Source organism: Erpetoichthys calabaricus, chromosome 1, assembly GCF_900747795.2.
Source record: "Erpetoichthys calabaricus chromosome 1, fErpCal1.3, whole genome shotgun sequence".
NCBI classification, from domain to species: Eukaryota; Metazoa; Chordata; class Cladistia; order Polypteriformes; family Polypteridae; genus Erpetoichthys; species Erpetoichthys calabaricus.
Genome location: NC_041394.2, coordinates 283,226,170 through 283,370,348, shown reverse-complemented (window position 1 = coordinate 283,370,348; position 144,179 = coordinate 283,226,170). Strand labels below are relative to the sequence as shown.

At 38.3% G+C, this 144,179-nt stretch overlaps 2 protein-coding genes across 2 annotated transcripts; one reads left to right on the top strand and one right to left on the bottom strand.

Annotated features, from left to right (window-relative positions):
* Window positions 1-25,640: 25,640 nt before the first annotated feature.
* miox (myo-inositol oxygenase) lies at window positions 25,641-53,389 on the top strand. Its single transcript, XM_051930180.1, has 10 exons — window positions 25,641-25,794; window positions 32,882-32,947; window positions 36,999-37,079; window positions 38,804-38,966; window positions 39,827-39,894; window positions 40,860-40,969; window positions 43,792-43,859; window positions 45,488-45,537; window positions 49,946-50,058; window positions 53,033-53,389. The coding sequence occupies exons 1-10, from the start codon at window positions 25,777-25,779 to the stop codon at window positions 53,139-53,141; spliced, it is 846 nt and encodes a 281-aa protein (XP_051786140.1). The 5' UTR covers window positions 25,641-25,776; the 3' UTR covers window positions 53,142-53,389.
* Window positions 53,390-54,640: 1,251 nt separating this feature from the next.
* Window positions 54,641-132,776, bottom strand: lmf2a (lipase maturation factor 2a). Its single transcript, XM_028815798.2, has 14 exons — window positions 132,578-132,776; window positions 129,695-129,948; window positions 110,428-110,456; window positions 109,693-109,889; window positions 108,565-108,743; window positions 107,268-107,406; window positions 98,876-99,004; window positions 96,966-97,071; window positions 80,730-80,826; window positions 80,231-80,413; window positions 77,820-77,988; window positions 68,136-68,247; window positions 60,895-61,003; window positions 54,641-57,052 (listed from the first exon to the last, which is right to left on the bottom strand). Exons 1-14 carry the CDS (start codon window positions 132,669-132,671, stop codon window positions 56,702-56,704), a joined length of 2,148 nt encoding a protein of 715 aa, XP_028671631.1. The 5' UTR covers window positions 132,672-132,776; the 3' UTR covers window positions 54,641-56,701.
* Between the last annotated feature and the right edge of the window lie 11,403 nt (window positions 132,777-144,179).

Below are 144,179 nucleotides of genomic sequence, written 5' to 3'. Positions count from 1 at the left end.
TGTACTCCAGATGAGGCCTCACCAGTGCGTTATAATGCTTGAGCATAATCTCCTTGGACTTGTACTCCACTCATCGTGCTATGTAACCAAACATTCTGTTAGCCTTCTTAATGGCTTCTTAACACTGTCTGGAAGTCAATAGCTTAGAGTCCACTACAACTCCTAAATCCTTCTCATAAGTTGTACTTTTGATTTTCAGATGTCCCATTGTGTATTCAAACCTACCATTTTTACTTCCTACACATAATACTTTATATTTACTGACATTAAGTTTCATCTGCTACAAATCTCCCCAAGCCTGTATACTGTCCAAGTACCTCTGTAATCGTTTTTAGTCTCAGCTCTTGCTTCATTATCATGGACTGGTACAGCACCTGCAGAACAGTTGACACCTTTCTTACTTGTCGATCTAATGTTCCATTCTTTCATCACTTGGGAACAAGATCCTGAGATACTGGAACTCGTCCACTAAAGACAGTTGTTACCACCTCACTTGGAAAGAGAAATTCACTTTTTTGAGTGTTAGAGAACCATGACATTAGACTAGGAGGTGCTGATCCTCACCCCACTTGAGTGCATGTTGAAGGTTACAGTCAGATGAGGCAAAGAAGACAACATAAAGTAATAATGCTACCCCTAACCTCCTGAACTGGAAATCCTCACATCCTCAGCAGCACCCTGATATCCTCTCAATGAAAACCACAAATATTAGTGGTGACAAGATACAGGCTTGACAGAGCCCAACACCTACAGTTAACCAATTTATCTTAACATCAAGCATTTGGATAAAAACTTTCACTGCATTTATATAGGGAGCGAATGGAGTGCAAGAAACACCCTATTACCCCATATTCCACAAAACATGCCAAAAGACATCGAATTTATAGATTTATCGATGTTGATGGAGTTAAATTAAAAAAAAAAGCACAACAAAAATAAAAAAGAATTTATCGTGGAGGTCTTCATGGTACTGACTTTTTAAAACCTGCTCCTGACAAAGCTCCATCTTGCTTCCACTCACTAAAGTTTATTTTTTCCTGCTCCCACAAAAGTGTCGTCCCTCTCTCAACTGCATTTTCCACTATAAAAGACACATGAATTGGGCACATAATATGGTATAGCAGATCCACGGCTCAGATGAAAAGGCCAGTTTTTAAATAAATAATCGCAGCATTCGCGGCTTATAGAGGGGGCATGGTAGTGTGTCCGGAGCAGTTCTCGGACGCTACATGATGCGGGCGTTTCCTCACTTAAGTGCACAGGTGGGGAATCATCCATATCCATAATTGAAACCAAGACCTGCTAATCACCACACCTGTGCCACTTCCCCATAATAAATAGGAGAAGCGCGGGTGTGGAGGGGGAGAATGATGATCAAAAGAATGCAGGTTAGAGGAGGGGAAAGAGGACGACGCTGGAAGTGAAGGAGTCGATGCGTGTGTGCATGTGTGAGAGAGCGAGCGAGCAAGCAGGCAGGCAGGCTTACTGATCAGATACGAGCACGAAGTGGTTGTTCCTGCTGGGCGCTTTGGAGAAGCAGGAGTGACCAGAAAGAGGTTGGCTTGCCACATAAGGCAGCAGGAATTAGGAGGCTTGGGAGGTGGAAGCCCCAGAGTGAGCGCCCTGGTCGCTGGGGAAGCCAAGTCAGTCTGGAGAGCCCTATGGAGCCAGGGACCACAAGGCTACAGACTAGAACAAGAAGGTCAGCTGCATGTAGGGCGGCTCTTTGGTGCATGGCCCGGATGGGAGAATCAGGGGAGCTGAGAAAGAGGCACTCTAGAGGATCCCTCAAATACCGCAATTCTGCAATTAATTATGTATTCTTCCCATCAATTGCTACCGTAATGACCTATTTTATGATCAGAAAGATCAGCATCAGAGCGGTAAATAATTACTGAAATTTTATAGAATATTTTGGGTAATTTGGTTCCTATGGCGCACAGCCTACTGACGCTCACATCCAAATTTGTTTCTTCTTTTCAACTGCATGCACTTTTACAGGGAAACAGCATTGATTACTATGTTAATGGTACTTTATTTATTTACTTTTCAAGAAGAAATTCATTAATGCTGTGACCATCACTCCTGTCCGCTCACAACCCTTAAATTTAGTCCCTTGAGTCGGGATGTGCTGGTACTGCAGGATTTCAACTGAAATGCAGACTACTACCATCCTGCATGACTCCTAAAGAAAGTATTAATTACATTTATTGACAAAAATGGCCCAATTCTTAAGTTTGGTATTTATTATATCTCATTCAGTACTGGACCAGTTTTCTCAAAAGAAAAATTTATATTACAGTTTGTTATCTATTAAGGAGATGCTAAGTAAAACTTAGCTCTGCAGTTTGTACATATTTGTCGATAATTTTAACAAGTGCTTAAGATAAAGTGTAAACTCTTATTCCAAGTACCAAGTTGGTCTTACTAATCCTGTAAAGCATATCACAGCTTCTTTCCATATCACAGTTTAAGGGGTCTGCAAATCAAGCATTACGTGGCTGCTAGCAATGATGATCTTTAAGAATATAAAGATCAGATGCTGATGAGTCACTGACTCTTTATGAAGAGCATTTAACTCAGCTCTTCAATGTAAAGGGGTGGGGGCGGTTAGGTAGCTTGGTGCAGCAAAGTACTATTCACAGATAAATTTGAAAACCTTCTGCCAGCTCACTGGCACATGAAACACTGCAGCGTTGAACTATGAGCAATGACCAAATCATTATAAATATTTGCACTGTATGCTGTTGGCTTGTCCCTCCATCTACACTCCCACAGCATTTTTCTCATTTCTTGTATGTATCCACAGCAAATGAAAAATTCAAAATGCCATACTCTCTGTGCTAGCTCTCTGTTTTACTCCACATCTGCTTGGGTTTTACTTCCACATCCCAAAGACATGTACTTTAGGTTAACGGATGACTCTAAATTGGTCCTCTCTAAGTGAATGTGGGTGGGTGTGTGCAGGAGAGTGCCTTGTAATAGACTGGGACCTCTTCCAGATAAGAAAATGGTGAAAGGGATAAGAAAATGGAGAAATGGATGTAGAATATCAGTACTGGAGGGGATACTTAAGGAGACAAAAAAACAAAAACTGAAGAGCACTATGCTGAAAAGGACACAAGAGAAGCATTCATAAACTTAAGGCTGCAGGCCTGTAATGATATGGTTCACATCGTGACCGTGGTGCAGTTTCAGCCACGTCAGTTACAGAGAAAACACTGTTTAGACAGTGATCAATAGCTAAAGAAACACACCCTCAGACCGCCAAACCCTCTGTTAGACAGTGTTCCAAAGCCAAAGAAACACACTTGCAGGATGGCAGGTGTCAGTTTAGCAGCTGCTTTACTACATAAAACATTGGACGGAAGATATTACAAGTCTTTTGAAGCCAGTTCAATCACCCTCCCCACTGCTGGGCCACTTTTCCTACAGTCAAGTCCTCCCAAGGAAGACATCTTCTTTTAAACTCAAAAATTGGAATTGCAGTAATGGAGACAACTAGGAAGTTGTCCATTTTGCTGTGAATTTCAATTAAGGCACATTTGCTGAATAAAGATTGAGTGGTATTGCAGCAACTGCCAAAAAAAATAGTTCTGTTTGCTCAGTTCCCTCCTGCATGTCTTTTTTGTGCAACTAAGCAGCCCAGTCTTGACAACATATATAGAACTGCACGATGGAGACCATTTTGGATGCTCCATACTTAAGCAAACTCCTCTCTGCAATGGTAGAATCTGCTCCAAGCGGTTATATGCACTCTTTTCTGGATTCTGCGTCAGCCAGCTGCTGCACTTCAGGTGCTGATATCAAAACGGACTAGCAATGCCATTTTTCACCTGAACGCTTCAAAATGTGCCCAGACGTACGATAAATGATGTATGTCGTATTATTCAAATATTGTGCCAAACATCAGGATCTAAAAAGGAGAAGGGATACTACTGTATATGTTTCAAGCTACATCCACAATTACGAAAGTAAGATCTGGATGTATTAAAAACTTGTGTGTATTATGAGCTTATGTGATTACATTAGGCTACTTAAAAAAAACAGTATTTCGATAATTAAACTTTATTCAGGGATAGGTGAATATGTATGTAAGCTTAATAAATAATAACATGAGCCTGCTGGACATCTTACCTTGTAAAAAAGCAAATGTCTCTGAGTCAGCAAAACTGCTGCTTCATTTTAAGGGTCTCAATTTGTTTCCTCAGCTGGAGGATCTCTTCTATGAGAGAGGTGTTTCATCAAGCGCTAGGTCGTCAACTTCTGCATCTGGAGTCTAAGCGTAGTTGTGGTCCTCAATGACTATCATCCTCCTCATTGCCTGGTGTGTCATCTCCTGTTGGTCGCTTTTTCCTCTCCCAAACCCCGGGTCCTGCATATGGAATGGAAAAATTGTTCCACTCAAACAACACACGAACCACTCTCTTCTTCACCCTGTCTCACAAAAATCCTCTTTTTAAAATGCCACCTACAAACTCTGGTATGGGCACTAACTGTAAAGGTTTCTCTTCGGATAGCGATGATCCATTTAGAGCATCAGAGGGAAATGTATGAAAACTAAGTTCCTTGTTGTACTTACTGGAAATTCGACATAAAGTTACACAACTATGTTCAGCTGTAAGCAATCTGTACACTGAAACTTACACTTCTTTTTCTCTGACATTCTTGCCACTAAACAAAAATCACAACTGCAGTATGGACAATGGAAGTGACTGAGATTTCACCGGAAGTATGTCTGCGTTCCCATGTGCATATAGCCTATTGAAGTCTGAGAAACAATAGGAGACCATTCAGTCTATCACGCTCATTTGTTTAGCCAATAGTTAAGTTGACTCAATGTTTCATCCTGATAATTTGTTAAAGGTTGAATATATCATCTTGAGCACTGCTGGACGTTTATATACTGAAGGAATAAAATAGCAAGTGGAAAATGTGACTTGTTGACTTTTGCAGTATCTGAGTAACCAGGAAAATAAAGGCGACAGAAACATGGTCACGGAGAGAGCAAAAGAGGTGTTTTGATCCATTCATTTATTTTTATTCACAATGTATGTTTTCCATTATAAGCTTTGTAATACATGTACAGTACCTGTTTAGGGAGCATAAGCCACCAGTTCAACAGAGTACACAGGCTCAAACTGGAAATGTTTAGAGGTGACAATTAACCTGATATGTACACTTTAAAGAAGTGAGTGGAAAAGGAGTACTTGGAGAAAGCCAACACCTATCTGCGATAACGTCACACAATCAGTCACCAGGCCAAAAGCTGATCCCAGGTTCCCTGGAGCTGTGTGACAGCAGCACTTAGCATGACGGTCACTTATTGTTACCCAAGATTTTGTTTTGGTGGGTGCCTACTGCAAAATAGAAGGCAGCAGATATGAAAATGGGTGGACATGAGGGTGTATGTGAAAGGGGCAACACTAGGCATGACTACATGGAATGTACAGTACAGCGATCATTTACATACACTAATGCAAATTTAAAGTGTCAAAGTTGGCTCACATTTTTCACTCCTTGACTCCTGGATTGAACAGAATGACCCAGTGCCAAAGAGTGTTTTTTTATATTGTCCAAGATGCACCTATTCTTTATTTTAGATCGGTAAATCAGTCTTTTACTCGTGCGACTTTCACCTAGTTCGTATTGTGTGATGACCAGAAATGCACATATAATTTGTTATTGAAGATGGATCATACTGTAAAATCTCAATATTTGATTTACAATTCTCCTCTGTGGAGATACGGCAGGAAAAATAATGTAGTGGTTAAGGCAACAGACTTCAAACCCCAAGGTTGTCAATTTGTTTTCTACTGTCTTCTTACAATGTGGCCCTGAGTGAGCTAGTAAATCTGCCTAATATGCTGCAATTGTCATAAACAAAACCTTCACTCAGAATAAGTGTTTACTTATTTTACAAGTGTTCCACAATAAATGCCTTAGCTAAATATACAATAACAGCACTAAAAATTGTGTGTTGGTTCACCAAAATGCTTTGAAATCTGAGGTGTCTCTCATACTGCTATAGAAAAATGATTTTTTTTTTCCATGGCACCATCTCGTGTACATTTGCCACCCTTTCTTATTTGAAGTCAACATTTGTTTGAGTTTCAACAATAATGGTTGGGAATTTTCTAGAAATAACACTCTGTGTGCACAGTAGGTGTCAATTCCAGGATGGCATGAAGCAAATTAATATTTAAATGTCATTTATTTAGTTGATGTCTTAATCCTTCTCAAACTGGTACAATTGGTTCCACTGGCAGGTTAACTGATTCACTTGTTGGAACACAGCAGGTAAGTTGGGAGGGACTAGCCTAAAATCCACTTTCTTTATAATCCAATTCCTTTAGCCAAGAACAGGACATCTAGTATTTGAAGTTAAAGCTGCTGGGCTACCACCACCTGCTGGGCCCTAAAATCTTAGCACTCTTTGTGTAGATTTTAGTCCTTGTTAACGGTTTGTGGTCCCATGACATTGGACTGTTAACTTGGTCAAGAGGCATCTGTATACCTTATTTTACATTTCAACCCTTGAATACCTATTCCTCCTATGAGACAGCTTGAAGAGATAACACACCAGTCACTGTGAGCCATTGGGGGTAACGTTTGTACCACACTCACTCACACACACACACACACACCAATATAATCCAAATGCACAAATGACCCACTAGGCCACATCAAGAGCATGCAGACAGTAGAAGAATCCAAGTAAATTCCTGGGTTGGCTGGGAGCAGGAACAAAGCCTCTGTACATCTGGAGAGGAAAACAACAAGAATGCTTCTCAGATACTTCCCGTGGTTAAATAAAAAGAAGATGTTAAACGTAAGCAGAGGATAACATGGCCATCATCGGTAAACAGGCCCTATCAGATCGTGCTAACATAGTCTAACTATCGTAGCTAATGAAAGTTATTCTTAGTTATAAAGCAAAAGGTTACACACAGCATTAAAGAATGAGTGACCGGTTACACATAGTAGGGATTTTGAAATATTATTCAGCTCACAAGCATTATTTTCCCATGAAAGCAATAATAGGCAGAACAAAAAAGTGTTTGTTATCATGCTTTTAAATTTTAAAGAAAAGGCCCATTATTAGACAATTTGCTCAGTTTTGCTTCAGGGCCTTGGCCTCTGGGTCATGTCTGATGTTGATGAAACCCTGTGAGTAGATATGGGAAGAAAAGAAAAGTTAACAGAACTTTACCTTTAGATTGGGGCTTGTGTTCAAAGGGCCTCCTTATCTCAAATCGTATTTACATAATGACATTCAACAGATTTCAGGCCACATAAACATGTTTATTCTGCTGAGAGCCACTTCCAGGTTACTTTCTTCCTCTGGACCAGGAATTCTTAATCCTGGTATTGTACAATTGACTGATAAATACATTGGTTAACTGATGATTTATCTATCAATTATTTTATTATAATAATATTTTAAATAGATTTCATGTATGATAGAGACTGTCTTCTATCTTTTTTTTTAGATAGGTCTCTGCTTGAAGTTTACAAAATGAATAGCGTGAGTTATATATCAATATTAATGGTTTTATGTATAAATGTATAGGAATCCATGCTGTCTAAATCTATTTTGTTTAATTTTATGTCAGTCTAAGATTCTAAGCCACAGGTTACAGTGAAACACTGACTTGTACTTAAAAAATAATGGATAGTCTTTTTTTTTTTGAAAAAGAATGTAAAAGAATGACTCATGTTGAGTACTTCAGGTTTCTGACTAAGTGCTCTAAGCTTTGATATCCAAAGTTCATTTGATTGATCGAACCTTCTCTTTTCCCAGACTATGATTTCTGGTCAGTGTTTTGAAATCCTTGCCACCCAAGAAACATTACAAAGTTAATTTATATCCACCTTAGTTCTTGGCTCCCAAACCCAATCCTGTGGCTACAGGTTTTTGTTCCAAACAACTTCTGTTTTTAATTGGACTCCCAATTACAGTAAGTGAGCTGTTATTTCCCAGTTTCTGTGTTTTGGGGTCAACGTAGAAATTATAAAAATAAGTTTAGTACTTTTGGTATTAAAATGTGCTCAGCAGTTATGTGGGGATAATGGAATTTCTTTTTTAGCAATATTTTCATTCTGCTTTTCCAGGTGTTCTGGTTATTTAATCTATTATTTGCTAATTAGTGGGTCTGATGCTGAAGTAGTTGCAGCCTTTCATCATTCAGTGTTGCTTGCCTAGGGGCCTGCTCTGCTTGTTTTTAATGGTCATTAATATGATACAATGTAGGGAGCGAACGACACAGAAAATAAGCAACATTGACAGAAAAACAATAAAAGAGAGTTAAGCATTTAAAGCTACAGCAAAAATAGATATATTTCTAAATGTTTTATAAATGTAAAACTCATACTGCTGTGCTTTTCTGAATGTAGAATAAAAGAAGAGGGAAAAAAAGACCAACTAATTAAATTAGATCAGTAATTATCACCGATTGAGAATTTGGTTGAAACAAAAACCCGTAGCCACAGTGAGTCCCCAGGACTGAGTTTGGGAACCACTGCCTTAGAATATAGTGAAATTCCTATTTGCAATTAACTGTGTTTTAATGGAAATATGCAACATCTGGTTACAATTCAATGGCAGCATGAAACAGCAACTTAGTCAAAAACGAAAACTTGCTTTCATAGGTAGGCCCTCGGGCTAGAGTTAAAAGCTAGCCCTCTAGATTCTCACTTTCAACATCCATTCATAATGTATTGTAAACTTGTTCATGGATGAGCATAACCACAACGCTCAGTTCAATCAAAGCAAACCAACAGTCCAAAGTCTGTGCCCTGCAGTTATGACTCATACTGTAACAGAAGAAGGTGTGCTCAGACTTTGCTAAAATTCGAGATATCGTTCATCCATCCATCTATTCACTGAATTTGTTTGTTTTTATGCACGGTCACAAAATTCCAGGGTGTGTCCTGGCAAAATTAGACACAAGACAGGGATCGATCAAAAATTCAATAAATACTAGATACAAAAAAAAAGGAAGCTGAAATAAAGATTTTCTTCTTCTAAGGCTATCAGGCACAATGCTAGTACATCCTACAAAGGACAGTGCTCCATTTTAAATCTTTCAGTGTCATCTTTTGAGTGCTGTCTAGAATACTTTGCCAGGGAGCACAAACAGGTTAAGGATGAGCCACACAAAGGGATGATCCATGACCAGGACCAATTGGATCATATGAACTCTGCAAGTAGTTAACAACAAATCTGAAGGTAGGCTCACTCTAGGCCACTCCATTCACAAGTTATAGATGAACTGACAGACAAAGTGAAAACATTAACATTTTTTCTACTCAAATAACTGTCACCCATATTCAACTCTTTCATTCCAATTCTTTCGGTGCCACCAAATTTCTGCTCCTTATGATTTAGTGCTTCTACAACAAGGAATTCAAATGCAATACAAGATGTCGCATTCTTCAGACTTCCATACACTTTGTAAAATCTCGAGGTAATTCTAAAGAACATCCCCTTGCACAACCATAGGCAAAGACAGGTAGCTGCTGTACGTGCTTTACTTTGGAACTGAAAAGGTCAGGCCCAGTTGAGTTTATTTTGGAAGAGAAGAAAAGCGTATATCTGTGATAAAGATGTGGTCTGCTATAAATCACATGAAACTGGACAGGCGACACTTGAAAAATGTATAATGTATAACTGAAAATGCCACTTACTAAATCATACATTCTTTATACTAGAACATTAAAAGAAGATGCTTAGAGGAATATTAGAAATTATTAGAAGTATTAGAAGTTGCTATTTAAACAAGACATGATATTTGTAATGAGCCATCAATTATCACATCCCCTTTTCTGTTCACACTGAAACACCACAACTGCTTTGTCACTCATTTAGTCCCAGAAGACGCCATCTCAAGGCACTTAATGAAGAAAACTAGAATGCAAGATATTACAATTTAAGATACATTTTACCCATGACAGCCATTCAGAACAATTCTGCTTAGGCTCACCAAATGCTAGTTTTACGCACACAGTTATTTTTTATGCTGCCTTTCCTGTCAGGCTTCAAAGTTTCTTTTGAGTAATAACATTATCCATAACACCTTTACACAAAATGTAATGGATAGAGAGGAAACAGCTGTGCAGCTGACAGCATTCTTGTCTTACAGAACCTAAACCGAAGCCTAATTTGTGTCTTGAGGGACTTCTACTTGAAGTCTGCATGACATCCCTTCATTCATGTGTATTTTACTGAGAATATGGTGCCAACTCCCAGTCCAAGAACATACTGTAATTTTAATTGGCAACTCTAAATTGGCCTGGAGTAAGACAGCATACCATGCGGCATTAAATGTGTAACATCCATGTTTGGTTCCTGTCTTACGCTCAGTGTTGCAGACAGACATTATTTTTAAACACACTCGATTACTATTTTCTTCCTGGAATGCTGGTTTTCTAGTTGGTGTAACTGGTCACTGATTAAGAAATTACCTAAGATGAGATGTCATTCGTGAACTAACTGTATATTTTGGACAGTGACAACAATAGAAATGACCAAAGGACACTTACACGTACAGTAGGAAGGCCATAGAATCATAATGGACCTGGAGTCCAAACGAATATTCTTGAGTTAAGCAATATTAGTTTTGATGTATGGTAGTACTTGAATTACTCAAACTAACCTCTTCTACTTTCACTCTGGACGGTGTCCTCTTTCTCATTAGGAATGTGAAATGTTTGTGTGTGTAGATGCTTGGGAAATAGTGGAAGGAGGATTAAATATTTGTTGAGTTATGTTAGTCAGTGCTCAAATGATAATATGTGGTTACTGCATGAAAAGTAGAAAAATTAAAAACTGGAAACAGTCTGGGTATATTTTTTTCGTCAAACCAAGTGACTATTCAGCAATAGAATCTAGCTGGGATACCATCTTATTTTGCTTTAATGTTATAGAAGTTTCTTGGGGCCAATAATAATACAGGTAAAAATGTAAAAGAGAAACATCATAATGAATGGAACAAAACATAAGGATTTCACTGACACACGGTGCTAAACTTGTCTTAAAATTGGGCCACACATTTTGCATTCAGTTCTTCCTGAAAAAACTGTTAAGCCCAAAACTGTCTACTCTGGTAAGGATCAAACTGATGGGGTGTCTTACACGAGCGAGAGCGAGAGCGAGAGCGAGAGCGAGAGAGAGAGAGAGAGAGAGAGAGAGAGAGAGAGAGAGAGAGAGAGAGAGAGAGAGATAGATAGATAGATAGATAGATAGATAGATAGATAGATAGATGGGATAGATAATGGTCTGAACACACACTAGAATAAAAACAGTAAATTAAAAAGAAAGAAAAACTTCTGACCTGGCAGTCTCAGTCACAGTAAGACATTATGTAGACATATTGTTGTTGGTATGAAGGAGCCCCAGTAGTGTTTCTTGACACACCTCAGCTGAATAATTCACTGGCTGAAAGTCCTCAGTGTTAGTGTGTCACAGAGAGGATGAGGAGCATTGTTCATAACAGCAATCAGTTTTGTTTCTATTTCTCTCCTTTGCTACCACCTCCAGGGGGTCCAAAGTGCATCCCCTGCTTCAGCCTGCCCTTTTAATTAAAGTGATGTTACTGCGACAGCACACCACAGCATACAGAACTGTACTGGTCATTGCAGAGTTATAGAAGATGTATTAATGGAATGCAGTCTCCTAGGAAAAAGAGCCTGCTAAGCCCTTTCTTACACAGTTCCTCTGTGTTATTAGACTAATCCAGCTTGTCACTGATGTGGATCCCCAAGTACCTGTAGGAGTGCACCACTTAGACTTTCTCTCCCTGAATAGTGACCGAACATAGAAGCTCTTTGGTGTGGTGAAAGCCAATAATCAGCTCCTTGGTTTTTCTGATGTTAAGTTGCAAACAATTCTTTCTGCTCTAAAAACAAAGTTCTCCACCGGACACCTATATTCTGTCTCATCCCCCTTAGCAATACATTCACAGAGAGTTATCTGAGAATTTTTGCAAGTGATTGAACCTGGTGTTATATTTGTAATCAGAGGTGTACAGACTGAAATACAGGAGAAAGGACTGTTCCTTGTGGTGCTCCAGGGTTGCTCACATCGGTATCAGAAACACAGTCCTGCTTGGTCATTGTCTATTGGAGATCTGTTAATCTAACAGCTATGGCCTGCTGCCATCTACAGTCAATTAGAAGTTATTGCTGGAAATGCACATCAGTAGCAAAGGCCTTGTCTTGAATAGTTGGAGAACTCTGTACATTACTGAACTTACTGTCCTTAAGAAAGTGAAGAGGCAGGCCAAGAAAGGAAAGACCTTGAAGAAACATTAATGGTGTCATTAGTAATTGTAACATATTTTATTGTCAGTTTCATCTATTTAGTTCACCTACAGCAGATAATTAATCTATTGCTCTTGGATGGACAGTTCAAAGAAGCTGCTTACCTAAAGATGGGCTGGGAATTGTAAAAGTATTGTCACTGGGCTACTGAAGCAGGGTGAATACTGGAAAAACCTGCAAAAACTCACTGCCGATATGGTGAACTGGTTTCACAAATATGGGTGAGTATTTGTTTCTGGAAGAAGTCAACGGCTCCAACCAAAGTTTCACCCTTTTCATCACGACCACAATATTTATCATTCATTTTCAAATAAGAAATCATTTATTTCACTTAACACACAACACAGAATTCTTTATACCAGTTATCCATTTTTACAGTTTGAAAGCACTGGGCAATTCTTTGTGAAGTGTGTGAACCAACTGATTTGTGATATAACAGTTTGCACTGTTCAATATGCTGTTCATTTTTATGTACTGTAGATCATTATTCTTTAAACTTGCATTGTTTTCTTATTGTCTCCCTAACTTCTATTGGCATTTTCCAGATTTACTTACCCTCTATGGTCTGCATTAGACAACTTAAGTGTCCTGATTCTATTACGATTCATTATGTACAAAAAAAAAAAAAAAACATATTTCCCAATAATTTCACTGAATTGTCAAAGATATAATAGTACATAGAAGACAAAAAAGGTAAACCAGTATGTGGTGTTCCAAAATCCCTAACAGGTGCTCCACATACACCCAGTTAAAAAAGCTGAATAGTCGAGTCCACAAGGGTTTGCTTTTTGCTCTCTGACCTATGTAGCCAAAAGCAAGTGATTGCCTAATCAACTAGCAACTATAGTGGGTACTAAACCACCAAAAAGCTGGGGAAAACAAATATCTATGCAGAAAACTGACCCAAACACAAAAGCATAGAGCACACAAAAATAAAATGCAAAACAACAAACACAAAAATTATCTCATTAAAATGTTAATTATATTTTACTTGAATGGTGGGTGATCAAAAACACTAACTGCTTCTCTTCTTTCTGCTTTCATTTTTTAGGGAAAATGGCTGCTATGATATCACTCACCAGAGCCTGCCAAAATCCCATAAAGTGTGAGAGTATGATGACATGATGGTGCAATCATCTTGAAACATGGAAGAAAACAGGAGATTGCTTGCTAGAGAGATGGCAGGAAAACAAAGTGCAAAGATGTGCTCAGCCAGCTGTAAAGCCTGACATTTGGCAAAAACAAGCATAGAATTGCAAATCAATAAGTTTATTGAGCAAAAACACCAAGGGATTTTTTTTTGAATGCACCATACTGGTAAACGAAACCTTGCTTTAATTATATAGATTTTGTGCAACTATTAGTGTCTGGTACCACTTTGACTTTCCTTTTATAGTCCTTTACTCTTTATTATTTGCTCATCTTTTTATAAGAAACATGAGTACGCACAGTGCCTTTAGCATTAGTAAATAACTAATTGTAAAAAGCTGAATAAATCAGTAATGATCACCGATAACGCACGTGAAAGTGTAATTTTTGAACATTAGGACAATTTTTAACAGAACAGGCTATTTAGCCCAATTCATCCCCTCAATTCCTATTAAGATCATTTCTCCAAAATAAGATCAGGTTTTGAAGATCCCTAAAGTTCTATTCTCTACCACGCTACTTGGTTAATTATTCCATATGTCTATGGTTCTTTGCATTAAGAAAACATCCTAACAGTTGTGACAAATTTACCCTTATGGAGCTTCAATCAATGTCCCCATGTTCTTCTTGACCTCCTTTTAAAGTCTGCATCGTCTACACTAATTTCTCTCATAATTTGGAAAAAATATGACCTTTTAATTTCTGTTTACTTAAACCGAAAAGGTTCAAGTCCTTCAGTCTCTCCTCGAAAGTCATACCTAGCATTTGTGTAAGTGGCATTTAACATACTACTCAGACTTTTGCTTTGAGTTTAAAATCAATAACTATCCCTTAGAACTCATTAAAAATTCAAAGACAAATGTCTTGCTTACTCAGACCTAACTTCATACAACAAAACTTCTTTTTAGCATGCATTGTAGGAATAAGTGATGGTTCAGTTTTAGTTTAGGACTTGTCTTTTGCAGAACTATCATAATTAGTTTGGCTTCTTGTTCACCAGAGTAGATTGACATGTATTATATCTGCAGTGGAATTTCCTTTAGAGGGAGAGATTTGACGGAGATGGCGCTGGTCCCTGTCTGCTACTTCTTATACTTCTCATCTCGATGTAGGTGACTTTACACTGACTGCATAAATTATAAGACATTTAGTACTAGCATGTATGTTCATGAAATTAGGGCACAAATATTGTAGTGAGTTTCCTAACTCTGTCAGACAGCTGTTAATATTATACATACCTAAAGGGAGAAAATGTAAACCTTCAATAAAGGCTCAACCTCTAATACTTTGTGTTTCTTTCTTTCTATTTTTAAACATGGAATTATTTTACATCTATTTCCTCCTCCAGCTGGGTCATTGCCAAACAGTTCTTTCTAAAGTCTCCTTTTCTGTTTACAATAAATGTAATTATTACTTCAAATAATTACCGAGAAATGTGCGATATGAAACCAAATTTGTACTTTCACATCTGTTTAGCTTGAACATTTCTCAGTTTAATGTGCATTTGTGACCTCAAATATGCCATGTATTCTTATGTTTTCCTAGAATGAAAGTAATGCTAGACATACAGTATTACATATTTATAACATTTAAAGTTATTATGTTTCCATATGTCCTTCATTTTATCCAGAGAAAGGAAACTAAAGGTAGAACTGACCTTCATACATACCGCTGACACTCAGGTTCATTTTTTTGTAATTGAACTCATCACCTTACATCATTAGTTAATGGCTGAAAATATAATTAGACAGTGAACAGAGCATCTACTTATCTGTAAAATCTGACAAAACTGAACTTCATGTGAAGGATATATATTTCATGCTTACATTTATTTTCTCATCAACATATTCCTGCTCAGGATCCCAGGGATTTGGGTTGGAATCTATCACTATAATATTGGGTGCATGGAGAAACAGTTGTAGGGGACATTCAACCATACACTCTGCAACCATTTAAAGTTACCTATTAAACCAAAATACATCTTTAGGATACAGTAAGAAAACTGATGTAGTTTGGAGAAAGCCAACAGAGACACGGGAAGAATTTGAAAACACCTCTGTGAATAAAGTTTTTATTTATTTATTTAACTAAATCAGATTACAACCTGCCTGAAGAAGGGGCCTCAGTTGCTTCAAAAGCTTGCATATTGTAATTGGTTCAGTTCACCAATAAAAGGTGTCATTTTGCTTGACCTCTCATTGCAATAAATCCAATGGAATTTTAACCAAGATCTGATTTTACTATGTTACTTTACAACACACATTTACAACACTTTAAGCTTACTGGCCTACAGTTGCTTGGATCTGTCTGATCACTCTTTTTATCTAATCTAATAATATTTGCCATTTCCCAGTCCTTTGGAATTTCTCCAGTGCACAGTGACTTCCTAAAAATATGTGTCAAGGGTTTATATGTACTAGCTGACCTCCTTAAGAACTCGAGAATAAACATTACCTGGTTCTGGCGATTTGTTTGATTTCCGCCTATTTAATCTGAGCAGTACTTCTCTCTCTACAATTTCCAAATCACTCAGTACCTCCTTAATAGTCCCATTTATCACTGAGAGGATATCCACTTCCTCACTTGTGAAGAGCTCAGAAAAATGTCAGTTTAAAGCAACTGTCATTTCCCTTTACTACTCCTGATGCACTTCATCTCCTCCTTGACTGTTCTTTTAAAGCAAAAATATTGAAAGGTATTCTCATAGTGAAGCTACATGTTGGTATGACAGTTCAAGAAGAAGGAACTGTCAAAAGGTTGTAAGCCCAATTAATACAATGGTTGCTCCACAAGGGGTAAGGACAAGGAGTAGTAGGAGTTACAGAGTAAGATGAGGACTACACAGAAGTATGCAATGTCTCTGTAGGGTGATTGTTGCCAGGTAACTTTGTAGTTGCCAGGGATGATTGACCGTCATGTGAAATTAGAGATTGAGGACCTTGTTGGGGGGGAAACAGACCTTCTAAACATTATTGGGCAGCACGTGGCTCCATGTTAGAAAAACAGGGATTGGATTTCAGTTTTAACATGACATACTGCTGGTGAGAAGGACCCCAGGCACTGCTGGAGGATAAAGCCTCCTTGAAACAGAAATCCTTCCAAGTCTATACTCGGTATAATGTTGAAGAAGGAATACATTTGAGGAAGACGGTGGGTGAGGTGTAAGAAAAGAGTACTGTGTTGGTATTCCGAGGTTCGGCAAGTGGACTAGCTACCCATCTGTTAGCCTGTGTTTAAGACCTATGGAAGAAGGCCTGGAGAGCTTGTAGGGTTTTATTATCCTCTACTTATTGGCTACATTTGCATTCTTTCTTTATTCAATCCCACTCATCTTTGTTTATTTGATTAATAAAGTTTTCATATACATTTTAGTTTCTGCATTGTCATTCTGGAGAGAGACAGTAGGAGTAGATGTTGTTATGCAACATGTACAGAGTCCAGTGAAATTCTAACTTGCATTTCTGACTATGATGTTCCCAGTCTGTTTGATGCTCCACTTTAACCTGCGAGTTCATAAGAGTGCCCTCCCCAATTAAAAAAAGTTATAAGCAGCTTTGACTGAAGGCAGTGCAATTTAAGAACATTGAAATAGTCGTTTATCATTTCAGTAAAGATCACATTACATGGGGCACCACAGGAGAAAAAAAAAAAAATGGTTGCAACAGTGCCATCTAGGTTGAATATGTATGTCCTTATCTGTTAAGGAAATATTGTGGAATGCTCCATATATCACTTTGTGAAATTTCTATGTATTTATGATAAAAAAAGCTTTCACACATTGCACATAAAATTTATGCTATACTGCAAATACAACAGTACAACTGCAAGAAATAAAACACAACGTAGTACTTTCAGAATCAAATCTGCTTTAAAACTGTAGCTGTGCACACACATTATCATTACTTTGAAATTAACTTAATTTTTGCTTAGAATTAAGGTTGCTTTTTTGGGACCCAATTAAACAGCTTTTAAAAATACACCATGCGTCTTTCTATGGTGAAATCAACTAATTTCGTTCTGAAGCAATGTGCTAAAATTCATTTATAAACCACAATATTTTTAACAATATCAAAATTTTGTTTAAACACAAATCATCCATCAATTCTGTGATTCACGTTTTGACCCATCACTATTGCAACTTTGACTATTCCTATCCATGTCTGTCTTGGCAGAAGTTTCACTTATAAATCGATTTCTGTCTGAAGGCTGTTGGAAACTGTAACAATCCACAATGGCCAATAAAACAGCTGGAGGTCTTGGCACCTACGACTCAAACAAATAGTGCAGAGTCCTGCTATAAGAAGAACACCTTCTGTAATAGTAGTGAAGAATAAATCTATCTGGGTTAGCACATAATGGTTTATAGTTTTGGATCTGGTGATCTGTGACATGCCATTTGTGGAAAGAACAACAGAGAAGTAAATTGTTATTGTTTATTATAAGATTGTATGATTAAAACCATTTATATTTTCGAGTGAAGCAAACTGGGTTTTATCTGGCATAATACTGTTAATACCATTTATGAAATAAGAAACCGAAGCTGAACCACAGTTACACTATTCACAGAACTGGAGAAAGCAAGACAAAGGATCATTGTAGAGATAACCTGTAGACGTTTAATTATTGTTTATTGTTACAACTTATTAACATTTAGGCGGAAAATATATGAACATATAAGACTGGTTGCCAAAAAAAATATTAAAAAAAATTTCTCTTTTAAAAAAAAATTGAAATAAACCCAAGCAAAAGACCCATCCATTCCTTCTCTGGTTATGGTATAACACACCAGCAAATTATGATGACAGAAAACTGCCAGGTTTATTGTTGGTGACCACACATTCTCTTTACAATAACATGATCAAAATGGCAGTGACTTCATGGGTGAGTAAGAAGAGAAAGAGCACAGGGAAGGGCACTATAGCATTTAAAAAGAATGCCACAAGTACTAAATGTCAGGGTGAGTAGTCTTTCCCACAATTTTAACATTACATTGAAATCCCGAGTCTTCAGCCTTGATTTAAACACTATGGGGGCAGCAAGCCAGAGAAAGAGAACCTGCCACTGTACAATGTGACACCCTTGCAGTTGCACTTAGATGTCAGAACCCCACTTACTTCTAACTTGAGCACTGGGGATTCCTTTAGTTCACATGGATAAGTAAATTCTTTCAGACTTGGAGGCCAAGAGATTACAGCCATTCTCTCTGTGTGAGGATGTCAAAAGAAAGAGACAGGGCACGGAATGATTCCCTGTAGTTAAGACTCTGCCTCTTCTGCTCATTTATTTTACTTTTGGAGTTTTAAAGAGGCCTGCATCCTGAGATCGTAATCAACACACAGTCACCAAGGCCACCAAGAAATGTTTGATTTTTGGGGGTAAAGGAAATATTGTAAAATTGGTCCCAAACAAGTGTAGAGATCTAAGAAATGGGTTAATATGGTCACCCCCTACCATAAATGGAAATGAGAGGGTTTGATGATGGTATGATGATGAGATAGTTATATGAACATATTTCTTGGTTCAAATTACAAATCTGTGTCCTGCGGTGGGTTGGCACCCTGCCCAGGATTGTTTCCTGCCTTGTGCCCTGTGTTGGCTGGGATTGGCTCCAGCAGACCCCCGTGACCCTATGTTCGGATTCAGCGGGTTGGAAGATGGATGGATGGATGGAATTACAAATCTTGTTTTGAAGTAACTCTATAGCAAAAAATGCATGATTTTAAACAGATAAATCAACTAGCTTTTCAAAACTTAGCATATTAAGAAACCTGAATCCATTTTGCAATAATCTAATGCTATGTTTAAAAAGTTTAACCATACGTAACTACCAGTAATTTATTTTAATACAGCTACACATTTGGTTTTGTACTGCCAACAACAAGATTAACAATGACCATATGATATGTAAACACTGCTGTGACAATGCACAACACACTTTTTGCTGCCAACACATTTTCTGCAAACATTTAATACATGATCTATATTTCCTTCCATTCTTGGAACACACTTTTTTCCATTATAAGGTCAAGCAAAATCAGACTGCATTACAGTAGTGCTAGATGCAAGACAGGACCAAACCTGGATGGAATGTCAATCAATTAAAACTTCTTTATTCACTAATACTTTGCCATTTTAGTGTCAATAATTTACCCAACATGAATGGCTCAGGAATATGAAAGAAATTTAGAGTAACCATAGCATACCTAAAATAAAATGGAGAGCATATACAATTTTTACATGAAAAGGGAATGGACTTGAATGTTGTGGCTGGCAGCCAATGCAGGAGTAGCCAAGATGGAGCCTCTGCAGAAGAAAAAGCTATCTCAATGTCACAGTCTGCGTTACCATATCTGCCTCTTAGTGCAATGGTACAACTACAACTTGATATATACAGTGGAACCTCGGTTCACAAACGTCTCGGAACACGTACAAATCGGTTTACGACCAAAAAGTTCGCCAAACTTTTGCATCTGTTCATGACCACACACTCGGTATACGAACAAGGCAGTTTCCCTTTCGGTTTGTACGTGTTCAGTCTCTCCCTGTGCATTTCCTGTGCAGCGAGCAAGAGAGAGAGCGAGAGAGTGCAACACACACACGAGAGAGAAACACACACACACACACACACACAGGCAGTGCGAGAGACACACACACAGGTAGCGTGAGAGAGAGAGAGAGAGAGACACACACAGGCAGCACGCGAGACAGAGAGAGACACACACACACACAGGCAGCGCGAGAGAGAGACACACACACACACAGGCAGCACGAGAGAGAGAGAGACACACACACACACAGGCAGTGTGAGAGAGAGAGAGAGACGCGCACACACAGAGGCAGCGCGAGAGAGAGAGCTGGACGCATAAGGTAGAGAAGGCAGTTAAAGAATGCACTGGGCTTGTTTTTGTTTTCACTTCTGTTTACAGTGATCGGTTCGTAGCGTGCATTGTTGCAATGTTACTTTCTTGGTGGTTTATTAAATTACGGATTTTTTCAAATGTTCATTTTTTTCCCTGTGCTTAAAACTCATTAAAGAAAAAAGTGTTTTTAGCCAGCGGTTGGTAGCGTTATAGCGCAAACTATTGCAGTGTTAGTTTTCTCTGTTGTTCAAGGTTTTCTCAGTGTTATTCAATGTTTTTACATTTACTTTACTATTACGCTGTGCATTCTACGGTTTACTTAACTATATTTGTGCTTAAAAACTTAAAAAACATATATATTTACATACAGTTCGTATGGTCTGGAACGGATTAATTGTATTTACATACAATCCTATGGGGGAAATTACTTCGGTTCATGACCAAATCGGGTTACGACCAGAGTTTTGGAACGAATTATGGTCGTGAACCGAGGTTCCACTGTATGGCCTAGATTGTCTGGTTAAGGCTAATAGTTCCCTTTCTTGACCAACTTGTGTATACAGTAATTTATTTCCATTTGCATAATATTCAGTCAAATTTCAGAAAATGGAAATAAGGGTAGGAAACATATTATACAACAGAATTAGTAATTCAAATAATAAGAATTTTATTTATTGAACAATGGAAAGCTCAGGTTATTTAGTAAGATGTTAACTGTATTACTGCATACATCTCTGGTTTTACAGATTTTCTGTGATTCTCCCATAAATCACAATCTCACTCCAAGAATGCAAACACAACTAACAAAAAGAAACATGTTTCCTCCTATGAGCTAAACATGTGGAAGGGATGCTTGTATCCAATTGGTCAACTATCGTCCGCCTCAACCTTAGCAGCCTCCAGCCACTAAGGTGTTGACCCATCATGATGTGTTAGCTTCAGTGGGTGCCTGGATCTCACAGCCCTTAGCTCAAAAAGCAGATCATTAATTATGCATCAGGCAAAAAGAGAAAGATAAAACTGAAGGCTCCAGCCTTTCACTTTGCAAGCTCGAATGTGCACACCACGCATACTGGCCTGTCGGATGACCTGCAAGAGATTAACAATGCTTACACATCCACAGTGATAATTCAAGAGATGTAGAGACTGAACATTGACATAGCTTCCCTGCAGGCAACATGACTTCCAGATAGTGGTTCCCTAAATGAGGAACACTTTACCTTATTTTGGCAAGGGAAAAATGCTGAGGAAACCAGGAAACATGGAGTTGGCTTTGCCATTAGCAATACTCTGATCCCAATGACTGAACCCCCAACAGGCGGCACAGAGAGACTCAACACGTTACTCCTCTATAAACTTGAAGACTTAGTGAACCTAATGCGCATTTACACACCAACAATACAAGCTACAACAGAACTTAAAGTCAGTTTTGCAAACAGTTAGACATTGTTGTCCGTAAAATCCTAACATCAGAGTATCGTTCTTATCTTCTTTGAGACTTCAGTGCTAGGGTGGGTGCAGACCACGGGTCATGGCCAAACGTTATAGGTCACCACAGCATAGGGAATTTCAATGAAAGCAGCCAGAAGCTTTTAGAATGCTGTTGTCATTCCAACCTGTGTGTGTTAAACACCTACTTTCAGAACAAGGTATGCCATAAAGCTTCCTGAAGAAATCTAATGTCCAATCATTGGCATCGGCAGGACTTGTTAAACAGTGTCAGCAAAACCAGAGTCTCACAACACCAACTGTGACACTGACCACTCCCTGATTGCCTCAAAGGTAAAACTTAAACTGAAGAAACTCTACCATTCTAAAATAAAAGCTCAGCCAAGAATCAACATCAGCATGGCTGCTTACCCAGACAAAACCAAGAGTTCAGCAAGCACCTTGACAAGCCCTTATCAAAAGACAAAACACAAAGTGTAGAAGACAGATGGAACTCTACTCAAAATACCATCCATACTGCTGCAGTCATGACTTATGGCAAGAAGGAATATGCAAGCGCAGACTGGTTTGAGGCCACCATCCCTTAACTTAAGCCTGCCATCAATATGAAGTGCATTGTACTGATAAGGTATAAATGTGACCCAAGTCTTCAAAACCAGAAAGCCCTAAAAGCAGCTTGCAGCAAGGCCCAACAGACTGTACTTCACTGTGCAAATAACTATTTCCTCAAATTGTTGGATAACATTCAGCAAGCATCAGAAACCAGCACAATTAAAAAGATGTACGAGGGAATCAAGCATTCTACAGACAAACCAGCAAAGAAGTCCATGCCTCTGAAATCAAACACAATGGCTGAAGAGCTCAGCAAAAGTACTGATGTCCTAACATGTGGAAAAGAACCCTCAGAAAATGGCATACTGTCTGAGATCATCAAATGTGGAAAGTCAGCCCTACTAGAACTGCTATACAAGCTACTGTGTCTCTGCTTGTGCCCCAGGATATGCGCAATGCCAAGATAGTCACTCTGTATAAGAATATAGGTGACCGCAACAGGGATATTTTTTTGTTGAGCACTGTGATCAAAGTTTTTGGTGAGAGGTCCTGCCTCGACTCCATGATCTTGCTGATCACATTTAAAATTCAGGGCTGACAGATCCACAGTTGACATGCTTTTCTCTCTATGTCAGCTCTAAGAGAAATGCAGAGAACAGCAGGTGCCTTTATACATTGCCTTCATTGATCTCACCGAGGCGTTCAACCTTGTGAGCAGTAGAGGTTTGTTCCAGCTATTGAATAAGATTGCCTCCCTCCCACCCCCACAGTTGCTTAGCATCTATTTCCATGAAGATATGCAGGGTATGGCCCTCTATGGGGGTGAAACATCAGAGCCATTCACTATCAAGAGCGGAGTAAATCAAGATTGCATACTTGCAAAAACTTTGTTATGTATCTTCTGCTGAAGTTCGCATTCAGATACTGTGCAAAAGGTGTCCACCTACACACTAGAAGTGATGGAAAGCTGTTTAATTTGGTACACCTGAGAGCCAGGGACCAAGGTTTGCACAGTCCTCCTTAGATAATTTCTATTTGCCAATGATGCAGCACTGGTCTTGCACACTGCAGAGGACCTCCAACAACTTATGAATTAGTTTCCCCATGCCTGCAGGGAGCTTGGGCCGACTATTAGCATAAAAAAAATGTCTTGGGTCAGGACATCCCAATACCACCATCAATCAGCATTAACAATGTAGTGCGTGAATTGACTGACAGCTTCATTTACCTGGGCTCTACGTTTCCCAAAAATTTCTTGCTTGACAAGGAACTAGACTAGCGAATAGCCAAGGCTGCTTGTGGGATGGCCACATTAAGCAAGACAGTGTGGGATAACATCCATGTGACCTTGAACACAAAACTTAAGGTGTACCAGGCATGTGTCCTTAGTACCCTGCTGTATGGCAGTGAATTCTGGACATCCTATGCCAGGCAGGATAACTGTCTGGAAAGCTTTCATCTTCACTACTTAAGGTGAATCTTTTGCATGACACGCTGCGACAAAGTAACAAGTTTTGAAGCAGGCTAGCTCTCTGAGCATTCATCTTCTCCTCTGTCACAACGACTGTGATGGCTAGGACATGTAAACTGAATGAAAGATGACTGCATACCAACAATGCGTTACAAAGACATCTGCAAAAGTGACTTGAAACTTGTAGGCATTGACCTCATGAGCTGGGAACTTCTTGCCAATGGCTGTGGTGTCTGGTGAAACGCTATTTGAGAAAGAGTCAAGAGGGGCGAGAAAAAGCACAATCAACAGCTGGAAGAAAGAAAACTACTGCTTGCAAGCTATTAACGGTTAAAAGCTGTTTTGCTATTATGGCAGGTTATTCATACAGGTGTCTGTCATAAGACAACTTTCTTTTTTTAGGAACGTGTCTGTTAGACACAGGAAGATGACCTTTCCTTCTTTAGGGGCCCCTCTGACACGTACACAAAAAAAGAAATGGTTGGCCGATATGCGCAATATAAAATGAAAATACTTAGATGCTGTTTCATAAGTAAGGGGAAGGGAGGGAAATGAATATAAAAAAGTGAAATTTGCTCTTCTGCTTTGAAAAGCATGAATCCATGTGCTCATCTGTGACTGAAATAAAAGCTGATTGATTGAACTATTCCTGTCTTCCTTGGAGATCTCCTCCCACAATGCAAACTCAGTCCTCTGATACATATTCAGCCTTGGTCTGCAGCAACTGTGGGAGAGACTGCCACGCCAAGATTTGGTTACTGAGTCACTCCAGATTCTGTCAGAAACAGGACTGATCACGACTATGCAAAGGGCTACCATTATCTTTTGAGATAGACGGTTGCCAATGGAATGCCTATAGTACTTTTCATTGTGAAACTACCTTAGCGAGGCACTTTCAGCCTCCACAGAATAACGGTCATGGTTTAACACTGTAGGTAGATCACATAGTGAACCAGGGATGGGGTTTCATCCTGAACGCTGTGCTCGGCTGTTTAACACACAGAATTGGCAGATCATGTTCTAGGAGAGCAAGTTGCCAGGTATCACTAAAAGCTCTGAGCTGTTTTGAAGGCAGAAACTCTACCTGTTTACAACTTTTCAGGCAGATGTGCGTTAATTAAAACCTAATGAAGTGGAAATAATTGGGTCTATTTAGTAATGCTTCACAGTTTGCTTTGCTGCCACTGAAATAGCTAAGGTAGGCTTTGTCACTATGGACAAATAATCACAGAAAATACAGCAATTAACCAAACAAATGACCATCCAACTATACAGTACATTCATTTTCAGAAGCTAATAATTATAATTTCAAAAATGATGTGTTGGAGCCTGTTTAAATGGCATCACAAGCAACACATAAAACAATCCAGGGTGGTGTGCCAGTCCAGCACAGGGCATACTTACTCATTGTAGCACAGCCAGCCAACCTTACCTTTATGTTTTTAAGATATGAGGGGAAAACCTGAATCCCAAAAGGAAATGCATATAAATGCTGGCAAAACATTTGAACATCATACAGACCTTCACACCTTAGCCAGACTGCCTATATGGGTTACATGTCCATTTTCCACATTGATTTCACTGTTGGCAAGAGTTTAATCTCTGCTTTATCCAAGCATGCCCTGGCTTTCAACTTGACTTCAGCTTTTCCCTTAGTTAAGGGCCACGTTTCACATTTTAAAAAATTAGTAAGCAGTTTCCTAAGAGGTGAACCATGAAGGAAAATTCTAAGAAACTGCAGTAATTTAACAGGCCCCAGTTAAAGTGTTATCCATTCGTCACTTCTTACCTCCATGAAGAGCCACGTGTCCTGTTTTTTCTCTTTTCACGGATGCTATAAATGAGTTATTGATCTTCACCACCAGTCTTCTAAAGGCTGGTCGTCCTGCATAGTAGTAGCATCTGTAAAAAAAATATTTATAACATATTTAAAAGGAAGATTCTACTATATTTCAACACAACAGAATTGAAATGAAGATCATCGAAACGGTGAGTTCTCATAAATTAGAATTCCAGGCAGCATTATAAAAGCATTAAGATGACATTTTGACATTGTAATATTTGAACTTCGACACGGGTTTCCTTGTGATCATTAAATAAACTCTAAATACATTAATAAAATTGCTTAAAATTTGAACACATATTACCACTGGTCCATCAAACCACCTGTCTATCTGTTATCAAACCTCTGCTTAATCCAGATGAGAGGTTGTGCGGTGCTGTGTAGTGTATCAGCAGGACAGGACATAAGGCAGGAGGTAGCCGTGGATACCAGTCCATTGCAAGGAGTAGACACTAATCAATTAATATGCATATCACATTATGATTTAATAATTTAAAAGTAGTACAAAAAAAAAATATTTACTCCTTCCTTTTTCGCCAGTTCAGAGTCACGGAGAGCTATTTGATTATCTTGGCAGCATGAGGTACAAGGTGCCAGAGAGAAACCAGGCGGAGTAAGAATGTGCAGACGCAGTGTTCCCTTTATTTGCGTGCCTCTTTTCTAAAATTGTTCCCCAGTGGTCAATGAGAAAGCCACTGTATTAAACCTAATCTGTCTTTTGCAGGGACAGAGACAGTTAACTCATTACGATCGTAATTGAGAGAGTAGTTTTGTAGCCGTTATTTTGTTTAGGTTTCTTTACAAGTCTTTGGGCTGTAACAAACAAGGCTTCTTCTTCAATAACCTTAAGCAAGTCACTGCTACCTGTAATTAAACAAAGGTGTTTTATGAAATTGCTAGTTTGTTTATATGAATATAATACAGTTTGTAATTAATGAAATGAGCACCAAAACAGAAACAGCATGAAAACAGTTTTAATTAAACAGTGACAGGCCCAAATTGTACTAGCTGCTTCATTCACAAGAGAAATGCTCTTTGGCAGGCAGCGACGTGCTCTGGGAGCCTTGTGCGCTCATTTGTGAAAGCCTGATGAGAACGACTATTTTTCTAGACATCTTGGTGTTGCTTTAAACAACTTTGCAGAGTCATCTATAGACTTCTAGCCACAGGCACCCTGGAAATTACCTTTGACCGATAACACAGAGACATAAATGGCCATATCATCCATTTTTCCTCAGCAATGTACCAAGTGTCCCTGGGAAGATCTGGCCACAAGGAAAGAAAGCATCAGCAATAAAGCAGCTGGCCCAGCTAATGTCTGTGGCAAAAGGTCAATTAGAAACCAAAGGCGCTGTTGGAAAATATGAGATGGTATGTGGATAAACTGAATTTAAGCCAAGCCTTCACTTTTGTCATTTCAAAGCTAATTTTATGATAAGACTCAAATCGAGGAAAACACTTAAAGATTCTCACCCCCTATGCATGTTAATTATAAAGCTTACATTTTCCCTTTTTTTTTAAATGATAGCCTTTTCTTGATGCAATGAGCAGCTGTCTCCAGGACAGCAAAGCAATTAGGGGTGTGGACTCTTGTTGAGATAAAGATTACAGTCTGGGATCTCAGGCTGCTGTACATTTGGGGCATAATTGTCTTAAATTGTTTAAACTGCTTTCAACATGATTCCCAGGAAAAAAAAAAACACGCACTGTCATGTGATGTCTGAGCCTTTTACACATCTGAAGCTTAACTGAGCCTTAGCAGGATGACTGGGGCACAAATCTTTCAGAAGGAGTTTGTGCAGCAAAGGGATTAAAGCTGCACAGTACTAGCATATCTGTACAGCCCAACTTCATTCAGCACCTTGCCCACTCGTCCTCAGATTTCAGTTTACTTTTTTAAACATGGGCCTTATCACCACATACCTGGGTTTAAATCCTTACATGGTTACCATCTGCATGGTGTCTGCAAATTCTCCTCAGGTCTGTGTGGGATCCTTATCACTCATCTTAAAATGTGCCTTTGGTTAAATGACAGCTTGGCATAGGTGAATATGCGATTATGTTTAGATACGACAGCGCCGTGCTGACGGTGTATGCGCCCAAAATTTACCCCAACTGTTACAGACTGAAATCAAAGGCTTCTTTTTTTTTTGGCGCATACACTGTCAGCATAGTGCTGTCAGATCTAAACCCTAGCGTGGCAAGTTGCTCGCGTACTGAAGTGACTTTAACTTAAGTGGGAGATCCATTTTACTTATGGTGCCAAGCAGAGTTGCGTTGTGGTGCAGAGCAGTCTATTAGCCAGTGAAATCGCTGTGAAGAAGCTGTCTGTTGCTACGGTTCTGCCTTTGTCCAGTCTGATAGCAGTCACGGGACATTGTGTCTTTGACTGCCGGCACAACAAATAGTACTGAGCAGGCATCAACTCAGAGAGGGAGAGGCAAGTTCACTAAATAATAAAAAAAAAAAAAAAACAAGTGCTAACTTTTACAAGTAGCCAAAATTTACACAAGGTGTTACAGACTCAAATCAAACGTATGTTTTATTATATTGTAGAAATAATAATAATAATAATAGCAGCTGACTACTCAAAATACGCAGTGCCTGGTCTCAGACCTGGGACCTTCGGGTTATAAAGCAGCAGTTCTTACCTTTGTACCATTCAAGAATATGTGTAAGCTCCCTGTCGATTGATGTTTGAGCTTGAGTTTTTAACTCATTGACAGCCACATGTAAATCGAATACTTTTTTTTTTTTTGCTTATATTCTTGAATAAAAACGCACGTTTATTTGATATTTGGATTAAAGTCTTCACACATTATACACTTCACGTCATTATTAGTATAACATGGAAAAAGTTTCTGCTTTAGGTACAGTACTAGGGGGCTCCGCCCCCTGCTCGCTTCGCTCGCCAACCCCTGGCGTTGGGGCATGACAAAGAGATGTATGAATTAGATATAGAATAGTGTGCAGGTTTGGATGATGCCTATCTAAATACAAAATAGAGTGTTTGGCATAGAGTAATGTTTTATTGGAATATTTCTTTGTATACAACATTAGTAGTAAAGATGGTATCTTGTCTTTGAATGAGTCTTCCTTGGCATGGATCATTTATAACTTTAACGTCAGATGAACGTCGAACACGTGAGAAGGCAACATAAAGTTGTCCACGTCCAAAAACGGGTTCAGAGAGGTAGATGCCAACCTTGTCCATGGCTTGTCCTTTTGATTTGTTGATGGTCATGGCAAATGCAGGTTTAATGGGGAACTGTCGGCGTTTCAATGTAAAAGGTAATTCTAGGTCAGAACTCGTAAGGTCAATTCTAGGAATGAGAACAATATTGTTGGCATGTGATTCTGTAAGAACTGTTGCTTGAATAACACTGTTTTTAAGGGTAAGGTTGTGTTTTGGTCATCCGTCTGGGTTAATAGTGTTCAAATATTCTAAGGGGAAATTCAGATGTTCATTGTCGTCATCAGAGTCAACTTTGTCAGAGCTTAGAAAGAGCCGTGTCTCTCCAGGAAGTAATGAAATGACCTGGTTATTAATGTGATTAACATTAATATTTTTTGGACATAATATAGTGTGTTTTGTTAACCACATATGCGAAAGCAGTATGGGCCATTGCCTTTTGGTGGTCTGATATGTACTCCGGTAGATGCAAAAGCAAATGAACTATTGTAGGATCTAATGCAGTTCATAAAGTTTTTACTTTCAGGCACATCGTTAGTTAGAAGCTTCTGTAGATATTCAGGATATGAATGTAAAGGAGGCAGTCTAATCTGCCCTTTTTGACAACAACGTGTAAATTCATTATTTGTATTGCCAGTTGTTTCTTCTGGGAAGTTAAGTGATTGACAATGATTGCAAATGACATTCATTAATCCCAATGAACTTTCCTCAATAGTGGACTGATTATTGAAGGCGTTGTTGTTGCATGTCCATTATTTGTGACGCGCTATTTTTGATTTTTAATTGATTCGCCTCCAATTTGCCAAAAGTCCGTTTCAGTCTACGTCGTGCATTGTTTGTATCGAGCCTTGTCCGTTTTTGTATGTCGGTCAGTTGAGCTTTCTGCTTTTGGAGTCTTGCTTGCTTGTTTTCTGGCAGGTCATATGCGCGTTTTACACGTCTGCGTTCATTTATTCTGTCTCTTCGCTCCCTTTTTTGTATGTCTGAGACGCGAGCTCTTTCTTTTGAAATCGTGCTTGTTTCGATGCAGTACTTTGAGACGCGCGCTGTATGCGTCTTCGTTCATTGTGTCTGTCCATTTGGGCACGTCTCTGTAACGGGGTTACTTGAGCTTTGCGTTTTTTGATCCGAGACATTTTTTCTCCCGGAGTTTCCTTAGCGCCTTGTTCCCCCCCCCCCCCCCCCCCCCGTTTATTTTGTTGTTTCATTCGTGTTCGTGTGTTTGGTCCCGTTATCCGATCCGAATCGTTTTGTACCCGTGAGCGTGTATTCATGACTTGTTTGTTCCTCAGCGTGCGAAATATGGATAAGTAATAAGGAGGATCGCACTCACTGTTAATATGGAGTCTTTTCTGCAGTTGAACGGTTAATAGTGATTTATTGTAAGGAGATCCACCTATCCTCCCTAATGTGAAGGTGTTGAGATGACGTATGTTTAATATGGATGTTTCCTTTAGATATGTGGCTTTGGGTGTTACTTCTTATTGATTTTTTGTGGGGGGTGGTGGTTGAGGATTGTTGTTGCGCGAGCGTCTTCTTTCTTTTTGTGTTCCAGGGGCTTGTTGAATCCCCCTCTTTGTGTGTGTCCCATCCGTTGCTTGTAGGGTGTGTGGGGTGGTTTTGTGTTCTTTTTTTTTTTGTGTTCCATTGCCTTTTTAAATCCCCCTCTTGGTGTGTGTCCCGTCCGGTGCCTGTAGGGGGGGGGGGGGGGGGTTGCCTTGCTGTTGTTCGCAAGCGTCTTCTTTTTTTTTGTGTGCTAGTTTCGTTTGCAATCGGTTTCGTGCGGCGCCTGCTTTTGACTTCTTTTTTCTCTGCCTTTTCCTTTTTTCTGTGCTTGCGCCGCATCATTTCTTTGACTCCTTTTTTCTGTGGTCTTGTCCGCCTCTCGCGGCCCCTCATCCGCTTCTCGCGGCCCCTCATTTCTTGGGGCGCCTGCGCAGTACGTCTTTTTGCGGCTACGGCCCATGGCCGGATGTCCCTGCGTCCATCCGGTTTAGCATTCTCGGTTAGTAATATGGATGTGTTCAGCATTTCTTGCATTTCCTTTCATCCTACACTTACCCAGATCTTTATTGACACAGAACAAACATGAAATGCATGTATTTCAAATAATGATGTACTGTATTATTTACTCAATACAACTCCAGATCACACACACAGATAAGGAGCCTTGGTTTGAGTAGGGAGAACTTTTTGCCTGAACTGAGCTCTATCAAGGCAGGGGATGGGACAGCAGGCTGCTTGCTGCTTCTGCTGATTGACACATTTACAAAACAAAAGACGGTGAAAGTAGAGGTGCATAGGGATTTGAGGTGGACTGGGATTACAAGTTTTTTCGTAGACTTCAGGAATTCTAGTGTTAAGCACAACTGAAAGCTCAGAGGAGTGTGGACACCAGGACACTGGAGGAAATGGTAGATTGGTGTTCTTATAGAAATAGGAGAACCACCACTGATCCCAAAAGTAGCCACAGGATGGGAATAAATGGAGTCAGGACCACCTCCTCCTCTTCTTCCTGTCCTAAATTCTCCAAGGGCCATGGTGTAGAAAGAGAAATTGTAGGTGAAAAACATAATGCTTTGCAAGGCAAGTTGATGAAACTGCCCTCCAAACAGACTTTGAACAACTTCTAGAAGAAGGGCCAGAGAGATAGCAATATTGTGTTCATTATCGGAACATTGTGTTCTCCCTGTGTTTCATTCACCCTTGTATTCTGTTGTTTCCTTGGATTTCCATGCTTATATAAAGTACTTTGTGTTGTGGTCTAACAATACATACAGCACTAAAAGAATCATCATTAAATGCAAAAAGACTGAAAAAATAAATTTAAATAGGGAAAGTTATGTGAATATTAATAGAACGATTTTAAAAGGTGTGCATGGCACAGTAATTAAGTGCATTTGGGGACAACATTTGAGCATTTCTAATTTTTAAATATTTTTGTAACAATGAGTCAAATTCCAAAATAACCAGTAATAGAATGCATGTACATTAAGACAGTACATAACATACATTTTTGTAATAACATTTTCTGCCTTGGGCTGGCACCCTGCCCGGGGTTTGTTCCTGCCTTGCGCTCTGTGTTGGCTGGGATTGGCCCCAGCAGACCCCCGTGACCTGGGGTTAGGATATAGCGGATTGGATAATGGATGGATGGATGTAATAACATTTTACAATATCATGAGATTAAAAACCAAACTCAAATAAGATTCTGGAAGCTAAAACAGTTTTCACAGGCAACAAATATGAACTCAAATGATACAAAAATTGGCTGAGTGATGCTGTATATTATTGTTACAGTTGGAGGTAGAGGGCATATAGAACTAGCAGATGGACAGTTACGTTCTACAGTAAGGACCACTTACAACTCCACTGGTGTTTCAATAACTTCATATTGGGAATCTGAATTTGCTATCATATGTGTGTAGTACTAGGGTGTTAGCCATTGTGGATGTGGTGAGTAAAGCAAACTCACGAATGCTTATTAAATGGCAGCTTTTGAAATTTTAAAGATTTACACAGCATACTTTATCTAAACAAAAATGGAACTTTCTCAACAAATTTCCTTGAAGAACAGATGTACCAAACTTCATCAAAATTAGTTCACTGTGAGTCATGTTTTTTCATGCAAGAAATGGACAGAGAGAAACGACAATGACAACAGCCAGTACTTTCGCATTTAATGAACTTTGCAACGTAGTACAATTAAACGCAAAATATTGGGAGAAGTTTGGAAAGGAGCCAACTAGAATTTGAGCAATCAACTGAAGCAAGAGTAGCTATGCATAGTAACGTTAAGTTGAGTCCATTTCACAGCTTAACAAACCAAAAGAGAAGAGGTAAGTAATAATTAGTAGAACATTACTTTGGGATGGACTTAATTAACATTACAGAATCTATTTTTTGTAAGTGAGTGACAGAGAGAGATATTATAGATACGATTAGAGTGAGATAGTATATTTATATCATGCTTCACATGCAGAGCAGCTGACATCACCTTTAACATTATTTTTTTGTGTCTCTCATGGCTGCTGTGACAGGGACCAGACCCTTCCGATGTTTATCGTCCAGAACAGGAGAAGAAAACTGGATTCAGAAATTTTGAGGTAGGTTCTGACAGATGGGAAATTTGGAACATGTTTGGGTCAAATCTGACCTGTTTTTGTGTTTGAAACCAGGAAGACCACACTAAATTTGATCCGTTCGGGGTAAACGAATTGCCACAAATTAATGAACATGAAAAATAAAAAGAAAATATCCCATAATTTGTATATAGCTTCTACTTTTTTTTAATCTCTTGCCACATCTTTCGGGTCAGTTTTGACCCACCATTGACTTTAGTGGGTTTTCCACTGAATTTAGGGCAGATTGTTTGTTCACAACCCATAGAACCATCCTAAATGTCATCTTTTCAGCTCATAATTGGGAAGGCTTTCAGTAAAGCACCCTTACTTTACGAAAAGCAAAAAAGTTCCCAAATGACACACTTCTGTAAAGCTACTACACACTACCATGTGCTTTGGGTCACCATTCACTTTAATGGATTTTTTGAAGGCTTTTGTAAATCTGGTTAAATTCACTCTTGCCCAGATAAATTCTACTACGGTGCATTGTTCAACAAGGTTGCAATCCTGCAGTGGAGCATCCATGTTCATTTGACCTTGGCTTCAACTAGATTAATTACAGACTGACGTGTTGTACCTGTTTTAACTACCCATAAGCCACAGCAAACGTGTTGTATTGAGTCAACTTTTATTCATTGTGGTTACCATGAAATTTTCAAATTGCCTTTACTTTATGATTTACCCTTGTAGGTTTAGGGTGAAAAATCAAACACAATGGCAGAAATAAAAAAAATGAAAAAAATAAAATGGCAAATATCAGAACAAAAAATTTTCTATGCAGCACAGCACTGAGTAAGCACTTGACAACCCTGTTAGGGTTAAAAGTGAATTCAAATGTTTGAAAAATGTTAACAGTATTTTGCGATAGCTCATCAATACTTCCATTAATCTTTAAATGTGATTTTCTCAGGGTATGGTCAGGGAAGCAATTGCTCACCCTTAGTAAAACAGGCAGAAGAAAGGCCATAAGTCTATCACAGCACCCATAAAGGATTTCTCAAAAGATGTGTTCAAAATGACTTGGCAGCAAGTACGCAGAGTTTCTAGGGGCAGGCAAAGTTGATCAAATTCTGCATAGAAATAATTCAAGCCACAAATTAAAGGGCCTTGTGTGCCACCACCCCTTGAAATAGCCGAAACCAAAATGCAAAAGGGTTTGAACGCAGAGGGTTTGAGCCAAATCATCTAGTTCTTATCAAAGAAACACAACTACTCAGCTCTTTGTTATTTTTTGGTTGGTTGCAAAATGCCCCATTTGATACGTCATACTGGCACCGACTTACAAGCCACAATGCCTTTCTAAGGCAGTACTGAATGTTTAAAAAAAACAAACAAACAAACAAACAAAAAAAAAAAGGATTGCTGAGAATTTTTTGCAATAAAATACTGACCAAACTGAATTTTTAATTTGTGTGCCTGACAGGTTTATCCTAAAGATTCTCTATACCCTAGGCTCTCTTTCCTCTTTTGTGAAATCCACCGTCAGAAACATAGGAGTTTCTTTTGGCTAGACTTTGACCTCTGACCGTCATGTCAAATTTGTAACACTGTCTTGCGTCTTCCATCTTAGGAGCATTCATAAACTTATGCAAATTGCTTCCCAGACAGAGCTGGAGATGATAGTGTATGCATGTGTGTCATCTTGGCTTGATTACTTTAACTCTCTGTTCACAAAGCTGGTCCAGAATGCTGCTGCAAGGCTACTGACTAGATCATCTAATAAATCTCACATCACACCATTCCTGATTTCTTTGCCCCAACTTCACATGAAATTCAGAGTTTATTTTAAAATCCTGGTTCTCACTTTTTGAGCTCTATATGGTCAAACTCCTATCTACTTGCTGAGCTACTGCAGCCTTATATGACATGTATGTCTAAGTTCTTCAGATCAGCATTTGTTAGCTGTCCCGTGCACCAGACCTATGACTAAAGGAGGTTGTGTGTTTGAGTTGGTTGCCTCTAAATATAGGACCTCTCTTCCTGTAAATGTGAGATCCATGGATACTGTGGACATTTTTAAAAAAGAAGCTTAAGACCCATTAATTCCAGCTTGCTTTTGTGTAATTTTACTGTATACATTTTTTTCCTTCTTTTTAATTTTTTCAATCCACTTTTATGAAATTACTGTGTTTTTCTCTGTATGCCTATGGTTTTTTTTCCTGGTCTGTTTTGTTTAACCTTATTTTTGCATGTGACTGGGTTTATTGTGCACGTCTATGCATTTAATTACTGGTTTTAATTTATTAACTCACTTTTGTACGAATCTCCATGATGACTGTTTGTAAAGTACTTTGTGACATTTGTTCTTGAAAAGGGCTATATAAGTAAAATGTACTTACTTACACACACTAAAATGGAGCTTTCCATGTTGTTATTACCTTATGCCATGTACCACTGAATGACTCTGTGGGGTTCATGGCATACAGTAATCACAATGTCTTCCACCCCAAATCCTGTTGTTGCCTTCACACCACAAAGACATGCAGTGTATGTTGACTGGTGGTGACTCTAAAGTCTCCCAGTATGAGTAAGGATACTCTGGGCTAGATGGGTGCCTTCTTGTTCCTGATACTGACAAGATCTGTGTAAAAAAAAAAAAAAAAAACTGGAATTGGTAAGTTGAGAAGCTAAAAGAAACTTACAAAACATAATTTCCCATCTATTTAAACTTATTCATCTTGCAGATTTTGAATAGCTCACTAATCTATATCTTTCTTTAAAAAATACACACAAGTTTACTTTGCTTAAGGAGTTTACTTCACAGGAAAAATGATTTGGTTAAGGCAGCTAATTATCCATAACCAGACACAAATGTCAACATGTTGTGCTTCAAAAAGAAGCAAGACAGAGATTCAGCTCTTAAAGCACCCAAGAAAATGTAAACAGAAGTGGAAATCCAGGATTTGGTGAACTCAAGAACATGTTTTTATTTCACTACCTTTCTCACGAAGCTCATATACACATAAAAGCAGATAGTGCTGTTTTGAATTTTCTTAAATACGGAGCAATTTATTGTGTTTAAAAATAAAAATAAATATTTCCAAATCTACATTTTTTCCTCAACCAATCTCCAAATGAATTTCTGGAATTGGTTTATCAATTCTAAATTCCATGTGTGAGATGGACAAACATCTTAATGACATTAGTCTGTTTCTTAGGTTAAATAAAAAGTACATGTAGAACTGAAAATCTGTTACTGATATAAATTCCACATAAATGTTGCTATATTTCCTTAAAACAAAACATGCACGGTCATTTATGAAATACTGGATTCACTGAAGAAAACTGGATAGCACAGCAGCAAAGTGGGTAATGCTGCTGTCTTCCAGCACTTGCCATTCAGTTTTGATTCTTACCAGAGCATTTTCTCTGCATCTTTACATGAGATTTCTCCATACCCATCCCAATGCCTGCTCACAGACAAGCAGTTAGATTGCTGACCACCTGTAAACTGGATCATTGAGGGTGAATAAAAAAAAATGTCCTATCCAATGTCAATTCCTACCTGCTGCCCAGTGCTGCTAGTCCTGCAGCTTCCTTACAATACTAATGTATTCAGCTTGGGCTGTGTCAGGACAGCACATTCTCCCCTAAAATCCCATACTATGTCCGCATAGGTTTTCTTAAGGAAATTTTAGATGAGTGGTGAAATATCCCCAGGCCAGAAAACACAATCAGACCACTTTTGGAGTGATGCCTGTATATGTCGGAGTGTGAGGATGAGAGTCTTTGGAAACAATTAAAAAAAAAAATCATCTAATAAAAATTACATTGGGTTCAACTGATAACAGTGTACAACTCAAAATTGCAAAGATAATAATTTTGTATTTTCTAAGCATATTTATGTCCCAAATGTAGCACAACTGAGAAAAAAAATAATAATTTTGTTTAATTCCACATAACCCATTGGTTTGCTGTATTTAATTGCTAAAATCACAGGTTTAGATAAGAAAAGTCATGTGATGGACACAAACGATTTTTACATTGCTTGGTGTACGTCACTCATCCTATTTCATTCATTTCCATTTCACAGAGTGGAGACCTTCTGGACCGGGTGTGCAATGTTTATAAAAAGATGCACACTTACCAGACATACGAGTTTGTGAAGCAAAAGGTATGTTTCTGAAAGCATTGTTAGATAAACCATGAATTCATAAAGTGATTAAAGGAGTATGTGTATATATAATTTGAGTGGCTATTTCCAACTTTTATTTAGTACTGGGTGGTCGGTCTTGTGGCCTCTGGATTTTTTTTTGTTTTTTCTGTCCTTCCTGGCCATTGGACCTTACTTTATGCTTTGTTACTTAGTATTGCCTAATCTTATGTTTATATTTTCATTTTTCTTTCTTCATCTTGTAAAGCACTTTGAGCTACATCATTTGAATGAAAACGTGCTATAGAAACACCCTATATACTTGCGTTTAAGTTCTCCCGAGGATAAGTCGGGGCTTGATTTTACTCTATAATTTCCGGTATTTTATAATGTCGCTCATATAAGTTGAATGTAGAAAACTCACGCTATTGATCTAAGTGATTATGATATACTAAGGCCCACCTGAGACAGTAACCACGGAGCACACTGTCTTTTTTTTTCTATGTGTTGTGCCTATGTGACCACACGGTAATACCTGAACCATTCTGAAGCAACATTTGCACTGTTTTATGTTTTTTGTATCTCATACCCTTATACACCTTTATCGTAAGAGCATCCCTTATCTACGATGGAGCGTTCAGAAGGAAATATGAAGCTGGTTTTAAATTAAACGTTGTTAAAGTGGAGAAAGAAACTTTTTTTTTGTTTGTAAAACTTGAGTTATGTGTATGGAATTTTATTTGAATGTTATTTGATTTTAATGAAATCAATAAAATTAAAAAAAAAAAATTGGTAACTGCGCTGCTGCAACAAAATTCGATGTGTCTGACAAACTGATGAGAGGTTGGAGGAAGCAAGATGTAAAAAAAATAAAAATAAATAAAATAAAATAAATAAATAAATTAAGTGTCGTATTTTTGAACGGGCATATAAGTCAGTCAGGGTCTGATTTTAGGATCGATTTTTCAGGCTTCAAGACCCGACTTATACGCGAGTATATATGGTAAATGTTGTTGTTGTTGTTCCCAAAATACTAAGCTCATTTAGGAGACAGTTACATACATAAGACTTATAAACAATTCTAGCCAAATATACCAACGTTTCTGTCTCACTTTCTTTCCAACTGCATTAATTTAGTATCAGTGGGGCAGGTGGAGCACACTTTTCTCTCAGAACTTATATGCTATCACAACAGCATAAAAACAGTACTTCCAACGATCGAAGGACAGTAAACCTCAGTTTCCAAAGGTCACAAAACAAGGCAGGGTGGTATAGTACAATAGGATTTATTCATTTCTCACCTTAATCTAGAATGCAATCAAGAGCAAGTCTGCTCATCTGGTTGTGCTTCAATACATGTACAACTTAATCTGTTTTGAGCATGCATGTTGTCTTGGTTATAGGTGTCAGTGAAATAAGAAAGTAGCAAATGTATCTCTTTGTCTATGCTATGTTCTGTGACCAGGAGTAGGTGACTTCTTTTGCAATTATTTTAATGGTAAAAATGTTTAATGAATTACACTTTGCACTGTCATCTGTAAGTTAACTTGTATAAGAGAATCAGCTTATCAATTTCATTTTTCATTAAGAAGAGGATACAAAAACAATGTACTTTCTGTTGAAAATGCATGTAGTGAAATCAGTTACTAGAAGCCTAATGCTGAAGGCCACTTCCAAGTATTGTTTGCTGTGTTGGTTTACAAAATGTAATTTTTATTTTATTTCCCCTCAAACTGTCCTTTCAGCAAAGAGAATGGTCAAACTGCAATCACGCTCACATGACAGTAATGGAGAGCTTGGATGCTCTCGACCAGCTGGTTGACCAATCTGACCCTGATGTTGATTTTCCAAACTCCTATCATGCTTATCAAACGGCAGAGGGGATCCGCAGAGCACATCCAGACAAAGGTCAGCATAGCCAGTAACAAAGACTGTGGGAAAAAAAGTGATGTACCCTCTGGCAATCTAAATCTATGAATGACCTTCCACCTGCTCTGAAAAAGACAGGGATAGGAGACCACATCTAAAAACAACATGTTCATCAAAGGCACTAGTAACACTGAATGGAACAAAGTAAACAATTTGTAGACTTGCTTTTCCAGGAGCAGCATAAAACACAATATGGATTTAGTATATATGTATATTCTTTAAACATACACTGCTCATTACCATTTAAAACTGGTGAATGGCAGGTCCTGCAGGGATGTCTCGGTGCCACACCATTTAGACAAGCTTTAAAATCAAAACAACATGAAAACTATTTAATGTCATATGCAAGATTTTATCTTTATGTAGTATGCATTATCTTGTTAGTTTATTAAGGCTGGTGCCTGAATTGAGCCAAGTGACACTGGGATTGGGGTTTATTCTTCATTATTCTGAATAAGAAACACTGTATTAATAAATAGCAGTCACTGTATATGCTGCATCACTCCCAGCTATGATTTAAACTGAATAAGTTGTATAATATTTGGAGCTACGTTTTTGTAGTTGTATCCACCGAAAGGAACAAAAATGTAACGACAGATGTTTAAACAAGCTTAAGCCTGTCTCATGAGTGCAGGTACATTATATAACATAGTAAATACTGTATACATGAATGCTTTATTTTCATTAACGTTATAGAATTAAACAGCTAACAAATGATAAAGGAAGAAACCAACTTACTTGTTTTAAACCCTTCAAGTTTATGCAATCATAGACAGTAAAGCCTGTAAAAAAAACAAAAAACAAAAACAGCAGTTAATTGTGTCTCTTTTCCCCCATAGATTGGTTCCAACTGGTTGGACTCCTGCATGACATTGGGAAAATTTTGGCTCTCTGGGGAGAACCTCAGGTACACAGATAATAGAGTGGAATAGCAGACTGAGATAAGAGAATTAAATAATTCCGAAAAGAACCTGTTCATTTCACTTCACAAAAACAATACTTTTTTTGCTCCTTCATTCAGAGATTTTTCTACTCTAGATCTGTCAAAATGACACAGTAAAGAGCAGTGGCTAGAACTGCTGACTAACATATCCAGATTAGTAATTTGACATCTCACATTTGCAGATTCTGCATGTTCACTCCATGTATGTGTGGTTTTTCCTTCCATCTCTTCAAAGATGTGCTGGTTAGGTTAATTTACAACTCTGAATTGACCTCTTGTTGATTTGTTCATGAGTAGACCACACAATAGACCGGCATCCTATCCAGGACCAATTCCAGTTGGCACAGTCTCTGAAGTCATAACTCAGAGCTGGCTTAAGCGTGTTTGAAAATACTATATGAAGAAGCATTTCATTTCTGTCAATACTTTGCAATAGAGTGCTGTCCACATCAAAACACTAATCAAAATTTGTAATCAAAACAATGCTCAGGAAGCAGCCCAAGGGAAGTTTCAAGTAGCTGATTAATGGTAGTATGAGATGTGAGAAGAAACTCGAATACCGGTACCTCCACTCGGACACTGAAGAACAATCTAAAACCCACACAGATAGTGACTGGTCTGGAATATTCCAATATGGAGTCATCAATTCCAAAACTAAATGCATAGAAGCTTTTGAGTTCCATGTTTATGCCAAATTTCCTTTTTTTTTTGTAATGAAGTAGTCACATTAATGAATTTAACTAGAATCATTCTTAAGCACTGCTGCCTCACAAAGTCTGGGTGTCTATAGGTTTTCCTCTGACATGGTCTCCACACTCAAATGATGAATGTGTTAGGCTCATTGTGCCCCTGTGCACAATCAATGTAAACTAGAAATGTCATCATGTTGACCTTCAGCAATTGATAAGAACTGTCATTTTCATTTGTAGTGGTCTGTCGTTGGAGATACCTTCCCAGTTGGCTGCAAATTCCAAAACTCCATTGTGTTCAGAGATTCAAGCTTCAGCGAAAATGTTGATGACAAAGATCCACGCTACAAGTAAGAGATGTTCTTTTACATCAATGAACTGAAATGAACTTTCTGCTATGGTTCACTAGGTTAGACCATTTAATAAAGTAATTTAGCTTATCAATCCTACTGAACACTTACTTTATGTAGCATCTTTAATAGAAAACAGCATTAGTTATTTTGAATAGCATTTAATGTGATGATATGAGCTGAACCAAATAATTCTCATAATATGCTGACATACTTGCACTGAAAATGACAAAAAAAAATCAACTAAATGCATCAAAATAATTTCAACTAAAACAAATGTTACATTAAAATGAAAACTATTTGATTATATAATTCTACTTTGTCAAACAGAAAAAATTCTCTTTCAAAAATGGTATTATTTATTGCAATGAACTGGTGTGTCATCCAGATAGAGTGACAGGAAACCTGGTCCTCTCCAGGCTGTTCTAAGTTAGATTTACCAGATTTGTTATGAAATTGCGTTCAAAAAGCATTTCTAATCATTTACCAGTTGCTACAGTTACCTCACAGCTCTGGCTGTGTTTTTTTCCTGGGTGCTCCAGTTTCTTTTCACACAATCTGAACTCAGCTGATGTCTCTAATTTAAAGGAATACCCCCACCCAGAGATAATTTTTTGATGTTACTTACAACATGTAGTTTGTAGTGGTGGCTGAGAAAAAAATGTAATCTCATGTTTTCGTGAAAAACGACATTTCTCACAGAATGGGATGCTATGGTCCAAGACTGGACAATAGCACATGATTTGGAAAAAAAAATCTCACATAACATGTCCCTGAAACCACATATCTGATATCCATTTGAATGTTTGAAACGTGCATTTTTTTCTAAAATATTATTAACAGTTGCTGCCAAAAAACTTTGCTTTGAATGTCTACAGAAACAATTTCCAACTGACATTCCTTGTTAGTGACTTAACAATTCAACCTTTAGTGAATTCTTCTCCTCAGCTAAGGGATAAGAGAACATTGGACCTTTAAAAAAAACAATATTGCTATAAACGCTTGACCACAAGTAACTTTTCTGATGCATCCTACTTAAAATCCATAAAGCCAGAAAGACTGAGAACCTGATCCCATGCTCCGAGGTCATACTGATAACCAAGATTAAGGTTGTCTTGCTCTTTTGTTTAAAGGAGAATTTCTGGACATCCTGAGTTCATCATTGTACACCTCTATTACGGTAATAAGTGTTCTGCTACAACTGAATTTTCCTCTTGCCATCATTTCCCAGATTGGACTGCACTCATCTGGATTCTTAATGGCAGAAGTAGCCCCACAGTGTCTCCAACGAGTGTGGGGGGTTGGGGGGGAAGACAACAAGCCATATATACAATTAATCTTTTTCAAATTTTTGATTTCTCTGTTGTAATTCTGGCATTAAAACATATCTTATACCCACATTGACACTGCTCACACATGCAAGAACTTCACAGAACTTACAGACACAATAATAAAGCCATTCAGATCATACTGACAAAGCTACAAGGGGACTGAAGACAGTTGTACATGTCAAACTAAACAGGACTACATAAAGGAAAAGGATGCAAACCACTACCCACAAAGTCAAACTTTTTGCATTAAAACTAGATGGCAATGTCACAGACAGAATCACTGGCAACTGTGCTAAACTGTATGAAAAAGGAATTTAAAAAGTTGGAGATTCTGATCTCCTCACTCTCCATTTGAGGACTGCTTCAGAAGAGAGGGGTTTGTGGTGATAAAAGACGCCATCTCTGAAGGTAGTGAAGCAAAAGATCTTGGGAGAGTCTTACACTCAGAAGAAGGACATTAGTTAGGGTCTGCTATTAGCATAGCATCTTTAGAGCTTGCTGGGAATGATGCTAATTAACTAAGGGTATAGAATGTCAGAGATGTTTATACATAAATATGAATGAAGAAAATGTGAATAATGAAAAAAGTGTAAACGCTATTAATGAAAACATATTTTAGGAGTGCCGGAATCCTTCTAAAATAAATAGTATACATACATATGGCACTGGAAGCATCTGTCTTTCGTTTGAACATTGATGCTGAAGTTCAAACACATAATTGCATTCTAGTATTTCTTCATTGTGTTTATTTACAATATACCTATAACATTATGGAGAAAATAACATAACTTAGGATGCATATTTTGTTAATTGATGATCAGGAGTACAACAGCTCACTCTGATAAACTTAATGAGTCAGTTTTGGTAAGTAGCCACTATTTATCTATGTGTATTAACTTTAGGTTTGAATACAGATGCTAATGAAGAGTGTCGCTATATTTCGTACTTAGTAGGTGTATTCTGTTCAGCAATAAAAGCCCCCTCATTTTCTAACTATACAGTAGTAAAATAAGTAGCAATGCATTTTCCATCACCAAATTTATTACACCATGACAAAGGGACATTCATTTGCACAATTAAGGTTAAATTCCAGTTCTAAACACAGTTAAGAGTCAAATGCATACTACTTGCAATCATCACACTTTAAAGAGGAAAAACCATTACGGCTCTCATTAAGCGATTACTGCCACAGTACAGGTGACATTGTTGGGTTTCTGTCAGCAGTAAGCACTGTCAAATGCAGTAATGTATTGCTCTTGCTTGGAACTCTTACAAAATAGGGAATGGCTAATAAACCTTCATGGTATCATACCATCCAAAACCATCTCGACAGAACAGCAGAATTCATTGATCATAGATTATCACTTATTTTGTGCCTGCTATGAAGTCCTCTTTATGAAAGCTAAATAGATAGTAATGAATTATAATAAAAAAAAGAAAATGTAGGCTGCTCACTTTACTTTTCATTAACTGATCTTTCTATCTTCTTAGCACTCTGCATGGTGTGTACAAACCAAACTGTGGATTAGAAAATGTTCTGATGTCCTGGGGTCATGATGGTGAGGATAACGTACAGACTGTGCAATTTTGCAAATTCATACATAATGGATTTCCTAAGTGTAACTTCTCAGATATTTTTGTGCAAAATGCTTATATTTAAAACAAAGGCAGGGTTCAGAAATAAGTGCAGTGCAATAAGATTTCTTCAATCAATAATCTATAAAAACAGTGTCAAAGTGGAGGTTAAAAAGTCCAATAAGTAAAGAAATCAACGAAGTAGTTAAAATCCCAAGGTTAAAACACAGTCAGGATTTTCATTTAAAACCGCCATGAGCCTTAAGCGCTTCCTTCTAAAACTGACAGACTCAGTCATCCTTCTCTTCAGCTTGGGCCCCTGCCACTTCAGGCAGTATCTGCTGGGGCACCCCAAAACCAGCTAATGTCCTCGATATCTATGGGAACCCCAAGAGCTCTGCTCCTGTCTCCTGCTGCCATTCCTCTGTGCCAGCACTTGGAGTGGTTGGTCACTCCTGCTCCCAGGAAGCTCAGCATGAGCAACACTGCCCCTCAAGTGCCGATCGCACACTCATTTTGGGGTCACTTCTTGACCGTCTACCTTCTCCCCTATAACAGCACTAGCTCTGCAACAATCCCAGCTCCTTTTCTGTCCTTCTTTTAACCTCCTGACTTTACTTGATCTTATCAGACTCCCCTTTATACCTAATTCCCATCAGTGGAGTGCTGATGCAGGTAGGACATCTGGGGACTTAGTTAAAAAAAAATAAATAAATATTGGCCAGACCTTTGTTTTTAGCTCATGAAATTTAAACTATGTGAAACATAGAACCTCTACAGAACCTTTCTAAGTTAAGATTATTCCATTTTATCAATCCACTTTTCAAACCATTTATTTCATTTGTAGGAATGCTCCCAGAGGAATTATCACTTATTTCAAGGAAATGAAAGGAGTTCAAATACATATCTTGTAGAGCTGTCAGCATTTGGGCTACACTGAGGTCTTGTTTAGTCTGGAACTAGGTGGAGAGTAAGGCAGATACTGGCAAAAACTGTAATAGATAACAGCAGTGGCAGAGAAACTGGTTAAAAAAAAGGGGCATCACCAGTGTCCTTCTAAGTGAACAAAATGTTCTTTTAGTTATATGAGCTAATTGTGTTGTGTGCTGGAAGAGCCATGAGTGAGGTTATAAAACCACAATTGAAACTAGGCTAGTTCCAACGGTTCAGTTCCTTTCTGGTGACTGCACAGATAAAAGGGACACTGAATTAAAATAATGTTTAAAACACTTGAGGACATGAAGTTAAAAACACACTGCATAGGTGAAGGTAACACAATAAGAATGCTTAAGAATGAAGTAGTAACAGGTGAGCAGCTTCTGCAAAAACAGCTCCAATGCTAGTAGGAAAAGGTGCAGATTTGTCTTTTATACTTGGAGTAGTGCATGGGATGCTCACACCTACACATATTTTGAATAATCTAATAGTTCTTTAAAATAAGTGGAATACAACGTATTTTTTATTTGGCAATAAATCAATTGCTGTAACACCTGAGTATTATAAACACCTTGAGGCTGAGTAAAATATATACCCTTAAGTAGTAGGTTGTAAATGTATATAGCTATAAGTCACAAAGTAGTAATCACCTGTTGTGTCATTTCCTATCTGACAGAATACATGTACCAAGTAATGACCTTCAATAAATGCCCTTTGCCTGAAGAGGTAAGATTGCATATTGTTTGTCACAAAAAAAAACAAAAACAAATACAAAATACTTTGCTTCTATTTTACTATGCCAAGCTGGATAACCTTTGCACAATAAAGCTTTAAAATAAATATGTTTGAACTAAATGTGTTTACTTACTTTCCAGGGCTTCATACTGAGCAAGTTATCATAATGAGCTTCTTTTTGGTCAGCCATAAAAATCTGTGATAAGGAAATGAAATTCAGTTAATCAACAAAATACTTTATTACTTTATGCAAGCTTGACATTTTGCAAGAGCTGCCAACTGCTTCCAGTTGCCATCAGGGTGTAGAGCATTTTCAGTGTCCGTAGCTTATCTGATACAAGACAAAGCTGCAGCAGACTCTGGGAACCACATTATCTTTGTCAATGTGGAGTTTAAATGTTAATACTGTTTAATTTTTTTAATCTGCTTTGTCCATAAAAGGATAACATCCTTGCATGAGCAAGACAGCAACAGGTCCTTAGCTGCCAAATTACCACCCTCATCCCAAACCATATACAATCTCTAATAATCTCTAATCTTTAAAGTACATCAATTTTGAGTTGATAATAACCTAATACACAGGTCTTTGAAAATTAAGATGAAAGATTTCTCTTAAAAATAAATAAATAAATGGGCTGGAATGGCTGAGAATTAAATAGGTGTTCCCACAGCTACAGTATGTTAACCATCTCCATTGTATTACTCCTCCTAAAATGGCATGGATGACTGAAATGAACACAAACTTTATTTCATGGATAAATAGTGTAATTCAATGCAATTCGAGATCTTTGTGTAGCAAAATTAATTAATTTTTGTTTTGGAGGAATTCTGCAAGGTTCTACAGAAATATACTGAGTGCATACCAGTTGTTACCCTTTTTATTAGGACTAAATTGGTTCAGGGCTGCACAGTGGCGCAGTGGTAGCGCTGCAGCCTCGCAGTAAGGAGACCTGGATTCGCTTCCCGGGTACTCCCTGCGTGGAGTTTGTATGTTCTCCCCGTGTCTGCGTGGGTTTCCTCCCACAGTCCAAAGACATGCAGGTTGGGTGCATTGGTGATCCTAAATTGTCCCTAGTGTGTGTGTGTGTGTGTTGGCTGGGATTGGCTCCAGCAAACCCCAATGACCCTGTAGTTAGGATATAGGGAGTTGGACAATGACTGACTAAATTGCTTCATGTATGATAGTATGCATGTCTTGTGACATACTAGTATTCTGTTTTAAATAAGGCCATGCCACAGTTGTTACAAATAGCCCCCAAAAATAAAACAAATAGGCACATTATGTTCATACAATGTTGATTAACATTTTATCAGAAATTATTCAGAACCTTATTTTTATCTTCACACTGTACGGCACTCAAAGCAGCTTATCTGTGACCAAATATAGTTGGGAAAGGGATGTCAAAATAGTTTAACAATATGTTAATAGCATTACATTCCAATAACCAACTTATTTGATCTGATACTTTTTATAATCATTTTGGATTACTTAAAATTGACAGAAGATTCCTCAACTGTGAAGTTATAGCGGAGTTCCCAGAGCAGCAGAAAAAGGCAAAGATGTCCTGCATGTAACCAGAGAAAACCATAAAACCACACCTGGAGTACTAAGACTTAGTATGAACACCTCAAAATATGTTGAATTGCCATATGCAGTCCCTACTTCAAAATTAACAAAACAAACCAATCTACAGGAGCTACACATATTTCATTTTCCATCGATGTAGTGTTGTAAGAGGTAACAGAGAAACTTGAGCGGCTTGTTAAATGCTACACTTAAACACAGAAGCACACTATGTACCACTGTGTATACAGTATATTGTTTTAGCTATCTGCACACTCTTTCAATCAAACACAATCTATACAATTATTAAAATTACTTATTTCATTACAATGCTTCCACCAGACGTAAAATTTACATATACACCCTACATATTTTCTTTTTTGCTCAAGCTTTGAAAATGATTTCTGAACTTTAGTGATCACCTGTTCATACAATATGAATTTAAATGCTTAAAAAAATGGGTTATTCTTCAGGAAAGAATGTCTCTGCAAGTGTGAAATTTTTCAAAATTTCCCAATGAAAAAAAAAATCTGCATTTCAATAACACAATCAAGACCATTTTAATTCATTCTTCAGGGCAGTTGGATGTTGTAGATGTTACCACTTGATCTGCTTGACAGACCTAAGACATTACCTTATGCATTGAGGAAGAGACAATTTTGCTAATTGTTTTTAGGAGGGGTTTATATAAATAGAAAAATACAGGAGAAATATTCGCAATACTCAACATTAAGAAAACAGGAACAAATAGTTAAAATGAATTTCACTTTTTGAAACACAAAAGGGAAAAAAAAGTAGATATTGTCTCATAAAATCTCACATAAAGTAAGATGTACTTCAGTGCTTCAAGAAAAGTGACAGAAAAATCGAGGATATTGCTCAACAAGTGTGAGCAAATGTTTACGGTCAATCACGGCTCTACATTTTAAATCAGAAACACAATACTAGCATTACCTACACCATAATGTATAGCCAAAAAAATTATTTTAAGCAGATTTTCATACAGAAAAAGTACAACCCCAATTTGCAAAAAAAAAAAAAAAAAAGTTGGGACGCTGTGTAAAATGTAAAAAACAGAATTCAATGATTTGTGAATCTCGTAAACCCATATTTTATTCACAACAGAACATAGAAAACATATCAAATATTTAAACTGAGAAAATGTACCATTTTAAGAAAAGAATAAGGTCATTTTGAATTTGATGGCAGCAACATGCTGGGACAGGGCCATATTTACCACTGTGTAGCATCCCCTCTTCTTTTAACAACAGTCTGTAAACATCTGGAAACTGAGGAGAGCAGTTGCTGGACTTTTGGAAGAGGAATGTTGTCCCATTCTTGTCTGCTTAACAGTCCTGGGTTGTCTTTTTCATATTTTTTGTTTCATGTTTTCAGTTGGTGAAAGGTCTGGACTACAGGCAGGTCAGTTCAGCACTTGGACTCTTCTACTACGAAGCCATATTGTTGTAAAAGATGCAGTATGCAGTTTGGCATTGTCTTGCTGAAATATGCAAAGCCTTCTCTGAAAAAGATGTCATCTGGATGGGAGAATACGTTTATCTAAAACCTATATATACCTTTCAGCACTGATGGTGCCTTTCCACATGTGCAAGCAGCCAAATCCATTGGCACTAATGTACCACCATACCATAAGAGATGCAGGCTTTTGAACTGGGTGCTGATTATACCGGATAACCCCTCTCCTCGTCAGGAGGACGCAGCATCCATGTTGTCCAAATAGAATTTCAAATTTCGATTTGCCTGAGCACAGAACAATTTTTCACTTTGCCCCCTTCCATTTTAAAGCTCAGATAAGATGGTGGAGTTTCTGAATTATGTTCACATATGGCTTCTTCTTTACATAATAGAGATGCATTTGTGGATGGCACGGTGAACTGTTAACAGACAATGATTTCTGGAAATGTTCCTGAGCCCATGCTGTGATTTCCATGAGAGAATTAGGCCTGTTCTTAATGTAGTGCTGCTTGAGGGCACAAAGATTGGAGGCATCCAATATTGATTTTCGGCCTTGTCCCTTGCAGACAGAGATTTCTCCGGATTCTTGGAATCTTTTGATATTATGTACTGTAGATGATGACATAGTCAAAAGTCTTAACAACTGTACATTGAGGAGCAATAGTCTGAAATTGTTCCACAATTTGTAGGCGCAGTTTTTTTGCAGATTAGTGAACCCCATCATCAATTTACCACCAATCTTTACTTCTGAAAGACTCTGCCTCTCTAAGATGTTCTTTTTATACCCAATCATGTTCTGACCCATTGCCAATTAACCTAATTAGCTGCAAAATGTTCCTCCAGCTGTTTCTTTTTAGTACCACTTATTTATCTATTCTTTTGTTGTCCCTGTCTCAACTTTTTTGAGACATGTTTTTCCCATCAAATTCAAAATAAGCTTCTTTTTTTCATGAAATAGGAAAATGTCTCATTTTCAACATGATATGTTTTCTATGTTCTATTGTGAATAAAATATGGGTTTATAAGATTTGCAAATCATTGCATTCTGTTTTTAATTACATTTTACAAAGAACCCCAACTTTTTTGGAATTGGGGTTGTAAAATGTGTAATATATAATGCATACAAAAAATGGAACACTTTCCCAGAAGTGCACTGGTAATGTTAGCTCATGTTTAGACATGTACACAAAGGTAATCTCAGTTTTGACATTAAATCTTTGTATATTTAGAGAATCTCAAACCAAACTTCAAAAAGTAGAGACAAGCAAAGAACAATTCTTTATAAAGAGCTGTTGCATTTTTCATGAGAAATAAAAAAAAAATGCTTGCCACAAATATGACTGTAGTAATTTATTTCAGGGTCTGTGTATGATTCGCTTCCACTCCTTTTACCCCTGGCATACCCATGGAGATTACATGCATCTTTGCAATGAAAAGGATCAGAAGATGCTACCTTGGGTGAAAGAGTTCAAGTGAGTAAAATAAATATTTTCATCTCCTATTAACTCATGCTTAAATTCACATTAGTGAGAAACCATAGCTTACCAAATCAACTACAAAGGAAAAAGCCCTCGAAATGGGTTTGTGCCAGACATTATGATTAAATTAGTTCAAGAATTCATCACACAAATGGACCGCGTCATAGAATCTTGAGGGGTAAAAATAACATCTCTTAAGTATAATCGGCATATCAGATGCTCATATTTTACAGTTTTTCATGCTGTACACCCATACATAACATGAACAATAATACTGGGTGTGAACATTAAAGTACAAAAGAACACTCTAGAACCAATATTTAATAACAGGACTATGGCTTGTCCACTTACCCAAAAAAAGAGACAGCTCTAGAATAAAGCTTCTCTCCATCTCTTACAAAATTCAGGTGCTAAAACACCTTGAAAGAAAAACAGCCTGAGTGATGATATTCATTTAATTTGGTAAAGTGAGCTGAATATTGAGTAAAATGATGCATCAGTGATTTTGGAGATGTTTGAGAAAAACAAACTGAAGAAGTAACATAAAAGAAACAACTCCAGAAAAACAGCTGATAGAGTGGTCAGGCTAGTTGTAGGCATGTAATGAAAGCAAAGGCCCAAACTATCTGGACAGTGGCAATAGGAGGTCTGTTAAAAACAACAACAAAAAAAAACTTGCAGTCATGCAAATTGTGTGGTGACTTAGTAACAAAAACTAGCACCAAGTTGCCTTTATTAGAGAAAAGCAAACATGTAGTTAACATGTCCCTACAGTTCTGGTCAAAGCCTGCCTCCCCTCTCTGGTCCCTCTTATCTCTGCTATAATCCACTCTTCTCTCACTACTGGTACTGTTCCTTCATCTTTTAAAACTGCTGCAATAACCCCAATACTGAAAAAACCTGGTGCCGATCTTACTAATTTCAGTAATTTTCATCCTATTTCTAATCTACCCTTCATTTCCAAAATGGGCGGCACGGTGGCGCTGCTGCTTCGCACTTAGGAGACCTGGGTTCGCTTTCCGGGTCTTCCCTGCGTGGAGTTTGCATGTTCTCCCCGTGTCTGCGTGGGTTTCCTCCCACAGTCCAAAGACATGCAGGTTAGGTGGATTGGTGATACTAAATTGGCCCTAGTGTGTGCTTGGTGTGTCCTGCGGTGGGTTGGCATACTGCCCGGGATTGGTTCCTCCCTTGCGCCCTGTGTTGGCTGGGATTGGCTCCAGCAGACCCCCGTGACCCTGTGTTCGGATTCAGCGGGTTAGAAAATGGATGGATTTCCAAAATTCTTGAAAAAATAGTGGCTATTCAACTTCATTCTCATTTATCTCAAAATACTGTAATCTGTATGAACCGTTCCAGTCTGGTTTTTGTCCCCTCCACAGTACAGAAACAGCACTTATAAAAATTACTAATGATCTCCTTACGGCCGCTGATTCTGGTTTAATTACTTTTCTCATCTTCCTTGATCCGAGTGCAGCCTTTGACACTATTTGTCACACTACTCTTCTCAATAGATTATCTTTGATTGGCATTACCCACACTCCACTAGATTGGTTCAGATCCTACCTCTCAGGCCGCACTCAGTTTGTTCAGCTTAAAACTTTCACATCCCAACCCACCGCTGTTACTTCAAGTGTGCCCCAGGGCTCTGTCCTGAGGCCCCTCCTTTTCATTATTTACGTCCTTCCCCTTGGTAATGTCTTTCTTAAGTATAACATTAGTGTCCACTGTTATGCTGATGACACCCAGCTCTATCTCACTAGCAAACCTACTGCTTCCTTTCTACCTTCCTCACTTATTGCATAGCAGAAATCAAATCTTGGTTTTCTTCAAATTTTCTTAAATAGTGACAAAACTGAGGTTCTCCTCATTGGTACAAAATCAACATTATCCAAAACTGATCATTTTTCATTTGTTATTGATAATTCCTCTGTCTCCCCTTCCCCACAGGTTAAGCGTCATGGTGTCATCCTTGATAGTACTTTATCCTTTCAGTCCCACATCAATAACATCTCCCGGTCTGCATATTTCCACGTGTGTAACATTAATCATATTCGCCCCTCCCTCACTACCCACACCACTGCTATCCTTGTTCATAGCCTTGTCACTTCTCGTGTGGATTATTGCAATTCCCTTTTCTTTGGTCTTTCTCACAAATCTCTTTATAAGCTTCAACTAGTCCAGAATTCAGCTGCCCGTATCATTACTAGAACCCCCTCTATTCACCATATCACTCCCGTTTTGTAGCAGTTTCATTGGCTTCCAGTTAAGTTACGCATTCAATTCAAAATTCTTCTGTTAACTTAAGGCTATCCACAACCTTGCCCCTCCATATCTGTCTGACCTCCTCCATGTTGCCATTCCCTCCTGTACCCTTAGATCCTCTTCCTTCATCCACCTGACTGTCCCCTTCGTACGTCTTGCCACTATGGGGAGCAAAGCATTCAGTTGCTCTGCTCCCCAGCTCTGGAATTCACTACCATCTGAGCTTAAAAATATTGAATCATTTTCAGTTTTCAAATCTAAACAAAACTCATTTGTTTAAGACTGATTTTTCTCTTTGATTACAATTGCTCTGTCTGATTTTAATTTTTGTATTATAGTTTTGTTTATAATCTGTGTTTTATCTATTGTTCAATGTCCTTGAGTGTTTAGAAAGGCGCCTACAAATAAATAAAATGTATTATGTGAATAAAGAGTAATAATTTTTCTAATTGTATACATTGATTAAAAAAAAACTGTCAAAATGTAAACATTTGATCAATAAATGCGAGAGGCACAATGTTTTTTTGTGTTAGAATATGTAACACCTCGTAAAATTTTCACCCTCAAAGTTTATCTAGTGTTGCAATAATATTTGAACAGTTTAGCATTACAGTTGTGTTCACTTTACATGGATAACCTCACTCAGTAAGATGGCACCAGGAAAAATGTGATTAATTTTCTTTTTCCTTTCATCATGTTTTCTCAGCCAATTTGACCTTTATACAAAGAGTACTGATCTGCCAGATGTCAAGAGCCTCAAGCCATACTATCAGTCACTCATTAATAAGTATTGCCCTGGAAAACTGCACTGGTGAGAAGAAATTCTGTCTCTAAGGTGGAAAGCGCCAACACTCTACTGAAGATGGCAATGCATAATGATAAAGACAACTGTTCAAGTAAACATCCTATATTCATGGTGGAATATACTGTAAATCTTCCAAAAGAAGAAAATCCCTGCTTTATTATTGAATAAAGAAATCACAAAATTGTTTTCCTTATTATCACCTTTTGTCTTGAAATGTTAAATTACACATATACACAAACAAAGAACATGATGTGCTAAGACTTACCTTTATTAAAAAAAAGCTTACAATGTTAACCAATGGGTTGCAACTGTTCACCATTAAATAGACATTACTTTAAACCTAAAGCAAAAAAAAAAATTACAGAATGTAATATTATTTTAACTTAAAATGACACTGTGAAATCTAAATAAGAAGGAAGAATAATATTGGTCAAAAAAAAAAAAAAAATCATCCAACATGATTTTTGCATAACTCAAAAGAGTCTAAAAGTACAAGTCTTCATGTTTATTCTCCAATTGACTGAAAAGCTGATGCCACAGTTATTCTCCTGAGTCAATTTGTGTACCAATGAAACACAGGAAATCACTAACAAAATCTTCTTTAACTAATACAGTATGTATACAAGTTTTGAAGGGAACCTTATACTGACCATTAAAACTACTTATGATGACATATCTGTTCCCTTCAACTAACTAATAACAGAGTAAAATACCAAAATGCAGTGAAAGTTACTTTTTTTTTTAAATACACTCAAAATGATTTACAAACAATTGTCGACATCCAGACGTTCGAAGGAAATAGCCTGCTCACTAACCCTTCAAAGCCAAAACAAGTCATTGTCTTACTGATGTTCAAATAACTTTATATTCTGTCAAAATCATTAAGGTCATCCTTAAATACTGGAAGGCAGTCTATTGCAAACATCCATCCATTACTGCAGATTCTCATTAGATATTTAATCTAGTGGGGAAGGTTCTCATAAAATTACCTCCACGGTCCTGTAGTACTGGGGTGTTGTACCGTGTTAGCCATTATGAATGTAGAGAAAAGCCAAGCAAAATGACACCTTTTATTGGCTAACTAAAAAGATTACAATATGCAAGCTTTCGAGGCAACTCAGGCCCCTTCTTCAGGCAAGATACATCTTGCCTGAAGAAGGGGCCTGAGTTGCCTCGAAAGCTTGCATAGTGTAATCTTTTTAGTTAGCCAATAAAAGGTGTCATTTTGCTTGGCTTTTCTCTCCATGGTCCTGTAACCAAGAGAGTTTTAAGAACAACATAAAAAACTGAAGCTGAGGAGATTTAAAAAAAAAAAAATCAAAATTCTATTGTTTTGTGGGGGAGGAAAATTAGAAAGACATCACTACATACTTAAAATATAAATAAAACTTCAAAACATGGGACGAGGTTCATCTGAACAAAGAGTTAGCTGCAAGTTTTTTGATTTTTTTTTTTGTTCCTCACTATACTATTAACTTAGTATACAGTATATCTAAAAATGAAACAAAATAAGCATATTGAAGAATTTATTACAAATATACATCTTATCCATACTTTGGTTTTCAAATCAAAAACGTTAAATATTACAGTCATATTGCATAGAACCCACTGAATTTATACACTTTTCATAACATGAAACTACAGTATAATAATTTGTTCACAACTTCTTGCAATCCAGATATTCATAATTGAAGGTTTGGCTTAAAAGACATTTCAGCTCATTTTATACATTACCTGGAACATGACAATACACCAGTAATTACACCAAAAATCAAAAAGATAACCAAATACATCATGAAATGGGGGCAAAACCTGCAGACACAAAACAGGTATAAGCCTTCTCTGGTAAAGTTGAGGTCAATGATGTTTTTCAAAAAGACCACAGAAAGGCTACAAGAACCTTTTGTTCTCTCACAATCAAGATTATATTAAGAACCAGGTACATTACTGCAGATAAAAAGACACAGTGGAAACACACAGACACCTCTTAGATTAGTAAAAGTGTATGGAAAAATAAGAAATACATAACTTGTATGGAATATAAAAAATCAGCAACATTCGAATAAGAGGAATACTTTTACTTGTGGAATTATTTTTCTTTGCATTAAGCACATGGAAATCACATATGGAAAAACAGCACTGTGTATAGTGAACTAGACGCTCAAGTCCTAAAACTTACAATGTCTCAAAAGTATAAACGGGGAGGGGGAAAAAAGCTTTAATGCAAAACAGTATCTTATAATCTTGAGCAGAAGTCAATGCTTTAAACAGCCCCTAGGACATAAGCTAAATTTTGTTTTGTAAAATCCTCTATTATCCCGTTTCTTAGAAAAATGGCACATCACTAGCAGTGTGGGTCACTCGATAGACAGAGAAGTCTATAACAGGAAGGGTTTGATCACACTTGATTCCAGTGGCTACAAAAGATTGCTTCAAGCTTGCAGATACTTAGTTTTTGATTATGTTTATAATTTAATTGAGAAGACTAATGATGTAAAAATGTACTAAAAAAAAATAACACCTACATAAAAAGGTTTCTTTTGATGAGGAATATTTTCATTGACTCACATATTATCTCTCCCTCTTTTCAAAATATTAGTAGGCCATATTTTAGCAAAATGCAGTGAAGCTTTAGGATTATCAATTTAAGAAGATACTGTGTATATGACTAAACATTTTTAACAATCAAGTGTAAAATTACAAAAGTACAGTAACAAAAATATAGAAGGAATAAACTACAATACAACAAGCATTTTTTCCCTGAAAAGCAGATGTTTCTATGTTATACATGATGGTATTATGATCATTCATTCATTTATTTATTTAGTCACAATGCATAAGAGATACTAAATTTGTAGATTTTTAAAGAATAATATAATGAAGCTATTTTTATGAAATCATTTTTATGGGAGGTTAAGGTTACAGTAAACATCTAATCCTGCACATAGTAGATATATATATATATATATATATATATATATATATATATATATATATATATATATATATATATATATATTTGTAGCAGCAAGTGCTAAATCAACATCTGTAATAAATATCACTGTATCAGAAAAGGATGACAATGATAAAATGGTTTAAAATGAATGATAAAATATGATGCTACTGTATTCAACAAAGCAAGATATAGAGGAAAACATTAAAAAAACAGCATACCATACTTAATATTAAAAACCATTTTTTAAAACAATTTTCAATATTTCAGGATTGCATTGTCATAGATACAGTATACAAAAAAGACAACTGTTTCATTTTTATAGTCCTGAGCAAAAAAATTATTTGCTTTGGTAATCAAAAGAGTTATTATTCAGTTAAGACTTGGAAAGAGGAAGACAGACCACTAAATCAGCAAACTCTGGTGTGTGCAGGATATTTAACATTCATTTTGGTAAACAGAAATGTTAGTTAATGGCCAATAAAATGAAAATGACAAAATTAATACATTTAACAAAACAAAAAAAAAGGGGGAGTCTGTTGGCACATTACTGGCATCTGTCTGAAATCTGAATATAACAAATCGTAAAACCTGGGACAAAGCCACAAATATTGGGACTATTTCCGTTTTTTAGTACTTTTATCGGAATCGGCAAATCCACCCTCCGCATTTTCTGGTTGTTTCGCTTCTAAACTCTCCTGGGATCTATCTGCTTTTTTCTTAACTTGCTCATTCTTTGCCATGCCAGATCCTGTATCCTTTCCTTTACTTTTCTTTGTCTCAAAGATAGGTTTAGGTTTATTGCTGTGGGTGCCACTGAAAAAACCTTTCAGAAGACATATTGCAGCTCCAGAGCAGAAGAGAGACCATACAAACTGGGGTCCAGTCAGAGTTCGAACATGTTCACGAAGAGTCCTCAGAATAGTAGGAAGAAATGCATCTGAAATTCGTTTTGTGGATACTCGATCCTAAATAAACACACAACAAAATAAAAAAAAATATAAGGAAAAGGAAAAAACGCTCACTTAACACAAACATTAATTATATAACTATCTAACAGTAACCCTCAACATGTATCACAGCAGAAATTTTGCATTTCCCCTATTTAACATGCTTTAACATTTAACATGCTGTTAAATGTGATCAATATTAATTTCTGACCAACTCTAAATGTGATCTGTGTGATCCACCACCAGCACATTTACATTCAGGCTTTTAATGTGGCCAAGTGTCATCCAATCATGAAACATGTTAATACAGTTGTAAATAGGTTTTACTTAGCCTACAAAATCTTGCAGGTGCTCAGACGGTCACCATCTCTCTACTTTTGGGGCCAACAAATTTTTTTTTTCCCCTATACGGTGCTAATTTCAGTTCCTAGTAAATTCTCTAACTCAATGCAATGTCCATGACAAATGAAGATAAAAAGGGAAAACAGTTTCAATAGAAATGCACTGCAGAATTTATGACTGTGATGAGTGGAGAGGCATCATTGTGTACATTTGTAAAGAAAATGTAGTAATAGTTTGTTGATGTAAAATGGAGTAAAATGGAATTTGAAATTCCTGATCAAGGCATTCGTACACAGTATCAACTGAATTATGTGGTAGCATTTAGAAAGCAACACTGATTATGGAGGCTGACGTGGAAGATAAAAAGGAATAATAAAAGGAAACAGCACCCAGTAGACAAAATGTCACTGACAGAGATTATTAAAAAAATGTGACTATAGACTGTTCATACAACAGTAATTTTATCTTACAGTATTATCTGTGATTCACTTGATGTTTTATGTATCAGTTTCCTCTGTAAAACAGCAATGAATTGATCAAAAGATGAATATACAGTAGATGCATAATGCATGCAAATATAATAATGAGAATTTCATACATGATTATACTAGAACTGGAAGAGAACTTATTATAAGCATGGATTTTTGAGAACTCTTCATCACAAATGACATGGAAAATGCTAACAGAAATACTGAGGAATGAATGTAGTAGAACAATTGAATAACTATGGATCTTAACGTTTTGGCTGTTGTGGCTTCACATAATTTCTTTTAGTCTTCCAAATGATTACATGATTAATTGTTCTTGTCATTCTAAACTTGTTCCCATTTTTTAACCCTTTATTTTCTATAATTAATGAATCTAAGCCAAAATTATTTAATCTCCTTCTTTCGCCTCTGGCACACCAATTTTTAAAATGTATCTATTGTCTAGACCTCTTTTAAAGAGATCAGATTAAAGAATTGCAAACCAATTTCAATTGTAATTAGTTTTTGTAAATAAATAAGTAAATGCCACTCCAAGTTTCTTTAAAGTAGGAAATACAATCTTCTATATTATGGTTGTAGTTGAATATGTGCGTAAGTCTGAAGGTAGTCCAGCATCATTACTATCTGCAGTCAGACATGATGACACAGAGGGTTCAATTCTCTTCTTTCTATATATGTTACAGTTGACAGATTTAATTTATAACCCCAAAGTTAATTTTCACTGTAATGGTGAAAATACACTTGTACTTATTTAAATGGCATTATTAATTTATTGTTTTGTTAGTGTAAAATAGTGGATGAATGATAATTTTAATTTGAACAAACCCACAATTTTGGGGTTACTATTGACTCTGATTTACCCCAAGATTGTCATGTTACTTTTTCCAGCTTATTATACAGGAAATTTAAGTTAGTTCTAGAAAAGCTAGTTCAGCCGTTCACCACAATTGGATTTATGGTCAGGGTGGAAACATGGAAGCAAGAAACATAACCTTTAGCACAATAACATTACCACTTATTCAGGGCAGAGTTGAGGTTTGCCTTGCGAGGAACTGGAACTCTGTCCACGTGTTGTTATTGTTATGCGCACTGTAATACAGATTTTTGGCCATACAGCACAATTATATCCTTAAAAATTGTATTTTCCAAATTCCCTTTGTTGTCATAAACATAACATGCAGGAGGCACATTTAAAAAAAATCAGAAACAGCTTTTTTTTTTTTTTTTTAAATGTTTGCACCAATATCCCATATATAACATTATAACATTTTAAACCACTAACAATGGCAAAGTAGTTTTTAAATTTATAAGAAAATGTTTCTTTAGAACACTGTTTCCCATGCCAAATTAATGTATACTGTACCTCTATTTCTGAAAAAAAACAAATCTGAAAAATATCAAACTTATCCTTCAAATGTTTTAATCAATATTCTCTGTCCATTGCTATGCCTTGGGAAGGTTACAGTTAACTGATTATTTATTGTTAATTTTACTTATACTTAAGATAAAAGCACATGTACTTTGGATTTTAATAATGTACATATGGTAAACCATAAGGTTATCATGTCTGATATACCATTCTTCTCCCCTATCCTGTACTGGACAATTACCATTTAAGAACACTAAGTGTGTTTAAGTAAATGATGGAAACGAAAAAAAGTTATTGAAGGATTTTATGTAGGGAACAAGATACAGACTGATATATTTGCTGCTTTTATCTTAAGAGTGAACTGATACCAAACAACCAAATCTGTCTGAAGATAAAAATGCCAACAATGTACTGGTGCAGCTGTCCAATGTCTTAAAAGATCTGACTTAGACAACATCATAATCATAATTAAATGGCTTACTAGGAAGATAACTTAAGATGAAAAAAGCATCTAATACATAATACATAAAAGAATAACAGAATTAGTATTAACACTAGAATTACCAAAGCCTACGAAAAAACTCGTAAACCCGGCCTACCTTAAATTCGTTCACACCTCTCCATCAGTGTCTTTTGTGTTGTAAATGTGTTGATCAACACAAGCAGCCTACTACCCCATCCCCCCACCACCGCAGAAACAGTAAAAAGCTCTCCCAGCTCAAGGCTTGTTTATCAGGGAGTAAGCCATCGGGAGCTGTATAGTGTAAATAATATATTGTTATTTAGAACACATGCATTTCATGTGTGTTCCGTGTCTACAAAGATCTATGTAAGTGTAGCATGACAAAAATGTTGAACACATACCTAAAAGACAAACTTTTTCATGTTTTAGTACTAATGACAAAATTTTGACATAAAGTCCAAATATCAAATAACCACTTTCACAAAAGGTACAAGTATAACAAAACAAGTGTGCTTTTACTCAAGAATATAATCAAAGAAAAAGAAACTGGGTTAGTGTACTTCACTCTCACCTGTTTTGGTAGTACAGCGGTAAGAGCTGCTGACTCATAATCAACAGGTCGGGGGTTCGAGCCTTGCAGTGTCACAAAATAAATGTTTTGAGTAGTGAACTGCTCTTATTGTTACTGAACGTTTGATTTGAGTCTGTAACAGTCAGTGGAAATGTATGGTGCTTGTAAAGGTTAGAGTTCTTTTTTTTTTATTCAGTTTTATTCTCTCAGTCGCATTCACGCTCGCCCTGATCTGACACTGTTGTTTTCAAATAAAGACATGCTATAACAGAGGTGAACTCAGATGAGGATGAGGGCTCTACATCGGAGAAAGAGAACAGAAGCCCGCCCCACAAGAAACGTCCACTCACACATAAGAACAACGCAGCTGCACCAGACGTAAAGGTGAAAGATGGCACCGTTTGGATGCAGCAACAGGTCCGGTGTCATCCTGCTAGTCAGTCTGCTCCATACCTATCCTTCAAAGAAAAAGCATGGCTTACAGAGCTCGCCAAGGTATGGTGCAAAGTCCAGTTTGTGATTATATTTTGTGATTTAAGGTGGGCCCAGTTTACAAGTTTTTTCGTAGGCTTTGGTAATTCTTGTGTTAAGAAACTTGCATCACAATCAGATCATAAAGCAAATTACCTTAAGACCATAGTGACTAAGCATAGATTCAAAATTGGGATCCCCCAAGAACACAGTTGGGAAAAACTCTTCAACAAACTGTCTTCTCCACCAGTTCTGAGGAAGTGACCTAAGAGAACAAAGAAAATGTGAATGATTTGTTGCTGCTTAAAGCATTTTCAACTTGCATTAATTCTACAAATTTAACTTTCGCCCAGAATTATTAGCCAACTCAACTGACTAGAAACAATAGATTACAGGAGTGCCACTGCTATAATTTCAGCAACTAAGCATCTACTCAGCTAAGCAATGAGCTTATTAAAAATAACAATATAACCAAATCAACAGCTGAGGTCTTGTTCGTAGTGGTGAGTATTGCTAGAGACATCATGACACAATAGCAGCAGGGTAGTGCATTGGTTAGCGCTCTGCTTTACTAATGTAGTGTCCCGAGTTTGAATCCCACACCTGAATATTGTTTGTCAACAGTCTGCACATTCTCCCCGTGTTTGTGTTCATTTTCATTCAGATATTCCGGTTTACCTTCCAAATGTTCAAAACAATGTAGGTTAAATTTATTGGTGATACTAAGCTGGCCCCGATACAAGTGTATACAGTCATGGCCGAAATTATCGGCACCCCTGGAATTTTCCTTGAAAATGCACCATTTCTCCCAGAAAATTGTTGCAATTACAAATGTTTTGGTACAGTATACACGTTAATTTCCTTTATGTGCATTGGAACAACACAAAAAACCAGAGAAAAAAAGCCAAACCTGACATAATTTCACACAAAACTCAAAAACCGGGCTGGACAAAATTATTGGCACCCTCTTCTTAATATTTGGTTGCATGCCCTTTGGAAAAAATAACTGAAATCAAGCACTTCCTATAACCATCAACAAGCTTGTTACACCTCTCATCTGGAATTTCCGACCACTCTTCTTTTGCAAACTGCTCAAGGTTTCTCAGATTTGAAGGGCGCCTTCTCCTAACAGCAATTTTGAGATCTCTCCATAAGTGTTCAATCGGATTTAGATCTGGACTCATTGCTGACCACTTCAGAACTCTCCAGCACTTTGTCTGCAACCATTTCTGAGTGCTTTTAGAGGTATGTTTGGGGTCATTGTCCTGCTGGAACACCCATGACCTCTGACGCAGACCCAGCTCTCTGACACTGGGCCCTACATTGCGCCCCAATATCTTTTGGTAGTCTTCAGATTTCATGATGCCTTGCACACAGTCAAGGCATCCTGTGCCAGAGGCAGCAAAACATCGCCAAAACATCTTAGAACCTCCACCATGTTTGACTGTAGGTACTGTGTTCTTTTCTTCGTAGGCCTCATTCTGTTTTCTGTAAACAGTAGAATGATGAGCTTTACCAAAAAGCTCTACCTTGGTCTCATCTGTCCACAAAACATTCGCCTAGAAGGATTTTGGCTTCCTGAAGTACATTTTGGCAAACTCCAGTCTGGCTTTTTTATGTTTCTGTGTCAGCAGTGGGGTCCTCTTGGCTCTCCTGCCATAGTGTTTCAGCTGACACTGTTGCACTCTGAGTCTACAAAACAGCTTGAATGTTTTGAAGTTGACTGGGGTTGTTTATCCACCATTCGGACTATCCTTTATTGCAGTCTTTTATCAATTTTTCTCTTCCGCCCACGTCCAGGGAGATTAGCTACAGTGCCACGTGTTGTGAACGTCTTGATTATGTTGCGCACAGTGGACAAAGGAACATGAAGATCTCTGGAGATGGACTTGTAGCCTTGAGATTGTTGATATTTTTCCACAATTTTTGTTCTTAAATCCTCAGACAATTCTCTGCTCTTATTTCTGTTGTCCATGCTTAGGGTGGCACACTCAGACACACTACAGAAAGGTTGAGTCAACTTTTCTCCATTTTAACTGGCTTCAGGTGTGATTGCTATATTGCCAGCACATGTTTCTTGCCACAGGTGAGTTCAAACGAGCATCACATGCTTGAAATAAAACGATTTACCCACAATTTTGAAAGGGTGCCAATAATTTTGTCTGGCCCATTTTTGGAGTTCTGTGTGACATGATGTCAGATTTGGCTTTTTTTCTCTGTTTTTTTGTGTTGTTCCAATGCACATAAAGGAAATAAACGTGTGTATACCAAAACATTTGTAATTGCAATAATTTTCTGGGAGAAATGGTGCATTTTCTGGGCAAATTCCAGGGGTGCCGATAATTTCGGCCATGACTGTATGTGAATGGGTCCATTCCAGTGTTCTTCCCTGTCTTACAATCAGTACTGCTTCACTGGCTGTTGCCCCTGCATCCCAGTCTTGGATTAATTTGGTCTGAGAATGACAGACTGGTCATGATGCAATAACATCATGATACTTGGGTCACATTAAATACTGCATTTTTGTATTGTTTTGCATTATATTAAACATACTTGAATACAATTCTGCAATAAGCTGCAATTTAACTTAATTCAAAAAGGAAATAATAAAGTTTAAATTATTCCCCTTTAGGTAAAATGTGTCAACCTATACCTATTGTGAACTGATAAAATTGTTATTCCTTACAGTTTTTTTCCATTTTGAAAATGATTTCAAGTGTTAACAGAAGATGGTTTTGGAGCCAGCAATAAACCGATTATTTGTTATAAAGAATGAAAGTCTTCTTGCAGTTTGTACTTTGAAAAAAGTTTTTAGTATGGTAAGCATTACTATAAAACATGCAAACACATTTAATGTAAAACATTACCTATTAGAAAACTGCAAGTCTGTGCATTCAAAATGAAATGGGAAATGCAATTATCTGTCTTGTTGGTGTCTTAAAAGTATTATCTTTGTATAGAACTTGTATGTTAACAGAGCTTATCCCTTTAAAAATATTACCCAGTTATATACAGTTCAAACTTGATTGGCAAGTAGTGATGAGAACACTGTGGAGTTCGGTTCACCGTGAGTTCAGCAAAATCATGGAAATGTTTGCAGTATTCACTGAACTCTGCAAAATGCATTAAAATCAATAGGGAAGGAGGAACTGAACTAGTTTTGAGTGGATTATAAGGGTTAAATGGTCTTTTAAGTGTCCTTGGGGGCTACGAAAAAGTCTGACAACTATAACAGACCTATTATTGTGGCCAAATATGTGATATGAGCTTTGAGGCAACAATGCCAACCACTGCACCACCATGTCTTAAACAACAAAAGATGCAGATGGAACAAATACCACAGACAAAATATAACAAATGGCCACAGAGTAGCAATAAGTAAATAAAATATGGATCATTGCACTCACAGAGTTCTACTCTTATAACTTCTTGTAAATAGTAATAAACAATTTCGTTTATTACTTCACAGCAGGTCATGTGTTTTCTGATGATGGGAGGGCTCCTTTAAGGCTTGTTTTGTGTTGGAGTTGTAGTACATGGTTAATTGCATGAGCGGTGCAGAGTTACACAGAAACCACTATTATACTGTATATCCCATGTGTGGTACCCGGCGGGGGTTCATGCCCGACCGGGATGCCCAGGAGGACCGGAGGAGGGCTTGTGCCTCCTCCAGAACACAAGGGGGCATCCTCCCTGGTTGCTGTGGGGGCCATGGGTACAGAGATTGGAAGCTCAACCCTGTAGAGGCCCGTGGTCACCACCAGGGGGCGCCCCGATGCCTTGGGAGCCCTGGACCTCAGTACTTCCGCCACACCCGGAAGTGCTGGGGGGGGAAAGAGGATTGGGGACACCCGGTGGACTTCCGGTTACACCGCTAGAACTTCTGCCACACAGGGGTGTGGCTACAGAAGCCTCAGGATGCACCTGGAGTCCTTCCGGGGTGTATAAAAGGGGCCACCTCCCTCCAGTCAGGGGCAAGAGTTGGGTGGAAGAGGACGAAGCTTGGTGGAGAGGAGTGGAGGCGGACCACAGACTGTGAGAAGGCATTGTGTTGTGGCCAAGGACTTGAGGGGTGATTGGTGCTGCGGCACTGGGTTTGTGCACTTCACTATTGTAAATATGAATAATAAATGTGTGTTGCGTGAAACCATCGTGTCTACCTGTCTGTGTCCGGGCTGATCCCCACACGACAGTACAGGTATCCATGGACGTATGTCTCATCTAGTAACATCTGATTGTACTTACTGTATATACGTGGGCCATAGCTAGTGTCATATTTCACTTGTGAATTTCCCATTGGGATTAATAAAGTATCTATCTATCTATCTATCTATCTATCTATCTATCTATCTATCTATCTATCTATCTATCTAAATCACCATGTGCATTCCAAATAAAACTGATTGAGGTGCCAGCTGTATAAGAGTACAGTACAAATCTAACATAATACATACCGTATATGTATTTAACATTTATAACAAACATATGTACATTTGTACAGTAGTCTGTTATTATTTTCTTTATTTAATAAGAAAAAGGAACAATGTACTGTGTAATATTTTGCTACCAGTCTCATAGCAGCGTATAGGGCACCAGCTCCTTGCATTCAATCTTGTGCACTTGTGTCTCCTCTGCCCATTTATTATTTCATAGCGCCTATATTTTTGGAAAAGCAACTGCATCATGTACTTTAAACAGGTCAAGCTTAAAAAAAGGTATGAACAGCAGTGCAGCAGGTTAGCAAAGGAAAGAGGCAAGTGTGAAGACTCATGAAAACATTATTTCCACTTGAAGGCAAAGAAGATTAGTGGCGTTTCTCAAGGTTAACAACTGATCAGGATCCTTTCCTAATGAGACAATAAACTGTCTTTTCAAGGACCGCTAAATAGCTGCTTCTATTGATATCTCAGTCTTCCACTCATCCTCTTTGTCTTCAAGGGGGATCGCAGTCCTTTTAAGTTTTCACACCACTTGGCTTCCCCTGCAAAGACTCGTACCTTCCACAGGTCAGGTCGGTACATAAATTTAAGTTATCAAACAATATGAAACTGGCAAAAAACTGAATGTTATTGCATGTGACTTTGACTAGTCCCAATCTGCAAAAATGACAATTATGAAATATGAGTGATACTATTTTATCTTATGAGATAAGCCCGTATTGAGTTGCAACCCCAGTGTTGGAACATAGTCCATACACAAGTCAATGGATACCTGCACTCTTAATATTCTCACTATGGTCAGCTATGGACCAGACCAAGTAACAAGCCCATGTAACACCTGGCTGCGGCAGATAGAGGGTCATTTCCGGAGGGTGGGACTGGAGCGCGCGTCTGCCTGGGGGTTGCAAACCGGGAGTTGTTTCGTTGTGTAGTGGGTGCGGCAACACACTGTATCAGTGCATGCTCCCCAACTTGATTTGACTTGTCAGATAATGCCCCCCTCAAATGAAATTAAGTTCTTTTTTTTTTGCATGCTGTGTGGGAGGATGGAGTACTAAGCAAGTGGCAACATCATGCATGTCCATAGCAGAGTGGTAACAATCTTACACTACGCACGTGTGAAAGTTCTGCGTATGGCCATACAGCTCTGTGATGTCACGCTGGGCTCACAAAGCATCATGGGGTGCTATGAAAACAAATCTTTGCCTAAGCCAGCTGCATGGCAAATTTCTATGAAAATATCTGGTGAAAAAGGTTAAATGGTGAATACAGAATATTCACTGTAAAAAACACTTGGAGAATTTACTAACTTGGTAATTGGTAATTTAACACTTGGAGAATTTACCGATCAACACTATTTGTAAGTTGATGCAAATTGGTAGAAAGGGCAAGACACTGCTTGGTGTCAGTGCGAGTGAGTCAGTGAGTAACGGAGTAAAAAAGAAGCTGCACTTTTACCACTATGTCTGTATTATTGTCCCCATAAATGTTGCAAAAAGGCACAAATAAACAAATAAAGCTTAACTATATGCCAGTGTATCATTATTTTTGACAAATTGTTCTATTTTGATTTAGTAAATCTAGCATCATATGACAAACCATAAGATTTTACTTGGTCATAATTATTTAACAAATTAAATAAGGCAGCATGCAGAAGCAAAATGTGAAAAAGCATTCCCCGTAATTCAGCACAGATCCATTTTACCATTAACTTGCAGAAATAGTTTTCTGGATGAGTTTATAACTTTTTTTTTTTTTTTTTTTCATCATCATCAGATAGAAAGATTTTTGGGCCACTAGTACTTATAACACTGATCCAGTTCAATGATGACTTTGATTTTTGATATTCCAAAACTTTGATTCTTTCACATTTATGTCGGTTCACTTAGGATCACTGCCCTGTTGTCTGATTTGGTTTTGGTTCATTTTAACTGTTGGATGGATGGCCTCAAATATTTCTCTAAAATATTCTGCTAAGAATAAAACTTCATTGTGGAATGAATGACTGCATAGTATCAAGGCTCTATAGCTGTTACACAATCCAAAACATCACTTCAAGTACCTTTGCTGTTATAATTTCTGAGAGCATCACACAAATCAGAGGGTTTGGAGAATTTCCAGGGACACCCATTACTGGGAGGACCCATAACATTCAAGAGTTACCAATTTGAAAATAATCCCTCCTGTTGCACACGATGAATTTAAAATGTTTAGAAATAGCCTTATAACTCATTACAAACTGATGAGCAGCAACAATTGCTTCTCTTTTATAACTTCAAAAGCCTTTGTCTTTGGCGTGGTGTTGTAACAAACCTGAATTCTCCAGACTGAACTGCCAATATTCTACTTAATGTACTGTATATATAGGTGGCAGCACTTCCTGTTCACCTAGTCAAAGGCATCTGACTGGCACCACCTAGCTCTAATTGCCTTCTTAATTGATATGGAGGCTGTAGGGTGCTCACTTTTCTCAAAAGGTTCCTACATGATGCTTTACTTTTTATTTAATAAATAATTAAGTACAAAGTGTTGTGCTGCTCATCATAAGGTCAAATTGATCAAAATATACGACTTTGTGATGAATAAATAATTGTTACTTATATTTTGTGAAACCAGCAAGGACCATTCACAAACAATCTCCATACTCAAAAAGACATGATGCGTAATTTTGGATCATAAATAACTCAACATAATACGGGATCTTACATAACCTTCACCTGAGAGACTGTTTTGCCTCTGCAGAATACTGGTGCTTCGATCTAAAACAGCTTTACCAAAATGTCCCTAAGAAATGAACACCGTGGCACCATATCTGGGATGCATAATACAGTACAGTTTCCTCCATCACCCTGTTTCTTTCTTTTTTTTTTATTGTGGATACACAAAGTCATAAAAATGAAAGGGGTGTAATTATTTTTCCTATCTCCATATGTATGTTGTTAAATAGAACATACTTACCCATCCTTATTTACTAGTGTATACCAATACTTATAAAGCTTGGCTCGGATGAATGTTGGTGGACTCTTACTGAAGGGATACTGGATGCCATCTGCTTGTATCAACTCAATGACTGTGAGGGAAGGGAGAGAAAGAGAAATAGGGAGGTAGTCACAAAGGCCTGATGTAGTTGACAAGATATTATGATTTAACTATCAAGACACCACATTTAAGCCAAAAATCCACTGCATGCTACAAGATTTGTTTTGAAGTCTGATCATGATACGCTAAACAGAATGTAAATGAATTATAATCTATACTGTTTAGAAAACAGTTCAATTAAAATTGCCTAATCATTTGAGGATTCTTGTCAACAAACACACACACTAGCTCTTTAATAAAGCATTGCCTGAGTAATATGTAATTGCACTGTGTAATGTAAATTTTATTAAAAAAAAAAAAACTAGGACATACAACACTCATTTTTTTAAAGTATTATGCTCAGGTGTCAACAGGACACATGATTTTTCAAGAAGAATTTAATATTTTAGTCACACTTCATCATTTTTGTTCTTTGACATTTATTTAGGTAATTAAAAAGCTGGGAGGCAGAGTCAATGACATCAATGTGCAGGCAATGGAAAAAAAAGACTGAGCATATGGAACTGCATGGAAGGAACTGTGGAAAGTCGAGGGAATGGCACCAGTGCCAGAGGGAAGGCCAAGGAAAGAGAAGGAAGCAGGCATGAACCTCATGATCCCCCAACCATATCCACATTTGTCCTATAGTAAATTTACCTCCAAAAGTTTCTTAAGTCTTAGAATACAAATATATTATTAACTGAAGTATTACTGTAATTAGAATAATCCATTCAGGAAGCAGTTTAATAAACAATGTTTTATACTTTGTCATAGGCATGAAATAAATCGATTCCTACTGCGGCAAACCCTTAAACATATAACATACTTGGGAGAAGAGGAGATTGACCAGAGAATTACGCCTATTATTTACAGGGTTTATGATGGCAAAACATAGAGTCAATGGGAACTGCAGTCATTTCAAATGGAAGGGGAAAGTTTGACTGGAATCCATGGTATAAATATATACTTTTGTGTATCACATCGTAGCAAGACTGCAGCCTCAAACATTTTCCAGTGTAGAGAATTCACTACCAGTTATGTCCCTGTAAAAAGTATAGAGTGCTTGAGTTCATAAAAGAATGATTGCTATTCCTACTTTTAACACAATTTAATGCACAATTAGTCCAGGGGGAGTTTAATATAAGACAAGATTGCACCATTTATCTTTACTATTTTCTAGCTATATAATGTGGATCTATTGCTCTTTATAGTTATTCAAACACAGAGTTGGTTGGAAGGACAAACAGCATTCCAATAGCACTTGGTGCAAGTCAAAAACTAACTGAATGGAATCTACTCTCAACATCTGCAAGATGTAGTGGTGTTAGCTAAGAGAATTATGGGTATGGATTAGGGCTGGGCAGTTCATTGACTTTTTAATGGTATATTGATATATTTTCAAAGGGGATATAGGATTAAACAATCCAGTTTATACCAAGCTGCTTTTATTATGTGCTCAGATACATTACTTGTTTCTGTAAAATGAATTCTCTAAAGCCATGCCAGTGTTAGCATCTCTCCCAGAATGACTGCTTGCAGCAACAACCGACAATGGGAGCAATGTCATTAAAGCGGTGCAACTGACAAAACGACTATGCAGTGATTTGGTCACAGACTTCATCTTGCCATTGGGGTGTGCAATGTCCAACAAATTCACTGCATAACAGCTTTATCTAAAATGAAAAAACAAAACATGTTATTTCAGGTTTTAATAATTTTTAAACTCATTTGCTAGTGCTGGTTTAGGTTAAGTACTATGAGTTAAATGATTTGTTAATTTGTTTTTAAAGTAAAACAAAAAAAATAAATATTTTTCAGTTTTGTATTGCAGGACATAGCATGGATGATGGCCACTATCCCAATCACGATCACCACGGTCATTTCTTTGTGAAAGACAATTTTTAGCAGCTTCTTTTCTAGCTGGAGAAAAAGAAGAAAGCCGGCTGAGGTCCAGACTTAGCTTGGTCTACCTGTTCACTAAATAATCACTGAGACAGCCACACACTGGGAAGTTAAGGAAAAAAAGCAGCAGGGAGCACTTACAAAAGTCTAGTCCTCTGACAAAAAAAATTCAGGTATCTTGTCCCTGTATGCCAGGACACACAGGTCCTGGAAGCAGTCCAGAAGGCTCTGAAATCCCTTTAGGACTTTGCAAATGCTTTGTCTGGTGATGACTATGAAACTCTCACATATGTCAGACCTGTGCTTCATCTTTTGTGAGAGGGAAAAAAATAAAAAATAAATAAATAAATAATAAAAAAAGTACTTGAATTTGCCTGCCCGTTTAACTACAGTAGAACATGCGGACATATGGCCAAATACATTCAAATTAGAAAATGAGATCATATATAAAATTGTACTTTAGATTTTGCTCTCTGTTAACAGTTTACATATAAGGAGTCTGTCTTTTAACCAGGTATTCATTCACCCATGACTCTTACTTATTAACTATTTTGGGACTTTACATTCCGTATATACTCGCGTATATGTCGGGTCTTGAAACCAGAAAAATCGATCATAAAAATCAGACCCTGACTTACATGCCCGTTCAAAAATACAATATTTATCATTATTATTATTTTTTACATATTCTTGCTTCCTCCAATCTCGCACCAGTTTCTCAGATACAGTGAATTTTGTTGCAGCAGCGCAGTTACCAATTTCTTTCGCCACTTCAAGGACTTTTAATTTAAAACCAGCTTCATATTTTCTTCTGATGGAACGCTCCATTGTAGATAAGGGATGATCTTACGATAAAGGCATATCAGGGTGTGAGCTACAAAAAACACAAAACAGTGCAAACGTCGCTTCGGAATAGTTTGGGTATTACTGTGTGGACACAGTGCTGAACGTTCTCTCTTATTCTTTCCTAGGGCACGAAGCAGAAGCAGACAATTGCCGACGGTGAGATGGAGTGCATTGTTGAAGAACTCCAGGCTTTTGACACCCAAATACAGAAACTCCTGTCCAGACAGAGGCATCTGAGGGATCTGACGGCTCGTCTACTGGAAAAATCCTACCCGACATCTGAAATCGTCTCAGCAAATCGTGGCTCAGTAACATCGACTCCACGCCATGCCTCTCACTTTCAAGGCTAAGTGAGTTTTACCCCCGAAGTCAATGATGAGGAACTCGGCCTATTTCAGCTATGCAGGTGGAGGTTTAAGGCTAGAGTACCTACATCGGCACAGGCAAGCATGTCTACCCAGAACCGTTTCGATCCTCTCTGTTCCCCCAGTTTGCCTTCAACCCCGGGTGATGTATTTGTGATTGGAGATTCTACTGTACGAGACCTAAACATCTCATGCCCTAATCAGAAATCTTTTGTCTCGTTTTCCCAGTGCTCGTGTTCAAGATATTATGAGAAGAGCGCCGACAGTCTTCGATAGGCACAAGAACAGGACAGTAGGATCCACTGTAATACACGCTGAGGTAAACAACGTGAGATACCGACAACTGGAAATTCTCAAGGCAGACTTCACAGAATTAATTATAGCCACAAAGGATAGAACCCCGGCCGCAAGAATCTTCATCTCGGGTCCCTTACCTCTCGTTAGAAGATCGAATGAGTATTACAGTTGTCTGCTGGCATTAAACATCTGGCAGAAAGGCTTCTGCGAGGGACAAAACATAGAGTTCGTAGACAACTGAGACCTCTTCTGGGAGAGGCCGCGTTTCTTCAAGCAGGATGGTCTGCACCCTAATAGATTCGGCGCCTGGGTCCGTCCTCCCCGAAAACATCTTTAAGGTAATTTGTCTCTCTTGACTCTCTATTATTACTCCTAACCCTTTCCATAACGCTTTGCTAGGACATGATAATTCTGTAACAAAATCTTCCTCAAAAGTGCACTGTATCAATACTCTAATAACTAACCTCAACAAATGTAAAAAATCTAGACTGAGCGGCATAAATATGAATAATTATTATTACACCTCTAGATGAACAATGTATTAAAACTATAAAAACAGACTATAGATTAAATAAAAAATACGCACAGAGCGGCTCTAATAAAAATATCTTAATTTCTATCTCGAATACCCATAACGCTCCTGCAATTCAGTTCTGCTCTTCCAAGACATTAAATATGGCTTTATTAAATGTTAGAGCATTAACCAACAAAACATTTTCCATCAACGATCTTATTAGTGATAAGAAAATCGATTTTATTGGAGTAAGTGAAACGTGGCTTAGCTCTGATGGTGCAGCTGTTTTAATCGAATCTGCACCTCCGAATTACAGCTTTGCTCATGCGGATCGCCAAGGTAAGAAAGGTGGTGGTTTAGCAAACATTTACTCGAGCTGGTTAAAGTGTAAAGATGTCAGCTTTGGTAAATTCAAGTCCTTTGATTATCTTGCCGTTGTTATTCATGGAGTTTCTCAGTGTCTAGTATTGTCCATTGTGGTGGGCGGCTGGGGGCTGTGCCCAGCCGGGACGCCGAAAAGGACCGGGAGAGGAACTATGCCTCACCCGGACCACGAGAGGGCAGTTGCCCTGGTTTGTGTGGGGGCCACGGGAATTGAGCATGGAAGCTCACCCTATAGGGGCCTGTCGCCACCGCCAGGGGGTGCCCTAAAGACTCTGAAGCCCTGGACATCAGCACTTCCGCCGCACACAGAGGTGCTGGCGGCAAGTATTACCAGGGACACCCGGAGTGCTCATCAGGGGGCACCTGGAGCAAGTCTGGGTTGACATAAAAGGGACCGCCTCCCTCCAGTCGTCAGCTAGAGTCAAATGGAAGACAATGAAGCTCGGAGGAGAGGAGTGGAGGCGGCGAAGAGAGGACAGGATTGCTGAGAGGCCTGGACTGAGGGTACTTGGTGCAGGGGCACTGGGTTGTGAGTTGAACATTGGTCTCTGTCTTCCACACCGTGTATAGACCTCCTAAATACAATATGTCTTTCTTTGAGGAATTCTCAGACTTGGTGTCAATTGTAATTACGAACTATGACACGTTGCTAACAGTTGGTGACTTTAACTTTCATATCGATAATCAGTGTGACCCAAAAGTAAAAGAATTCTCAAACCTCCTGGACTGCTTTGATTTGAGCCAGCCAACACATAAAGCAGGGCATACGTTGGACCTAGTAATTACTAAAGGACGAAAAGTTCATGTGAAGCAGATCATTGATATTGGTCTATCAGACCATTTTCTCTTACTATTTAATACAGAAATAATGATAGAAAAATTTCACGAGATGCATATTGTTAAAAAATGCTTCTTTGATTCATCAGAAGCATCAAAATTTATGAACATTCTAAGAATCCAGTCCGTTTGTAGTGCTTACTACAATAGCGAGGATAATGTAAATAGTAAGGTGGAAAATTTTAATATGAAGGTGAGAGCTGCTGCTGACATAGTCGCACCTGAAAAGACAGTTAAAAAATCTTCTAGCACTATTATGCCATGGAAGACTCAAAGAGTGTCTGATCTAAACAGAATATGCCAGACAGCTGAGCGCAAATGATTGTCTGCTAAACCCAGGTCACTCAATGGAATGCCTCTAAAAAACTTTCAGTGAAACTTTTTTTTTTTTTAAGGGTTTTGCTGTATTTTTTAATCAAAAAATTAATGATATTATAAATAATAAAGTACATCTCCCCAATACTGATCCTGTTAAACCCCAGTACTCCATTACAAACAAATTAAATTCTTTCACCAGGATAGATTTACCTGATTTATATAAAATAATTTCTCAACTGAGACCATCCACCTGCATCCTTGACCCAATACCAACAAGTTTTTTCAAAGAAGTATCTGGCATGCTAAATGATAGTATTCCTGAAATAGAAAACTCGTCATTAGATACGGGGGTCTACCCAGACTGTCTTAAGACTGCTGTAGTTAAACCCTTGCTCAAGAAAAATAATCTTGATTCCTCTGCTTTTGAAAAATTTAGACCTATTTCTAACCTGCCTTTCTTAAGTAAAATCCTACAGAAGGCAGTCATTATGCAGCTAAATGACCACCTCAATAAACATGCTATTCTTGATAAGTTTCAGAACAAATCGCAGTACAGAAACTGTACTCGTTAAAGTAGTAAATGACTTGCGGGCAAATGCAGACAGAGGCTGTTTATCTGTTCTCATCCTCTTAGATCTGATTGCCGCATTTGATACCATTGATCACAATATTCTTAGAAATCGCCTTAATCAATGTGTAGGCCTCTCTGGCAGTGTCTTAAATTGGTTAGCCTCCTGCAGGTAGAAAATTCTTCCTTAGTTGTGGTAATTATAATTCAAAGACACATGATATTATTCTATATGGTGTTCCAAAAGGCTCTATCCTGGGTCCGCTGCTCTTTCCAATTCACATTTTTCTGTTAGGTCAGATTATCTCAGGGCATAAAGTGAGCTACCACAGTTATGCTAATGACACACAACTGTATTTATCAATAACGCCTGATGACCCCGATTCTCTTGATTCACTGACACAATGTCTTACTTATGTTTGTGAATGGATGAGTAGTAATCTTCTCAAACCAAATAAGGAGAAAACAGAAATTTTAGTGACTGGAAAAAATGGATATAGTGAGAGTATTAGAAATAAACCTGATGCATTAGGATTAAAAGTCAAGATGGAGGTAAAGAATTTGGGGGTAACTATTGACTCTGACCTGAATTTTAAATCACATATTAATCAGATTACTAGGACAGCATTTTTTCACTTATGAAATACAGCAAAAGTTAAACCTCTTATAACATTGCAAGATGCCGAGAAATTAGTTCACGCTTTTTTTTTTAGTCGGCTAGATTACTGTAACACACTCTTCTCAGGACTACCCAAAAAAGACATCAATCAATTGCAAGTAGTACAGAAAGCAGCTGCTAAAACCTTAACTAGGAAAAGAAAATCTGAGCACATCTCTCCAGTTTAGATGTCACTACCTGTGTCATTTAGAATTGACTTTAAAATACTGCTTATGGTTTACAAAGCCTTAAATAATCTCGCTCCATCCTATATTTCAGAATGTCTTTCACCTTACACTCCAAATTGTAACCTTAGATCTTCATATGAATGTCTGCTTATTATTCCAAGAGCTAAACTTAAAAGAAGTGGTGCGGCAGCCTTCTGCTGTTATGTACCTATAATCTAGAATAGCTTTCCAATAGGAATTTGCCAGGCTAATACAGTGGAGCACTTTAAAAAAAAAACTGCTAAAAACACATTACTTTACACATTGCTCATAGCTTCATTTTAGTTTAATCCTGATACTCTGTATATTCAATTAATTATCACTGTCATTCATCATTGCTCTGAAATCTGTACTAACTCTACTTTCTCTGGGTTTGTGTGGTGGCAATCAGCACCAGCACCACCCGATCAAAGCACCGTGACATCCCTACACTGATGGATTAAAGGCCAGAAGTCCAGATGACCGTCATCATCAAGTTCTTCCATCTGAACCCTGAATACAATGAGGACTGATTGAGGTCATTTATGTTAGGTAGAATGCCTAGAGGGTGCTGGGCGGTCTTGTGGCCTCGGAAATACCCTGCAGATTTTTATTTTTTTTTTCCTACAGCCATCTGGGTTTTTTTTTTTTTTTTGTCTTTTCTGTCCTCCCTGGCCATCGGACCTTACTTTTATACTATGTTAATTAGTATTGCTTAATTTTATTTTCTTATATATTTTGTCTTTTTTTTCTCTTTCTTCATCCTGTAAAGCAATTTGAGCTACATTATCTGTATGAAAATGTGCTATATAAATAAATCTTGTTGTTATCACATTAAGGCACAATACATAGAAAAAAAGGTGCTCCGTGGTTACTCTCTCAGGTAGGTATTAGCATATCGTAATCTCTTGGACCAATGGCGTGAGTTTTCCGCATTCGAGTTATACGACCAACATTATAAAATACCAGAAATTATACATCCCGACTTATCTGTGGGAGAACTTAAACACGAGTATACTGTATATGGTAATAATAATTACTAAAGGTGTGTTTCTAGATTATGCCATTTAGCTCTATGCGGACTGGTGTTTTTAAAATGCTTTGTACTGATTATGTGCAAATGAACCAAACTGATTAAAGGAAACTTTCTGTTGGATTTCTTCAGTTTGCCACACTGTGTTAACAAGAGGATGTTCTAAGTTTTAAGTTCACATACAACAATGGCTCAAGACTCTTTTATTACTTATTAAGTTTTTTTCTGCATGATGTGAAATATATTAAACCTACACATTTCAACCAAAAATAGTTTGATTTTTTTCATCTCTGCATACAACTACATTACCCATATTCTAATATTGGTGATTGGCAATTCTTTACACAATTCTTTCATACTTTTCATTTTAACCCATTTATGCCTCGTGTTCCATTATTGGAACGACAGTCACGTTGGAGTAACATATGTTATGTATAATGTAAGAAGTGGATTTGCCTAGTGTTCCAATTTTGGAACGCCACATAACTCAACAAGGGAATGTAATAATTTTTTTTTCTCTTCAAATTCTTTTTCCTTATATTTTTCTACGCAACATATGCGAATTTCATGCACAAACTCAAAAATTTAAACCTTTGGCATAAATGAGTTAAACTTGTATCCTGTAGACTTGTGCCATTATAAATGATACTATACATCCTCTCTATACCACATTATCATTATGTAACTTTAGCCAGCAAATTATTCAGCAGACTTGTGTCAAGAGACGTTACAGGGGTTCCTTCATAACTACAGCAATATGTCTTTACAATACATCAGAGACAGCTCTCTGACAGTCCAATGATTTTTTTTTTTATTTCTCCCATTTTTTTCTATTTCTTGTGTGTACTTTTCTTGGCAGAGTTTTCTCTGACTTGTTTTCTCTCTCAACAATCTATAAACGGTACCAATGCCCTTGGAAAAAATAAAGTACCATCTATTTACACACTGATGCCCTGCTGCAATTCTGTTTTGTGTATACCACCAGCTAATTCTGTCACCTTCTTATTTTGTGCAATCCATCTTACAATTTTCACATTAAAAGATTTTTTTTTTTTTAATAAACAAATCGTAGGCAGAACTTGCTAGTAAATTATCAGTTGGTGTACATAGAGAGATTAACACTGAGCACTAAACAAACCTTTGTGGAGCTTTTTTCCTGTTTGAGAACATCATGGTTTAGTTATTAAATTACAACAAAGACAGGGAATGATGTATTTGATACCATGAACCCATAACTAAGATACTCATCATACTGAGACATTTGGTACTGTTGCATTTAGGATCAAACGGCAAGTAAGGGGGGATTAAATTACAGCATATAATTCAGTGCCCTAGAAGCTATAAACTACTGCCTACACATGTAAACGCCATACACAAATGACGGAGAGTAGCATGAATATACCAGAGTTATTCATAGAAATTTTAATTCCCAAAGTTACTGCATTAAATATCTTTTAGTTTGACAATGTAGCATAGTATGTCAGGTTATTCACTTCTGCTGGACAAACTCACCATCAAACAGAAACTGCGCAAAATGGTCACAATTTATAATATGAGTACTTATAAATGTACTTCAAAATGTGATAAAACACAAAGCAGGTATTAAAAAAAAAAAAAAAGGCAGATTTGCATTTACCATCCTTCTTTCCTTGTAGGAGCCTCTGGACAAGACTACAAAACCAGGGACTTCGTGTGTGAGGGCCAAGTGCAGCAAACCACATTTGCCAATCAAGACGCGGTTGATGAGGGACAACTATTGGAGGAGTAATGCTTACATTTCCAGGCTTATACATGAAGTCAATTTCCTGAAAAAGAGGAAATCACTCGTAAAGACAACATAAAATCACTTGTAAAGACAACATTCGCACTGTTTTTTTTATCTAGTAAATGTTATTAGACAGGAAAGGGTATTTTACATACAGCAAATGAAAACTGTTGATAGGAAGTGTTTAGTTAGGAATGTAAAGGCGTCCAGAACATAGAGAACTTATATGTGTAAGTCTAGAATTAAAAAAGAAATCAAACTTTTTTTGGACACAAAACTATTTACTTATTTCAACATATTTGTAATAATGTTGTAGCTAGAAAATAGGGCCTACCTGGAGATACACATTCATACAAATAAAACAGGTGCACTTATAAGCATGAATATAGTATTCCAAATATGTAGTTTAGAAGAAACATGAAATTAATAAAAAGAGCTTTATAATGCTATGTACTTTTTTTGAAAGTGTACAAAGAGAAACATATGAAATATCTTTTTTTTTTCACTTTTCTCATGAATACGAAAATTACTCTACAGCAAGAGTATGTGTCATTTAATGGTGAAAGCGGAACAGCCAAAATTCAAGGAAAAGCACAGAATTTACAAATAGACATGATAAAGAAAACTTATGAATGACATTAGCCTCAGCAAGAACTGACATGAGATAAACATACAAAACATTCTGTATTGGTATCATACTACATGAATCAACATGATGTCTAGTTTGAGAACATGTAAAATTTAACAACTGCACTTACAGAAACTTGTGGCCCCCAAATGCACCAAACTGTGTTGGTGGTGACTGATTACTTAATTCCCTTATGGTCTCAAGAATGTTATTTTGCCAAAAAGGTATCTCAAGACGATCCGATTTTGATGACCAATCAATATGAACTTCCATAGTTAAGTTCAGCCGCAATCTTAGTCCAGCTATTTAATTTTTTCCCCAACAGACATATATTGTCACTGAGGGTGTCATACAACATATGGTCATAAGTGCATATTAAAGTTGTCCATGGTCTTCACTGACGATAAATATTAGACAAAACATAGCCTTCTTTTATTTGAATAAGTGTAGATTCTGCCCTTAAAACAGTATGAGGGAAAAAAAAAGTACAATAGTGTCTAGGAAAGAAATTACAGGAGATGAGTGCACCATATATATACTATTAAACAGTGATGCTATGATCAATAGGCCACTGATCTCAATCAGCAGATTTTTTTCTCCAAATGACTCAACCAGTGACATTAACTTTTTTCTGTATTTGCTTTTCCAAGTTTTATAGTAATGTAGTTGTAATACTCCTTTACTCAAGGTGTTAGAGTACTGAGGATGTGTGTACATTAGTTTCACACCCACAACTTTCTGTAGAAACAGAGCAGCCAGGCAGATGTTAGAAGAAAGAGCGAAGACTAGAGCATTCACATTAAAGAAAGTAGAATAAACTGAAAATATATAATCTGAAGAATCGTCCTCATTCGTAAGTTGTTCAACTGAACTTGAAGTTGAAGAAAAGAGATGCGTCTTGAGCAGAAATTAAAACAGTAGTTCCTTTACTCCATCCTATGGGCTGACAGTCACAGAGAAGAAGCATCTGATTGCCATATTTGCTTATAAACCACATTATGCACCTAACTTTATTAGAATTGAGGATTGTAATTATGGTATTTTCTTTTATACCGCATACTATGTATAAACATTTTGTGTACCTATTTTATTAAAGTATACATTTTTAAGAGAATTTTATTTATCCGAGTTTTTTTTTTCTTTTTTAGTTCATTGAACAATATGCCTATAAATTGTTTTTAATAAAAATGATTAAGTAAGAACCTGTATTCTGCAATGCCATGGTTAATATTTCAATAATGAATATAAGGCTTGAGAAATCTGGATATGCAGGAGCTTAGAATACTTTTATAAAATAAAAAAGGGTAAAGGAAAAAATAAAAATCAGAATTGGACAATTCCAGTAACATGAAATTGCGAACAGCCCCAAAAAGCCTGCTTAGAGCATCCCTACCATTCAAGTAAAAATAAATCAAAAATAACACCATAATACTTTCATATTCTCTGCCTCAAGTTCTGAAACAGAATATTACTATGTGTCTTTAGGTTTGTATAGTCCTTCTATAATTTTATTATTATACAATTTCTTCATACTTCAAAGGGTAATTGAATAAATTAGTTATAATTTGTGATACTGTGTGAATAAAGTATTAAATAATTGTGCATGACAGCTTCTAAAAAGCTTTAATATTTGTACAGAATTTTTTCCTCTTACTGTCCATGTTTCCTTATCATAACTGCCTTCCAGTATTACTTCTGGTCGACCACCAACGCCAGTCATTGTCCTGAAAAGACCATATGAATTCACCAACTGGTAGCGATCCACAGCTTCATACATTTTCCTTACTGCTGGCCAAAGTCTGCTATTGGCATCATATTCAATGTAGGTAAATGGAACCTAAGATTTGTGAAAAAAGAGAAAGAAAAAGGAATTCACATAAAAATACTAAATTAATCCTTTTTAGTTAGTCTTTTTAATAATTTGATGTTACATGCATTTAACCTTTTCATTTAGGCATTTGGGACAGCCATTAAATAAAACTGTACTCTCTCCATTCTATTTTCAAATTTTACTTGATAAATGTTTGATAAATGGAATCTCGCAGTAATCTTTGGAATCAGTTTGTTTTCTTATTCCTATAATTAGTGCAAAAAAATTTAAAATATTAATTTAAAATGCTCTATGAAATTAAAAATAAAAATAAGTCTCTCACCAAGCTAACTGTGAACATGCTAGCAGCTGCAACAGCAAAAACAGCCCACTGGACAGTGGCCCACATTTTCCAGAAGAATCCTCTTACACATGCACAACTGGAGGAAAAAAATATTCTGATAAGGAAAGAATTCATAAGGTAAGATACAAAGTTATTCTATATAACCTTCTAGAGTTTTGTTTACTTGAGAACTGGCAGTACCCTCTGGAGAATAAAATCAACAGACTGACTGGCTTCTGCACAAATGTCACCCTCAATTCAATATATTTCAACTGTGTTCATTGGCAAAGTGTATGTGTAAGTTTCAATGAAACGAAAACACCTTATTGAAAATTTGGGAAATATGGGTATATGTGTATAGATATTATGCTGCATATATCAAACAATGAAATTAAGGAATGTTCAATGTGTGCTACATGTCATATACAGTGTGAAGAGTGAAACCTTGGATTACTAACAGCTGGGATAAAGAGAGCAGTGATCACACCAAACATCATTCTGTTTTCATTTAAGAAACAGTGTGATCAATCTGACAGTTCATTCAAAATAAAACACTTGTAATGAAATTAGAAAAATTCTCATGGGAGGCTATTGAACATCAGATATACACTCAATCTTTGTTCACCTAATGTTAGCCAATTATAATCAAGATTTTAATCTCCAAATTTCTACTATTTACTACAGTGCTTAACAACTTATTTTATGTATGTTTTCTGTATGAAGAAAACCAAGAAGAAATGTGTTCGCGTCTTAGGTACTTAATACTAGATACTAAAATCATGTTCTAGTTAACTTGCTCCCATTTTCATGAAGGCAAACATGGTACATCTGAACAGGTATTAGGGTGGCTACTTTAAAACAATGACCAGTTTTCAAGAACTTTACCTAAATGGAGACATCTAATTGACTCATTGTTTAAAGTGCTTTTTATTATGTTTCTATTCAGGGTTGTTGCCCCAACTCAAGTCTGTTTTTTGTTTATTCTTTGTTATTTATATTACATATACTTTGCATATTTTGTTATGAATTCTGTTTTTCATTTTGGTTTCCCTTTGTATAATATTATGGTGTTCATTGACAGTGTTTTTTTCTTCTTTCAGTTACCCTGGCTTTTTTCCCTCCATAATGTGTTACATGCTCTTTGCTATTCAGTTGTATACCAGGTAAAGGCTATAGAGCCAAAAGGTTAGCATCTTTAATCTTTGCTTCAGCATGAAAATAACCTTTAATATTTTATCCTTTGCAGATGCATGCTGACACAGCCCTACACTAACTCCATTGTGTTGTTTTTATTATTTGATATTTTTGTATTATATTTTTAACATGTTGATTTGCCAATCATCTGCCCTGTCTCCTTTATGTAGAGCCAAAGAAGGTGGGGCCACCTAATAACACAGCTGGGGTACTACATCACGTTCTAAAGGAGAATTCCCAGTTACACTGTAGCTTCGCTATGCTGATTCCTACTTTCTCTTTATGCTTTGTGTTTGTATTTAGAGGCTTCTGGTCCCTGCATTTGTTTAAAAGTACTATTGATTGAATTCTGTATTGAATTTGTTTGCTTAAAGTGTTGCCTTTCAGGCAAAACCTATTATTGCTTCCTTTTCTTGTGTTGCCTTTTGTAAATTCTTTTTCTTAAAATACATTATTTAAATATTAATAAACTTTGGTCTTCCTAAAAGGGCACATATTCTTGAACATTAAGAATGGAACCTCATTTCTGGGCTGGTGTAGACAAGAAGCCCGCCCTTTAAGTTGGGGTTTGGCTATCTGGGGTGAATCCAATCTACCAGGCCCAGTCCAGAAATAAGTGCAGCTCTGGCTTTTTGTGTTGTTTTAAGGGTTGCTCCTCCTTTTTTGGACTTTATTTCAACATGAATCATGACACACTTCAACCTCTACCACCTTGCAAAAAGAGTATATAGATCCAATGGAGGCTGCAGTGTTCCTCGGATTTTATAATAGTTGTCAACAATTAGAATCACCTAGTATTAACTGTATATTCCAATCCCCATCAACTATTATGGCACTGCTTTTGGCACAATTAGACTTCTTAAACATTTTGAGTAACTGACAGACCCTTGGTTATTAAACATTTTCTGTATTATTAGGTATCAGATTTCAATTCTAAAAAGGAGGCAGATTGAATTCTTTAGCTTCACTGCTTCACTGTCTCTTTCACACCACAAGTTCCTGTGGTACTATTGGGGCAATGTGTATTATTCTCAGGCTGCCCCCTTAAACACAGATGATTGGCAATTTTATCACTGGGGATGGGTGATAAATCATTTTAACTAAGTCAATATTGCTGATCTTCACTTACTGCAGTTTTCAAATTTGGCTACAAGGTGTCCTGATTGCTAACAGCCATGCACCATACCAAATCATGAAAGTACATATAGTATATGTATATACACACACACACACACTCACATACCTATATATAAGGCAAAGTTGATTCACTCACTCTTTAACAAAAACACTATTTCCCCTTTAGTTAAAAATCTGAAATTTGGCAGGATGGCAAATCTAGGTTAGTAGGTATCTACTAAGAAAGGATATTTCGATTTATCAATATTTAAGCATAATACTCTGCCTACAATAGAAAAATGAAATATACCAAAATCTCAGAAACGCTTAAATGGATTTGACTGAAATGTAGTGATATATAGATAAAAGAAAATTCATGTCTATGATTTTTTTTTTTACTTGTCAATATTTATTAATATTATGCTATCAGCTGCTCTGAGAGCGTGTTTCATGCAAAAGAAGAGATGTAGCAGAAGTGATTAGCAGGTCATGCAATAGCACTAGTGACCAATAGGGTGAATGGATAATTTAAGATAGAACGATGTCCTGAAGAGGAAAAAAGAAACGTGATCAAAATGTAAAATGGAAAGAAAAGGTTTGGCGAAACTCAAGGAAGAAGTAAAGCACAATGGTTTCCAAGCACTGTTTTTTGATACAGAGTACTGGCACTCTTGGATGCATACTGGCTATCATCTTGGTTATCCGTTCCTCTCTGTTGACCTCCAACCACAACGCTATACAGGGAAAGGAAGCAGAAGCGGGGCCGCAGATCCGGTGTTATGCTAAGGCTAAAGAAGCAACCGCACAAGCCACCTCTACTGAGCCTGTATCTCACCAATGCCAGATCCCTGGTGCATAAAACGGATGACTTGGATTTACAACTCGCTGGAAATCGCTATGTTCGTGACTGCTGTGTTTTGATTATAATTGAAACCTGGCTTCACCCAAGGATACCCGATGCTAGTATGCAGCTAGCAGGTCGCACTCTGCTCCGCTGGGACAGGACAATGGAATCCGGTAAGAGCAGGGGAGGGGGACTCTATATTTACGTGCATGAGAATTGGTGCAACAACGGGACAATTATAGACAAACACTGTTCCCCTGACCTCGAGTACATGTCTGTAAGATGCCGGCCTTTTTTTCTACCGAGAGAGCTAACAGTAGTGATTGTCATGGCTGTGTACATTCCACCCGACGCCAATGTAAACACGGCGCTCTCTCTCCTGCAGAATACCATTAACGAACAGCAGCGAGCCCACCCTGACGGTGCTCATATAATTGCAGGAGACTTTAACAAGGCCAACTTGAAGACTGTACTCCCAAAATTTTATCAACATGTTAAGTGTTCTACTATAGGGGAGAACACTCTGGACCATGTTTACTCCAACATCAAGCACGCGTACAGAGCCATACCCCTCCCCGAACTCGGACAGTCCGACCATCTTTCTCTCCTGCTCTCCCCAGTCTACACCCCCCTCAGACGCAGTGCCAGGCCCACCATAAAGACTGTTACAACCTGGCCTGAAAATGCACTCTCCAAACTACAGGACTGCTTCGAACAGACGGACTGGGACATATTTGAACACCAAGAGCTGGAAACATTCACAGGAACAGTACTGGACTATATCAGGTTCTCCATCGGGAATGTGACTGTGGACAAAAACATTCGGGTTTTCCCAAACCAGAAACCCTGGATGACCAGCCAGGTCCGTACACTCCTCAGAGACCGCGACGCTGCCTTCAGGTCAGGTGACAAAGCTCTGTACAGGGCTGCCCGAGCTGCTCTGAAAAGAGGAATTAAAAAAGCCAAGACGGACCATAAAAGGAGCATAGAGTCCCACCTGTCCAGCCACAATACACGGGAGGTGTGGCAGGGAATACAAAACATCACAAACTACAGAGGCTGTGATGCAACAACAGGAGATCTGAGTGCACCGCTAGCAGAGGAGCTAAACTGCTTCTTTGCTCACTTTGAATCATCGCAACAGCAGCACTCACCTGCTCCCACCCTCACCGGGTTCCTGCACTACTCCACTCACTGTAAAGGGGCACGATGTCAGACGGGTGCTCCTGGCAGTGAACCCCAAGAAGGCTGCCGGCCCAAGATGGAGTGCCTGGTAGGGTGCTCAGAGCGTGTGCCCACCAGCTCACCTTTATCTTTACCAAAATCTTCAACCTCTCCCTAGCCCAGGCAGTCATTCCATCCTGCCTTAAATCAGCCACAATAATTCCAGTGCCGAAGAAGTCTCCCATCACCAGCCTAAATGATTATCGCCCTGTGGCCCTCACTCTGGTAATCATGAAGTGCTTCGAGAGACTGGTTCTCCAGCACATCAAGGACTATCTCCCCCAAGACTTCGATCCCTACCAATTCGCATATCGCACGAACAGATCCACAGAAGATGCCACTGCTGTAGCTCTCCACTCTGTGCTGAGCCATCTGGAGCAGCAGCAGAGCTATGTCTGGATGCTGTTTGTGGATTACAGCTCAGCTTTTAATACAATCATTCCTGACATTCTCATCACCAAACTGGTCACTCTTGGCCTCCCCCCCTCACATGTGTCTGGATAAGAGACTTTCTTACCAACCGGCTCCAGACTGAGAGACTCGGCCTCCACCACTCCTCCATTCGCACACAAAACACCGGTACCCCGCAAGGCTGTGTGCTGAGCCCCCTTCTGTACTGTCTCTACACCCACGACTGCAGTCCGGCCCACAACAACAACCTCATCATCAAGTTTGCTGATGACACCACAGTGGTCGGACTCATCTCAAAGGGAGACAAGGCAGCTTACAAAGAGGAGGTCCTGAAGTTGGCAGCCTGGTGTTCAAAGAACAATCTGGCTCTGAACACCACAAAAACCAAGGAGATCATTGTCGACTTCAGGAGGCACAGCACCGACCTAGCCCCCCTCTACATCAACAGCGAGTGTGTGGAGAGGATCCATACCTTCCGGTTTCTTGGCGTCCTTATCTCCGCTGACATCTCCTGGACAGACAACATCACAGCAGTCATCAAGAAGGCTCAGCAGCGGTTACACTTCCTGAGGGTCCTCAGAAAGCACAACTTGGACTCCAACCTGCTACTGACCTTCTACCGCTCGTCCATCGAGAGCCTGCTGACATACTGTATCACAGTATGGTACGGAAGCAGCACAGAAGATCATCGGCTGCCCTCTCCCCTCCTTGATGGACATTTACATCTCCTGCTGCCTCAGCAGAGCAAAAAACATCATTAAGGACAGCTGCCACCCTGGCTCTGATCTGTTTGATCTGCTGCCCTCAGGGAGGCGCTACTGGTGCATCACAACAAGGACAAACAGACTCAAGAACAGTTTTTTCCCAAAAGCCATAACCATTCTAAACTCACACATGCACTGACTACACAGTCTAACCCCCCAAGCCCTGGACTTCCTTCAATCCATCAACTGTGCAATATCCAATATCTAAATGGTACTGAATAATAACTGTGTAATATCTGTATACTGTACAATATCATTACTCTCAGGGTCCAACATCCACTACTCACTGCACATGATCATCATTATTGTGCAATAACCCAATAGTGCAATAGTTATTTATTCTTTCCAGTATTTAAATAATGTGCAATAACTCGATTTAGTTATTATTCTTTCCATTTGTATATAGCGTCGTAGAACTTTTTTTGCAACTTTTTGCAACATTTGTTTATTTGTTTACTTACTTGTTGTGTTCTACATATGTCTGCACTGAAGGAGCTGCTTTTAATCTCATTGTACATGTGTATAGTGACAATAAAAGGCATTCATTCTATTCTATTCTATATTCAACCAATCCTCTCCAAATTATGCAGCTGCAAATTCTAAGAGAGAAAGAACAATTTTACGCCAGACATAAACTGAGATTTTATAGAAATCATGATCAAGTGATTACTCACACTGCATGATAGAGTCGCTAGTCATATACTGTATGCGCTGAAAATGTAGGAACACTTGTGGTTTAAATTGACATGCCATGAATTTGGTGCAATCCCCAAAGGACAGTTTTACCCGATGGCCACAAGTTCCTCAAAATGTCAAAGTTTACTGTGTTCCTGATTTTTGTCATACAGTGCTTTGAAAATACAAAGAAAAAAAAAAGGTGAAACAGGACACACAGATAGCTGAGGCACGAACAATACGGTCCGTGTATTTTTCAGAGAGTATTAGAGGTACGTAGTATGTAGTATGTAATTTACCATTGTGTGTGTTTATTTCAGGTTGTCAATGCTTCTGCTTTAACTATAAGTCTCAGCAATTTATTCCAGATTCCTACAACTCTGAATAAAGATGTGCTTCCCAGCTTCAGTCTTAAATACATTTCTGCTGGAAAATGCAATTCACCCTTATGCTTAAAGAATTCTGCTGTATCTACTTTATAAATGCCTTTGAGGATTTTGAAGATCTGAACCAGGTCTCCCTGCAGTCTTGAGGCTGAACAGGTTGAATTCTTTGTCATAGCACATGTTCTTAAGTCCTGGGACACACTTGGTTGCTCTCCTCTTCACAACTTCAAGTGCCACAATGTCTTTCTTGTAGCATGGTGACGAAGAACTGCATACAATGCTCCAGATGCAGTCTCACTAGTGTTATAATATAGTAAAATAAGTAACGAAGCAACAGCCTTTTGGTGGAGATGCTCACTTGGCATTGTCCAATATTTATGAACTAAGAGGATTTCTGGATTCATTAGTATAATTAATTCCATTGATGATAAGTCACCCAGGGATATAATGGGCTACACAATACAGAAAGGAATAAAAAACATTTATGAACAGAATAGTAAATACTTAAATTAAGATTATCGTAATAAAAATAAAATGTGTACAAATGCATGTATTTTTCCAATAAAATATATACATTGCTTAAGAATTCCAAAAGGCAAATTAATTTAATCTAAATTACAGTCATATAAAAAAGTTTGGGAACCCCTCTCAGCCTGCATAATAATTTACTCTATTTCCAAAAAAAAAAGATAATAGTGGTATGTCTTTCATTTCCTAGGAACATCTGAGTACTGAGGTGTTTTCCGAACAAAAATTTTTAGTGAAGCAGTAATAATAATAATAATAATTCATTTTATTTATATAGCGCCTTTCCCATGCTCAAGGAAATACTGAAGCAGTATTTAGTTGTATGAAATTAAATCAAATGTGAAAAACTGGTTGTGCAAAAATTTTGGTACCCTTGTAATTTTGCTGATTTGAATGCATCAAATGTGAAAAACTGGCTGTGCAAACATTTTGGTACCCTTGTAATTTTGCTGATTTGAATGTATGTAACTGCTCAATACTGATTACTTGCAACACCAAATTGGTTGGATTAGCTTGTTAAGCCTTGAACTTCATAGACAGGTGTGTCCAATCATGAGAAAAGGTATTTAAGGTGGTCAATTTCAAGTTGTGCTTCCCTTTGACTCTCCTCTGAAGAGTGACAGCATGGGATCCTCAAAGCAACTCTCAAAACATCTGAAAACAAAGATTGTTCAGTTTCATGGTTTAGGGGAAGGCTACAAAAAGCTACCTCACAGGTTTAAACTGTCAGTTTCAACTGTAAGGAATGTAATCAGGAAATGGAAGGCCACAGGCACAGTTGCTGTTAAACCCAGGTCTGGCAGGCCAAGAAAAATAAAGAAGTGGCATATGCGCAGGATTGTGAGAATGGTTAGACAACCCATAGATCACCTCCAAAGACCTGCAAGAACATCTTGCTACAGATTGTGTATCTGTACATAGTTTTACACTTCAGCGCAATTTGCACAAAGAACATTTGTATGGCAGGGTAATGAGAAAAAAGCCCTTTCTGCACTCACACCACAAACAAAGTCGCTTGTTGTATGCAAATGCTCATTTAGATAAGCCAGATTCATTTTGGAACAAAGTGCTTAGGACTGATGAGACAAAAATTGAGTTATCTGGTCATAACAAAAAGCGCTTTGTATGGCGGAAGAAGAACACCGCATTCCAAGAAAAACACCTGCTACCTAGTGTCAAATTTGGTGGAGGTTCCATTATGCTGTGGGGCTGTGTGGCTAGTCCAGGGACTGGAGCCCTTGTTAAAGTCGAGGGTCGGATGAATTCAACCCAATATCAACAAATTCTTCAGGATAATGTTCAAGCATCAGTCACAAAGTTGAAGTTACGCAGGGGTTGGATATTCCAACAAGACAATGACCCAAAACACAGTTCGAAATCTACAAAGGCATTCATACAGAGGGAGAAGTACAATGTTCTGGAATGACCGCCACAGTCCCCTGACTTGAATATCATCGAAAATCTATGGGATGATTTGAAGCAGGATGTTCAAGCTCGGCAGCCATCAAATTTAACTGAACTGGAGAGATTTTATATGGAACAATGGTCAAAAATATCTCCATCCAGAATCCAAACACTCATCAAAGGCTATAGGAGGCGTCTAGAGGCGGTTATATTTGCAAAAGGAGGCTCAACTAAGTATTGATGTAATATTTCTGTTGGGGTGCCCAAATTTATGCATCTGTCTAATTTTGTTATGATGCATATTGCATTTTGTCTGTTAATCCAATAAACTTAATGTCACTGCTGAAATATTACTGCTTCCATAAGGCATGTCATATATTAAAAAGAAGTTGCTATTTTGAAAGCTCAGCCAATGATAAACAAAAATCCAAAGAATTAAGAGGGGTTCCCAAACTTTTTCATATAACTGTAGATGGTATTACAGTGTCTGACTTGAAAATGGGTTGTAAGGTGGAGGGCTCCCACTTGCGTCAGTATTGAGAAAGTTTATTTAGATTAAGTTTTTCAGATTTACTAAGATTTCATTCTTTTTTTTATTTAACTTTACTTTTTCAGCCATTAACTTTTAGTTTTTGTTAAATTTTATTAGTTTTGTATTACTTGCCAAAACATGGACACATTTTTGCCAGTGTAAAAGCACAGTTTTCTCTATAGCTGTCAAATTCTATATCATCTATGTTGTATCAGTCATCTTAACACATACAGTACAATTTTACTGTGTGTGACAGAACTAAATTTTCTCATGATAATATGACAATTTTAAGCTTCCAGTAGAAAAAAAATGCATGAATCAAATTAATTTCAAAAATATTTTTTTTTATTTTTGAGATTCCCTTTGAAAGCAGTAATATCACCACATACATATACTATAATTTTATATTTATTTTTTATATCTCCTGATATGGACTTAAAGTATTTTTTCAGGGAATTCTTACCCTACTGATTTTTTGAAATACAGCTGAAGTCACTAGTTTAACTGTGATAATAACAATAATAGCAGAAATAAAGATGAAAGTACATTAAGTACTTAATATCTGTTCTAGCAATATCTCAGATTTTTCACTTATTAAGCAACATGCAAAACCTGGGGTGCTCCCTACGAGTCTAAACTAGGAGAAGGTAATTTAACAACACATGTAGGAATAAACAGATTTCAAAAATTTAGAAGTGTATGATTGAGCATTCTCAACATCCAGTTTTTAAATGCCCAATTTGCTTCATATATAGTCAAAGGCAGGGCTTGAATATCTGCATGGGATTGTGGGTTTCCCATACAAATGAAAGAATTCCCACAAACTGTAATTTTTAATCTGCAAATTTCCTACACATATGTATTTGGTAAGCAATCTTTCTTGGTTATTGCAATAATATTTAATGTCATTTTAAAATTCAGTCTCAACATAAACTCCTCAATCCTTATCAGAGGTACTTTCCTGTAGGACAGTATGTTTGTAATTGAAATTTCTGTTGCCTGTGTCTATCACTTTGCACTTTTCTACATTAAACTGTATTTCCCAAGTGTTTGCCAATTCTGAAACTTGGCCAGGTCTTTATAAATCCTTTTTGCTGCCTCCTTAAAGTCTGCCATTCATCCAACTTTTGTGTTATTTGTAAATTTCATAATTTTACTAATTATACTGGAACCAAAGTCATTAATATAAATGAGAAAAAGTAATGGTTAGAGGTAGACCCCTGAGGGACTCCACTCTGATGCACGTGGAGCATTCTCCTGCTACCTGTACTCTTTGCTTCCTGACAGTTAACCAACTTAAGATCCAGTTTTGCAGGTTGCCCCTGATGCCTACAGCAGTTAATTTCAGAATTAATCTTCAGTGTGAGACTGTATCAAAAAAAAATATAAAGATTGGCTTGGTAAGATCTTCCACTCATAAACCCATGCCTAGCATTATTTAATATATAACTTTATATAGATACTTTTGTAATGTATTTCTTATTATAGTTTCCGTAATTTTGTATTGTACAAAAGTAAGGCTAACTGGTGTTTGATTACAAAGTTCAATTTTATCTCTTAGTGTTTGTTTTTATTTATGCAATGGGCAAACTATTTGTTTATTAATTAACAAACTGATTAAAATATTTGTTCAGTTCCTTTTCTATTTCTTTCTAATTTTCAATTATGTCATGCAAATACCCTGCAGATCTGATTACAGAGCACAACACATTTAGTAAATGCAGTGGCTTACTGAAGGTTTAGTTATTCCAAAAATAATTTGATAAAGTGTTAAAGACCACACCAGTGACAAGACAGCATAACACCACTGCAACATGTTCTTTTGACAGGTACTGTACACATTTTCCTCTCAGCAGAGGCTACTTTCTTCCACATATATGGTAAAACATAAAGTGACCTATCCAGACACTGGACAGCAGTCACTGAATGATCCAAGCAGGATTTTCTCTCAGCAGTCATGACTCATTCATACATCCAGAATGCATACAGCACACCTGCAGCATTAATGAACATCCTCTACCTCTCTTGTCTTCTGTTAATAATATGCTATAGACTGCTTCCATTACTTGTCCATGTTATTAGTAAATTTCCTCTTGAAAAAATAAATAGATTTGATTCTGTCTATTAAAAATGCATTTAAAGTTTCTAGTGCAAACACAACTCATTTGCAATGCATTTGCAGCCTATCCGTATACAACTGGATTGTAAGTGTTAGCCTGCAAAATGTGTTCTGTGACCATGCCTTTTTCTATGTATATGGACAGCTGCCTTTCACAAGTGCATTCTGTTAGAATTAACACATTTGTTACTGATATAACTGTTGTAAGGCTCATCAAAGAAAATTGAATACAAGAAACATGTACCTAAACTGGTAAAATGTTGTGGCTTAACTATCTCTAGCTAAACACAAATACAATAAAATTATCTGTGGTGGAATTTAAATGAGGCAAAAGAGAACACTGTCTTCTTCAAATATCATTATTATTATTATTATTAATAAATTTCAGTGCATCAATAGCCAATTTGTAGAAATGGTAGAGAATTTCAAGGACCCAGATAACAGTATTTCCAACACTGTAACAAGAGAGGCCAATAGACACGCAGACTCACAATAATCTGTTCTGTCGGAGACAGCTAAATAAGTACTGAGTGTCATAGGAAGTATAGACCTTTTACTATAGATCTATTATGAAAAGTGTTGTGACCTTCTATTCCAGAGTGTTGCACAGCAATATTTCCACCAAAGTTAAGAAGCAGTTTAAATATTTAAAAAAAAAAAAAAACGTGGACATGCACACAGTTTTTAAATCACAGGTTGCTATCTCCCTACAGAGGTCTCACTCTGATATTACAAAATGAAATGCAAAGCTGAAGAGATCTTATCAAAATTATGACTCCCAGGTTTCATAGTATTTATCTGTAAGCTACATGGGGCACTAAATTATCACCTTTAATCTGTCCTTGGCACTCTATGCTTTTTAAGTTACAGTACATAATTTGACACATTTACAAGTGTTTATGGTATTAATGGCTCTCAATGCAGCCAACATTTTAAGAGAAAATGAAGGCTGTACTGGCTAAATTAAAACTAGTCTGGTATGAGCTTGAATGAGGCTTATTTAACCAATCATCAACTATTTCATCTGCATATGAGACTTGACCAGTGGCTTCCATTAAGGAGAGCAACAGGTCATACTGTTATTGCTAGACAGGCAAAACAACCATAAATACATAAAGCACTCCTCAAACTCTGTGTCATGTCAGCACTTTTCTGTTTAACATTGCAATTTAGGCCACATTATTTCAACAGAGGATATAGATCATTTTTAAAAGGACAATAAGTTTTATAAACATGTAACCTACTATATTCTATACTGTGTTATAAACTTGTGTTCAGTTCTCTTTGTGTTTATCAGTCTAGTTGCAGATGTGTTCTTTTACACTGTTGTGTAAGAGTAGGTAATTCCAACAGACTTAATATGATAAAGAATCAAAATGATCCTTTGAATTTGGATGTTTCTGCAATTTACTATTTCATATTAATGTGATATACAACCAGTTATTTAAGTGTAATATAACTAAATTGTACACATACAGTGCATCCGGAAAGTATTCACAGCGCATCACTTTTTCCACATTTTGTTATGTTACAGCCTTATTCCAAAATGGATTAAATTCATTTTTTTCCTTAGAATTCTACACACAACACCCCATAATGACAATGTGAAAAAAGTTTACTTGAGGTTTTTGCAAATTTATTAAAAATACAAAAACTGAGAAATCACATGTACATAAGCATTCACAGCCTTTGCTCAATACTTTGTCGATGCACCTTTGGCAGCAATTACAGCCTCAAGTCCCCCCTATTAGGAATTAGTGTCTTTGAATTTTACGACAGAGTTTGGTGGTTTGGGTCTAAGGGAGAAGTGCCTCAAACCAGTTTGGCAAGTGTTTCTGTGCTAAAGTCTCTCTCTCATCCCCCACACAAAGCCAGCTGCCTAACTGCCAAGCTTTACCTTAACATATGGTTTGGGGGGCAGGTGTGAAGATGTTCTATCCCCCCATTGGTCTAAAGTATGGCTGTTTGGAACTGGCTTGTATCAGAGGCCTTTAAGTACTATGACACCCTATTGGCTCTAGGGGTTGGATAGAAAATCTATAAATTTGCTCACTCCCTCACACTCTCTCTCTCTTACCAAACTGCTGAATGACCATCTCGCATCATGAACTGAAAAGGACAACACAATGAAGAACACAGCTCGGCAGCCATATTGAGATAGGCAATGCGGCCTGTTCTGAAGAAAGCTGACCACAAATGATGCCTTAACTAGAGACATTTTTAAGTAACTAACAAGTCTGTGTGCCGCCAGAAACTACACATCACCATTTAATCACGTTGTATGGTTGCCAGTATTCAAATGTACTTTGCATATTGTTATTATTTATGAATATCATCAATAATACATTGTTTAAATTGTAACTTACCTCCGGCTCGTCTTTTACTACACCTAATTGCCTGAGGTTATAGATGTAGGAGGGAAGGTGGGGAGAAGTTATATACACTGTATCTGGAAAGTATTCATAGCGCATCACTTTTTCCACATTTTGTTATGTTACAGCCTTATTCCAAAATGGATTAAATTCATTTTTTTACTCAGAATTCTACACACAACACCCCATAATGACAACATGAAAAAAGCTTACTTGAGATTTTTGCAAATTTATTAAAAATAAACAAATTGAGAAAGCACATGTACATAAGTTTTCACAGCCTTTGCCATGAAGCTCAAAATTGAGCTCAGGTGCATCCTGTTTCTCCTGATCATCCTTGAGATGTTTCTGCAGCTTAACTGGAGTCCACCTGTGGTAAATTCAGTTGATTGGACATGATTTGAAAGGTACACACCTGTCTATATAAGGTCCCACAGTTGACAGTTCATGTCAGAGCACAAACCAAGCATGAAGTCAAAGGAATTGTCTGTAGAGCTCTGAGACAGAATTGTCTCAAGGCACTAATCTGGGGAAGGTTACAGAAAAATTTCTGCTGCTTTGAAGGTCCCAATGAGCACAGTGGCCTCCATCATCCGTAAGTGGAAGAAGTTCGAAACCATCAGGACTCTTCCTAGAGCTGGCCGGCCATCTAAACTGAGCGATCAGGGGAGAAGGGCCTTAGTCAGGGAGGTGACCAAGAACCCGATGGTCACTCTGTCAGAGCTCCAGAGGTCATCTGTGGAGAGAGGAGAAACTTCCAGAAGGACAACCATCTCTGCAGCAATCCACCAATCAGGCCTGTATTGTAGAGTGGCCAGACGGAAGCCACTCCTTAGTAAAAGGCAAATGGTAGCCCACCTGGAGTTTGCCAAAAGGCACCTGAAGGAGTCTCAGACCATGAGAAAGAAAATTCTCTGGTCTGATGAGACAAAGATTGAACTCTTTGGTGTGAATGCCAGGCGTCACGTTTGGAGGAAACCAGGCACCACTCATCACCAGGCCAATACCATCTCTACAGTGAAGCATGGTGGTGGTAGCATCATGCTGTGGGGATGTTTTTCAGCGGCAGGGACTGGGAGACTAGTCAGGATAAAGGGAAAGATGACTGCAGCAATGTACAGAGACATCCTGGATGAAAACCTGCTCCAGAGCACTCTTGACCTCAGACTGGGGCGACGGTTCATCTTTCAGCAGGACAACGACCCTAAGCACACAGCCAAGATATCAAAGGAGTGGCTTCAGGACAACTCTGTGATTGTCCTTGAGTGGCCCAGCCAGAGCCCAGACTTGAATCCGATTGAACATCTCTGGAGAGATCTTAAAATGGCTGTGCACCGACGCTTCCCATCCAACCTGATGGAGCTTGAGAGGTGCTGCAAAGAGGAATGGGCGAAACTGGCCAAGAATAGGTGTGGCAAGCTTGTGGCATAATATTCAAAAAGACTTGAGGCTGTGATTGCTGCCAAAGGTGCATCGACAAAGTATTGAGCAAAGGCTGTGAATACTTATGTACATGTGATTTCTCAGTTTTTTTATTTTTAATAAATTTGTAAAAACCTCAAGTAAACTTTTTTCACATTGTCATTATGGGGTATTGTGTGTAGAATTCTGAGGAAAAAAATGAATTTAATCCATTTTGGAATAAGGCTGTAACATAACAAAATGTGGAAAAAGTGATGCGCTGTGAATACTTTCCGGATGCACTGTACTATAATACCTTATAAAATGGGTTAAGTCTGTGAGATTTGAGGCATTCTGACAGAGGCTACATATTAATAATACAAAAGGGGAAAGTAAGGTAATATAATACTCTACCAAGACAAAAAAATTGGCGTAGTTGGCAGGATTTTGGGGTAACCATGTTTTGCACCCTGTTTGCAAATACTGTTGATCTAAATGTCTGTGTATGTATGTGAATTTTACGGCACCCAGTGTACAAATGCGGTGAAGTAAAACATTGTTTGGTTGCTGAATGGAATATAACGCCTCGCAGTTAGGAGACCTGGGTTTGCTTCCCGGGTCCTCCCTGCGTGGAGTTTGCATGTTCTCCCCGTGTCAGCGTGGGTTTCCTCCGGGTACTCCGGTTTCCTCCCACAGTCCAAAGACATGCAGGTTAGGTGCATTGGTGATTCTAAATTGTCCCTAGTGCATGCCTGGTGTGTGCGTGCGTGTGTGTGTGCGCGCCCTGCGGTGGGCTGGTGACCTGCCCGGGGTTTGTTTCCTGCCTTGCGCCCTGTATTGGCTGGGATTGGCTTGAGCAGACCCCCGTGACCCTGTAGTTAGGATATAGCGGGTTGGATAATGGATGGATGGAATATAACCAACAAAGTGCAGAGACTTCATGTGTGTCACAAGGACACCCGCATGTTTGTTAGTGCTAAGGAGTGGTGGGACATGCATGCGTCATTCATATAGCATTTAAGTGGTTAAAGTGCTACAGAGTGGTGGGACGTGCATGCGTCATTCATATGGCACTTATTTGTTTAGTTGTGTATTTAGTGTATGTCTGCTTACAGGGGCAAAAGTAGGCCAACCCATAACAAAGTTGGCAAATTTTATTAGAGTACCAAGACAAAACATATGTTCTTTACACTTATTAAGTGTTCCACCTCCTCACAGGCTCACTAATTTTATTCTGTTCAGAAAACAATGCAACACAGGACCTACTTGAACATAGCAGCTATAATTTCCCAGGTTAGAGAGAGAACGCCAATCCAAATACTGCAAATTGTTGCCGTTTTCAGCCACCTGTTAAATTCGTGATAAGTAAATCCTGCAGAATTAGAAAAAACAAAATGATCTCAGTAGAGAAACTCCAAAGAGTTTAAATATATACTTATTCTGAAAGGTTTACTACATCGACTCTAACACATGAACGTATACTTAGAGATAATTAAAAGTAATCAAAGTAAAAGAAAAATTTCCCAGTCATACATGTTTACACTTATTATTAACATTGGTTTTGTTTTTCAAAACCAACCAAAATTGCTGAAGGAAGAGTCTCAAATGTTTAATATTCTTTAACAAAGTAACAACAGAAAATTCCACATGCAATGTAAACACAATGAGTGCAATCAACTGCAAATAAGGTTCTTCATTTGAGCTTGGAACAATAAAATCTGCACAGCACTGAACAGGAACCTTACATGCAATATTGTATATTTTAAAACTACTTAAGAAGTAGCTAATAAACAGCCATCTTAAGATCTATGTTAAGTGTATTACTGTGTAACATGGTTATAGTTAACTGTATTGGTTAACTAACTTTTCAGGCTTTAAATTAATTTGAAGACAAAATATACTTGAACCACATCCTCAGTTTCACCCACAGCTGTGGTTGGTCTGCAAGTTGGCAAAAATCCGAACCACACACCGTGGCACAACGTAAAGAGGCTTCACCTCTGACACTGACGTCGGAGGTTCGATCCCCGAGAGGGGGTGCAGTGGGTGTGTACGCCTGATGAGCCCAGAATTAGGGCGAAACACGTGTCACGTACTCTTTGCATTATTTGACAGTAAACTATGCAGCATTCTATGATCTGCATCTCGCAACTGAAGAGAGCACCGTGGCGGATGTTTGCCAACTTGCAGCCCAACCACAAGCGTTACTTGGTAGGTAACCACCCATACAATCAGATTGTGATTCAGACTACGAATGTCATGAATGTAACTACCCCGATCTACATGCTGTCAAATAAACAAACCACACGGCGTGGTGCAACATAAAGAGGCTTCGCCTCTGACGCTGACATCCGAGGTTCGATCCCCGAGAGGGGGTGTAGTGAGTGTGTACGCCTGATGAACCCAGAATTAGGGCGAAACACATGTCGCGTACTCTTTGCATTATTTGACAGTAAACTATGCTGCATATATATATATATATATATATATATATATATATACACACATATATATACATATATATATACACACACACTTTTTTCATATATATATTTTTTCATATTTTTTTAAATATACTGTGTGTGTATATATATATATATATATATATATATATATATTCATATATCTATATTTTCACATATATATATTCATATATATACATATACACAAAGGAATCCAGATGTAAGGCATTCTAATTTCAGGTTCAGTAAGATGATGATGCAGTTCCAGCCAAACAACTTTTGGTCGGTTAGACAGGTGAAACAGGATAGGAGAGGAGAGAAGGTACCCATCAACCCCCCCCCCCCCCAATTTTTTGGAAAAAAGTGAATCTATATTCACAGTAGGTAAGACATTGCCAATTATTAATACTTTTGCACTCTTACACGTTTAACGACTCAGTTTGTCCCTATGTCCAGTCCTTCATTGCAAATAACTAGGATGAGATTGCCACCTCTGTACCACCATAGTTTTACTACTGACTTTTAAAATTCCTTCTTTAACAATCAGAACTATTGCAAAATTAGAAATTAAATAATACATTTAATAGAAAAATAAAAACAGACATCATAAATATCGTCAATGTAACTGGTCTTGTCCACCATGGGACATGCGATATAAAAAGACAAAACTATTTTTGCCAGCTAAAGAAAAAAAAAAAAAACGTGTCCACATACCAACAGAAGACATTATAGCTTTCTGTTCCCAATTTATTCCAAGTTCAAAGTACAGTATAGTGAAGTATACAAGTACACCATACACTGCAAGTTCAATTACAATTGCAATCCATGACATTAGTGTCCATCCTAGAAGGGGAATAAAAATGACTTCTATAAAAAAAATACAATTAAATGCATAAAGGTATACAATAAATGAAGTATTTAAACTTTATTTCCAAATCGGCTACAAGATAATGTTAAAAAAACAAAGTGTAATTTACTGTAAAACTTTCAACAATAAATTTGCAAAACATTCAAAGATGACAGGAATTATAATCATATACAATTCAGCTGTATTTAAAATGCTATAGTAAAAAAATCAAACTGGTAAAATAAAAATAACTTAAAATAAATAGGCAAGAAATTAAGGTCGGTGGTACAAGAGATCAATGGCAACTTTATTCTGTAAGCAGTGCCCGATTTTTGCCATTTTCTGCTATTCTGATTTAACTGACAAAAAGTTCCTCCCAATGGCAACAGTCATTAGATATATTAATTTCTGTGAAAATGAAATCAATCAAAAGGATGAATACAATTTACCCAAATGCACCACTCATGAATAAAACATTTAAACTAAGAAAATGTGGGGCAGGCAGAAAAAAAATTGAGGAAAAAAAAGTTTTGAAAATAAGGATAAGGATTAGGGGCAATGAACAATTTACAGATATATTTGAAGCGTATTTCAGTAATGATATAAAGTAAGCTTAATAGGGTTACGATTAAAGACTATAATTCTAAGACACAGCAGAAAAGATGCAAATGTATGGATGTGTTAAGCAGAGCTTAAGGTGTAATTATTTAATTTAATATATTTGGAAAAATTAACGGAAGGGGGAAAATGTTTATTAAATAAATATTAAACATGAAGAGCCTTGGGTAAAGAGGGTCGGAGGCTGCATGCTGATATACACGGAAGAAACGCTACTGTAAAAAGAAGGCACGGAGAAGACAATTGTGAAAGAAATGAAATAAAAAATGTCACAGAGGAATTGGGAAGCTCAATGTATTAGCTGATTTTGAAGACATCACTAGCATATTAAAAACTTCTTTGATGTGAAACATTTCTGACTAGTGATGGCAGTTATTTATGTAAATGTAATGTACAATATTGCATAAACATGGCTATTTCAAGTAACTAGTGTGAGAGAATAATTTAGAGGGAACAGTAGTTAAGTATTTTGGTTTGCAGTGCACATTAAAATATAAACTGCTCAAAAAAATTAAAGGAACACTTTGAAAACACATCAGATCTCAATGAGAGAAAAAATCATGCTGGATATCTATACTGATATGGACTAGGTAATGTGTTAGGAACGAAAGGATGCCACATTGTTGGATGGAAATGAAAATTATCAACCTACAGAGGCCTGAATTCAAAGACATCCCAAAAATCAAAGTGAAAAAATGATGCGACAGGCTAGACCATTTTGCCAAAATTTCATTGTAGCAATTCAAAACCGTAGTCAGTTGTTTGTATGGCCCCTGAGTGCTTGTATGCATGCTTGACAACATCGGGGCATGCTCCTAATGGGACAACGGATGGTGTCCTGGGGTATCTCCTCCCTGATCTGGACCAGGGCATCACTGAGCTCCTGGACAGTCTGAGGTGCAACCTGGCAGCGTAGGATTGACCGAAACGTAATGTCCCAGAGGTGTTCTATTAGATTTAGGTCAGGCCAGTCAATGGTATCAATTCCTTCATCCTCCAGGAACTGCCTACATACTCTCGCCACATGAGGCCAGGCTTTGTCGTGCACCAGGAGGAACCCAGGACCCACTGCACCAGCATAGGGTCTGACAATGGGTCAAAGGATTTAATCCCGATACCTAATGGCAGTCAAGGTGCCGTTGTCTAGCCTGTGGGGGTCTGTGCATCCCTCCATAGATATGCCTCCCTAGACCATCACTGACCCACCACCAAACCAGTCATGCTGAATGATGTTACAAGCAGCATAAAGTTCTCCATGGCTTCTCCAAACCCTTTCACGTCTGTCACATGTGCTCAAGGTGAGCCTGCTCTCATCTGTGAAAAGCACAGGGTGCCAGTGGTGGACCTGCCAATTCTGATATTCTATGGCAAATGCCAATCGAGCTCCACAGTGCCAGGCAGTTAGCACAGGGCCCACTAGAGGCCACCCTCACAAAGTCTGCTTCTGATTGTTTGGTCAGAGACATTCACACCAGTGGCCTGCTAGAGGTCATTTTGTAGGGCTCTGGTAGTGTCCATCCTGTTCCTCCTTGCCCAAAGGAGAAGATACCGGTCCTGCTGATGGGTTAATAACCTTCTACGGCCCTATCCATCTCTCCTAGAGTAACTGCCTCCATGCCCTTGAGACTGTGCTGGTAGACACAGCAAACCTTCTAGCAATGGCACGTATTGATGTGCCATCTTGGAGAAGTTGGACTACCTGTGCAACCTCTGTAGGCTCCAGGTATCACCTCATGCTACCAGTAGTGACACTGACCATAGCCAAATGCAAAACTAGTGAAAAAAAGTCAGAAAAGATGAGGAGGCCTCCACCTGTTAAACAATTCCTGTTTTGGGGGTCATCTAACTGTTGCCCCTCTAGTGTACCTGTTGTTAATTTCATCAACACCAAAGCAGATGAAACTGATTAACAACCCCTTCTGCTATTTAACTGACCAGATCGATATCTAAAGAAGTTTCACTGACTTGATGCTATATTCTGATTAAAAAAAGTGTTCCTTTAATTTTTTTGAGCAGTATATATACATTTGTTTGGAAATGTCATGAAGAGATTTCTGAAATGGTCAAGCAAACAAGCAGAATGTTCCAGGGGATGGTTCAAAAGACGACTTATTTTAGGCTTGTTGTGCTCTATGCTAAAATCATGTCTCTTAATCAATAAGAATATGATTGTGATATCCCGTGTAGTGGGAAAGTGGCCCCAGCCTACACTCTGGACATCTGATACTTTATGAACCGAAAATGTTAAGCAGAGAGAAGAGACACAAACAAAAATTGAAGGGTGAAAGGTGCAAGTTTATTTACAAGAGTGCTGTACAACAAAAATGCATTAGTGTCAGGCGGGCTTTGATTCACAATCTTTGAGCATTGACACTCCTTCAAAAATAAATAACATCAAAAAAAGGAAAAATAATATGTATTTACAAAAACAGTGCACTCCTACAAAAACTACACACACACACACACACACACACATACACATACACTCCAACAATGAATGTAGTCCTTTATCTCAGGCTCAAAAAGCTCCTTCAACAGGGAAAAAAATAAAGAAAAAAAATGCACAAGAAAAAAAAAATTGTGTGTGTATATACAAAAAAGAAAAAAACAATTGTACCAATCCCAAAATCAAAACTATCCCAACACCAAATGATATGTAAGCATTAATTCAGCACTCTTATTCAGATTCAGTTGTTTATAAAATGGACCTGTACCCTTACTTTGTTTATCATTTTGTAAGAGATTGTTGTGATGAATGAACCCTCTTCAGCATTTGCTGAAGAGATAATAAAGGACGCAATAAATAGAATTACTACTACCTGGTTTCTAAACTTGTCCTAGTACAGGATAAGCTTCTTTCTTTAATTAATATGTTGATTTCTTCCACACTACTGCATGTTCACAACAATGAAAGAGTGTCTGTGTATACCAGAATACTTGTAATATGAACAAAATTTTCTTTCTTAAATTTTACTTGTTTATTAAAGATTATTAACCTACTCCTTTATCTTGATGTTACCATTACTTGTGCATCAAATAACGAAAAAGTTTTTTTCAGGTTTGGGCACAAATTGCTGCAGTAAACCCAGATTACTTAACAGTACTACTGGTTTTATATTATTGAATTGTCAGGGCAAGGTAAACTGTAGCTGATGCAGGAACTGAACTGAATATTATTAATGCTATTAGATCTTAACTTAAGGGTGGAAAAGCTCATAGCCCAGACAATACAATTTGTAACACCTTACAACCATACCAAGACTACCTAGGTAGGTAGGTAGGTAGGTAGATAGGTAGATAGATACTTTATTAATCCCAAGAGGAAATTCACAAATCCCAAGGGGAAATTCACAATGTATACAGGTAGTATACTCATTTCAAAAGTTGTTTCAATGGACAATAGACAGCATAGTTATTTTGGACCTGTAAAAAAATATCACTTTATTCAAGAATCTAAGAATACCAAAGAAAATAAATGATATATGCTCAGCTACTCTAACTTAAGCATCACTTAAGTGTCTGGGCTAATCAAAAAACTAAACTACTGGAATTCTCTAGAGCTTTCACATCCACCATTTGGCCCAAAGTGAAGCTCATGTAACAAGTTTAGTTTGCATTTCATTTTCACAAGAAATACAGAGTTTCTTTGATTGTCTTTTTGGCAGCCCAAGTAACAAATCAGTCCCAGAATTCATGTTAACAAGCTAAGTGGGAAGGTAAAGCATCACATATCAGAGCCAAGAAAACTGATGTCACAAGAATGCAGCAACAAGCTTTGAAAGTAAAAACTGTAAAGCCACATGCTGAAGTAATTTAAAAATTGATACATCCTACAAATACTTGCATCAGCTAATAAATCATATAAACAACGTATGTATTTTGACAGAGTTTTCATTCCTCTATTTTAAACAAATTTTTAAAAAATTAAAATTGAAGTAAAACTGCAAAATGGGATTAAGGCAGCAAACGGAGAGATTGTGATTATTCAGGTGTCTGTCAAACAGACATATGCACACTTTCAAAACAAGGATGTTTAGTCTAAATAATAGCTCAAAGAGAGTTGTATTTTCATTCCTCCAATTTGAATTTTTTAAACATTTGTTCAAAATAAAGTAAAACTGCAAAATAGGATTAAGGAAGCAAATGGAGAGATTGTGATTATTCAGGCGTTTTCCAAATTTTGTTATGTTACAGCCTTATTCTAAATTGGATTAATTTTTTTCCTCAGAATTCTACACACAACACCCCATAAAGACAACGTGAAAAAAGTTTACTTGAGGTTTTTGCAAATTTATTAAAAATAAAAAAATTGAGAAAGCACACGTACATAAGTATTCACAGCCTTTGCCATGAAGCTCAAAATTGAGCTCAGGTTCATCCTGTTTCCCCTGATCATCCTTAAGATGTTTCTGCAGCTTAATTGGAGTCCACCTGTGGTAAATTCAGTTGATTGGACATGATTTGAAAGGTACACACCTGTCTATATAAGGTCCCACAGTTGACAGTTCATGTCAGAGCACAAACCAAGCATGAAGTCAAAGGAATTGTCTGTAGACCTCCATGACAGGATTGTCTCGAGGCACTAATCTGGGAAAGGTTACAGAAAAATTTCAGCTGCTTTGAAGGTCCCAATGAGCACAGTGGCCTCCATCATCCGTAAGTGGAAGAAGTTCAAAACCACCAGGACTCTTCCTAGAGCTGGCCGGCCATCTAAACTGAGCAATCGGGGGAGAAGGGCCTTAGTCAGGGAGGTGACCAAGAACTCGATGGTCACTCTGTCAGAGCTACAGAGGTCATCTGTGGATAAAGGAGAACCTTCCAGAAGGACAACCATCTCTGCAGCAATCCACCAATCAGGCCTGTATTGTAGAGTGGCCAGACGGAAGCCACTCCTTAGTAAAAGGCAAATGGCAGCCTGCCTGGAGTTTGCCAAAAGGCACCTGAAGTACTCTTAGACCATGAGAAAGACAATTCTCTGGTCTGATGAGACAAAGATTGAACTTTTTGGTGTGAATGTCAGGCGTAACGTTTGGAGGAAACCAGGCACCGCTCATCACCAGGCCAATACCATCCCTACAGTGAAGCATGGTGGTGGCAGCATCATGCTGTGGAGATGTTTTTCAGCGGCAGGGACTGGGAGACTAGTCGGGATAAAGGGAAAGATGACTGCAGCAATGTACAGAGACATCCTGGATGAAAACCTGCTCTAGAGCGCTCATGACCTCAGACTGGGGCGACGGTTCATCTTTCAGCAGGACAACGACTAAGCACACAGCCAAGATATCAAAGAAGTGGCTTCTGTGTCCTTGAGTGGCCCAGCCAGAGCCCAGACTTGAATCCAATTGAACATCTCTGGAGAGATCTTAAAATGACTGTGCACCGACACTTCCCATCCAACCTGATGGAGCTTGAGAGGTGCTGCAAAGAGGAATGGGCGAAAATGGCCAAGGATATGTGTGCCAAGCTTGTGGCATCATATTCAAAAAGACTTGAGGCTGTAATTGCTGCCAAAGGTGCATCGACAAAGTATTGAGCAAAGGCTGTGACTACTTATTTACATGTGATTTCTCAGTTTTTTTATTTTTAATAAATTTGCAAAAACCTCAAGTAAACTTTATTCACGTTGTCATTATGGGGTGTTGTGTGTAGAATTCTGAGGAAAAAATGAATTTAATCCATTTTAGAACAAGGCTGTAACATAACAAAACTTGGAAAAAGTGATGCGCGGTGAATACTTTCCGGATGCACTGTATGCACACTTTCAAAACAAGGATGTTTAGTTTAAATAATAGCTCAAAAAAAAAAAAACCTGTAACACTGTCAGAACAATATGATGTCAATCTCTTGATTTAAATGTGGTGCTGTGGATTACTCTGAAAAAAATGTTCTGAAGTCACTCTGCAAAGGGCACAGTGCATTTATATACATTCATTCGTTCATTCATTTTATTCAATAGAGTTAATGGAGAGTGGCAAGAAAACTATCCATTCTGTATTCACCATTCTAACAAGAAGAGATTCCTAGGCTTATATAGACATAGGTAAGAAAGACAGCTAACAATTAGTAAAACATTCTATAGGCTGTGAAAAGTTACTAGGAAGGTTAGAAACTTAAAGTACACAACTTATTACATGATTCATGCTACAGCATGTTTTAAGTGAGGCTATAAAGAAATCCTTAGTTCTATAATAGCAATATATTAGTGGATATGTACTGTATGTATCTATGTATGTATGTATGTATAAAACTGGTTATAAATCTCTCTCTATATTCACACACGTGCCTGGAATCACCTTCAGGGTTCTGCCAAGGTAAGCAATATCACTCTGGGATGAGAAGGGGCACTGTCACACATTTATTTGCCCACAGCACAGAAGAACCACATATTGAGGATGCCTAGTCCCTCCCTGGACTTCCAGCATATGCCTGGCCCTTCTGGAACCTGGTGCTACAAAACAAGCATGCCAACAAGAAGGAGGTGACCATTTAAGTCCTGAATATCTGAGAGGACGCATCTCCCTGTCTGTTCGTCAAGAGCGCTTGAGGAGAGCATTTTTCTTTCGCTATAAAAGCCATCTTATGTTGTGACATCGAGCACCCATTATTTTTTTTGTTTAAATATTAAAAGAGGTTTCACCTAGATGGTGCTCCAACTAGCGCTCTGCATACCCACAGGACTACCATGGGAGTTAATTCAATTGCTTGTGCCGCAGGACTGATTTCCAGTATTGTGGAAGGAGTCAACATCCATGTGCAGATGAGAGACACTGGGAAATTACAGCAGAAAAAAATTTAAAACAGAATGCATGTAAAATCCATTAATATATACTGTATGTGTGTGCATGTGTATATATATATGTAATTTACCTAAGCAGCTACGACACCACACACACACCCACCCAGGAATCCAGATGTGGATTTTCAATTACTATCAATGGTGATTGTAATCAAGAGACATTTGCTTGCTGCAATAAATGTGAGAATGTGCTAGCATACAGTGGATAAAAGTCAGGAACTACTAGTTTTTGTTTCCACTAAATTAAATTCCTACACTTTTGTACGCTTTTGTTTTGGTATTACATCTTGCCTGAAGAAGGGGCCTGAGTTGCCTTGAAAGCCTGCATATTGTAATCTTTTTACTTAGCCAATAAAAGGTGTAATTTTGCTTGGCTATTCTCTACATTCATAATGGCTAACACGGTACAACACCCTAGTACTAAACTTTTCTCCAAAGAGACAGTCTCTACTAGAAAAAGCAAAATGCTAGATGCACCAAGATAGTTTAGGATACATTTTGGCAAACATGTAAAGGTGATAAATCAAATGTGACTGCAGGAAAAATGTGGGCAATGACAAATGCAAACAGTTGTCACTGCACGCTTTTGACTGCGTGCTTTAGTAATGCCATCATTGAACAGTGACCTAAATGTTCTGCACAGAAATAGAATTCTGCAAAAAGTTTTATACATTAGGACATTTTAAAAAGTTAAATTTACACAATCAAAATAAAAACAAAGTTTGCAAAAAGCATACAAAATTAACAGTAAATTACCATATACGGTACGTGGTATGCATATATTAAGACTCATATCAGAAAATGTATGTTAATTTTATTTGCATAATGAGGATGACCTTACTTACTTTCAGATTTTTTCTTTTTGCTTTGTCCAGTCCAGAAGTAAACATGAAAATCATCCAGCAATGGCAGACTTAATACAATTGTGAGCAGGTTAAAGAAGTTGTAATTTCCCGTCAATATAATAAGCAACTGAAGCAAAACCTACAAAAGAACATAATAAAGGCTGACAGCAAGCAACAAGGTATTATCAAATAGTCATTGCAAGGCTTCTGCAAAAACATTTTTTCACAAATGTATCTCAAAACAGTTAGGAAACTAAACAGTTAAAATTTTCTGAGCAAAAAGCAACCCAAATTAAGCAAACTTCATAATTAGTAATTTATGTACACTGCCAATCTGTCCCACATTAATGATTTAAATTTCAGATTAAATAGTTTATTAGCCATAATAATGTAACTGACAGCTAATTTCTCAAAAGTAACATAACACAAGTTTTTTAACAACATTATAAAAACGTTTCAAGAAATTTCAGTAACAATACACCATATTTTTTGGTGTTTTCCAATATTATATATTGTGATTTGATGCAATTATTCCTTTTTATGTGACTATTTTGAAGTTAAAAATTATATCTTAAATGATGAAATTTGTCATTCTGCTTGAACTAACCAGAACAAATCATACAAGTAAAACAAGGAATAAGCAGGATGAATTATGAAAACCTATTTAAAATATTATGCCCACGATACATCCGCCACCATACCTTTTTTGCCTACAGGATTTCAGTATAGCAAAATTCACACTACAAGTGCAGATTAAGTTTGAACAATCAGATCAGTGGTCAACAAAGATTTCACTTTAATTTTGTACTGGACACAAACTTCTCAAAATCTTTTGTGTAAAGAAAAAGAAAAATAATAGCGAAAGAAAGTGAGCTTGTATGTTTTTCTTTGACTACATTTTTTTGTGTGTAGAGGATTTTATATTTAGTACAACTCAGCCTTCAAGTGCTCGTCAACTGGTTCAGAGAGGTAGCCTTAGAGTATTTTTGCATCAATACAAACTATTATAAGACAATACTTAAAAATGCTTTATTTTATACCACGTTCATTCTTATTTGAAACATTTCGAGAACCAAAAACTAACCCAAATGCCTGAATATAGACACAACATTTTACACTGGCATATTTGCAACAGTGCCAGCAGTAGCAATATATCATCTAGGCCAACAGCTATCAAAATATTTACATTTTCAAACATAAGAAAAACCTAAGTTATAGTAAAATTCTTAAATGTATCTGACTGAAATAGCTCGAATGGCATGTCAAAAATCTTCTTGGACAAAGAATAAACACATACCTGCAAGTAAAACGAGAACAACTGCAGACGACGAAGAGGTATAAAGAATAAAAAGGGGACAGCAATTTCTATGACGTAAGTGCCAGCAACACTCAGTTTCTGAAACCAGTCAGGGAGCTGATGGGCAAACCAGGCAACAGGAGTTGGGATACACTGGGTTTCATAATGGTATGTCAAAGCTTGAAATAAATAAATAACATATGATATTTCAAAGTTTTTAATTAAGTGCTGTAAAATGGTGAAATGGTAAAATACTGTACACATACATTTACGTAATAGGCAAAATACAAATATCCAGAAGCATTCTTTCTCCTTTTTTATCAAAAATACAAGCTATAAGCACATACTGTATGCTATTAATGTCTAAGTACTGCATTATTATAGTGCAACATTCTTTAAGAAATCACATTTGCCACCTAATGAATAAGGTAACTGTATCCATAAGCACTTTTGTCACTGAAATATTTCTCACCCCGTTTATCTAGTTAAGCATCGCAGGGTAAAATAATTAAATACAAATTAATTTCAGAATAAATACATTTCCCCAGATCATCCAAGTCACGATTTTAAAGACTATTTTAGTATATAAATCACCAGTGACAAATTGCTGCTCAATGGCAATTCAATTTCTTTTTTTTTTTTTGCTTCATTAAGGCCATATTGCTCAAAACAATATATATAAATTGATGCAATTCATTTTACTCAAAAATTATAACAAAATCATAAAAGCCTAGGCACAAACAGTAAAGATGATAGCTAATTTTGACAAAAGCATCAAAATTAGCAGATCTTTTTGCAGTCTACTGAATTTACATTTACATCACAAATAAGGTGTGTGGCTGGTCAGTTTTGCTCTCCTATGGGTTAAAAAAGGAAATCAAGAGAAAACATGCTGTTGACACAACAAAAATTGTTGGCCAACAGATACCATATTTTGAACACTAATACATTACCACATTTTTGATGTTTATTTCCCACACATAATAAATTAAAAACAAAAACTGAGTAAAATGAAAGGAAAAATGGAATCAGGTTTTTCCTAATAAATGAACCCGAGAAGCAGTATGAAATTAACATGCAAGTTCAGCATATCTTGTCTATCTACAGGGGAAACATTTTCAACATTACCTGTAAGGCTCCACCAAGTTGGACAACGACTAGTGAGTTTTACTACTCCTGATGCAAACATAAGTCGAAACAGAAGCCAGCGAACAAGCCAGAAGGTGATGCCATCATGGTGTTTGGTTGGAACCGATTTCCATTTGAAAAGATGTAAAGGCGCAACCAAAGCAGTCAGAAATCCAGTCTCTAGCAGCAGGCTATCCCTTTAACAGGATGCAGAAAAGTAAATTAAACTAGTATTACAAAACATATTGCCAAAATAGTTACATTTTAAACAAAGTGCATTTACTGTGAGAATTTCCTTAACTGAACCATTTTCATTTATCATAGTCTGCAACCCATTTTTTCCCTGTGAATGGCTGTTTAAGCCATTCATACCCAGTAGCACAAACATTTTAATCCTAATGCTACCACATTTAAATACCAAATAAAAAGAAATCGTATAAACAAAAAGTGTTTATGACAGTGATGGCCAAATCAACAGGTTTAAAAACAGGTACAATCCATAATCAATGCATGTCAAGACCAGGTTGCGTACCCTCGGTTGAATAACACTCATTGTATTTTACATTTACTTGCACATTTGCAGAAGGAGTACATAACCTATACTCTATTTGGCTGGCAACCATATATCAAGTAATGCTTAAATATTTAAGATATACCATAACAGACTTGTATCCAAAACATGCATTACATTCCGATCCAATTAAATTACATTGCACAGTTTTAAAAAGTGCTTACCACTGAAAGTAGAGAAAGACTTGTCCAACCTATAAAAAAAAGATATATACATAATTGTGCTAAATGTTAGTTTTCCATTTATGATAATACAAAAAAAATCAGTAGGTGATTTACACCATTTTACAAACTCTGATCATATACAGTGTACAGGATTAACAACATTATGGCTAATGTAGGGCCTTATGGAATCAGTTTTATTTTTATCACAAATTGTTTTATTTTTTCTGATCTTCGGTTTTCACCATTTTATTTTTCCTTGATTTGGATTTTTGGTTTTTACGTTTTTTTGTTTTTACTGTAAGAAAGTAGTAACAGGTACAACAAAACAAAGAATAATGAAATGGCATTTTACATTCCTTTTACTGAAACAGCACACTAGCACAACTGAACCTTATTTTGTAGTCCCATTCATCAGGTAGAAGCCCAGATCCTCCACGATGCTGTAGGCAGAGATTGCAGTAGGACAGTAAGTGCCCTACAGAATTGTAAGAACTGTTACTAGTTTGATGCATCCTTCTGAGATGAAGGTTAGCTTCACTTTTAGAAAAAAGAAAGAGTGACCCACTTTTAACACTAGAATTACCAGAGTCTACGAAAAAACTCTCTTTTGTCTTCTAAATGTGTCGATTAAGACGAGCCAGCAAGCAGCCGGCTATTCCATCCCCCACCGTCGCAGAACGTTCACTAAGTTTTCCCATCTCATGCCTTGTTTGATTATCTGGGAGTGACTGAACTGCTGGAGTTTTAGAATGGAAGTAATAGATCGTTATTTGGAATACATGCATTTCATGCGTGTTCCGTTTCTACAGTAATCTGTGTAAACACATTGCTAAAACATAAACTTTTTCATATTTTAGTAATAAATGTTACAAAATGTAGGCATAAACTATAGAATCTGTGAAGCCTGAAGTCCAAACATCAAATAAACACTTTCACAAAAGGTTCAATGATGATACAATAGCTTCCATGGCTTAACGCTACGGTTTGCTGACTTGGGGCACAGCTGCCCTAGAGAGACCTGTGTTCGATTCCCACCTTTGGAGAAAGTGTTTTTTTTTTCCTCAAATGGACATTAAATTTATAAATTGGTATGTACAGTAATCCCTCCTCCATCGCGGGGGTTGCGTTCCAGAGCCACCCGCGAAATAAGAAAATCCGCGAAGTAGAAACCATATGTTTATATGGTTATTTTTATATTGTCATGCTTGGGTCACAGATTTGCGCCGAAACACAGGAGGTTGTAGAGAGACAGGAACGTTATTCAAACACTGCAAACAAACATTTGTCTCTTTTTCAAAAGTTTAAACTGTGCTCCATGACAAGACAGAGATGACAGTTCTGTCTCACAATTAAAAGAATGCAAACATATCTTCCTTTTCAAAGGAGTGCGCATCAGGAGAGAGATAGAGAACAAAGCAAGCAGTCAAAAAAAAAATCAATAGGACTGTTTGGCTTTTAAGTATGCGAAGCACCGCCGGTACAAAGCTGTTGAAGGCGGCAGCTCACACCCCCTCCGTCAGGAGCAGGAAGAGAGAGAGAGACAGAGAAAAACAGTCAAAAATCAATACGTGCCCTTTGAGCTTTTAAGTATGCGAAGCACCGTGCAGCATGTCCTTCAGGAAGCAGCTGCACACAGAAGGTAGTAACGTCCCTATCGTCTAGGTGTGTGAACAGCCCCCCTGCTCACACCCCCCTACGTCAGCGCAAGAGAGAGAGAGAGAGAAAGTAAGTTGGGTAGCTTCTCAGCCATCTGCCAATAGCGTCCCTTGTATGAAATCAACTGGGCAAACCAACTGAGGAAGCATATACCAGAAATTAAAAGACCCATTGTCCGCAGAAACCCGCGAAGCAGCAAAAAATCCGCGATATATATTTAAATATGCTTACATATAAAATCCGCGATGGAGTGAAGCCACGAAAGGCGAAGCGCGATATAGCGAGGGATCACTGTACTGTAAATCGTTAAGTTTAAAATGTCAATCGCGGTTATTTCTGTTGATTAATTCATGCTTTTTTACTTAGAGTCAGAACAGGAGCTTATTCAGCTTCTGATCTGACTCAAACAGCGCCAGTATAACTTCACACCCGATCTGACGCTGTTCGTTTTCAAATAATATTGCATTACTTCGACGATGTTTTCTGATTGGTACTATTCGCGTCATAAAATGATTTCTTCAAAACGTCACATATATTTGTCTCTTTCTTTTTTTAAAATATGCGTTGTAGCACGCAGCAACTGGCCACCTGCATGTTCTTGCGCACACTGAATAAGGCAGCACTATATGCAATCATCAGATTCAAATGTTAACAGTTATATAGCAAGGAATGGAAATCAGCAGTTCTTAGCATTCCACCACGCAAGCTGTCATATCAACCGCCTACTGTAACTTGCTTTCTTTTTGCTTCGGTTATAGTCTTGAATAAAATAAGCACTTGTTTTGTAATACTTTTACATCAACATATGTTCCTGTGTTTGAGCGACACGGGCATGCTCAAAAAATACACGTATAATGCCACGAAAAGTGCATGCAGACACTTCAGTTCGCAAGCATTGATACGACAATGCAGGGAAGGATCCTGAACACGACTGAGACAATGAAAAGTGAATTAAAAAAAAATAAACAAAGCTAACCTTTACAAATATCATAAATTACACCGGCTGTTACAGACTGAAATCAAATGCATCTTTTTTTTCTAAAATAGTGAAAATAAGAACACTTCTCAAAAGGGAGTTGTGCAGGATCGAACTCATGACCTTCTAATTCCCAGTCAGCAACTGATACTGTTGCGCCACGGAAACAGTAATAGCTAATGAGGGTCAATGTCATACACTAAGGCTGCTTTTTTTGGCGGTAGCTTTTTTTTGTACCTTTTGTTAAAGTGTTTCTTTGATATTTGGACTTCAGGCTTCATACATTATATAGTTTATGCCTACATTTTGTCATTTGCTACTAGAATATAAAAAAACATTTCTGTTTTAACAATATGTTTACACAGATTACTGTAGAAATGCAACACATATGAAATGCGTGTGTTCCAAATAACAATCTATTATTTCCACTCTAAAACTCCACTTCACTCCCAGATAATCAATCAAGGCATGAGCTGGGAAAAGTTCATTTACGTTCTAAGTCGTTGGGGGGATGGAATAGCCGGCTGCTGGCAGCTTGTCTTTATCAGTACATTTAGATGACAAAAGACGCTGGCGGAGAGGTGAGAACGGTTTTAAGAAGCGATTTAAGGTGGGCCGGATCTACGAGTTTTTTCGTAGGCTCTGGTAATTCTAGTGTTAAGGGCTCGTTGCATCTGACGAAAAGCCTGCTCTTCAGCCCAGGTTTGTTGGTGTAAAGTTTATACGGAAGAGTCAAATGTTTACATTGCATGTCTCGTCACCGCGAGGCAAAACATTTATCAAATCCCGAAACATCGTTGTTAAATTTTAAAAGGGAACCCGTCAATAACCAGTGCCATTCACTAATAACATTTTTGTATGGGAAAGACTGTTAATACCAGATAAATACCCATGTAATTTAATCGGTTAATGATTCACAGTAAATACATCATGTACAATTAGAACTGCCTACATAAAAGAATTACCATACAGCCAAATGTTTACTTACAACTATCACTGTGTTGAGAACAATGTTGTTCAAAGACACGGGGCAAATGAGTTTGACGAAGACTGCTCTCATCTTCTGGCAGCACGCCTCCTTGTTTACAATGCTTAATAAAGAAATGACGCAACTTTGTCATTTTTTCGAGCGGTATGTCTGACTCACATGGCCACAAACTGCCGTGTTTCATCTGACAATTTTGTTGTTTCCTCTGTTGTTACCTGAAGGGGAACCCTTTTTGGTCTTAATTTCTCCTTGTTCTTGAGATGGGTTTTAGATTTGACATGGTCATTGCAATATATTTTTGTGCCCGGTCTATGGTATGCTGGCAAAACTTACAAAAAAGTTCTCCAGATTCGTAAAAGTCACGGGGATATTGTTGTGCACTCAATTTTGCAGTTAACCTCGTGTTTTAGTTTTTTCAACGTATTAGGGTATCTGATACCACTCACTTCGACATTTCTGACTCATGCAGCTAACTAATTTGCATGCCTTTATTGAGAAAACATACAAGAAACACGCACACAAACAGATAGAGGCACGACTGAATTTCTACAAAGAATTGCGTTCAAACTAGAAACTGGTATCTGAATGACAGAACTACTGGTTACTCAATTGTTTAATTTATTGGGAAGTTTTGTAACAGTCACCCTTTCAGCCTTAAAATTTCATACATTTACGTTTTTAAGTGTTAATTCTGTGATTCTGTCTGTGTTTTCCGCATCGCGGAAATCATAGGGCCCTGCTAATAATGCTTTTTTGCTTGCAGTTAAAAATTACTGTGTTCCAAGGATAGAACACACGGTCACTCCGAATCATTTGTCTAAATGAGGAACCATACAATTTTAGACATTTCACAAATGAAGCAACTGAACATATTGTACTTAGCATATTTTTATGTATAGATTTATAGGTTGTGATGGATGGCCGGCGAGAGTTTCCGGCCCTCACCCCCAGGCCGCCAGGAGGAGCTCTCCCGACAGATTGGGCATGCCCCGAATTCCAGCAGGGCCTCATGGACTTTGTAGTTTTTATACACAGCCCTGCTGGATACCTTGAGGACCACCGGGAGTCGCTGTAGGGAGGCTCGTGGACTCTTATGTGCCCTATAACCTGGAAGTACGTCCTGGTCACGTGAACAGGAGAAATGACGTACTTCCAGGTTGAAGAAAATTACTTTAACCCTGACCCAGAAGTAATAAGGACTTGTGGACTGTTGGGCAGGAACACCTCCGGGTCAGGGGGTATAAAAGGACTCTGGGAAAGCCCAGACACTGAGCTGAGCTGGGAGGTAGGGTGGCGAAGTGTCTGGGAGAGGAGGAGTGATTATTGTAGTATTGATTAGTGTTTATATGAGTAGTGTTGAGTGGAGGGTGCTTTGTGCACAGTATTATTATTTAATAAATAATAATTGGTCTTTTACCTGGTGTTTGGCGTGGTACCTGAGGGTTCAAGAGGTCGATAAAAGCCTCTACTGCTACACTGGCGTAGTCGGCAGGATACTCTGGCCGTCTGTTGGCAGAGGACCTGTATTAATAACAAATTTGGTGGTAGCAGAACACCCTAAGAAGGTAGCGGCCCTGAACATAGAGGCTGAAACAAACCCCACTACATGTGATACGACGGTGATGAGTCTCGTCTCGTATTGGTTCGAGATGGGGAAGAAGTCAGGAAAAAAGAAGGGCAATACCAACAGGGTACAGAACCTTACGGAGGCCGAGAAAGTGTGGACTTACCTAACTGGGGGTGCAGAAGACCGAGCGCGGATTCAAGCCAAGCAAGCCCGAGTGGGACAACAACTGGAGCGCTGTCGGATTGCAACTCCAGAGGATTATTATAATGCACTGAAACGGGATCGTCTACACTCCGAGGTATGTGCCGAGGAACTGTGTATTCTTGTTTTGCAGAGGCCGAGCAACACGAAACGGACTATAAGACGGACCCCTCTCGCCTACTCAGGCAAGATGGCCGTGACGGAGAGAAGGCGAGCCCATCTAGGAGTCTGAAAGCGAGAAGTCTATTCGCCAACAACGATCATGTGGACTATCCTGGTGCAGGCTGGGTAAATCAGCACCAAAACAACGAGTCACCTGACCAGGAAGATGCCTGCTCATTGGCAGACACGTGTTTCATTCTTCCGCCCGGAGGATGTCAGGAGGAAGGTCAACGGCAATCCGTTAGTGAGGTCGTGTGTTCCCCGATGTAACCAGACTCCCTAAAAAGGAAGGGGATCCGCAAAGCGGCTTTCTGTCACATGTAGATAGTAAACAGAGACTCTGACGTCACATTCCAACTTTTAGCACACTGCGCCCCCCGACTTTTTGCTGGTACTGCAACTCGCGCACGCATCATGTTAATTTCTGAGGACCTGCTCTGAGGACGCATCAAATGAATGCTCAGAACGCGTGGCGGCCAAGATGCGGGCGCGTACGCATTCTGAACGTGAAGTATAAATGAGCCCTGTATTATTCTCGAGTAGCTGGTACTCTTTTAGACATGGAGAATCGCATTCTCTGTTCAGCAACATGAGATAGGACATTATCATTAGGTATGAAAAAAAAAGTTGGGACTTTTTTTGTTTAATCTTTTATTGAATTTATAAAAAGCATGTAATGTTCAACGCAATCAATTCAATTTGGAATTCTAAACATCCACATATTCTAAGGGTGACTCTACAATGACCTAAAGCAAAAGGGGGCATGGCACTACCTAACTTTCAATTTTATTACTGGGCAGCAAATATATAGGCCATAAAGACCTAGGGCGGCATGTATAACACCATGCATAGAATTCACACTAAAACATGGTGTATGGACAAAAGTGGAAATGTGTGTACGCACAATAAAATTCAGATGCACAAAACCGTGAATAAGTCAACTTCCATGCACTTCAGCTTCATAGATCCCGGTCAGTGTGAAAAGTAACACACGTCCCTGCCTTCCTACCCCGACTCCTCCCATAATTTTGTATATTTTAATCTGCAAATCAATATAAATATCAACTTCGGTTTGGAGTTTGGTTAAAAGATAATGGCAAAAGCACATGAAAAAATAATTTCAGCGAATGCGAAGTGGAGACAAGGAAAAACATACTATTTGTTGGCTTAAGCAGTGGTATAAACAACAAAAGGAAGTTGATCGAATGATATAGAGTGGCGGAGAAACTTGAAAGTTCAAGTTCAGAAAGTTGCACAGTGCCCAAAATAAAAAAAGTGGTCAGATATCAAAGCCACCGTGAAAAGGCAAGTCATAGCCCACCATCTGAATGTCATACGGAAGCTTAGGGTACAGAGAAAAGAAAAAAACAAATAGGGACACAGTGGGTGAAAAAAAAAAGGTTGAAATGTCCACCTTAATCTGGTAGTTTATTTTGTCATTAAAGTAGAAAGCCGTAAACTTCACCTTGAAAATCAATGTTTAATTTACTAGAATTTGTCAGATCCCATCGTAACTAAAGTAGCACGTTAAATGCTTTGTATTCTGTGTGTTCTTCTATGTGCTCTGTGTGTGTGAATCACTACGTGCTTCTTAAACGGGCTTTCTCTTATGTTGACAGGACAAAGAATATATTATACAGTGGAACCTCGGTTCACGACCATAATTCGTTCCAAAACTCTGGTCGTAAACCGATTTGGTCATGAACCGAAGCAATTTCCCCCATAGGATTGTATGTAAATACAATTAATCCATTCCAGACCATATGAACTATATGTAAACTATATGTAAATATTTTTTCTTTTTAAGTTTTTAAGCACAAATATAGTTAATTACACCATAGAATGCACAGCATAATAGTAAACTAAATGTAAAAACATTGAATAACACTGAGAAAACCTTGAACAACAGAGAAAACTAACACTGCAAGAGTTCGCGCTATAATGCTAGGAACCGCTCGCTAAAAACACTTTTTTAATGAATTTTAAGCACAGGGGAAGAAAATGAACATTAGAAAAATCCGTAATTTAATAAACCACCAAGAAATGCAACCACAATGCAGGCTTTGAACCGATCGCTGTAAACAGAACTGAAAACGAAAACAAGCCTTCTCTACCTTATGCATCTCTCTCTCTCGCGTGCGTGCGTGCATGCCTCTCTTTTGCGAGCCTGGAGCGCCTGTGTGTCTCTCTAGCGCGCTCCTGTGTGTGTACACGCCTCTCTCTCCCACACACTCCTGTGTGTGTGTGCATCTGTCTCTCTCTCGCACTGCCTGTGTGTGTGCGCGGCTCTCTCTCTCTCATGCTGCCTGTGTGTGTGTGCGGCTCTCTCTCTCTCTCTCTGGTGCTGCCTGTGTGTGTGTGCGCGCGTGTGTCTCTCTTTTGCGAGCCTGGAGCGCCTGTGTGTCTCTCTAGCGCGCTCCTGTGTGTGTGCGCGTTTGTCTCTCTCTCGCGCTGCCTCTGTGTGTGTGTGTGTCTGTCTCTCTCTCTCGCGCTGCCTCTGTGTGTGTGTGTGTGTGTGTCGCGCTCTCTCACTCTCTCTCTCTTGCTTGCTTGCTGCACAGGAAATGCACAGGGAGAGAGTGAACATCTACAAACCGAAAGGGAAACTGGCTTGTTCGTATACTGAGTGTGTGATCGTGAACCGAGGCAAAAGTTTGGCGAACTTTTTGGTCGTAAACCGATTTGTACGTGTACCGAGACGTTTGTGAACTGAGGTTCCACTGTATTCATGATATTACAGCTCTCTGAACAGTTTAAATACTAAGATGTATACTTGATATCATTTCATAATGAAATGAATTAAAGCCTGTATTAAACATGAGGGCATGGTGGCACAGTGGTAGTGATGAACTGGCACCCCGTCCAGGGACTGTTCCTGCCTCCCACATGAGGCTTGCTGGGGCGTGTGTGACTCTTAATTAAATAATTTATTGTAGCATTACTGTCTCTTTCAAACGTACCAACCAACAATTCCTGTCCTTCCTTTCTTTCTCCACATCACCAAATGCCACACAATAAGCTCTGTAATAAATGTCAAACTATCTGTAAACTTAGAATGCCGATTCTCCAAAACTTTTAAGGAGCATTGAAAAATCTTCGTAATACGTGTTTAATTATTGCATCCATCTATCCATCCAGGGGTGCACCAGTTACAAACATACAGCGCGATACAGGAAGTATCTCTGGATGAGGCACCAGCTCATCACTTCCGCTGCGCCACCGTGTCCACACGTTTAATTATTAACAGTAAAACTTCATTTAACTAATGTAATATACATACTTTAATGCATTTCATCTTAAATATCAAGAGCTCCAAGAAGACAGCTCTTGGAAATCTAAATTATCATAGAGGCCAGTCGTCTTGATCTTTAAATACACGCTCTCTTCTATTGAATTCTTTCATTGTTATCATATGGTACAATGAGATCCAATATGCAAAACTTATTTTCCTATGAAATAATAAAAAAAGAAGAAAAAACGACAAATACACAATATGAAAGCATAACTACAATATACAGTGGAACCTCGGTTCACAAACGTCTCGGAACATGTACAAATCGGTTTACGACCAAAAAGTTCGCCAAACTTTTGCATCTGTTCACGACTACACACTCTGTATACGAACAAGCCAGTTTCCCTTTTGGTTTGTAGATGTTCACTCTCTCCCTGTGCATTTCCTGTGCAGCAAGCAAGCAAGAGAGAGAGAGTGAGAGAGCGCGACACACACACACACAGAGGCAGCGCGAGAGAGAGAGACAGACACACACACACACAGAGGCAGCGCGAGAGAGAGACAAACGCGCACACACACAGGAGCGCGCTAGAGAGACACACAGGCGCTCCAGGCTCGCAAAAGAGAGACACACGCGCGCACACACACACAGGCAGCGCCAGAGAGAGAGAGAGAGAGCCGCACACACACACAGGCAGCATGAGAGAGAGAGAGCCGCGCACACACACAGGCAGTGCGAGAGAGAGACAGATGCACACACACACAGGAGTGTGTGGGAGAGAGAGGCGTGTACACACACTCTGTATACGAACAAGCCAGTTTCCCTTTTGGTTTATACGTGTTCAGTCTCTCCCTGTGCATTTCCTGTGCAGCGAGCAAGAGAGAGAGAGTACCACACACACGAGAGACACACACACAAAGGCGCGCGGGAGAAAGACACACACACACACACAGGCACGCGCGAGAGAGAGAGAGAGACACACACACACACACACACACACAGGCACGCGCGAGAGAGAGAGACACACACACATACACACACACACACACACACAGGCTCGCGGGAGAAACACACACACACAGGCTCGCGGGAGACACACACACACAGGCTCGCGGGAGACACACACACACACACACACACAGGCGCGTGAGAGAGAGACACACAGACAAACACAGGCGCGCACGAGAGAGAGAGACACACAAACAGAGGCGCGCACGAGAGAGAGAGACACACAAACAGAGGCGCGAGAGAGAGAGACACACAGGCAGCGCGAGAGAGAGGGCTGGACGCATAAGGTAGGAAGGCAGTTAAAGAATGCACTGAGCTTGTTTTTGTTTTCACTTCTGTTTCGGTTCGTAGCATGCATTGTTGCAATGTCAACTTATTTTTGGTGGTTTATTAAATTACAGATTTTTTCAAATGTTTATTTTTTTCCCTGTGCTTAAAACTCATTAAAAAAAAGTGTTTTTAGCTAGCGGTTGGTAGCACTATAGCGCAAACTATTGCAGTGTTAGGTTTCTCTGTTGTTTAAGGTTTTCTCAGTGTTATTCAATGTTTTTACATTTAGTTTACTATTATGCTGTGCATTTTATGGTTTCATTAACTATATTTGTGCTTAAAAACTTAAAAAATATATATTTACATATAGTTCATATGGTCTGGAATGGATTAATTGTATTTACATACAATCCTATGGGGGAAATTGCGTCGGTTCACGACCAAATCGGGTTACGACCAGAGTTTTGGAACGAATTATGGTTGTGAACCGAGGTTCCACTGTACATGTATATATAGTGCAAATGTGGCTCAGGTTGTGCAATATTACAACTGTAGTGCAAGTCTACAGTGAGATAATTGCACTTCTAAGTACAAACAGTTCTACCAGGAGCACTTGACGGACCGATTGAGTGTGTTTATAACTCTTGGAATTAAACCGTTTCTGAATCTAGAGGTCCCTGCAGGGAAGGCTCTTAAGTGTGTGCTGGATGGAAAAAGCTCAAATAGACTGTGCACATGGCTCAGGCAGCGTGTGCTAGAAGCTGTATCTTGATTGTCCTCTGTGCTCACAACAGAATCCGCCATAGAACTTTCCGATCAGCTGCTGTTTAAAGGTGATTCCACACTCAGATACAGTGGGTACCCTACTGATTTTAACCAGTTATTCCATGTGGTGTTTCCTGCCTCGGGCGTTCGTGGCAGGCTTCTTGAAGAAGGCAGACTTTACCCATATCACTAGTGATGCAGCCTCACTAAAGTATTTATAGTGCTACCAGGTCTCTCCCACCAAACCGATGACATGACACAAGCAGGCTGAATGTACACTGTTAGGCATAACCCCTTTTAAAACTTCCTGGTATGCTTTCAGACAGTATGATGCATTGTCTGTAACCACTGCTAAAATGTCATTAAGATTCAGCTGGTTGTCACTGAAGTGCTGCCTGTGGAAAAGTTGCAGCTCTCCATAAAGATAACATCTGCCAAAAAGTATTGGGGCCTCATGTATAAAGCCATTCGTAGAACTCACACTATAACATGGCGTAAGCACAAAAGTGGGAATGTGCGTACGCACAGAAAAATCCAGATGCAGGAATCTGTACGTACGCAAACTTTCATGTTCTTCCACTACATAAATCCCGATCAGCGTGAAAAGTAACGTACGTGCACGCGCCTTCTGTCCCGCCCCAACTCCTCCCAGAATTATGCCTCTTTGAATATGCAAATCAATATAAATACAATGGGAAAAGCATGGGGGGAAATATAAGAATTTCAGCGAATACCAAGTGGAGGCAAAGGAAAAACGTACTATTTGTTGGTTTAAACAGTGGTATAATCAACAAAAAGAAGTTGATCGAGTGACAGAGTGTCGGAGAAACTCGAAGGCTCAAGTTCACAAAGTCGCACAGTGCCCGAAATAAAAAAGAAATCACGTATCAAAGTCGCCGTGAAAAGGCGAGTCGTAGCCCACCGTCTGAGTGTATTATGAAAGCTTATTAGGGTACAGACAAAAAAAATAGGCAAACAGTGGGAAAAAAGCACAAAATGTCAACTTTTATCTCGAAATTTCCACTTTAATCACATAGTTTATTTTGCCATTAAAGTAGAACATCAGAAACTTCATCTTAAAATCATTTAATTTACTAGTTTCTCAAATCCCATTGTAACTAAAGTGGCACATTAAATGCTTTGTTCTGTATTTGATCTTCTATGTGCTCTACATGTGTGAATCACTACCTGCTGCTTAAACGGGCTTTCTCTTTCTCCGACAGGACACATAATTCATTACATTCGTGATATTACAGCTCTCTGAATAATTAAAATACTGAGATATACGTGATATCTTTTTCATGATGATAGGAATGAAAGCATGTTATTAAACATGGGAACATGGTGGCGCAGTGCTTGTTCATGTCTCACGCAAGAGGCTTGCGGCGCCATGCGCGACCTTCGATGAAATAATTTATTACAGAAGTACTTTCTCTTTCAAACGTACTAAACTCCAATTCCTGTCCTTACTTTTCTTTCTCCAAAAACCCAATCGCCACACAATCAGCTATATAGACGTGAAGCCATCTGTAAGCTTAACACACCGATTCTTCAAAACTTTTAAGGAACACTGAAATATCTTCATAGTACATGTTTAATTATTATATCCGTCTATCCTTCCAGTGTCGCATCAGCACCAGCAAGAATACAACGCAATGCAGGAACAATCCCTGAAGTAGCTAGCGCTGCGGCACCGTGTCCTCACATGTTTAATTATTAACAATAAAGATTATTTAAATGAAGTTAAAGTTTTATCTGTATAATATAATCAACATATTTTGCTGCATTTCATCTTAAAAATTATATCGTCATCATATGTAAATACGCGCTTCATAAAGTTGCGCAGGTTGTGCAATATTATAACTGTAGTGCAAGTTTACAGTGAGGTGATTGTACTTATAAGTACAAACAGTTCTACAAGGAGCACTTGATGGACTGATTGAGTGCGTTTATAGTTCTTGGGATGAAACTTTCTCTAAACCGCGAAGTCCGTACAGGGAAGTCTCTGAAGCGTTTTGCCTTGGCTCAGGCAGCGTCTGCTTCATGCTGTGTACCGATAATTCTCTTTCCAATCAGCTGCTGCTGTGATTCCCCACTCAGATACAGTGATATAAATACTCCGAGTGGTGCAGTGAGAGTAATATGGAAAAAGATGATCTGCTGTGGCAACCCTTAACGGGAGCAGCTGAAAGAAGAAGAAGATGCAGTGAGAGTTACAACGCTAAAGCAGTTATGGTATTTGGAATACTATGGCTATTCCCTGGACCATTATATTGCTGCAGGTTAATTACAATCAGATGCATTACACTAATAAACAATATGCAGTTAGTTTCAGTGTATTTATAAAGCCGTGTCAGGAATGTGGAGCTAAGAAAGAAAGGGTGACCACACAGGAACAGTAGCACTGCTTTGACGCTGGGTGCCGCCAGTCTGCAAAACCGAGCGGAGAAATTGCATACGCCAAGGTATGAGTTACCGTGGAAATGTGCGTGGCTTTACGCCAAGTTTAGGTTTTATACATTGCGATTTGAGCGTGGAAACGTTCGTACGTAGCATTTCTGTGTGTAAGCACCGTTTATACATGAGGCCCCAGGTCTTCAGTACCTGTAATTATGTAAATTATTTATATTCTTAACCCTTAAAATGTTTGCACATTGAAAAAGTGCATCATTACATCTGTAGCTTCATCTACTGCATATTTTAAAATAATTAATTACAAAGCAAAAGCAAACTTATCTGCAAGACACTAAATCCAGAAACAAAACAGAAAAAAAGAAAGAGTCTCGCTTTTAAGACTGCTCTTCTGCCAAGGTTTGGTTTGTAGGTGCAGAGTTTAACACAGAAGAGTCAAATGTGGACCTTGTGTGCCTCGTCATGGCGAGACAAAACATTTATTAAATCCAGAAACATTGTTGTTAATTTTTCAAAGGGAACCCATTAACAACCAGTGCCATTCACTAATAACATTTTTCTACAGGAAAGGTTGTTAATACTGGTTAAATATAATTTCATGTACAATTAGAACTGCCTACATAAAAGAACTACCATACAGCCAAATGTTTACTCACCTATCACTATCTTGAGAACTATGTGGTCTTGGCTATCAGTGGTTTCATCAACTACAACATAAATTTTCTTGCCACGTATCTTTCGAAGAACGGCATCCATATGTTGTAATAATAATACTACTTTGCATTTATATAGGGCTTTTCTCACTACTCAAAGCGCTCAACAATTGCAGGTTAAGGGCCTTGCTCAAGGGCCCAACAGAGCAGAGTCTCTTTTGGCATTTACAGGATTCGAACCGGCAACCTTCCAATTGTCAGTGCAGATCTTTAGTCTCAGAGCAAATTAGTTTAACTTCTCATTTTCTGGCAGCGCACCTCCTTTTTGACAATGCTTAATAAAGAAAGGATGCACCTTTATCATTTTTTTGAGCAGTATGTCTGACTCACATGGCCACAAAGTCCTCCACAAACTGGTGTCTTGCATCTGACAATTTTGTTGTTTCCTCTTTTGTTACCTGAAGGGGAAGCATTTTTTATCTTAATTTCTCCTTGTTCTTGAGATGGGTTTTAGATTTGACGTGGTCCTTACAAGTATCTTTTCGTGTCCAGTCTATGGCATGTTGGCAAAACTTGCAGAAAACTTGTACAGATTCATAAAAGTCGTCTGGGTATTGTTGTGCCCTCAGTTTTGCAGTTAAGCTTGTGTTTCTTAGTTTTTTCTACGTAGTTAGGGTATCTGATACTTCTCGCTTTGACATTTCTGTCTCGTGCAGACAGCTAATTCGCATGCCTTTAACAAGAAAACATACAAGAAATGCGCACAAACAGAGGCACGACTGAATTTCCACAAAGAATTGTGTTAGCTTGAAAAACAAAAAATTATAAAATAGTATCTGAATGATAGAACTACAGATTATTCAATTGTTTAATTTATTGGAAAGTTTTGTGACAATCACCCCCTTCAGTCTCTAAATTTTGCACATTTCCATTTTTAAATCTAAAATCCATTTTAATGCAATAATTCTGCGATTTCATCCGTGTTTTCCGCATTGCCGAAATCATAGGACCCTAGAAGAACCAATCATAACTGCCTTTACCTCACTACTATCATGTAGACTTATCTTGTTCAATTGGAAGAATCCCAACCTACCACCTTTAAGTTAGTGGGTAGCTGATGTCCTATAATTCCTGAAATTGGAAGAAATCAAATTCTCACTCAGAGGATCTGTTGAAAACTTTAAAATACAGCAGGATCTAAGCGATAACATTTTAGAATAATCTTCTATATCGGTGAAAAGGATACTTTCCTACGATACCTTGTCATTTTTCCAGAATCTTTTGAGTCCAAAGTGAGCAGGCAATTGGTTGATTTCACATGGAATGACCCTAAACTAAGCTTTCATAATTTTATATGCATATTGTCACATATGTGCATCCGAGGATCACCATGCTGGCTCTGATCAGGTATGCAGCGCCACCCCAAGGCAAGATGGGGCATTGTCGCTAACTGTTTTGTCTTTTTTCTCGAAAGCACACAGAAAATGTCCCAGGAAGCTGACTGACCATGTCCCCATTTTTCCTTGTTTACTGCCCCTCCCATTCAGAAATATATAAAAGGAGCCAGTTCCTAAAATTTTGAGTCTCACTTAGACCCAGACTTGTAGTACAATGGAGCTTACAGTTACCGACTATCCAAAAGCATATTTTCTGGTCTAGGCCCCCTGTGCACCTGTTGATTTAATTGTAACCCTTTTTGTTGAGAAAAAGATTTCAAATGTGATGGCCCAGTTGACATTCCAGCTATTTTTGGAACTCGGTAATTTCACTTGATCACTACAAAATATATCTTTATCCTTATAAAATACCCATATTCTACTATCCTTATGTTATGAATTGTATTTTGTTTATTTCAATAAGCCTATCTGGGTTATTTGTGAAAATAAGTCTTCAGCTACATCCGAAACACAACATAGAAAGCGAAAGTGTTAATGTAGACTTTGCCAATTGTACAGATCTTACATCTCTGACAAGAAATTAACTGAGTGATCATACACCCTACATTACATTACTTTGCCTTCTCTGGGGTAGTCAAGTTAAAATTCACTCTCTTCCTCTGTTCATTGGCATCCCTGAGGGTAGGCAAGTTAACACTAGAATCCCTGAAGCCTATGAAAAAACTCATAATCCCAGCCCACCTTAAATTCCTTCACACCTCTCCATCAGTGTCTTTTGTTTTGCACTGCCAGATCTAAACACTAGTGTGGCGAATTGCTCATGTACTAAAGTGACTTTAGCTGCAGGTGGAAGTTCCATTTTACTTATGGTGCCAAGCAGAGTTGCACTGTGGTGCAGACATCTATTAGCCAGTGAAAGCAGTGTGAAGAAGTTGTCTGTCGTTACAGTCCTGCCTTTGTCCAGTTTGATAGTGGTCACGAACATTGTATCTTTGATTTCCAATGCAACAAATACCATGTTTCCCCAAAAATAAGACCTACCCCAAAAATAAGCCCTAGCATGATTTTTCAGGATGCTCGTAATATAAGTCCTACTCCGAAAATAAGCCCTAGTTACGATCCTGCGCAGGTGACTTTGGATGAGCGATAAACACCTACCGCTACTGTAAGTTCACAGATGAACAGGAAACAATACCGGTATTTTGACCCCCTGACAAGATGAGTGCAAAAAGAAAGAGTTATTCTGTCGAGTACAAGAAAGGAATTGTGGAGGAGTCCCAGGGAAAAAAACTTACTGCTTTCTGCAAAGAGAAGTTGGATAACCGAATGCACTACGAGCAGGCTACATGGACAAGAGGTGCTCATTTAAGGAAAGATCTATTGCTAGACATGACAGATTGGGGCCAATTGTTCTAAAGGGAATGGAGTCGCAAGCAATTCATAATGGAATTCGGGGTCTGGAGAGTTATGATGTTCCAGAAGATGATGACATGACTGTATTTGAATAAATGTAGATTTTTGTTCCAGAATACTGTTGTGTCCTCGGCTTGCTTCACTCACCCACCCCCTGGTCCGTCTCTGTCGCTCACATTGTGAAGGTGGGGCTGAACACACACTAAGGAGACGCGGTCGGATCAGCTGCTGTCTTACTGCTGCCATGCTGTGTGTCTATAATTTAAAAACGTGCAGCAGCTGTCTTTTTGTCTCACTGCCTTGTCTTACGGGTCGTTAAAGTGTCTCCGAGAAAATCACGTATCTTCTCCTTCCAAGATTTTTTTTTTTATAATAGAGAGAAATGTAGATTTTTGTTCAGGGGATGCCTTATTTTTCCATGAAAATAAGCCTTCGCGCATCTTTAGGAAGACAAATTAATATAAGACCCTGTCTTATTTTCAGGGAAACACAGTAGTTCTGAGCAAGCATCAACCACAGTACCAACTGTAGTCATCGCTGCTCTTGTGAAAAGAATGGAGATAAATGCTATCAACTCAGAGAGGGAGAGGCAAGTTTGTTGTACCATGTACAACGTGCTAACTTTTACAAGTAGCCAAAATTACACCGGGTGTTGCAGACTCAAATCAAATGTTTTTATAATATAATAGTAATAATAATAACAGCAGCTTACTACTGAAAACACAGAGCCTAGGGACCCGAACTAGCAACTTTCAATTAAAGGCAACAGCTCATTCCTCTTCACCATCCAGGAATATGTATTAACTCATTGGCAGCAACATGTAAATTGAATGATGTTTTGTTTTTTTTACGTTGATTATATTCTTAAATAAAAGTGCACGTGTTTATTTGATATTTGGACTAAAGTCTTCACACATTATACACTTCATGCCATTATTAGTATAACATGGAAAAAGTTTCTGCTTTAGTTATGTGTTTTGCATTTCTTGCCTCTCATTTACTTTCATCCTACACTTATCGAGATCTTTGTAGACATGGAACACACATGAAATGCATATATTCCAAATAATGATATACTGTATTATTTACCCTATACAACTCCAGGCACCTCACACACAGATAAGGAGCCTTGGCTTGAGCTGGGCGAACTTTTTGCCCTTAGTTGAGCTTGTTCTGGGGGGCAGGTGGTATAGCAGGCTGCTTGCTGCTTGTGCTGACTGACACATTTACAAAACAAAAGACGCTGATGGAGAGGTGCGAAGGAATTTAATGTGGGCTGGGATTACAAGTTTTTTCGTAGGCTTCATGGATTCTAGTGTTAAATCATTCTTTTTCCATCAACATCAATTTCATAACAAACATATATCTTCAAAAAAATAATGCAGTTGATTAGGTAAAACATGGAGTGCCTAGTCTTTATACAGGTTTTTGTTCGAATACAAGTCAATGTAAGTTTATATATCACTCCTTTTTATTTTTATTAGCCATTTTCCTTTCTGTCTCCACTTTTTCGAAATGAGGTTGTAGACCCACTTGGACACATTTATATAAAAAAAAAAAAACAAAAAAAAAAACCCTTTGGCAGGTCAGCAACCTTTTATGGTACAACAGATAAGCAACTTTTGTGAAGATACACTTTCCAGAATATATGATTATTAAATTCCCTTGTAATATGATTACCTATCCAACATAGGTGCACTGTAGTAATACTAAGATAAATTATTGACTGCATTAAATCATTAAATATGTTTGAGCGATCACAAGGGATTTTGTCAAGATTTTTTTTTTTTAAGCACACAACACTGTGTTCTATTCCATTTTCTCTCTGATCACTTCACTTGGTTTACATCCACTCCTGGTTTTGGTGAGGGGTCATGTTTTCAAGTGTTACGTTTGTCTTTTGAAACAGTGTACTAGTATTAAGCACTTCATACTTTATAAACATACTAATGAGCACAAAACTAAAAATATGAAGACAAAGAAGAAACAGCCATACCATACAAATGTAAATGAAGTACACAGAACTTTTAACCTACATTTAAATGTATTTAAAAATATATTTATTTTTAAAAACACACATTCAAATCTTAATTTTAGGCTAATTTAACAGCCTTATTTTAGATGAAGAGAAGGAAAATAATTTACAATGAGTGAATTTAGTCACAGAAAGACTGGGAAAAATATTTGCAATTGTACTTCTGCCAAGAGTAAATGGCTATACTTACAGTACATCATACTAAAGCCCTACACCAGTCAGCAAAAGGAGAGAAGGGTAAAAAAAGCCTGTGCTTTGATTTTTTTAAAACAGGATCTATTGGCACAGTACTTAAAAAGTATTTAAAAAAATGCAGTTTTTCCACTGCAAATGATGTGTACTGTAATTATGAAAAAGTAATTTTTCAAATAATCCAGTGCAGAAAGTTGAACAATTGCAAGAAAAAAGAAAAAGGCATAAGAGTCTTCAAAATGCATGTAGCCCTGATGCAGGAATGAGTATGAAACCTACAAAATTTTTTACCCTCATTTCAATTATGGTTTCAATGTAGAACAATTCAGTGATACCTACCTGGTAAACAGAAAGATACAGCGTCCAAAGAAAGAAGAAAACCAGGCTGTCTCTCAGTATTTCAAATACCATAGCACCAAATGACAGGATGATTCCCAGAAGGCAAATTAGTTCCATACCCTGTTGGGTGTCCAGGCCCAACTTGGGCCCCATCCACAGAAAAGTAGGAGAGTCCCACAACTGCTCAAGTAGTGGTTTTCCCATATATTTCAACATCCTCCTAGCAGGCAGTATCCCATCATTACCATAGAGACCTGCAATCAGAAAAAGTCAAGAAGGAAATGAAGCACTGATATACAGTATGTCTTAGAAACCATGTAATAACAAATGGTAAAGCTTTTTTAGACATTGGAAATTTTTCAGCAAAATTACCCTCAGATTATTCATTTTGGGCATTTACTTCATATCACACTTTTTATTTGATGGTGGGCCATGGAAGCATTGCATATGGGCCGTATCCAAACCCAGACAAAACCTCATCCTCTTTTCTATATAAACTGTGTATATCAGCACCCCCCCCCTCTCTCTCTCACACTCTCACACACACACACACACACACACACACACAAACACCTCCCCACCTTTGTTTATCAGCATGCACAAAAAGTAGTACAACAAATGGTCATCCTCTACCACCCTCACCCCCAACTACAGGCACTAGGTAAAGTAATTGTTACCTGAGGACTTCTGCAATTTTAGTCCCATTCAAATCACTCAAATAACATATTTATTGACATGTCGATTCACAAAGGCCTAATTTAACTTGGGGTTATTTTTACGGACCCTTTATGTAAGGTAAAAGTCTCCATAATTTTTACTGAGACACCAGTCAGTCAGTCTGTGAAACGTTACTGGCATGAGCAATTCAGACAGGACTAGAATTACAGAGGTCCTCAGGTAATAATTACATTATCCCCACATCCTGGTGTAAAATAAAATCACATTTCAATACAGTTGAAGCTCAACTAAACTTTCTTAATCTGAAGTCTAAAAACAAGATAAAGTATACTTTAGTGGGCAAGTAACGCAGAAATTCAGGAAACTGACTTGGATTGCTTATTAAAGTCATATTCAGGTACGTCAATTTTTATTTGATAAAATGATAGCTGTGAATTCATGGCTGTGTTGAGAAATTTAAAGAAACACACAATCACCCGTTCTTTAAAATGTTTATAGTGGGATAACTGCCTTTAAAACTGAATCTAAAACATAAAAATCAGTGACACAAATAAATGGATTACGAAACAATACTCAATGATAACCTGAACATTGTGAAAATCAACTGTATAAGGTTGCCGCCTCTCTGACAGCAAGAACAGCAATCCAGCAGTGAGGACTTCATAGGATGCCTTTCTCAATAATTTCTGAAGTCCATTTTTCATTCTCTTATGATCCAGAAATGTTTGGTTTTGTCAGAAGTTCATGGTAATCTGAAAGCAAATATGTTCACTGGCAAACTAATTATAGTTAGTTGTTCTTAAACCCGCTGACTCCAATTCAGAAAAAAAAAGAGAGGCATAAGGAGAACATGCTAACTTCATACAAACAATCAGATGCTGGATTTGCACCTAGTATGCTGGAACAGTAAAGTGACAGTACTAACCAGTATGCACTACTCTGCCACCAAAGATAACAATGTTTTAATTATATATTAGCAAATTACCTCATATGCATTAAATAAAAAACATTCACACTGACAGCCTTGTGTTCACTGCTAAACTCTCTAAAAGCTGCAGAAAACAGCTTGACAGGAAAACAGTAGTGTATGGATTTTTTTCGGGCTATTTTACATTCTTTAGATTTTTTTTAAATTACACTACAGATACAGTATTTCCTCAGCATGTCTATGATATGACAAGTTAAAATAGAAAAAATAACATGTTATTTGAATGACAGGCTGATTGCCTGTTCAACTCAACTTTATTTTATAAACTACTGTAAACATGAGAAAGAATAAATTGTGACATTAATATTGTCTCAAATATTGAAATCAAAGTGTTTTTAAAACTGGGGAATTTTGAATCAGAAGCACACTTTCATTCCCCGCTGGAGTCTGAAATCCCTCCTTGTGTTAAATGTTGGCAGGGATGTGAAAAAAATCACATTTTTACTTTTTTTTTTTGCAACTAGTTAACACTGACAACTGACAGTTACTATTTAAAACAGAAGGCTAGGAATTTCTCGGAGTCCCTATAGCCATAGTGATCTTAGTATTTAAACATCAAGAATGTTATCTGCCATTTTAGAATACAAATTATTTAGCGACTCTTACGATAAAGAACACCGTGCAACGTTTTTTACGGAATACCTACCGTGGAGACAACTATACTGTATACCTAAAGTGACAGTCCATATAGATTGCTATCTGGTAATCTCATCTTTGTTCCATGATTCGGATCTTACATAAAAAAGAACCGCACTGTGTCAGAGGCACGAGATGGAAATGACGGCACTGACTTTCAAAAGATCCTCACAATACACGTGGCATTAAAATCTATTCAAGGATGGAAAGCAGTAATGTACTGATTTTATTTTTTACACACAAAGGACACAAATTAACTGAATTGCAAATATTGTCCTTCCAGTCTTAAAAAGAAAAATATCAGACAGGTTATGTGAACAAGCTGCTTTGATGCCAATCTGTATTAAAGCATGGGACTTGCGCCTACTTAAAAGAAGTCTAGCTCCCGTTCCTCTAATTAGTTCCGAAAACCTAAAACTTAAAAGCGACTGCAAAGCGCGTTACAAAGTGGGCCCCGCCAGCACAAAATCCATGCGACATAATCTAAAAACTCACATAACTGCTCAATTAATGCCAGTGTATTCGGGCATTACGGCATTATCGAAAACAGATTTTCAGTGTAAAGCGATGATATTTCTTACCCGGAATCTGCACATATAGGGAGGAGAATGCAAATAAATAAATAACCGACATGCCCCAAAGAAAGCATTGTCTTGGAAGTCTAACGGAACCCATGCTTCTGCCTTTCTAACAATTATTCTGCAGCAGAGAAACGTGCCGCCTTCTGCCAAGATAGTCACTTAACAGCACAACCTTGCGTCTGTCAATTGGCGCATGCGTGCAACGACGCCTGCGTGCACTCTACGGAAGAAGGTTAGGAACACGTATGTGTACGTCACTGACTCTGACCTGTGATTGGTCAGTGTGATTGTCTAAAAATGCTTTGCCGCCAACGCCCTTTCAAAGTAAAGATTAATTGAACGTCTTTTTTTGAAAGTAATTTGTAACTAAATGTAAGGTTAAAAAAGTTATTACAAAAGTTATTAGAACTACACATAGACGTGAATCCATCCGTTTTCTGAGCATATTTCATTCAATTTTATAGTTGTGAGAAGTCGAGCATATCCTGGCATCATCGAGTGCAAGGCAGGAAGCAACAATGGACTGTCACAAAGGGCTTCTTTAGACTTGCAATCAACCTCAACAGTACGGCTTTTAAATATGGAAGGAAGGAAACCAGAATAGTTGTCCAGAAAAAAAAAATCCCACATGTTGAAAACGACCAAAATCCACAAACTGAAGGCAGAACCCAGATGTGTAATAAAATTCTGTACGGTCTCTCTGCTTTACCCACGTAAGTTATGTATATAGCATGTATACTATACTGGCTGAGAATCAGTGACGCCATTTGAAAACTGTGACTCACAAGCATCATACATCTAACCTGAGCAACCTGGAGCAAAAGAGCTGCTCATCAGTGTGCAGAACTGGTGGAGACTGAATACCTATGCTAACAGGACTTGCCGTTTAATTTATTCTTCACACTTTTCCTAACATTATACAATGTCACATTAAGAAATAATTTTGAGTTTCAGTGCTTTGAAATGTAGAGAAAAGCCAAGCAAAATGACACCTTTTATTGGCTAACTAAAAAGCCAATAAAAGGTGTCATTTTGCTTGGCTTTTTATCTACATTCATAATGGCTAACACGGTACAACACCCTAGTACTACAGTGCTTTGAAATGTAAATGTCACAGAAAACAATATTTCAATGTAGGATTCATTATTCAGCAATATTAGAGAATTTGTAAAGGTACTGAATACTTTTGCAAGTAAAAATAATGTATAAATATACTGTATAAATTCCATCCACACTACATTATCTTTAGAGAAGAGTGCCAGCATGATTTTGTGACTTTTTATCCTTCAGTGTCACAAAGTTTTGGAGGGATTAGTGTAACGTGCCATGTTGTGTACAGAAAATTTGAATTTGCAGAAATTTAACTTTGCAACAGGCAGTTATAAGAAGTTCAGGGAAAAGATGTGTGATAGAAATTAAAGAATAGGATGTGCACTTCCTGAGGGGTTGTCTAAGTGAGTATGCAGTAAGGTTTATGTAATACAGACATGCAATTTTCAGATCACAACAGTAGGCATTACAACGTTAGAACAATCTAGACGAGAACAGGCCATTCAGCCCAACAAAGCTTGCTAGTCCTGCCCACTTAGCTCTTCCAAAATAACATCAAGTCTAGTTTTCAAGTTCCCTAAAGTTCTATTTACCACACTACTTGGTAACTTATTCCATGTGTCTATGATTTTCTGTGTGAAAAAAAAACTTGCTGTTTCTGTTAAATTTATCCTTAGCAAGTTTTCAGCTGTCATTTTAAAACAGCATTCTTGATCCCCTGTTCTAATTCCCTTCATAATTTTAAACACTTTAATCATGTCTCCTTGTAGTTGAGGGCTGATTTTTTTTTTTTCCATTTTGTCCCAGGACTGAATATTTTTCCAAAAAACTTAGTTTTCTAAAAAGCACAAAAAAGCAACGGTTTCATACATGAATCAACAAAAAAATTATTTATGACAAATGTCAATGTGTTGTTAATTGTAATAGCCTCTCTTTTCACATTTCACATACCTATTCCATGTACATGGTATAGTCCTGCAAGGTATGGAAATGTTTGAAGCAGCCAGTTGCATGCATTGGCACATTACACTGCTTACAGTATGTGTTGCACTGGTGCCACTGTTTCAGAAATCTGTTGCTGAATACAGTGCATTCTGGTTGGTACTTCTTGTCATCATACATAGCAGGAAAATTATGCCCGGTCAGCCTTTCTGGAACTGGTCTTTGTGATTGCTTTCCTTGCTTCGAATGAAGCATACTCTGACGGCAGCCTTCGACCACCATCCTGTGGAAATCAGCAGCAGTCAATGAGCTATAATCAACTCCTGGCACTTTGCAATTATATTCCTCCATTGCAACTGGCTTGTCAAGCTTCCTGCCATTCTGGCTTTCCCTTGTCATGAATAACACTGTACAACAAAGTTTTTGCTTCTTGAACACTGTTGGGTGTTTCTTATAGATTTTTGGGTGCTGATCACGAATATCATATCAAAATTTACCCATCACGTACCGTTTCAGTTTTGTCATGATTTTTTCTTTTATTTGTATCCAAACATTTTTGCTCCTGTAAGTGACTTATCAACAACAGTTTGTGCAGCCTGGGCATGTCCAGGCATGGATTTAGGCCAGGTTGGAAACTGTTCTGTGGAAGTTGACATCCTGGGCAGGTCTGAACAAGCTTGACGCTGTCTCAGCATGCTATAAAGGTGGCTTGCATATACCGATCCTGCTCATTTGGTTAATATAGATAGTCAGTGTGTATGTATAGTATCAGTATAGTAAAGTATAGTATCTGTAGCCATATAACAGTAAATAAGCTTGATGTTATATCTGTGGCAAATATACACTTATGCCTCAGAGACGTTGGATGACTGCTCTTGTGAAGAAAGCTTATCATCTGTATTTTGGCTGCAAAATTGGTGATCAAGACAAGGGATGGGTGTCTCACATTTGCTGTGCGACATGTGCTGTCAGTCTGAGAGCCTGGCTCAGAGGCACTCAAAAGTCGATGCAGTTTGCTGTTCCAATGATATGGCGAGAACAGAAAGACCATGTGACGGACTGTTACTTCTGTTTGATTAACTGCCAAAAACAAGAAGTCAATTGAATATCCTAATCTGCCTTCAGCAATGAGAGCCGTGCCACATGACAACAGTCTTCCAATTCCAAAACCACCAGAGGATTGGACCTTAGACAAACCAGATTAAGAAACTGCAATGCAGGGTGCTGACAGTGACATTGACCCAGATTTTGAACCGTGCTCATCAGGCGATCCACATCTGATAACACAGTCCGAATTGAATGATTTGGTCAGAGATTTGGGTCTGTCAAAAGCAAAAGCCAAGCTGCTGGGTTTGAGACTACAGGAATGGTGTTTGCTGTCACCGGCTATGAAAATTTCTGTGTTTCGAGGCCGACATCATGATATAACCCAATTTTTTGCACAAGTCGACAGTCTCTGTTTCAGTTGTGACATTGAAGGATTGTTCTCAGCCTTGGGTTGTGATGACAACATGGAAGAGTGGCGTCTCTTCGTTGATTCGTCAGTGTTAAGCTTGAAAGCTGTTATGCTACACAATGGCAACATTTATCCTTCTGTACCTGTTGGTTATGTAGCACAAATGAAAGAAACGTATGAGAATATGGAAATGTTAGTTCCAGGACAGAAAAATGTGGCACATGAATCACTTGTCGACCCGGCAAAGATATTTTTGCCTCCTCTTCACATAAAACTGGGACTCATGAAGAATTTTGTGAAAGCGCTGAACAAGGAAGGCGAAGGTTTTCGTTATTTAAGACAGATGTTCCCAAGAATAACTGACGCCAAGATCAAAGAGGGCATTTTTGTTGGCCTCCAGATCAGACATGTTATGAGTGACAAGCGGGTTGAAGATCTGTTAGTTGGGCTGGAAAAAATTGCCTGGAAAGCCTTCAAAGACGTTGTTGACAATTTTCTGGGCAATTACAGAGCCCCAAACTACATTCAGCTGGTAGACAAACTTCTCAAAGCATACAAGACAATGAAGTGCAACATGTCACTCAAGATTCATTTCCTCCACTCACACTTGGACTTCTTCCCTGCAAATCTCGGTGCTGTCAGTGACGAACATGGTGAAAGGTTTCACCAGGACATTGCTACAGTGGAGAAACAATACCAGGGCAAATGAAATCCGTCAATGCTTGCTGACTACTGATGAACACTGCAACGTGATGCACCAGACATTGAATACAAAAGAAAATCAGGAGCAAAACAGTTTTAATTCTGTTGAATTTAATAGCTTATGTGAAACATAAACGTGACTAAATACGTTATTGTCAGTAAACATATAAATGTCTGTTTCTCAGAGTTCCTACGTGATGCAGTAAAACCAAAACTATATTTGTGCATACGCAGTAGGTACCTGTCACAATCAGCAAAAACTTCAAGAAGCAAGACTTTTCAAAAACATTGTTGTGCAGTGTAACTTTCTCACATGTAGTATCTGTTGCCAAACAAATAACTTGTTTCATGTCCTGCCATGCCTCTGCCACCAAGTTTTCTGCCCGCAGAAAACTGCATTATGGCCACGTTTGATTTTCAGCCTGTCTGGCTTCAGTTGCAAAGGCATATGTCTCCTGTTCACCTTTACTGTGCCACACACTCCAATTTCCTTGTTCTGTAACTCAATGAATAATTCTGGAGATGAGTAGAATTTATCCACATACACCACGTGACACATATATTCAAACCCATCTAGCATATCCAGAACAACTTGACTCGTCAAGAGAGAGCCCATTCACAGAAAGGAGTATTTTCCTGTGTATGTCATAATTTTCAAGGAAGAAATCAGTGTTTGCTTCTGCCAACTTAAAATCCTTTATTTTGTTCTTTGTCAGTTTGTTCAGCATATACTGACAGAAAAACAGGTGTTCCTGGCTAATAAACTTGCTTGTACATTGGCACAGAAAGGTCTAGGAGAAGCTGAATTTCATACAGGGGGCTATACCCAGGTTTATCCCTTGGGATGTGCTTCTTGTTGTCATAAAAATGAATGAAACTTTGCAGAAGCACGTACCTGTCACGAGGCATAACTTGTCCAAAACCGCCAAGAGAATAGAGCACGTTTGAATTAGTGCTCCCTATAGTTAGAGTGCCAGTGCAGTCCCTTATCAATCTGCAATGCCACGTAGCCCTTCATTTCATCTTTGGTTGTGGGCTTCTACTTTGAGAAACGAAAATGTGGTGACAGCTCTGCTGGGGATTCAAAAAATTGTTCACTGTACCCGTTTGCCTTGTCACTCATGAGCTGAAAGACAGCCTCTGGAAAGATCAGCTTGAAGTAGTCCAGCGACTGATAATTCATTATGTCTACTAGCATGCAGTGTCATCTTGTGAAGTCTGGTAGCCAGCTTGCCTCCTGCAGATCAATGTCTGGGTAGTCCTCTCAGGCAAACGCTGCCATAGGTGAATCAGCTACACAAGCATATTCAGCACCATGATCAGCTAGGGGCAAATCAGCTGGGGAGTGAGCAGCTGATGTCGGTACCTCACTTTCCTGTTTGATCAAGTTAGAGCCCGATTCAGCAATAATATGCAAAACGTTGTATGCTGAGCATTTTGTTTTGCGCATTTGCTTTGCTCTCTTGCCAGATGTTGATTCAGTTTTTCCCGTTGTTTGTTCTTCACTCCCCTGCAAGCTCATGGAATCTAGGTCAGATAAAGAGACTAACTTTCTTTCTAATGAAGAGAGGAGAACTTTAACGTAACGGCTGGATTTGCCAATGATTACAATTAGATGTTGACTAATGTCGACATCCGCTTTCAATGATTTTTGTCGACATGTTGACATCCACCCTGAAAGAGTTTTTCCTTTTGCTTAAACTGAAAAGCCTCAGCTGTTTTAATCTTTCCTCATAACTCATGCTCCATAGCGCTGGAATCAGCCTAGTCACTTTGTTCAGGACTTTTTCTAGCACTGCTATGGCCTTTTTATAGCCTTTAAAAGGGGATTAATGGATTAGGGGATTTAAGAAAAGTATTAAAATAACCCCTACCTATGACCAGGTTAAAACAGTACCCACTTGTGTCAGTTACATTCTTTAGCTTTCGCCCCCTGTCTCTTCACCATATGCTTTATCTCCTTCTACTCCTGTCTACTTTCTTTATCTCTGTGATTATCCCAATTCTTCTTCATCAACCTCTTCCTCAGTATACTCTCCTGTACTTCCTCATTCCACCACCAGGTTTCCTTGTCCCCTTCCTCTCTCCAGATGTCACACCAAGCACCTGTCATACACGTGCATTTAGGAGACAGCTAAAGGGCCTGGGGAACTGTAATACTACACCAGACCAGGGGGTGGCAGAGTCAGCCAAATAATCAGTTCTGTTTTGGACTCAGTCTTGAGTCCAAACAGACATCTCTCCAAACATCTCTGTTCAAATATTTCAAAAACATTTGCAGCTGGAAAATAATATACGGATGGCTGCCCCAAACCTTTATGATGTCTGGAGACTCATTCTTATTACAGTGGCATAGTCGACAGGATGGTGGTTCCTGAAAGAAAACTGGACAGGACCAAAGAATTAATCAGGTGAGAAAGTACTGGGGCCGAGTTTCCTGGTGGGGAGTTCGTTCAGGGGTCAGGAGTGACTTGGTGCAGGCTCCGCTTCCTAAATACGAAACTGGGCTAGTATTTTCTCAAAGGAAGAAAATAGATGAGATTTACAGATGTGCGCTGGTTCCTATGGAAGAAACAAAGGGGGCTCATTATGTTCTCTCGGAGGAGAGAGCTGAGCGGCCCTTTGGGGTTAAGATCCCAGATAAATATGGGCTTTCCCCAGGCCAACAGGCAAGGATCTTAAAAAACTGGGAGTTAGATCCAGAGCGATCTACCCGGGAGCAGGCAGAAGCTCTCTGGGAAGAAACATTCCATTGGATCCCATTCTCAGGCGGGACTGGTCAGATAATAAAAGCGGTGTACCAGTTACTACTCCTGAAGAAACCTTGGGCCTAGCTATAAACGAGGATAACTCGACTCCAGCTGTCTCCACAGCATGTAAACAGCCGGCAGAGAGAGATACAGAAGGCCAAGAGGCAGACGGAAATTTCTGGGCCATTGCAGGTGGACACGTCATCAACTCATGCCTCGACGAGCCTGGAGGAATCCCTGCCCCTTGAGGTCAGACCGGACCCTCTCTCTGAAATACACTTTCAGTTCAGAGAAACGCCGGCTTCTTTCATAAGGGAGCAGTGGAATGATGACTCCCTGAAACATGCTAAAAATGTAGCAGTACTGGTCAATGGCCAACACACTCATTAGGCAATGCAACAGGATTCCCACTTTGTGATAGAAAACAACCTTTTATATCGAATACCTGAGCATGAGGGGAAGGTGAGAAAGCTGTTGTTAATCCCACGAATTTACTGGTGGCAAGTCTGTGAATTAACACACACCCACCTCCTAGGAGGCCATTTGGGCACTGAAAAAACATTAGAGCGGATTAAGCTCCAATTTTTTTGGCTAGGAATTAATGAGGAGGTTCGCCATTTTTGCGTCTCTTGTCCAAACTGTCAATTACGGCAAATTCCTAGGAGGGACCATGCTCCTCTTGTTCCCCTTCCCTTAATTGATGTTCCCTTTGAGAGAATTGGGGTCGATATTGTAGGACCCTTAGAGCCCTCAGCCCAAGGACATAAATATATATTAGTCCTCCTTTGATTATGCTACTCGATATCCTGAGGCTGTTCCCCTGCGCTCAGCCACGTCGAAAATAATCGCACGGGAACTTGTCTTTGAGCATGTTGGCATTCCTAAGGAGATCCTTATGGATCAAGGGATGCCATTCACCTCGGAGACGTTCAGGGAAGTTGCCAAGTTACTTAAAATAAAGCACTTAAAGACCGCGGTGTATCATCCTTAAACCGACTGTCTAGTGGAGAGATTTAATCAGACTCTCAAGCAAATGTTTCGCAAGGTGGTCAGTGAGGACGGGAGGAACTGTACTCTTTGCCTATTGGGAAGTCCCACAAGCCTCTACAGGGTTTTCGCCTTTTGAATTATTATATAGACGACAACCTCTGGGATTATTGGATATTTTGAAAGAAGGATGGGAAGGAGAGGCCCTTCCCTCTACCAGTATATTGGAGTATATCGCACAGTTACGTGATCAATTTGGAAAAATTAGACCTGTTCTAAAAAGTCACTTAGAGAAAGCACAAGCAGCACAGGCCCGTTATTATAATTGTGGTATGGCCCTCAGAGAATTCCACCCGGGACATCGTGTCATGGTCTTAGTCCCCACCTCCCACTCAAAATTACTTGCCCACTGGCAAGGACCTTATGAAATTAAGGAGCGGAAAGGACTCGTTGATTATTTGCTGAAACAACCCAATCGTCGACCGAGCAAGCGGATCTATCATGTGAACTTGCTGAAGCCCTGGAAGGAAAGGGATTCTGATCCCACCTCTGCTCAGTCCAGCTCATTCTTTGCTCACACCATCAACCTTAATTTCAGTACAGAGTTAAACTCTAACCAGAGATGGGAGCTGGAAGCAGCTATCCTGTCCATACAGGAGGTGGTGAGTGAAAAACCTGGAAGGACCTCTCTGATTGCGCATGACATAGTGACAGTGTCTCGGGTCATCATTAGAGAGCAGCCCTATCGATTTCCAGAGGCAAAGAAAATAGAGGTGGAACTTGAAATCAAGCGTATGCTGGAACTAGGAGTAACAGAGGAAAGTTATAGTCCCTGGTCCAGCCCAATTATATTGATTAATAAGCCTGATAGGAGTTGGAGGTTTTGCAATGATTTCCGTCGGCTTAATCAAGTATCCCAATTTGATGCTTATCCAATGCCCAGAGTGGACGACCTCCTCGAGAGGCTTGGCCAAGCTAAGTTTTTGACCACACTTGACATGACCAAGGGGTACTGGCAAATTCCTTTAATGGACTCCGCAAAGGTTAAGACCACATTTAGCACCCCTAGGGGGCACTGGCAGTATCGTGTCCTTCCATTACACGGGACACCTGCAACTTTTCAGCGTCTGGTGGATAGAGTGTTCCGCCCCCATAATGCATACAGTGCTGCCTCTCTTGATGACATCGTCATCTATTCCAGCACATGGAAGGACCACGTACAGCAGGTCACTGCAGTGTTACGGACGCTAGGAAAAGCCGGGCTTCAAATTAATCCAAAGAAATGTTTCTTCGGATTCATGGAAGCTAAATATTTGGGCTACCTGGTAGGTCGGGGTACCGTCAAACCACAGTGTTCAAAGATACGATGGCCCCATCCGTAAACCAAGCGGCAGGTCTCGGACTAGCCAGGTACTACCACCAGTTTGAAACTGTTGGATCGGGAGACCAGGTATGTGGCAGTGGAGCGGGAAGCGCTTGTGATTAAATGGGCGATTACACAGTTGAGGTACTACCCCTTGGGTCAGGAATTCAGTCTTGTGACAGATCATGCACCCATATAGTGGATGGCCCTACACAAATAGTCGAATCCTCGGGTCACCAGGTGGTTTCTTGAACTTCAACCATTTAAGTTTTTGCTTATTCATCATAGGGGCTCTTTTCATTCCAGCCCAGATGCCCTTTCTCGTTCTCACAACCTCTTGGTGCAGGTTCGCCCAACCCGGTGGGTCTGGGCTAAGGGGGTGCCTTGTCACGCTTGTGCATTGAAGAGACAGCTAAAGGGCCTGGGGAACTGTAATACTACACCAGACCAAGGGGTGGCAGAGTGTGCTGACTGTTTCTTTCAGTTTCTTGCAGACCATTCCCGGGAAATCTCACCAGGTTCCGGCACCTCTGATGACGTCAAGTCCGGCTCCGGTGCCTCTGATGACATCACTTCCAGCTCCGGCACCACTGATGATGTCACTTCCAATTTTGGACTAGATGACATCATTTCCTTCCCCAGTCCTTAAAACCGCCATTTTACCTCCAAATAATCAGTTCTGTTTTGGACTCGGTCTTGTGAACATGTCTGTTCAAATATTTCAAAAACTTTTGCAGATGGGAAATAATATACGGGTGGCTGCCCCAAACCTTTATGGTATCTGGAGACTCATTCTTATTACACACGCTTCTAGCTCTCTCCCTTACCACTTCTGTTGTAGTTGTCCAGCTGTTTGGTAATTTGGTAACTCTTCACTGCCACACAGTGCCTGTCTTACCTCCTCCCTGAACTCCACCTTACAGTCTTCTTTTTTAACTTCCACCATATGACCCTGGATCTTGGATCTGCTTTCACTCTCCTCCTCTTCTTGATCTCCAATGTCATCCTACAAACCACCATCCTATGCTATCTGACTATGCTTTTCCCTGCCAGCATTTTGCAGTCTCCAGTCTCCTTCAGACTGACTCTCCTGCATTGGATATAATCCACCTTGGGTACATTCTCCACTACTTCATCCATCTCACTCCTGAAATCTTTTTTCTCATCCATTGGGGTGTATACACTAACAACATTCATCATCACACCTTCATTTTCTAGCTTCATAATCATCACTCTGTCCGAGACTCTTCTCATCTCCAAAACACTTGACATACTGTTCCTTCAGGATAACCTCTTCCTCACTTCTCCTCACACACAATGTTAGAATAATTTGAACCCACCTGCAATATACTGGTATTTTCCCCTTCCTTGTGGTCTCTTGCATGCACAATATATAAACCTTCCTTCTGTCCATCATATCGGCTAAATCTCTCTCTTTACCAGTCATACTACCAACTTTCAAAGTTCCTACCCTCACTTCCACTTTCCTACCCTCCCTCCTCTCTTCCGAGAAGGGTCTAGCTGCAGCTTGCAATACCTATGACACAGATCAGGTAATGCCCACAACGTCAGTCACAAAATTCCCTTTGACTCAGATAACCCTCCTACAACCCTAATCTTAACCATAGTGTAATGGGGCCCTAATGTTAATCATAGTCAAATGTGATGGGTGTTACCTGACTGACGTTGAGGGCGTTTCATGATGTTGGGGCATTACATGACTGACCTTGTAGGTACTGCAGTCTGCAATTACACTCTGTTGTCTCGTCCTGCCTCCAGATACACCTTCCCCTTTTCTTCTCCTTCAGCCAACAGTAACCCAATTTCTGCGAGCACCCTGCTGGCAGCCGTTGTTAACCAGGGCCTCAACCAATCCAGTTTGGAAATCTGTATTGTTGTTCGCTTCTTTATCGCAAAATTTTACACCGGATGCCCTTCCTGATGCAACCCTCCCTATTTATCCGGGCTTGGGACCAGCATGAAGAAACACACTGCATTGTGCATCACTCTATGGCTGGGTTTTCAAAGACATTAAATTAAAAGCTCTATTTTATTATAGAAGGGTTAGGAATATGCAAGATGCAGCAGCTCAAAAACAAAGACAACTATTTTGTCCCTGTTTCAGATCCACAGATAGTACCACAGCTGTGTTAATTTTTTTTTATATTCCCACTTTTGCACCGTACCCATGGAAAAAGAAACAGATTTACCAGCATTCACCCTGCATTTATAAAACAACCATGAAATGTATTTCAGATGCAAAAGCCTTGCCAAAGTAAATTACATCTCTATTTCAGTATAAATCTCAATTTCTGTGTTCCTGTCCATTGGTAATGCTGCAGACAAAATGGT

Excerpts from the sequence above, each read along its gene's own strand:
- lmf2a (XM_028815798.2), bottom strand. The coding sequence starts at position 132,671 with ATGGGTTCCGTTAGACTTCCAAGACAATGCTTTCTTTGGGGCATGTCG. Across the intron at positions 97,072-98,875 it reads AGCTATAATGTCTTCTGTTG|GATTTACTTATCACGAATTT; the intron begins GTATGTGGACAC and ends CTAATTCTGCAG. Across the intron at positions 80,827-96,965 it reads ATTATAGCTGCTATGTTCAA|TTGTGCATGTGTAAGAGGAT; the intron begins GTAGGTCCTGTG and ends TTTTTCCTCCAG.
- miox (XM_051930180.1), top strand. Across the intron at positions 37,080-38,803 it reads ACGAGTTTGTGAAGCAAAAG|CAAAGAGAATGGTCAAACTG; the intron begins GTATGTTTCTGA and ends CTGTCCTTTCAG. Across the intron at positions 38,967-39,826 it reads CAGAGCACATCCAGACAAAG|ATTGGTTCCAACTGGTTGGA; the intron begins GTCAGCATAGCC and ends TTTCCCCCATAG.